Here is a 144,179-nt window from a genome sequence, read left to right on the forward strand (position 1 = left end):
TTTCAAGTTGGATTTAGAGAATTTCTGGGCAAGAATTTGCATATGTACTCCCCTGTTTCATTCAGTTCCAACAGCCTTGCAGAGAGAGCTCCCAAAGGCTTTCAAAGAGGAATGAGATCTTTACTGGGAGCTTCCAAACAAGTCTGTCTCCATCTTTCAATTTCTGGTTGTTGGTGTTTTTTTTTAATGCAGAACACCTCTATAAACTCCAGCGGGTGTAAACTCAGCCCAGCCTTTTAGAACTCGCCTTAAGATCCATTAGGGAAAGAAAATTCTCAAACAGCCCACATCTGGCATACTGAAGAAAGCAGAGTACAGAGGCACACTTCCAGAGATTTCAACATTTCTGCTTTCCTTCTGATACCCATGTAGCTGGCTGGCTGTGGCACACCTGTGTGTGTCCTTGCCCTGGAGCAATAACCGTCCTGAGGAGCTGCAAGGATGTATCTCTGCCAAGAGCCCGTTCAGACTTATCTGCAGAATGACTGAACAGAGCCTCTCAGACCTTGTGGCAGCAGAAAGCCCAGGTCTATGTGAAATCATGAGAGATCTATGTGAGCTAGAAGGCTATATGTAGACTGGAAGAGGAGATGGTTGTTATAAAATAGCAATCAAGGGGTTAACAGCACAGACCAGAAATGCTTTGGGATAATGCCATGTGCCAGACCTCCTCTCCTTCCTGTTCATTCAGCAGGAGTTGTCCTCCCTGCACACTATTGGGATGCAGCTGAAATAAAAATAGCCCATTCCCTGCAATTCTCTGGACCGGCTTCAGCTGGGCAGGATTTTTTGTGCAGGAAGGAGGATAGAGCAGGAAGGGAGGAGAAGGATTTATCTGAGAAATCCCTTTGGAAGTCTTGCCACCTCTGGCAAAAGCAGCTCAGCTGCCTGGGTATTGGCACTAACATCAGGGTGTCCCTGCTCACAGCCTGCACGCTCTGCCAGCCCCTGCAAGAGTCTCAATTTCTCTTGCTTCAACACCAGTCCCCAGTGGCACTCCAGAGCAGTGGGATGCTTTGTGTTAATCCTGTTTTCACTGGTGACAAAGAAATACCACCATTAGACATAAAACATTAATACTGTTCAAATCACAGAACACAGCGCAATAATGTTCTCTGGGATTTTTATCACGCTCAGCCATCTAAGAATCAGGAAATGAGACTACCACAGCTGTTCAGGGTTCCTCTGCATTTAGAGGCAGACACTTTCAAGGGGCAGCTGGTCCCATTTGTCCAAAACACACATTTTAGGGTGATTCTAACTTTTCACCAAGACTAAATTAATATGCTCCCCAGATACTGGCACTTCCCATCTGTAAGTCCCACCAGACTAAAAATAACTATTTGAGGCCTTCTTAAGAACTAGACAGATACGATTCATAAAGCTGTAGTCACAATAAAATGATGGTGCCAGCTCTTACTAAAAAAGGTGTATCTGAAAGGCCACAGAGCCTAAGTCCCACCAGAAGCTGGTGAGATCTGTTAGCAAGAGTTAGAGCTCTACGTTACTTTTGCAAATATTGCAGCAGTTGCAGGCTGATCCTGTAAATCTCTGTCCAGTCCTGATGCCTACGCTTCAGAGTACATTCCAGCAAAAGAGCTGCTTGTAACAAGAGATACTTGAGAAATCTCACTGATTAATGCAGCAAAAGCTTAAACAGTGATTTGGCCACAGCCTGTCAGTACCTACATTTGGGGGACATTTCATCAAACAAGTAAGACATGATGTTATTCGATGGGTGGAAGTTAAAACTGAATGGAATCATGCCTACATTAAGATGTGTATTTTTTAAAAGGAGCATGATTGGCCACTAAGGTGGTGACTGGTTCTCTGCCAGCAAAAGATTTTGATAAATAAGACTGATCTTTCCACAGACACACTGAAGCGCACCTGTTGGGTTGATACAGAAATTACTAAGTGAGTTTGACAGTCCCTGCTGTTCGGAGATGGTAGTAGTTAGCCACTTTTCTCCCCAGATGTACAGTAGTGTCTTTGCCTTTAAGGTTTTCTCCAGTTCTTTGCACATCTCAAAAGATGGAAAGAAAGAGAAAGGAACATTGGGGTGTATTATAGAGGTGATAGGTAACCAATGAGCAAGTAATTCTCAGATCTGTTTGCAGCAGAAGACAACAGGGTACTTGATGAAAACCACAACAAAGAGATGCTCTACACCTGTGTGATGGGACAATGACTATAAGAGGTAGATATTTGAAATCATTATGACACTGCAATATCTAGTTTTTTTCCTACTAGTAAAATCCGTAGTGAATAAAAGATCAGACCCTCAAAAAAAATCTTGGCTGGCATCTCAAGAGCTATGGCAGCCAGCAGTAGAACAGAAGCAAGAACCTCCTGAGGCTTTAGACTACAGAGGAGATACCAAAAATTGCTTTTCTGCACCAAAAGACACCAAAAATCATCTTTCTCTAACTCCCAGGTTTTCCTATCAGCAAAGGTATTGAAAACTATCCAGACTGTCCAAAAGAGGAGCGTGTCAAGTGCATCATTCCCACCATCATGTTTTGTACAGGAGTGGGGGTCCAGTGCTTCAGGCGGGAACAAGACCACACAAGGTCAGCAGCCAAATAGAAGACATTCCTGCTTCAATCCAGTAAAAGCACAGCTTGGTAAAGGCTCATCAGGCAACACACACCTATGTAGCTTAGAAAACCTGCAAATGGCAAATGAGGTTGCAGTCAAGGAAAACAGGTGGAAATTTATCAATGGGCTCTTTGAGTTGTTCTCAGAACTCCTTGATAAAGGCAGGGGCTTAGTTACAACGAGTCTGCTGGCAGAAACAGCACATTTTCCTCCATCCAAGCGATTGGATGATCAGACTCGTATGATTGCCTTTAGTGTACTGACTCACCAGAGGGCAGCAACTTTCCAGATGTGATGTCAGCCCATAAAAACGCGACGCGTCCCTCCTGCTCTCCCGGTCGGACCGTCCTTCTTCATACTGTACCCTGATGTCAGCAATCCCATTTCACATGCTTGGCTGGCAAACTAAACATCACAAGATTTTGGGATAATAGCAAGTCAGGTCAGGTATCTGATGCACGGTTAATCTGCAGTTCAATGTCTCAGTGTGTCAGTAGTATTAAAACAGTCTCACGCAATTAGTCTGCAACAAGTAATCGTCTAGGATGATCTGCTGCCTTATAGAAACAGAATTTTATGTCACTTTATGGCAGATCGAAAAGATTTTTTGAAGGAAACTTTACTTTAGTAGCTAGATATGCTGGCAGAAGAATCCCCCCCTCCGTTTTCTACTTTTAACTGCAGGATGGAGCAAATTACATTTATCCTCCATTAAGACAGGCAAAAACTGTCTTCCAGGAGTATTCCCTGGGAGGAAGCAAGCCTGACATCTGTGTATCTCTGGTGATAAGTGTCTCTGCATCTACCCTTCCTTATTAGCTCTACTCCCTTTCCTATGCCCTCATTTCCCATGCCAAAATCAGGATAGTATTTGCCTCCAGGTGGGGACATTAGGAGAGTTTCTGGGAGGCATTGTCCTACATGTGCTGAGAGCAACACAAAGCACAACAAGCAGGAAAACTTCATCGTAGCTGCATTTCTGTTCTTGCCACCTGGCTCCTGGGTGGCCTGGTGTAAAACCGATGCCTCAAAACCTCCAGCACAAACTTAATGGTGTCATTGATTACTAAACTGGAGATAGACTAACTGTGGAGACTGAAGGACTAAGTCCATTTCCATTTCAGCTGAATGAGAATGGTGCCACTGTTGACAGCAGGGCCTGCAGTTTGCCATCAGTGATGTGGAGAAAATGCCTTTAACATCCATCCTGAGGGCAGCCCGCTGAAGGAGCACCCAGGACGTATGTCCACTGAGCAGCCACCAAGATCCTGCATAAATACAAGATGCAGCTATGGCATAGTTAAAGAAACAAAAACAAAATCCACTGGGGGTTGTTTTAAATGCCTCCCTAGCTGCGTCTTAGTCCTCACCTGGGAAGGTGAGAGGAATTGGAACAGACATTATGGGAATGCGAAGTATTATCAAAAAATCCCTATCAAGAGACTATAAGAATTTGTCAAGTACCAAGGAAGCATGTCATACATGCGCAGGACTGCAGGCTGGAGCACAGTACTTTCATAGCAACATGTTCAAAGTATAAACCCCTTTGCACTTGAGACCAAACTTCTCAAAGATCCATAAGTGTTTGGTTTCATGTGGAAGCACTAACTCAGAACAGAAACTGTGATTTCTGAATAACAGAGGGCAGTTGCACCTTCCACCAGCAGATACCACTTAGAGATTAATTACTTGGAGCCTAAACATGTATTTTGGGTACTACTTGAACTGGAGCAGCAGTCCCAGATGAAATCACAAGTCTGTTATGTTAGTCACCACACACACACTGTCAAGAAAAGACAGGCCTGCCCTAAGTCATTCACTGTCTAAATAGACTGGAGGAAGGACAGGAAAAGAGCGACATGGAGAGGTGAAAAGGCTTAGCCAAGGTCCTTCTGCACCAGAGTGTGAGCAGGTCAGAACATCCCCCTGGTCCAGCTCTTCTCTCCACCGTCATTTCTGCAGTTGGTGCTCACCAGCTTTCCCCTCCCTGCAGGCTCAGCCTTCCGCGCTGTTGATAAAATTTCTGGAGCAACATGAGGGATGACGGTATGGAGTGAGAAACGCTGGTGGGGAATGGGTGCAGGTCCTCCAGCACGTCCAGGTCAACACAGCACACCAGAGGGAAACTAAATGAAATAGTTTCTCATGAAGGAAAAGAGCTTTCTAAGTGAAACAGTGGAGACAAGGGGGTGCTTGCCACTTACCCCCGTAGCGGTGGGATCACCCATGGCCAAGATGCCCACACCCCAGAGGGGTTGCACAGATGCCTTCCCCAGGGCTGTGCAGTCCTGCAGCCCACACAGGACCCCCTCCAGCTTTTAGCACATGGGCCTCAGCTAGAAAGAAGGGAAAAAACCAACAAAACAGGGCTGAAGTTACCTACATGGGGAAAACACTTTTTCCCCAGCATACCAATGGTTTTATGGCTACACTCAGGCAGAAAAGGTCTCCTCATCCATGACCCCCTTCCGTCTGGTTCACAGTTGGAAATTCAGCCTTCAAAAGCAAGGGCTAGGATCCTACTTTTCTTACAGAAGTACTGGTATCCAGAAAACCCTTCATGTGCCCTGTGCAGTTAATCAGGGCCAATATACGTTCTTCAGCTACTATCCCAAATTGCTTGGTTTTTTCCTCTTCAACTGAAATCTCATTTGGTTCAAGTCTTTCTACAATAACTTAATTATATTACTAAAATTATTTTCTCTGTCCCTGTTTTTCTAAGCTTGTGTACAAGCAATTTCTTTTAAAATATTGGGGGTGCGAGTTGTGGGTGTGGTAAATCAGGATAGCAGAGACTATTGCTTTGGATTTCTGAGATAAGCACACATCTAGCATGTATCAGTTTGCACAGAAACATGTTTTTTGCCTAAAGTGTTTTTTTTTTCCCCCAAGATCCTTGACAAGGAATTGATAATAATGTAGCCAAACAAACATTTAACCACTGTAAACTGTGGAGACTTTCTGACAGTTTTAACAAAGTTTGTCCTTCCAGCAGTCCCTGTCAAGCACTACATTATCACTCACCCTCAGGAAGGGTGGTACAGAAGACTCACAAAACTTAGATTTAACAAGAGCAAAGGGAAGCAGGCAGGAAGGAGTCATATAAATTATTCATATGAGCTGCAGCCCTGCAAATTAATTCTTAGTGCAGGAGAAAGACATTCTTGCACACTCTTGCAGAGCTTACAGCAATCAAAGGGCACCCTGCAGCATCAGAAGGGCCATAGCCAGAAAGAGGGATGAAGTAAAATGCAGAGCATGGGTGCAAAGAGCTGCTGGAAGCTGCTGCCACCCGTTTGTGGGGCAGTGCATTAGGTTCCCTAACTCATATTTTGGAAGAAGCTCCCTCTCCGTGGGTGAGGTAACAGTACTGCAGGTGTTCACCTTGGAGGGCATGCGATAGCCCCACTCCTGCACAGGCTCACGCCGTGGATGTGGGCATTGCTTTCTGCTGTGGCTGCTGGCTGACATCAGAGGAAGCCACTGCCTGCTGAACATGTCTAACCTTCCAAGAAATAGAAAGAGTTTTTAAAAACACACCCTCCCATAACCACAGTCTCTTCAATAGATATTAATAAAATTTAATCATTTTAAAAGAATAATTTTATCACTGATGACTAAAATTGAGCACTTGCAAACCTGCAGCTGTATTTTTGTTACCAGGCTTGAAAGTTCATTGCCTGGAGCCACCAGGAGTTCAGGCCTGGTGGTGTCCCCCAGGGTTTTCTACGAGACTGTCCTCCTTCTCCCAGGATGCCTCCAGGAGCCCACATCCTCGCTCATCCTCGCCATCCCACCACAGCAGCACTTCAACTGCTGTGAGCTGGGGACAGCTTGTGCTCCCCAGTGAGTCTGTCACGTCTTGCACACTCCCTGTCTCGGGCTAGTCACTGCTCCTTCTGCTTTTCAGTTTGCTGCAGTGTGAGGGATAAAGCATGTAAGCAGCCATGGAAGCCATCAAAGGAGACTTACTTTGACACCTTTTTGCTATCATTTGCATGGCAGCTCTTCATTACAGTTTGTACAGCATAGTCCTTTGCAGCTAGGCAAAAAAATCTATGCAACCATGTCATTACAAAAAAAAAAAAAAAACAACCAAAACTAAGCTTCAATGACCCTTTTTTTCAGAAGTTACACCCATTATGTAGGGTTAGGTTTCTATGCATAATACCAATTTCCAGATAATTGGTAGCTTCCTAAGGGAAAAATCATGATTTATATTATGCAGTATAAAAGTAGTTTTTTGGTAGTTTGGTAGTGAACAAAATATAGCTGCAAATGTTTACTTCTTAATAGATAAGCAAGAGTCTTGTGTCTTCCTGGAGCCTGACTGGAATTCAGATATTGTTTGACTTTTTCTCTCCCACAACACGCATTTGATCTTATAATACTTTCGAAACCTTGAGCAAATAGAATACTGCAAGTTAAACATTACATGACTCAAATGTACCCATTACCATGACTTCAAAACAACTGCTCAGAAGAACTTAGATCTGTAAGCAAATATTTTAATGAGGAATTAAGAGTAACCAGTATTTACCACAGCTCACTTTCCTAATAATTCACCTGCCAGCTCTGTGAAAATTTCTGAATATAACACCACTCCTAGCCATTCCTACAGCTTCTTTTTTGTTGGTGGGTGGTTGGTATTTTTCCCCATCGGAGAAGCCCAGAGCATTTGACATCTGTTCGCTATTTACCCAATGCAATGCACTTGGCAAGTCCAGCCAGTTCTGCTCATTTCACCACAAGAGTAAACCAAGGCATGGTGAGACAGAGCCTCACTGACAATGTTAATGGCTTACATGGCAATGTGACAATTTACACCAGGTAATGATATATCCAAGGATGTTAAATTGGTTGCCAAGGCTATGAAACAAGTAAGGGCAGAGCCAATAGCAGAGGGAGACATTGTAGTTTTGGTCACCTCTGCTTGACAGCACAGCACCTGCAGATTGGACCACTGGCAGCCCCTGAGAAAATCCTGTGGGAAAGGGGTTTGTTGTCAGGAGTCTCAAGAGCACGTTTTTTCCTTGTTTGAAAATTAAAAAAAGAACACACAAGTCAACATAAATACATGTATTTGAGACACATTTAATAAAAATAACTCAAAAAATCAAATACAAAAAGGCAATGTTTATTTTCAAAATTATAGTCACTCATCCCTTCTAAACTGAATTTCCTATGAGAAAATATAAAACAATGACATTTAAATGCAAAGGTTTCAGTTTAATTTTTCTTTATTTACTTCTCAGTGTAGATGCCTGCTTGCTGACCCCATCAAAAACAGTGCCAGAATTAGTAATTATCTTAGTGGAGTCAGGATTTCAACCCAAAGTAATATGTGAACTCCTGCAGGTAACAATTGAGGACAAGCAACCTGAAAATGGCACCTATGCTTGGTCTTATAGGTTGGGGAGGAAAGGCAGATACTTTCTTAAGCTGAACATAGCCTACAACGTGTCGGCTTTGATCTCTATAACTTTCTCAGTGTCACACTAAAGCAGTGCAATAAACATCCTTGTTTAAAGCAAAAAGTCTTGCATAAGGCAAAAGTTGGTTTAAGCATCCCTTTAGAAACAGTATTGATGATACAAATAGCCTGAAGTAATACCTACACTTTTCATTAAGAAGAATCTCTGGATTATTTTATTTCACACAGACTGATGTTACCATGTCTTCATTAACCTTCTGTGTTTGCAAGTACATTTTTCTACTTTAAATATTATTCTTCCTCTTTTGTTCTCCTCAGAGCTACATTTCAAGATGGTGTGACATTAGTTCTTCAGTGAGAAACCAGTTTCCTGACCCAAAATTATATTTTCCCTCCCATATCAAGTCCAGTGCAATTATATTTACTTCAGTAATTTTCTCAGAGCTTTAATAAGGCAAAGCAGCTTCATTTATTTAAAGCTTTTTGAGTGCTTGTTATTGATGTCTCTAAGTGCCAGAAGGAAAAGGAAGTGACAAATAGTAATTTTCAGGATTTCATTTTTTAATTACAAAATTCTACTCCAGACTAATAAGAACTGACAGAGTTCTACAAATAGACGTGTGTTAAGAGGACAGTATGTGTGCCCCCCTGAAAGCAATGGAAAGACGTTCTGATGTGCTTTAGTATCGCTGGCTCCAGAAATTATGGGGTTTAATTGCCTCTTGCTTGAGAAAACAGGTATTTTCAACAGTATTGATTCAGACAGAGCCCACAAGCTTTGAGACTATGTGGTCCACCAAAGCCATTAAAAGATCCTTTGTTTATTTTAACAAACAAAGCTCCACCCTGGTCTTGGAGCCAAAAGACAGTGGGTGTAAGTCAGTGCATTTGCTTTCCTTCTGAAAAGGAGACTTCTGAATAATGCAAATTTCACATTTATCCGAGACCCATACCACTTCTTCTGGTGCATTGAGACATAAATCATGTACTAGGTAAAACTGCAGAGCTTCATCATGTTTTGTTTTGCCCTCCTCTCATTTAAAGAATGCACAAAGAAAACCATGAAAAAGGTAAAGTTATTATAAAAAGCTTCGTTACCAGCACAGGCAGATTCTGTGGCTAATGAGATGACAGATACTTCCACTTCTTTGAATCCTTTCTTGAAAAGGTTTATCTGAAATGTAAACGGGTACAGGAAAGTTAACTGAATTCAACTCAGCAACCTGGACCAACATTACAACCCACAGTACAACAGCTATGACTTTATGGTTATTTATTTTTTAAAATTAAGAATTCCAGTACTGTTAGGGTAATTCTGTCCCCAGTGTTAACAGAACCTAATTTTTTTGCATATATCTAATCTTCTGCGTTTTACAGTCCCCTGCTTTGGGACACTCAGTGGCTATAGGGCTGTTCACTTCCCAAAGGTCTTTCACCTTTTTGGTATTAAAAAAGGATATCTGTAATGTTTGCACTCTAATGGTAACCAGACGTGGCAAGGATGAAAGTAGAGACTGAGTCCCACAAAGCAAACTTTAGCCCCAAAAGACTCCAGCTAAAGCTAGCTTTCTTCAGCTGTGTCTTTCCACCTGGATTTCTCCTTGCCTACACAAAGGTCTCCACAGCCACCAGCAATTCCATGCCATCTTTCACTGTTGCTATATGGTGTGTGTGGCCTCTTTCCCCAAATCACATGTTGGTGGGACTAGGGCAGCTGAAAGAAAGGGACCATCCAGACAAGCTGTTTCCTCCCCATATATGAAGGTCGCCGTTTGGGGGGCATGCACTTGAACAGCTGCATTGGGTTCTTTCTTGTAGGAGCACAACAGCATCTCAGATTTTGTTTTGCCCAGTGGTAGGCTCTGAAGTGATTTCCACCCACCTCTTTCAAGATACTGCAGTGGCAAAAATAAAACCCACTAAGCCTAGTTTTAGCCACAGCAATTACTTTGTGGTTACTGCCCAGGGCACAAGGAGAAGCCCACCACGGGTTCTGACGTAACAGCCCTGAGCTCAGGAGCCAGACACAAACTGTAGACCAAAATATTTCCTCATGAAATACAGAATTCCATGAAACTAATGTACTTTGTCAAAAATTCAGTGGTCACAGTATTTTGATGGAAAATCTATTCTAAAAAATTTTTAATGTTCAATCACTGTTTAAAGGTGGAATTTTTTTAATTAATCAAGTGGCTTGAGTTTCCATTTACGGAACTTTGAAACCAAAGCCTTCTGGTCTCTCTGGCCTTGAAAAATATTGCTGTTTTGATTTTCTGCCTTGTTTCTTTAACAAAGCACGAGAGCTGAAATGCAGCAGGGTGGAAGCTGTCTTCTCAAACACACTGTGGAGGGCTAGCCACAGGCCCACCAAACTCTCATCTAATAAACCGCACTCAACCCTTGTCACTGCAATGCAATAACAGCCTTGGATTTCTTTCAGATGACCCATCAGTTCCCTCTCTGCATGCCTTTGCTCCCCCCACTCGTTCTCCCAGCCCCAGAAAGTACCAGAAGCACCTCATACCCCTCACTTCCCTTCCCCTCCTTCTTTCCCAGGGGTGTTTTCTCAACTGCTTTCCATTCCTCAACATGCTTCGCTTTATTCCTCTGCAGAGGAGTAAAGAAGCCAAAAGAGAGCTTTTTAAAGAGTTTTGCTTCGTCAGAAGTCTTTTGAGTGTTCATTTGCACTCAAAATAAAACCAAAAGTCAGGGCCCCCGAGTACACTGCAGCAGTGCCTGTGTTTAGTTACTGCGCTTGTTGCAGCAAGTAAGTTACAAAATCTTGCAGCGGACATGGTGGCCCCAGATTATATCAATAAATTGGCAAAGTCTACTCTTGGCTGTTTGATACAAGATTCTATTAGAGGTCAGATGCAAATGATACACATATTACGTGTTGTACAGACATATATTTGTCCAGAGAAAACCCAGTCCACATCAGAATAAAAATCATGTCAGCAACACTGCCAGATTTGAAAAATATATTTTAGCCCCTTGCTCTCAACCATTACCCTTCAGGGCATTACAGAGTGTCCTGGAAAACAGCTAGCATTTTGCACTCCTCCTCTGCACAAAACAGCTGAAACTGTGTTTGTTTTTCTAAAAATGCCTAATAATTAAGAGCTTCCTTGCCAGGATTCAAGCCGAAGCCAAAAGCAGAGATGATATTAACATCCTGGAGAGTGGGAAGGAGAACTTTTGTGTGAAATAAATAAATAAATCCCCTATCAAAGGGAGAAAGTAGAGAAAGATGAAAAGTCAAAGCACTTAAAAATTAGTAAAGGACCTGAAACTTAAACATGAGGGAAGGGGTCATATTATATTGTCTCTTCATGGATATAACCTTGCTTCTAAGATCATCTTAAAGCAACTATTTTTTCTAGAAAAGGGGATGAGAACAAATTAAAATTCCACAATTCTTTTAGAAGTGCAGCCTTTTCTTTTATTAGTCTGGAGAGGAGGAGGCCCAGAGGGACCTTATTGCTCTCTAAAACTACCTGAAAGGGCTGTAGACAGGTGGGGGTCAGTCTTTTCTCCCAGATAAATAGCGACAGAAGAAGGGGAAACAGCCTCATGTTGTGCCAAGGGAGGTTTAGATTGGATATTAGGGAAAAAAAATTCACTGAAAGTGTGGTGAAGCATTGGAACAGGCTGCCCAGGGAGGTGGTGGAATCACCATCCCTGGAGGTGTTTTAAAAACATGTAGAAGCGGTGCTTAGGGATGTGGTTTAGTGATGGGCTTGGCAGTGCTGGGTTAACAGCTGGACTTGATGATCTTGAAGGTCTTTTCCAACCTAAATCATTCTATGACTCATAGTTCCCTGCTTTGACGCTGTTAAAGACACTCAGATTTCAGTGACATGACACCTTTTAGAAAGCTTAGAGCATCAGACTTCCAATTCAAAACCTTTTTCTTCAAATCACAGAACATTAGCTTTTTCACAGGACCACCAACTTAAAGCAAACATCCCATATCAAACTGAACAGATAGTTTCATGAAACCTCTCCATAAAAGCTGGCAAGACTATCTGTCATCTGGTAGTTGCAGTATCACTCTGAGACTCAGGGCATCTGGGTACCATTCCCAGCTGCGTCCCAGTACTTCTTTATGTATTTTAGACAAGTCATTTACCTCCATATGCCTCAGTGTTCCAAATGCAAAACATAGAAAAAATGGGCATTATGCTACTCCATGGTACTCACATTGTTTATACATGTACACATGGCCTTTGTTACTCCAGCCAGAAGCATTTTTTCCATATTTGCTTGCAAAAGCTGCTAAATTCACTGAAGTCTCCTTTAATTCTAAAGCTGGGTTTAGTATTGAACACACATCCTTCGATATTTAATTTTAATTAAATAAATTTAGGATGCAGTATACCTTGAGAACCACCAGCTCAATACAAATAATAATGAGAAGAAAGCACCTGTTCATCAGTAAAGAGCAACTCCTAGAAGCTTGGAATAGTTCATTTAATATAAAGAAATTTAGATCTCTCACCTTGCCTGGAATCCCAGGTCTCCCCTAGGCTCTTTGCAGTGGCCAGGGGAGCCTACACCTTTCAAAAAATTTGCATCAAAAAATCAAAAATTCTTCAAAGCCTGAAACCATTTTTTGCCTGGTATGACTCCTGAGACCAGTGTGTATGTATTTTTTTCACAATGTCCGCTTTATGAAAGGGTAAAATGAACCACAGAGGTTAAATGATTCACCTACAAAGTCTTTGGACACAATTAGAAACTCAATGATTTGCATTCCCAACCACTAGATCTAAGAAAAAAGACCAGTGCCCCATGCCAAGCAGAGCCAGGTATCAGACAAATCCATTTCAGAAGAAGGAAGCTCTCCAGCAAATGCAACACAAGTGCATTCCTTTTAACTGAAGAGGAAGCTCTGCCCTTAAGCCATACCCTTCCTGGCTCATAGAAACCTCTGCAAAAAGCAATTTTACACAGTTGAGTTTTAAGTCTCTTAAGCTAATGCTCTATTTTCCTTCTCATTCCTTGACATGATAGGTGCATCTCATAGCAAATCGGGAAAGACACTCTCACTGGTTACCAACTGGGAAAGAGCTGGGAGTTCTCACAATCCTGGATATGCCACATGCATCTACCTGTGGCCTCAGGCAGGCAAATGTCTTCCAGTGCTCCATGCTGCCAACTAGAAATAGTATCTGCAATCTCTGATTGCTTTGAGGCTCATCTCAGTCACTGAGCTCCATGTTTTGCATTTAAGATTGCAGGCACTTCACATAGTGCTGCTCTTACACCACAACATCAGAAAACAGCAGTGCAGACTTGCAGCCAAGCTTTCCATTTCAGACCTCCATCTTCCCAGTCTGGAGGAGCATTGCTAGTCTGTGAATATCCCATTCTATGATTATTTTGAAAACTATTTTGGTTCAGCTGGATCGTGCTTGAAGGTTTCCTAAGAAAACCAACCGCTTTTGCATATAAAACTTCTACTTCATGAGGCTCAGACCCCTTCTATTCCATTTCCTTTGTCTGTGTTCAGATTTGCTTCTAGTAAACAGTTTTGTTTTTCAGATTTAACCAGTACGAAGAATTTAAGTCAGCCAGATGGAAATACCTTCGCAAAATTACTGAGAAATGTCATGTAGTAATACTGTGAATGAGTTCCAGGAATTACTGAAAGTCACTTGCTATTTATTGCTTAGTAATACAGTGTTTGAGGTTTCCTGTCACTAGTTCAGTTGTGCCAAAGCTTAAAAAACTATAATATGGTTTCACATGCTGGCAAATGCCTTCTTCCACCAGATCACTTTACCAAAAGAAATGACCTGGTATTCAAGCATGCCTGACAAAGACGTGTGGACCTCTCTTTATTCATTTTGTGACCAAACTGCTTGCAAAAACTAACTGTGAGAGCAAAAGCAAAAAGGATAAGACAGAATAATTGAAGTGCAGCAGGCATCATTCTCCCATGATTTCAGACAAGTAATTCTGTCGCCCTTACCAAATAACTCAAGCACAGCATTTCGTGTTCATGTTAATTTGAAGCTGCTAGTCCACATTGGATAGGCAGCTTCTCACCACCACAAGGAGCAGGGCTACTCCACATACCCCTCTATTCCTGCAGCTGTCAGCTGAGAGACAGCCTGGCTGTCATGACTGCAGGGAACTGACTTCCTCAGCAGGAACACACAAACACTCCTGCTCCCAACAGAAGCATAGCAGAGCATCTCAAGACACCCTGCCTAGATGACTGAGGACCACAAACTCACATAGCCTGTCAGGGACCTTGGGAGGATCCCAGTCCAAACCCCTGCCCAGAGCAGGCTCAGCCATGGGGTCAGACCAGGTTGCTCAGGGCTTTTTATCCTGTTGGGGCTGGCAATACTCCAGGGATGGAGATAGCACAACCTCTCTGGGCTGTCTTCACTGGGAAAAGCCTCTCTTATCATCGGGCTGAGCATCTCCTACTTCAGTCTATGACCATTGCCTCTCACCCTTCTGCTGTTTGCTGCTCTGAGGAGCACCTCTCTCTTCTTAGTAACCTCCTCATAGATATCAGTGGGCAGGAGGGCACAGCAAGAACAGCACTGCTCCATGGTGCACACAAACAGGGTGCTCCCAGCACAGGCTGTACCCACAGTGGTGTCAGGTTGGTGACAACGACCAGTCCCATTTGCAGCCCCAAACAAGGTGAGGTAACAAGTCAGTCCTGGGGTCCACCAAGGGAGTCCAGCCACAAACAGTAGGAGACAGGGCTGGGTGCACTATGATGTAGCTCAGGCCAGAACGGTCTGATGGGCCATTGGGGTGGACTAGAGACCTCAAAGGTCCCTTGCAACCTCCACAATTCTGTTCTAGATCATTTCAGACCTCATGTTTGTGTTCTGGGAAAGCAGTACTGAAAAGTAAAGTTTTTGGCCCATATGCTGGATGATTGTAATCTGGTGGGCAGCAAATTAACTGCCAACACTGAATCCCGTTTCATAAGAGTAGATGCACAGTGAATGGAACCAAAGGAACAGACTGTCTTTAATTCCCTCATGAGGTTTCTGATGCAGTCTACTCACAGACCCGGATTCAGTGACACAGAATCTCTTGGGAGGTTCCTCAACCTCTTTCAGGAACAGCTTTCAGTATGTTCAATGTAAACAGGAAAATCATGGTTACCGGTATATACTGTGTCCATCTTTGCTTCTGTCTCCCTTGATAAGCCTCAGACTCACAAATTTTCCAAGCTTGGGAGAAGCAGTAATATTTACCAAAAGACAGTCTTGTCAAGGAAGTAAACACCATTGGTAACCTTATCCAGGAAACTGTCTGCAAAACCTCAGCCTAGTCAAAACAGAGAGATCAAGATGACTGCAAAGACCCAAGATAAAAAGCTTTTTTTTGAGAGCCAAAGCAGGTTGTACTGACCAGAAGGAGCAAACAGGGACAACCTTTACACGTGTTTATAGCAGAACAGTGATCAGAATATATATTGCTCTTGATCCTTTCTAACTGCCCTAAGGGGACACAGATTACACAGCCAAAGCCACCTCCCTGTTTCGTGTGCCATCATCATCACCAGTGAAAATGCAGGCTTGTTTGGTGACAGAAATAGCCGTATGTCTCAAGCCCAGACAGGCCTGGTACTTCTGGGAAACCACCTCTGCTAGTTTCTGCGTGTTTCCTCAGAGTTAGACCAGTTAGGTCATGTACTCTTCCTTGGACACTATCCAGATTCTAAGGGATTCGTCTTTCTGCCCCATAAAAAGTCATGTCTGTACACCAGCACAGCACTCTGATGTGGTTTTCCACCTATTTACATGAGTAATGTCAACAGTGGCATGAAGTGGTATGGCCACCAGCTCTAAGGCAGCACCCTACAGCCTTTCAAGGATGTGTTCCAGCTCAGGTCTGCCAGAAAGAAGTCAAACCCACCAGCACCCTTTCAACAAGGACAGAGAAAACAAGGTAACACAGTGAGAATTGTTGCAGAGGGGAGACTAGAAGCAGGGATACTCTAATTCTACTACTCTGGGGCAAAACTGTGTGGGGATTTCCAAAAAGGATAGCAGCCCAGAGCTCAGACAATTTGGCTTCTGAGGACAGGGGGTAAAGACAGCCTTTTATTTTACAACCCCAAGGAACAGACAGCAGGCAGGAGTTTTAGGGGCTTTGCTAAACTGGCAGAGATCTGGGGCTGACTGGCATGCTCACTTAAACAGAGCATATGATCATCAGAGAGAGCCACCTCCCTGCCCTCGCTGTCCATGCTCCCACCATGGTTCACAGCCTTTGTTTCTCATGTCCTCCCTTCCTACTCGTAACTCCCATCCTTCAGCCCAAAGTTACTCCAAATGATGTCTGTGATTATAAAGCTCCTCAAATGAGGAAGTACAAAGCCACATCTCCCCTCCTGCCTGGGAGATTGGGCACACATGACCCTTGTATTACAGATATGCCACCAGGACTGACAGTTTGACAAACGGCAAGTGGTTCAGGCGATAAGCAATGACATTTTTACAGTTGTCTGCCAAAAGCAGTGTGGGCACTGTACTCAGCGTCTTGAGCTTAGGGAAAGCATCTACATAAAGAACTTGCTGAGGAAGGAGTAATGGCACTGCAGATTTATCCCATGTTGGTGGTGTTATGTGAGGGGCACGGGTCAGAAAGGAATAGCTGAAGTGTGAAAGAAAACAGTCATCTGGTTGCTGTCTTTGCAGTGACTGGGCATAACTTCACTGACACCTGGATGAGTAAAATAGGCTGTTAATTTTCCAATTTAATATTTTAAAAAGCAAATCACTTCAAATCAATGCACCTCTGCAACTTCCTTTTACATGTTTTGTTGTGCAGGAAGAGGGGTGACAAACACATCTGCCAAGCAGTTTTAAGTATATAATTTAGCTGGCAGAAATGATAATTTTGCAAAGATCACTAGAAGCAATACATTATTCTTAAATCTTGGAAATGAAAGAAAAATGCAAACTGATCCAGTAACAGACATACCCAGGAAGCAAACAAATGAGAAATGTTTCATCTGTTGTTCTCACAGCATAAAGAAGACAAACTAAAAGACTAACCCACAGTGTATTCTCAGAGCAGCCCTCTCATCAGGCAACATAGGCAAACACTGAAAGTTTACAACATCTGTGAGTCCTTATTTCTGTTGTTACTAAGCTCTGCAACTTTAGTCAACTTATTTAGGGAAGCATGTTTTAGGGAGACCACTGAATTGGGAGTGCTTCTAATTTTGGAAGTATTGTTTTTAGCAGGTTCATGGTATTTCCTCCTTTATGATACTGTTTGTAAGCAAAGCTTTTGATTGCAATGTTTCCAAAACAAGGTGCAGAAATATCAGGTTATCTAAAATGAACCTTTAGATACACTTGTGAAGTAGGTTGTGTACTTAATATTCTGAAGACTCAGAAGTAGCATATGCACTAAGAGGGAGAAAGTTAACTCTTCTGTGGCAAGTACATTTTATCACAAGTATTTAGGAATATGTCAAGAATTCCCTCTCACAGTCATACGACAGCTATTGCTATGGCACTGGAGAAGGGAGGAAGTTTTATCTTTATACCCAAGCCATGCTACAGGAGGCATGCAAACTGTGGGGGTTTATACCAGAAAACCTACAGCTTAAATAAAAATGTTATCAATATTTATTATGAAAATGTTGATTTCACAGCAGCAATTAAGGGAGGACTACAGTAGCAACACCAACCAATGTTTTCCAGTTCTTCACCCTTTTCCTGGAGAAGCAGAAATATGACACAGTATCAGAAGCAGGTACATGTCCTGCATGAAACAGCCTCAAGATTGTCCACATCTTGAACAAAACAGATGTGGAGAATCTTGAGGAAAAAATGTTTACGTAAGACAAATACCTGACATCCTCCTGAGAGAGGGCTGCTTCAAGATTCAGTCAAAATCAGGTAAAGGAAGGAAAATAATTGAACTTTCTTTGAAAAAGAAAAAAAAAACACTTTCTTTGAAAGACTTTGAAAAGTCTTTCACACTTCTGGTGAGAATTTAGACAAAGGGGGAAGAGAGACAGAGCCAGCAAATACAACCTAACCCTGCTTCTTTGTCTAACTCCAGCACAAACCTGTGGCTGTGAACTCTGAATAGATGCACTCTTGCAGCTGGCTGGCACCTTCTAGGGTCTTCTATCTCACGAAGCTTCATCCTCCCCAGAGAGTTTCCTGGGGGTGCCTTGTCAGCTTGCTGTCTTCTGTAAATTGCCTGTCTGGCACCTGGCCCTGCAAAGCTTTGATCAGGGGTTTTAGGTGGCTCTGAGATCCAGTAATGACTGAGCACTACTCTAACAGTACTAGTCTAGCAATGACTGGTGATGACTAGGCTTTCTTCTGTGAAACAACTTTGACTTTTCTTTCATAAACACGGGAAGGTGAAGATTCCAGCAACAGCATGCCTGACTCAGTGGAGAAGATCTGAAATGGTGCAGCCTACCAGCCTCAGCTGCCCTTTCTGTGATGGGACCTCAAACTCACCAGAGCTTTGAGATGGACTTGCTGAGACCTTTTTCTTATAGTGAGCTCCCTAAAGAAATCCAGAAAGCTTTCAAACTCACAAAGCCAGTTTTATTTTAGAATTGAGAAAAGAAGAAATCTAAAACAGTGAGGTCAGCAGAAATGTAAAGATGTTTATAACTAATTCTTTCCTGCTACCAGTGTCCCTGTTTCCATGTCTAACTTCAGCCACCTCAGGGGCTACCCAGGCTCCCTTTTCCCTTAAGGGTTTCTCTGCCCGTCACCACAAGACCACATTTTTGGACTTGTTGGTTATATTCTGCTCTATACAGCACCCCTGCTGCAACGTCCCTACTTTTTCCTCTGACTCTAGACAGGTATCGGGGCATCTCTCAGCGTCTGGAACCATATCTCCTTGAGCACATTCAGATGCTTTTCAAGGAAGAGATACCTTTCCCTGCTTTCCAGAAGGATCCACCCAACACAGTTCTTATAAATGAGCTTAACATGGGAGCTGAAAACACAAAGGAATAGACACTGTTCACCAGCCCATCAGATTCACAACAGGAAACAATTAACAGAAATTTCCCCTACATCATTTTGAAAGCAAGTCTTTCAGTAATGGTGGGGTTTGCAATTCAAATATATTTTAATTTCAATGGTTGACCTGTTTATGTATTGGTTTCTTCAATTTTTGTATCAGTCTTGTATCAGTTTCTTATTTTTTTCAGGTGCAAATCTTACTCATTTTGACTCTGAGGCAAATTATGAACACATCAGCATGTCTGAAACCCGGAAATTAAGTTAGGTAACACTGCAAATAAAACCCTAAGAGAGGAAATAAATACCTCCTACCTTGAATACATGTCAAATGCAACTATTGTCACCATTTTGTCCCTTGAAATGTAAAGGAAAATTTTGTGTGTTTGGACCTATTCCTTTGTAATTTGTAGCACTGTTTCAAGTCCTGCACCTATTAATCCAATTCACTGCTTCATCAAATTTTTAAACAAGTGTAATTAAGGGAACCAGACATGAAACCCTAATTCATCTGAAGTTTATATGGTTAGGCCTCAATATGTGGCTCAACTTTTTTGGATCTCAGCTATACCTGCTAGACAACATGATTAAGGGTCATAGCACATGGTATGCTAATTATTTCAGATATGAAGGCAGGTGGGAGTGAAGCTGGGATACCGGGTAAGAAGGAGAAGGAGAAGTGCAATAGTGTAAAATTCTCTGGAGCTGCAAGTGGTGACAAGTATATCTATATGGCAGTAGAAAAGGAAAAGTGAGACTTGTTCTTCATCAATGATAGCTTTTGCTGAGATGTATTATGTTCCTGCACCTCTCCAGTAACACCACTTGAGAGGTACCCCTCTCCCTTCCCTTTGTGTTTGCTGCAGGACATGTGTGAAGCACTGACAACGGCCGTTCTAACTTTCCGGGTTTATCTGTTAATCAACACTGTGGCATGGCTCATCTGCACAACCTCTTCTTTGACAGGAGAAGAACAGAAGAAAACTCTCCCTGTGCTGAACGCCTGCACAACAAAAGCTTGCAATACCCAGACTTTTAAGTCCTTTCATAACTGTGGGTAGCAGGCTTTGGAAAATCTTTAAGAAAAAGGATTGAAAATACACTCCCTTAATCATGTGTTTGTCCTGATCATATCAGCGGAGCCAGTCGCTTTGAACTCCACTGGCTACAGGGAAAAAGCACTCGGCTCCACTTCTAAGAACCACAGACATGTTTCAGGACTTTCTCATGCTCTTTTTTACCAGACACACTGGTTTAGGAGACAAGAAGAAAAACTCTTTCTCCTTTTTCTCTTATTTAATGGCCCAAACAGAGAAGATCCTGCAAGTGATGTCCCTGGATTTTGGTCACCCCAATGCCTGAGGTGATGTTACAAAAGCACCTAAAATGTCCCACTCTGCATGCCACCTAAAATGTCCCACTGCCAGGCCACACTAGTATACTTAGGAGCACTGCAGCAAAACCACCCAGGTGCAGCTGCTGTCACAGGAAAGCCGTGAAAAAGAAAATTACACTATCCATCCCTGAGCACCCGTCAGGTATGAGCATCAGATCTCAGCAGGTGAGTTTGCCATAAATATCCCCAAATCTTCTGACAGAAACACCTGGAGTCCTGTAACCTAACAGACTATTTCATATTTTGTAGTAAGAATTTCATAAGAAATTGCAGGAAGAATGATGACCCAGCATGGTGACCCAGCTATGGTATGAAATAAGCCAGAGTACTAATAAATCAATGGAGTGCAGGAACCTGGTCAGAAACTCCCAATGTTTTGATTAGTTTTCCAGTGGTATTTGGAGACTTTCCAAGAGACCAGAAAACTAGGGAAGGCTGTGATGTCCTCCTGGCCAATGGAAAACTATAGAAAAAAAGTCTTGAGATAGGACTTCCTTTGTCTCTGACCAGAATCATGTCTTTCAGCACAGGGAGGGAGCAAAGACAGTTATAAATTCCCCGTTAATCCTTCCAACAACTCTGAAATGAGAACAAGCACATGCAACTAACAGAATTAATTCAAATTGAGCAATTTGTTCAACGCCACAGAACAGCCAAACTAGAACTCAACCCCATCGCTTAGTTATCCCTTTTGCCTTCTTACCTGACATGTACAGATAAAGTAATAGCTTTTATTCATTTCATAGCAACTGTTGATCACAATATTTCTCTTTCGTGAAGCAAATGAGCATGAGAGTATCTGCCTACAATATTACAACAGCAAAAACTGTTGCAAAATGAAACCCAGCCATCTACAGACTCTGCAATTTTTTCATGTATTAGCTGAAAGTCTTTAATTCTCTTTCAGTCCCTCTGTTTCTCCTGTACCAGAAACCTTTATTAACAGTTCTTGTAATTTTAAGCATCTATTCTTCAGAATTCCCACTAATCTTCATTTCAGGTTTAACTTTGTTGATTTTATGTTCCTTTCCATCGACCTAACATGCATTAAATTTTCTTTGTTGGAAGAAAATTATTTAGGCTGTAGGGTTATCTGAGAAGCTACTTCAACCCAAGCTACCCCATTCTGAGTCTTGTGCTGTTCATATTCCTCCTATCAGTGTCTCCTTGTTGTCAAAAGTCTCATTGATTCAACGAATCATATCCACAGCTCTTAGCACATAAAGATCCTTAAAACATGTAAATAATGCTACTCCCCTCTCCCAAATCAGAGCCAGCGTTAGAGGTGAAAGAGCTTGATGCATTTCAAGTCTCTCCCACTGAAGCCAGTCCACTTTGTGAAGACAGGGCAGGAGACTAAGCCCTGCCTCCTTTCCTGATGGTACCTTTTCTTTCAGTAGCAGAGGTGTTGGCACCACTGTCATTGAACTTAGGGGCTGAAACAGAGCAACTGGAGAGTATGCCCTTCCCCAGCGGTGGGAGTACTCATCTGGAAAATGAGACCCATGGTCAAACCCCTTGAAGAAAGGAGGGAGGGATTCAATTTCAGGTTAATGAACTCCGTGGAGCTGGTGGTCTCCAACTCCATCACATCATACAGCTGCTTTTCTGTGAAATTCCTACTTTGGTAACAGTGCTGTGATAATTCTTACTGCCTCTGAGTAGCACAGAAATGCCTAGCTTATTCCAGCAGGGATCAGGCATGGGTGACATTTTTGGCTCTCCAGTGTGTTTTAAGACATGGATTGTTCTGGTAATGTACCTAAAGAGCTTCAGAAACAAAAATTGTGCATCAAGGTCCTCAGATATCTCTTAGGCTAAACAATAACTAAGCAAGGCTTTCCAAAACATAAATTTGGCAGTTAAATAACCATGCCATCTTACTGTGGTCATTTCCAAATGACACCCAGCTGGTGGGAAACATACAAACAGGAACACAGTGGGCTGTGTCAAGACGACCTACATCTCCCTCCAGCATGTGTGTTACTGCTTAAGGAAGTCTGATAGCATTTCCAAATTTACAGAACTGTAGTTTTTACCAGGTTGCAGAAGACTAATGACTAGCCTGCAAGAGTTGGACTTCAGCCAGCAACTGGTGGACTTTGTTTCATAATTATCTAATTGCTATCTCCTTTTATGGCAAAATCAAGCAGAATGACCCACAAATAATGATGACCTAAGCCCCTACAATCTGTGTTGTGTTTGAAGATTTCTTCTTGTTTAATTCAAGCTGCCTTTTCAGACACGTTGAAATGTGCCAATGGCACTTTAAAAAAAACAAAATAAACACAGAAATAGAATTGTAGGCTCTGCAGCATCCTGAACTTTATGCAATAGCAGATGATTGACAAAATCTTTAGGTGGGATATAGAGGGCTGGATCCATAGCTAAAGCTGTTAGCTTAGGTCTGTGTTAGTTTCCACCACAGTTTACAGCAACTGAGGGTCTGTGCAGTATTCTGTGGTGACACAGCCACTTCTACTTTGTCCATGAGCACAGAACCGACACACTTTACTCACCACTGTAAGTAATTTTTTGTGGCATATAAATACACCAAAATGTATCATTCAGAACAAGATTGTCACAGTATTTACTCAGCTTTGATTGCAAGCAAGCCCAGCTGACAGAGACAAGAAGAGGTACTAATTCGTGTCTCTCTGATATGGGTACAGGAGACAGTAAGGGAGACAAAGCTGCAAAAAAAAAATACCACTTGTCTTCTCAGAGCAACCCAAAGGGAGAGGAAGGTGTTTCTGTCCCAAGTCACGCTGTCATCTGCCCACTGAGTGAAGCAGGTTCTAACAACCCTGACTGTGTTACTAGTGTATCTAAAATGAGTCAAAAAACATGGGGTTTAAGTTGGATTGTAAGATTTTCACAGCAGGTAGTAAAGTTATTTCTTTGGAGAGAAGAGCCAAAACTTGTTATTCCAGCCCATTTTCAGGGCTAATTGACTCTATAATCTGGTTTCTAGTTTTTGAAGTTCCTCTCCTTCCAGTTATACTACCAAATGTCCCACAAAATGAAACAGTAACAGCAAAAGGAAGAAAGATAAGAACTTACAAGGAGACACAGAAAACCACATAGTTTCAGAAAAAGACTATGTGAGAAGAAAGCTTTAAAAAAGGAAAAAAGCTTTAATACATTGCTCAGAGACATGTATTTTCAGTGAACTGATCGCTTTCAAAGCAATCATGCAACAAGCATCTTCTTTCTTGTTTGCCACTCACTGTGACAAATTTTACAGGTCTTTGTTTTGGGCTGTTTTATGGAGCATGAATGAGCAGAAGTGAGAAAAACTTCATGGTGGCAAATCAAGAACAAAATCTGTATTTTTGTGTGCAGGCTTCCAAAAGCAGCTGGTGAATTTGGATGCTCTTCTGAGTACTCACAGGGCCTGATTTTGAAGGAGCCCTAAGTGTGTACAAGTCACCAAAGAGTGAGGAAACACAGGATATGGCCATTGACAGAAAGAGAGAAGATGACACCCAGTGCTGCGTGATCACTTGGCAAAAAAGGAGCTGTTGAACCTAGAGGTGGAACCTGCTATGCAGTTCTGTGGTGTACAGTATCTGACCTCAACACCTTGCCCACTAAAGACATTTTGTATGAGAATATTAGCACATGTAGTGGTAGCTCCAGGCACTCAGAAAAAAATAATCAGATTCAGCTCTCCCATACCAAATCACATCACTGTTATTGCCCGAAATTAAAAAGGTGTTTGTTACGGATTCCAGCTCCCCTGCTGTCAAATCCTTTGCTCCTCCTGCATCTGAACCCCACCAAGGGCTAAATCCAAGAATGACTGCTGAATAAAGCCATTTTATGCACATACAATGAGGATTTTGTTCAAGCCATTTAAGACATATTTTATAATAAAACTTTTCATTATCAGAGGCATTTTAAAAATGTTTTGCCTTTAGTCACAGTTTACAGATTCACTGTGTACAGTATTAAGTTTGGTATTTGATGCACAATACATTTTTTTTGTTAAATGTTTAATCATTTTTAAACGACCCCATGTTGCTAGATAGGGCCAACCAGGGGCAAGTAAACATTTGTGTCCATAGCATATGTGTTCATATTTAATCTTATTTCGGTATGCAATAGGTTCTTTCTCAGAATAGAAGAAGTGACAGTATCTGTATGGGTACAAGTGCTTTACAACATTGGTTTCTTTACATTGTTTCCTTGTGAAGTTCTTTTTGAAAGATAGATCATTTTTTATTCTAAAGGGAAGCTGTGACATAACCTTGGAAACATTTTTCTTTAACACATACTCAACAAAAAAAAATGTACTTTTGAGATGGGCACAGACCTATAGCAATTATGGCACTGATCCTGCAAAAATTATTTCCTGCACAGTGTTTCATTTTTTAACAACCAAACAGTGTCCCACTCACCTTGCTGGCAGAAGCAAGACTGGCTTGCTGGAACCAACCATAGTGCAAGTAGAAACCATTTCTTCAGCTTCAAAACAAATGTAACGTCGCCTTTCCTTTCTGCTGAGCTTTGTCTCTCTTGTTACTGCAAATCACAATAAAAACTAACTCTGAACTCAGCTCGTAGTGAGCTCCTCCTCTAGGCTGCAAAATTCCATGACCATCCCAGGACTCTGCTTGGAACTAGTGAAATGAACGGACCAGTATTAAAACCGTCTCCTCTTCAGGCAGGTCTAGCATCAAAGGGACTCAATTGAAAACTCTGCCTGCCAATGCAAGACCTATAATGGGTTAGTAGAAGAACCACATTTCCCTGAGTGGGAAGACTTCTATATGCTAAAAGGATAAAGGAACTCCCTCCACACATCTCATTTTTCATATTAAACCTGACCCAGGTATGACTTCCTCAACAAAGGCATCTGACCCAAAGGTACTGAGAAGGAATACAAGGTTACAGCCACCTCCTCATCTCTTTATGACTCCTTTACTCATGACTTCACCCCTCATGCTCTAAGAAGTTAATTTATCCTCTATTCACTTTGAAGAAGTGAATTTATCACCTTGTCGTACTGGGGAGGCTGTGTTTTTCTTCTTCCCTGCAGCGGGAAGCTGAACATTACCTCTCATCTACACGCAAGAGGGTAATGAGTTTCATCACACCAGACAAAAAAAGAGACTGTGCTGCATACAGGGAGGTGACAGGGAGGCACCACTGCAGTGTGCACACACTCTCAGACTTGCTTTAGATGATTTTTAGCTGATGTGAGTACAGAAAATAACGGATTTGAAGCAGCATAACTCTGAGTACTTAGCAATTGAAAGCTGACTTCAAAATTGGACCAGGTAGCTCAAAGGTAGTGTCAGTATGTCCTTGCATTGCTCCTTGCTGCTGTGCAATGTCCCAGATACAGATCCTTTTACTGCTGCACAGGGTGGTACTGGTCAGCCACAGATCTGGCCAACCTCAATGGACAACAACCTCAATAAACAGTGCAGAGTAATAGAGGGGTGAGGCTGCCCATTCGTCTTCCACAGGTGAGGGAGCTTCATCATATTTACTCCAGTTAGGTGTACTATGGAGTAGGAGACAAGCCACAGGTTGTGACATGGGCTTGTGCAACTGTGTTTGCACCTTCCTCGGCTTCTGCCAGCGAGGAAGTGCCTACAGGGCAAAGTACTTCCCATTCGCTGTTTTCATTGGTTTGTAATTTGCAGTAAGCACTTGGAGATCCCATGATATCAAAGAGTTAATAGATGTCATAGAGTCTCCTTGTGAGGCCCTTGCGTGCAAGGTTGATGTCATCCAAAGAGGTCACTGAAAAAAAACAGGTCAGATATACTGTGACCCTGGTTAGTCTTCCCCTAATATTAGTCACTTATCAGAGAAGTCATGAAAGGTTTCAAAATGTGGACAGAGTGTACTGTTTATTAACTGTTATTCCAAAGTATTTTGTAAACAATGTGACAATGAGCTTTGGAGAAAATTTTTAGTTCTTTAAAGCCACCAAGTCACTATAGCTTCTGTTTAGAAATCTTCAAATGAGGCTTCAACACCTCTTAGTAAAACAAAATCAGGGGAAAGTTAGCTAATGTGACAAGCTGACCTTACATCAGTGTCTGTACATTTTGCAGCAGTAATCACAGGTTATTTCATTGTGCTTCAGCTTGTACGTGCCTCCAAGGAGCAAATGCTCTGTAGATCTCTAATTAACAAGACCTAGCTCCCTCTCTGCTCCTCAGCTTGAACCTATGGCCCAGGGATGGGACAGTTTCTTTTAACTAGGTCAGTTTGCTAAAACACATGATCTGAAACCAGGGAGCTGAACTTGTCGGGCAATGACTGCTGCACTGAAACCCTGCTTTGAGGTTCCAGAAGTGCTTGAAGAGTCATGCCTGCAAATAGTTGATGGTGTCCTACCCACAAGAAACTTTAGGCACATGACTCCGTGCAGAATCATCTCCTTGCCAGCGTGGGCCCTAATCGAGCAAGTATTTATGGCATAGGTTGTTCAGCCACACTTGAGGCTCTGTATTTATGCAAAATAGGGTTTAGTCATCCCTCAAAATCTCAGTAGGTGGAACTACAGTGAATGGAAAGGAAAGGATCCAAATCCAGGACACAGATTTTCTGCTACATTGCAAGATCTTGGGAAGAGGGAATGGAGATTCTGCCTCTTGCTCCCAAGCTGCTAACACTGTCACAAACAACCGTTACTTTGCTTCAGCAGGTGTCCCTGTGTTCCCAACTTCAGAAAGGAATAGGCACGGTAGAAATGAGCATTGCAAACAGCAATTTGAGAGAGCAAGTTAAATGAGCTTGCTGAAATTAGTCCTGTTCAGAGGTCAGTTCTTTGTAAGCAAGGTCCTGTTATGTAAGCCAGGATTTATGTAAGATGAGACCATCTGGACGCCTGTGATCCTGCTCCAGGAGTTGCTTTCTGTCTTAATAAAATAAGACATACGACAAAAAACTACATGAACAACATTCATCACAGCTGCTGCCTTCTCTTGGGAAGTGTTCTGCAAAGGACAGATGCTGCTGGAGGAGTAAAAGGCAACTACATTTGCCCCGTGAATGCCTTTAGTTTTACTGCCCTTTTTCTAGCATTTGCTTTTTTGTATTTGTAATTTCCATTCTTCAATTTTTGTTCTGTTTTCTCCTCTCTTGCATTATCTTACATTTCCTCTGCCTCACAGCAATCACTCTCATTTCCCTCGCCTCCTCCCTGTGTGGCCTCATCCTGAACGGGATATCTCCTGAACTTTCTGTCGGTTGATCTAAAGCTGGTACATGCCATAAACATCAGATAATGCAAGGTTCAAAAGACAAGGAGACACAAATTAGAACTGAGGGTTCTAGCAAGAGGGAAGGATGAGTTCTGTTTTTGCCAGGTCAGAGCTGTTTCTTTCTGCATCTGAGGAACTGGACAGCATTAACAAATGTCAGGGCTTGTAAAACACGCAAACAAAGGAATTATCTCTTTTACTGGAATAGAAGAGTACAGCGTCCTTAGCCTCTTTTCCAGGGATATGCAAAAGCTTTGCAAACACAGAGGCACAGGACGCCATTTACTGAGATTTCCAAAGGGAATGCAATCACCGCTGTGTGTTGGCGGGGGGGTTGTGCAGGTCCCCATAGGCACCAAACTTCAGGCCGACATTTCGGGTTTGCTCCACAGCCGCTGGCGGCGGCGGGCGCGCACCGCGGAGCGCAGCGCAGCGCAGCGCGTGTGGTCCTGTCCCCCCCAAAACCGCCCGCGCTTCCTCTAGGTGGCACACCTACCTCTCCTATAACTCACCCTGAGGCGGGCACCCTCCTCCGGCATTGCTTTTGGCAGCCTTCCTATGGGTTATTGCAATTAAAAAAATATATTAAAAAAAAAAAAAAAAAAAAAAATAGGCCCTCTGCCCGGGCAGAGAGTGGGGCTGCGGGCTCCGGGGGAGCGAGGCAGGACGGCAGGTGGGAGACGGAGCATGGCATTGTGTTTGCTGTCCCCGATAAAAGCAATGAGTGCAAAGGTCATCAAGCAGAATGCTCCTGAAAAAAATGCCGTTGTCTTTGAAACCTGTGGTAGCACATGGAAACTGCAGGAACTGTTAAATAAAGTCAGACTTACACTAAAAAAAAATTATATCTGGGTATAGCAACTGTGTGGAGAGTACAGAAAAGCCTAATTCTGCCCCAGAGCTGCCTGATATCTGCCACAGGCATGGAGATGTGTACCACCAGCCCCAAATGCAGGGGTCATGTCTGCTGGGGCTGCAGTGTGCCAAACACCTTTGTGTGCTGGCCCTGCCTGGCCTGTTTTTGCAGCCCGCGCTATCAGGGGTTACATCTGTCACAGGTATGACCTCCATCCATTTGCCACGCATATTGAAAGTTGTATCTGGTTGCTTGCAGGCATTAGCCAGAGATTAATGGCATGTTCACTTACCACACATCCCATTTCTCCACTGCTGTGAGCTGCTGTCTTGCTGCAATCTTGTCAATCACTTCCTCACTGTATCCTTACAGTGTTTGGAGGTCCTTTTCTTACTCCTGACACCTGAATACAAGCTGTTTAAAACTTTTTTTGGAGGGAAGGAAAAACAAATAAGCAAAGAACTGCATTTGTTGTTAAAGCCTTATTCATGCAGCTCTCACAGTAGTGGTGCTCTAATTAATAACATATAAACCTAGGATGGCCACAGGTCATGACCCAACTTGTGCCATATAGATATGAGCACAACCGGAAAATGCAAAAGGATAAAGTTTAAGATGATAAGGAGTAATTCTGCAAGTCTTCCAAGATTCTCCAGTTTCTAAGTGCTCATAACTAAGCAACCATTTTGATCTTTTAAATTTTGCTTTGGAAAAAGCACATAAAACTTCTCTAGTCAGAAGCTTTTCTCATTGAACTGAACAGACAAGTAAGCTACATCCAGTACATGTGCAGGAAAACACATGCTAATACACACCGTAAACACCTGAAAATGCCAGCGGTAACTTGCTCTCGGTAGGCCAGCACTGCACTGGCTGCAGCAGCTGGCACCCAGTTTCTGCCTCTCTGTTTGGTACAGTCACTGCTTTGGAGTCTAAGCAGGAGGGCTGCTGCAAATTTTATGAAAGAAGACATGACAAGCAGGCTTGGGCTGTGATATTAATGTTCTGCCTCTACAAAGGAGGCTGTGCTGCCAGCTACACAAACCCTGTCACTCCTCAGTGAGGAGTCAGACAGGGACCTGCACCTCACATAAAATTTTACTGTGGGAGTAACAGAAGAAGGGCTCCCGAGCTGTAAAATTTTAGACTTTAAAGGGGGCAGCCAGTGTGTCGGGTATGAGCAAGCAGATGTGCTGCATTAGTATGTTGAGGATCATTGCAAGATTGCACACAGTCTGGAAGCTGTATTGAACATAGCAGCAATCTGTCAAAAAAAGAAAGAAAATTAAAAGAGCAACTCGGCTTTCTTTCATTGTAAACAAAGACTTTTTTTTTTCTCCACTAGAAGCAAGTATTTCCAGTTGCATTCTGCTCCTAAATAAAACCTGGAGGTAAATACTTGCAGCTTTATAGAAGACTGCATGGTGGTTAGGAGTGTCTGAGACTATAGGAATGGTAACTAATGTGCATGTGTGCTATGACAGGTGGGCACAGTGCAATTCCAGAGGCAACAGAAAGCAAAACACCTGTGTTTCCTAGGCAATCATCTCCTTCGTGAATATGTAACTTGAAAATAAACACATGCCCGAATGTGCTTGATAGCAGCTATCATAGGCTGTCCCCCAAAAAAAGCAGAACAGGCATGTGATAACTCCTTTTAGTACACACGGCAGCTTACACTGCAACATCAGCAGGCACAGCGAAAGCAGCAGATTAGCTGTATACTTCCTCCATGCAAGGCAGATGCTTCTGCTGGCTACCCAGCCTCTGCAGGAAAGCAATGAGGGAATCAGAAGCTATCCCTGCCCCTGAAACAGGATGCCACTAACCGGTTGTTCAGCATCACAAATTGTCCTGAGCTGCTTTTGTTCATAGAAAAAAACATGCACGCTCATGTACAGCACCAAACCTATGCCTTTTCCCCACTTTAAGCACTCTGCGGCTTACTGCCAGCTGTTTTTGCTTTAGCACGATTAAGTTTACAAAAGGTAGCAGTGCTATAGAGCCATGACTGTATCTAGCCAAGCTAAATGGAAATACGAGGAGGTATATTGTAACACAGCAGCATGAGAGGTGACTGGTTTTCAGAGACTGCCTTTAGGTTGCAGTCAGTGAGGAGTCTGCTATCACCCCGCAGACAGCATCTCCAGAGACATCGCGCTTCGAGAAGACTACACGTGATGATAAAGAAAGATGACTCAAAGCACATTTCTAAACAATACTGTTTTGATAAGTAGTCTTATCAAAGCTTTTGTAGGAAACACTACAAGTATAAGAAGTTTAAAATGCAATGTGACACAAGCTTACCATACTTTAGTCCTAAAATAAAATAAAAATTAACAAATCTGCCAAAGTGAAGTTTTAATGACAGAAACATTAACAGCATATCCAGTCTAACAAGAAAAGGGTAAATTGCAGAGAGCAGACATCTCCCCACACTGAAACAGTTTCATTCTAAACCATACTATAACATGCTCTCTTTATTGCTTAAAATCACCTAAGCTATACATGCATTATAAAATGTCCTGTTCTGTTATTATTATACATTATTTGAATCACAAGAATGCCATCATTGCCAAATTATGAATTTGAGAATTTATTTGAAACTATGTATTTATTTATGAATTATGAAGTTATTTTAAAACATTTTGTGTCAAGGTACTCTGATTTTGCTGAGCTTGCCTTTAAATATTTGTTTACTGAAGCACAGTTATTGTTCCATCTATGTACATTCCACTGACCCTTTGATAAATTATGAGGCAAATCTCTTTCATTATTATATTTACAGAAAGCATCTGTGTTCTCATGCTAAAAATAAACCCACTGTATTTTAAATCCAAGGTCATGGGCTTTTAGAGACCAACAGACTATCAAAGCAGGCCTTTCCTGACCACATGGTGTCTTCTTGCTTATCCATAATTAAGACTAAGCTAAGAACAATAAAAGTGGGTTTATAACTGAATTTTGGATTTATAGAATCATGTATGGAAGATTTTGTCACTGAGGATTAAAATATTTCTACACATGTAACACCAGATTTGATTGCCTGAGGAGTCTCATTTTGCTGTGTGAGATGTAAATTTTCACAATTGGTTGCAACTACAGTCATGAAACAAGAATTCCCTGAAATTATTTAAACAGAAAAGAGTCTTACCAATAAAACAGGGCATTTAACTCTGTGCAAAATAGTAGAAAGGATATACTTCAGAAGGTAAGATCCAGAAACACCAGTAAACCCGAAGTGAAGCACAGAGAGAGACTAAACTATGTATTAGAAATGTAGGGAAGACTTAACAGTACGCAATTCAACCAGCATAAACATTTCAACAGTAAGTATGAACTCTACAAAGCACATGTTGTGTGGACAGATAAAGCACAAATAATATGTGCTCAACAAATCCTGAAGTTTATTTTACTTGTGTAAATACTTTGCAAGCAAGTGAACTGGACAAATTGTCTTAATTGAGAGGCTACTGTACATATAAACTGTAGGATAGTAAAGGAATCCAAACACCAAACACTATCCCCTCACCAGTCATACAGAAATACTTAATGCCGTCAATCAGATCTACTATGTTCCCCTTTCCAACAGTTTTGGCCTTGATTGAGGTTCACTCTCAAAACTCATCCTTCAGCCCTTCTCTCCACCTCTAGAGCTGCCTACTGTTAGTTTGGGCAGCATACCCTGCAGCTATAGTACACACTTCCCAACAAATTTACTAAGAAAGAAAGAGAAAAATAGCCTATATTCAAAAGTGGAACACAAGCTAGACAGAAACCAAAATTTAACTCTGTGCTTTTTTCTCTCCTGTACCATCCCCCCTGCAGCACAGAAGCTTATGCTTCTGCCTGCCTAGCAATGAGGTGTGACCAAAGCCTCAGTCGTCAGCTCTGTCTCTGTATTTCTGTCTTCTAGCCGTTGCAAAAGGGCTTTGGATGACAAATACCAAAAGACAAAGCAAGTGGTCAGATTCTTTTTGATGTTTAAAAGACATCAGGTAAAGTTGTTTGTACTTTCCAGTCTAAGTTACTTTCCAATGACTTTTCAGAGTGTACATCTCCGTTATTTTGGAAGGTTCTATGAAGCCTGGAGAATGGGGGAAATCACAACATCCCAAGAGGCAAGGAACTGAAAGTTCAACATTTGGAAAGAAGCTACCTAAGGAATTGAAAATATTACTCTAGTTTTCAGCTAAACACTTACTTGTAGCATTTAATGAATGCTCTGGAGAAAGAATGCTGTGGTTAGGGTCAAACAATTGCTTCACCATTCTGACGAATTTTCAAGTACTTCAGTGTGGCCAGTCTGGGGAGTGATATTATCCTGTTTCCTGCTTTTTCAATAGGCCCAGCTTCTGGTCTTATGTGACTATTGTGAAACACCAGCAGGACGTGTTGCCATTCAGCGAGACCTGGACAGGCCAGAGAGTTGGGCGCAGAGGAACCTCAGGAGATTCAGCAAAGGCAAGCGTAGGGTCCTGCACTTAGGAAGGAACAACCCGGTGCACCAGCAGAGGCTGGGGCTGACCTGCTGGAAGGCAGCTCTGCGGAGCAGGACCCGGGAGTGCAGGTGGACAGCGAGGTGCCCATGGGCCAGCAGTGTGCCCTGGTGGCCAAGGCCAGTGGGATCCCGGGGGCACTGGGAGGAGCATGGCCAGCAGGTGGAGGGAGGTGATCCTGCCCCTCTACCCTGCCCTGGTGAGGCCCCATCTGGAGTGCTGTGCCCAGTGCTGGGCTCCCCAGTTCAGGAGGGACAGGGAGCTACTGGAGTGGGTCCGGCGGAGGGGTACGAAGATGATGAGGGGACTGGAGCATCTGCCTTATGAGGACAGGCTGAGAGAGTTGGGCCCTTTTAGCCTGGAGAATAAAAATATAATACAAACCTCTTACAGGTGAGTGCCAAGAGGATGGGGCCAGGCTCTTTTCAGAGATGCCCAGTGACAGGACAAGGGGCAGTGGGCACAAACTGAAACCCAGGGAGTTCCATCTGAATATGAGGAAGAATTTACCTTGAGGGTGCCAGAGCACTGGAACAGGCTGCCCAGAGCAGTTGTACAGTCTCCTTCTCTGCAGAATCTGAAAACCCACCTGGACACAATCCTGTACAGCCTGCTCTAGGAGAACCTGCCTTAGCAGGGGGGTGGACTAGATGATCTCCAGAGGTCCTTTCCTGCCCCAACCTTTCTGTGATTCTGCAATTAGGTAAAAGAAAGATCTGAGCTTTTTGCAATGGGTTTGAAAATAGGACCTCAGGAATTTAGAGCTTTCTGTATGGTGACTCATGACTTGTGCTTTACAATAGCTGGACTAACAGTATACAGACTCCTCATTTCCTCAGTTGTCTGCCAGCCAGCTTGGGAAGAACAGGACTGGTATTCCTAATGACTAATTTTCAAGAAGATCTATGAACGAAAGTGGGCTAGAGGGAAAGAAAACTCCTAGTGCTTTTATTTTTCTTAAAACTTCATGGGCTTTATAAAAGCAAGACAAAACTAATCTAATCTAAATTCTTTGCAGATCAACTTTTAAAAAACGTCTTGACCCCCTCCTGTATTCCTTACTTAAAGGTAGGACAGACACAGACAGCTGCAAAGTGAAAAATTCTGAAACATTCACTAAACTCTCAGCTGGCAAAGCTCACTTCGCCATCAGCTAAGAGGCCTGAGTAAAAACTGAAGAACAAAGTAATTTGTCCTTGATGTCCATGGGCTTGGGTAAATCAAAGTTTCATATGCTAAGATTTCTGTATGCTGAAATAATGCACTAAATTGCACCACCTCTGCACCCCCAACCCCGTCTGGAATAATTTACATCCCTGAGAATATTAGTTGACTGCAACTAGGAAATCTTTCTTCTTTGTACCATGTGAAGATACAGAGAGAGAGATACAGCAGTCGATAAGGATAATTTACTACAAGATTAAATTGAACCTACAGACTACAAGATTAAATTGAACCTACAGATTCTCAGCATGTCTTTATATGCAGCTTAACTGTAGTAAGAAAGTCAGTAGCTTTTAGGAGCTAACTCAACCACCACACTCTTGATCAAAATGGAAAAAACTAGCACAATATGACTAATTCTCCAATTCAATCTGATAGATGCATTACAGCTTAAGGAGAGTGGTCATTAACAGTATAAATCTGCATACATACCCTCGAGGACTGGATTAAATGTTTAATTGGAGACCTGCTTATTGTCAATTTTATGTAGTTCAGTAACATATGTATAACATACGTAATTCAGTACATTATGTAATTCGTCACTGATTGTGGAAGATGCCTGACATCTGCCTGACATGTTAAGCATTGCTTAGCTCTCAGGCAGCATGTTACCTGACTTACCCCCTTCTTCAGACACACTGAAGATGACAGTTCTGGCAGAATCAGAAAGCCCATGAACAGGGTGCTTTTACCATTTGACTTTATACGTTGAAAATACGTCTCAGATTCACTAGCCTTTCTCCTGCTACCTCACAGGCCTAAGAACACAATCCTTATGTGTGTAATTAAGCCAAAGAGAGACTGATTTGCTCAGCACTGTACAGTTAAGTGATGGGGACATGAGAATTATTACTTAGGTTCCAAGCTGTTTCACTACACAGATGCCACAAAAGAAAGCTGGGGGCTGTGCTAAACTTTGTGAACTGGAGAATGTGTCCTGGATTCTGCATTCATGTCTTTATCTGTAGTCAGCTAAACCTTTGGATATGAAGACATCTAAAAAAAAAATGAATAAAAAATTTCAAAAATCAAACCCCTAGATCTAGATAACGCATTTTCTGGTGCTGTGGTTTATCCACATTTTCATAGTACAAACCACAGCACCAAACCATTGGGACATCTATGGAACAGGTAACTCATTCTGGTGGAACAAAACTAAATGCCAAGTAACAAAATCAGGGATAGACTACAGAGATGGTCCACTTACATCTGCTTGTGTTTTAGTAACTTACAGCTCTCTGACATAAGAAAGTAGATTATTTGTTTTCTAGTTGAAGTGTCTCCTCTACCACTGATTTCAGCTATGCAGGAGAATATTTTTTCAAAGATCACCAAGGGAGAAAATGGCATATGCAACACAGCAACCAAACATAGAAGCAAGTTTCAAGGTCTCTCTCACTGAATCCATAATGCTTACACTTTCAATAAGAGTAACAGTGCACATAGAGAGCTCATTGCAAACACAGCCAGGCAAACAGTCATAACGTTGCCAGAAGTGTGTCTATGTAGTGTTTTGTAGTGTTCATGTCCACATTGTTTGAAAGAATACGTAAAGAACAACTGCATAAAAAAAAGAAAATCCCCTTCCAAAATAGTGTCAATACCATCAAAAAGAGACAACTGAATTTGAGTTAGTGCTTGTACTTCCACTTGAAAGAAATCTAAAACAATCACGTTTTTCTGTTCTGATTTATTTGCATGTTTATTTTGATCTAGACAAGGAATATTAAGTCACCAGTGCTGTCTGCCTTCCTCCTTCCTGAAGGAAGAGACCCAGCACAGGGAAGAACAGAACCTCCTACTGTAAGAAATGTGTGTCAGCTGGAAGAAAATGTATCTGTGACAAACCTGCCAATAACCCTTTTTCCCTGTCCACTGATAGCTAGCTAACTTCTTGCCAGGCCAAGCAGAATAAATTGAGGACAAAACAGACTTTTCCATAAAGTCAGATTCTCCCCTGCTAAGGCTAAGTCTCTCTGATACAGGCAATTAGTATTTGACGGGAGCACCAAACGGTCACCTTTTACTTACAGGTAAGCAGATTGGCAGAGCTGGCATGTAACTGTGAGGTGCAGTCAGTAGGAGAACTGGCCTGTGAACAGCTGATGTTTTTGGGGGTTGGAAGCCCACTGCTTTTGCAGTCATGTTATCACCTAGCTTGAGGATTTTAAAGCCTTTCTGCCTATTTTGCTTATTAGTATGATTTTGTTTTGTTTTCAAAAACTTACCACTGTATCCCCAAATGTTCCTGTTATCCTGTGATACCTCATTCTTCTTGGCAGACATCCCTGGTGACTTCCTACAGGAGTCAATGATGTCTATTCTCCCTAGTGAAAGCAGTAACATAACTGATGGCAGGGATTTTTATTAACATCTGCACCTACTTTATCAGAGCATGATACATTAAGATTATTCTGCAGAAAGAATTTATTGACGGGTTTTTCAAAATCCAAAGCTCTTTAACCTGTACTAAATTTTTTGCTCTAATTGTAACACAATGTTCTGGAAGAAGCTCAGTTCCTGTGGAGTCAAGTCAGTGAAAACTAAGAAAATCTGCTGTGAGTAACATTTCCCTTTGTAGTAAGCTGCTTTTGAGTAATATCGAGCTGATTACACATTATGCGTACTAACAATTACCTTCCTGAATATCTCAACATTTCTCATTTTTCCTTTTGACTGTAGAATTATTGACTGTATTATTGCAGTGTCTGTAAGGTCTACCTGCTTGCCAAGTGATCCGTATTTATTTGGCATTTTGTCAATGTCTATATGAATATTTAATATGCCTGCAGCACACATTTGTAATACAGTTATGAAAGGTGTGATGCCTCCCTAAATGATTGTTTCAAGGTCATGATTGCACAATTCATCCCTTCGTGTAACAGCTTCTTTAAAGCTGCTATCAACTGGACAGTGAAGCTGTCGTTCAGTCAACAACTGCACATTCAGAGCACAAGGAAAACACTGTCTGAGATTCCAGCTCTGAAGCAAGCAGTTTTCAGCTGAAATACCTTATTTTCTCACATGGGTGGGTTTTCTGTTCTTGATCAGGAGAATAAGCATTTATAAATTTGCAAAGGTGGCCTTTTTGAGGGCAGTCTTCTTTTCCCTAATAGCACAGTCTGGGTTTTTCTGAACCACAGGAAAAATCAAGAAGGACTCCTTACTTTGTCCTTTATGTATGCTTGAGAGTGTTACTTACTGAGGTTTGTAAGAAATGCCAGCTACTTCTGAAAGCACTGTGGAGGAATGTCCTGCTTAAAACTTACACACAATGCCAGTAGACATGGCCTGTTTTTGTTTACCATACAGATATACCATTGGCATATCTATCAGAACCCGTTTTCTATCACTAGTGCATAGCTGTCCTGTAGCTACGAATTCCGATCAGTGTACTATTTCTACTGAACTGATTCTGAAGTATCGCTATTTACTCCAGCTGCTGTCAAAATTAGCTTGCTATCTTTTTGAGACTTAAGTATACTATTCACTACTTGGGTGTTTCAACTGTACAGTGGTCTGCATACCAGGGTATATAGATTTAACTCCTCCTCTGATTTGTTTTTTTCACTATAGAGGTCTGAAGATTCTTTATTTTCTCATTTTTATGGCACCCAGCGCTTGAATAGCAAACTCATTTATAAAGAAAGAGGAAAGAAAAATAAAAGCAAACAAACAGAAAAATGCAGAACACTGGGATATCACCAGACTGAGTACAAATGCTCAATTATTTACCCAGAAGCAACTGTTTATACCAAGAAGCTCTTTATCATGAGTGGAAATCCACTCATTTCTATATGTGGTCAGAAGGACCAGGGCAGTGACCGTCCCCCTGCACTGGGCACTGCTGAGGCCACCCCTCGAACCCTGTGTTCAGGTCTGGGCCCCTCTCTGCAAGGGGGACGTAGAGGGGCTGCAGCGTGTCCAGAGACGGGCAGCGGGGCTGGGGAAGGGGCTGGGGCACAGGTCTTGTGGGGAGCCGCTGAGGGGGCTGCGGGTGTTTAGTCTGGAGGCTCAGGGGGGACCTTGCTGCTCTCTACAGCTGCCTGACAGGAGGCTGTGGGCGGGTGGGGGTTGGTCTCTTCTCCCAAGTAACAAGTGACAGGACAAGAGGAAACGGCTGCAAGTTGCACCAGGGGAGGTTTAAATTGGAGATTAGGAAAACTTTCTTCACTGAAAGTGTGGTGAAGCACTGGAACAGGCTGCCCAGGGAGGTGGTGGAATCACCATCCCTGGAGGTATTTAAAAAACATGTAGAAGCGGTGCTTAGGGATGTGGTTTAGTGATGGGCTTGGCTGTGCTGGTTAACAGTTGGACCTGATGAACTCAAAGGGCCTTTCCAACCTAAATGATTTTGTGATTCTATGGTTCTACATCTGAGCATAGAAATAGTAGCCAATGTGAGTGACGAAGCAGAATTTGGCACTAGGCTGATTCAATTATAAGAACACACCAAGCCTGGCAAATAAACCCACAAACTTAACCTTTACATAGACAGTTTCCATGGCCCTGCCAGTTAGCATACTTCTGGTTACTGCTGGAACAAATTGCCTGCACCATTCCGTACTGAAAACAGAGAGCTTTCCTGGTAGTATAGCTGTGGCTTTCTAAAGTAGTAGGCCAAGGAAGTAATTTCATGGTTTTGGTTACATGTACTTACTGTTTCAGGTAAAGATGCATGTAAACAAGTGGGCACCATGATTGGCAAAGGATTGAAAAGCCGCATATAAGAATATGGAGCAGAATTGTGATTGCAAACTTCCTGAGAGATTGAGCTTAGCGATCCCATGTGTCTGACAAAGGTCACATCCATGTGCTAAGGCGAGGAAACAGGTCACTTTTGTGACACTCCATAGTGAAAGCAGCAAGGGCACTTGTAAACCTCAAGAACCAACACTGTGAAATATACCTGAATGAAAAAGTAAAGACCTCTTACTTCTTCGGGGTCTTCGCACAGCACCACGTGCAGTAAGACCCAAGAAGCCTTTAACCCCCTCCGGGTCGCAAGCGCTGCGTTTATTGGTATTTACAGTGAGGTTCGCAAAGCGACCTCGGGGAGGAAGAGGCCGGCCGCCCTGCGGGGCACGCCAGCAGTGCGGTGGCTCGGCGGGTTCAGCAAGGGGTGCGCTCGCCGCCAGCTCCGGAACCCTCTGCCCCGCAGCACCGGGTGACACCAGCTGGCCGGTGGTCAGCGCGGCGGCGGCGGCCCGGCCCGGCCCGGCGGGCGGCTCGGGGCGGGGCGGCCCGGCCCGGGGGGAGCTGTCCGTGGTGCTGCCACCGCCCCGCGCCCCCCCGCCCCGCCGCCCCACCCCGCGGTACCCCGCCTCCACCCGCCGCTCGCCCCCGGGGCTTGGTCCCCGCCGGGCGGCGGGCGCGGGGCCGCGCCAGCGCCTGGCCCTGGCGAAGGAGAGCTTGCCCGTCCCTTGTGGCCTTTGTCTGGAGGAAGGGTTCGAAGTGCCGGCCTGATGCCTTTTTTTTTTTTTTTTATTAAACCAACAAAAACAAAGAATAATAATAACAAAAAAACCCAACAACCAGGCGGTTCAGCCGGACACTGGAGACCTCCAAGTGGTGCGTCGCATCTCCGTGCAGGCTCTCTGCGCTGCTGCGCCCACTGCTACGCAGCGTCTGCACCGACTAGAAAAGCTGGGAAGAGCTCGCAGTTCCCCCAGCAGAAGGGGGGAGCAGCGCGGCCATCGCCGCCTCCCGCTCCCCGGGTACCGGTGGGTGTCCGGAGAGCGGGTAAGGCAGCGTCAGGTCGAGCGCTCCCGCTGTGACGGGAGCGGGGCCCCGCTTACACCAGGCCCGCGGTCCCGGGGGCGCGGCTCCCCTTAATTCCCGCTTTCCTTAAATACAGCCCTTTTGCCGCTTTTGCGCCTTCCCTTCCCCCGGCCTCACCTCCCCTCGGGGCGGTCAGGCACAGATTAACACGATGAGGCCCTTGAGAGAGCCGGGGGGAGGACAAAATAGTGGAGAGACCGGCCCACCGCCCCCCCGCCCGCCCCCCGAGAGCCCGGCTCTTCCGCCCCTCAGAGGGCAGCGCGGCGCGACCCGCCCCGTCGGGGTAAGGCCGGGGGCCGCCCGCGGCCGCTGCGCTCCGCCGCGGCGCCGGTGAGTGACAGCGGCGCGCGGGCGGGGCGGGGCTGGCGGGGCCGGTCCGGGGCGGTCCGGGGCGGAGCAGCACCATCCGCGCGGTGAAAACAAGCGACGGCGCCGCGTCCCTGCAGGTGGCGGCGGACCCGGCGGCGGCCCCGCGCAGGGAGCCCGCGTCGCACCGCCCGCGTCGCCCCACCCGCGTCGCCGAGGGCTGCCGGGCGCACGGAGCGGCGGAGTCGGGCACTCCCATGGGCAGGGCGCCCTCCGCGGGCGGGATCTCGGCCAGAGCCGTGTAGCGCGGGGCGGCCGGGCGGCGGGTGCTGCAGCGCTCCGCGGACACCGGCCGCCGGCGGGTGCGAGGCCGGGGCGGGCTGAAACATGGCGCAGCGAAAGGGCCGCACGGAGGCGGACGAGCTGGCCAACGCCGCCGCCCGCGGCGACCTGCAGCGCCTGAAGGAGCTGCTGGACGGCGCGGCGAACCCCAACGCCGTCAACTCCTACGGCCGGACGGCCATCCAGGTAGGGAGGCTGGGGAGGGGGGCGGTGCGGGGACGGCGGCAGCGGGCCCTTCGTGCCCGAGGAGCGGCGGCGGCAGCCCCGAGGCAGCCTCCTGGGGCCGGCCGCCCCCCGACGGCTGCGCTCGGCTGCTGTCGAAGCGGCACAGCGCCGCGGCTCCTCTCGCTTTTCTCGAAAGGCGAAAGTCTGTGACGGCCGCAACAGAGGTTTTAGTCTTAACAACCCTTAACTTTATCTTAACCAACTGAGATTGGATGACTCAAAACCGAGAACTTTAATGCTCATCTCGCAATAAACGTGCAATAAAGAGTAACGAGGCACCTTTTCTGAAAGAATTACTCTTTCGTCATACCTCATCTTCTGCTTTATACGTCTGTTAGCGATTTTGCTCTCCCATGGAGAAAAAGCATATTCACTGACTCTCACGATACATTGTGATCGCTGACCCTTAAGGCCAGAAGCATCTGGTCGCGATAGCCTTGCCCAGGAGACCCTGCAGGTAAGTAGCTAGGAGTCCATCTGGGAGGGCTCAGTCTGCCCACGTTTCACAGTTGCATGAACGCCTGGATAGATGCCGTGCCCGGAGAAGCAGTAGATACACACTTATAAAGCTAAATTAATTTCTGAGATAGCTCTAGCCAGCTTCTTGAGTTTTCAAAATAAAATGAAACGGGAATAACCCGAGAAGCTATGTTTGGGGTTTAGGGCCGGTGTTCGCGAAACTCTCCTACAAAATGACGGTGCAGCATTTCACTCGAAACACGTATCTGATGCCGACCTCCGACATGTTTTTTTCTGCACCTTTACGCAGCAGGGATTTAGCCCGGGCGCTGTAGCACTGCCGGGTGCGCTGGGAGCAACGGAGCTTCGGGGTACGGGGACCCCGAGAAGAGGGGGCTCCCGGGCGTTTTAGTGCAGCGCTGGGCAGGGACGTAGAGGCTGAAGGTGCGTTTCGAGTCCCTCCGGAGGGCGAGGGAAGCGCGGACGTCCCGTTGCGGGGCGGGAGCGTTCCTTACACACGCTTTTCGCCTTTCTAAGGACCTTCTTGGAAAAGCGTCCCGGGTGAGAGAGCGGCGCGGCGGCAGCCCCCGGGAGCTGCTCCACCGGCACGGTTACGCGGCGGCCGTTGCAAAGCGGGTCGGGACTTGCTCGAGCGGTTCCTGCGGGGGTGCGCCCGAAGAAGGGCGAGCCCCTTCCCCCGGCCCCTCTGCCCCGCGCCTGCTGCCGGTTCCTGTCGCGGAGCGGGCCCCCGGTGCGGGCCCGCACGCCCCGGCCCCGACGGGGCTCCAGCGGCGCTCTGTCCCACTTGCCCCGCTGTGTCCCGCGGCGCGGAGGAGGAGGGATTCCTCCGGTGCGCGGCGTTCCTGCGAGGTCCGTGCTCTCCGCAGCTCGCGGCGCCTCCAGAGCCGATCTCTAGGCCTCGCCTGCGGATTTTCCGTTCCTTTCCGTAGCGATCCCCATACCTGCGGGGCTGAACAAGACAGCCCGAGCGGGGCGGGCGGGCGCTAACGCTGTGTCTCCCCGCAGGTGATGATGCTGGGCAGCCCGCGGGTGGCCGAGCTGCTGCTGCAGCGCGGAGCCGACCCCAACCGCCCCGACCCGAGCACCGGCTGCTTCCCGGTGCACGACGCGGCCAGCGCCGGCTTCCTGGAGACGCTGGAGGCACTGCACCGCGCCGGGGCGCGGCTCGACCTGCCCGACGGCTTCGGCCGCCTCCCGCTCGACGTGGCGGCGGGGGGCCCGCACGGACCGGTGGGCCGCTACCTGCGACACCCGCCGCCCCTCGTCTAGCCTCCTCCCGTAATTTATTGCCCGCGCCCACCTCGGGAGACAGGAAGTAGAACAGCACTCACGGGCTTCTAAAATCCGCGGGTGGCGTTTCGCTGCTCGGATGCACGAAGGACCAGCGCGATATGTATCGGTTTGCACGCTATAGTTAGCACGTGCCTGCATGTTTTCCTGCGCTTGACACCCTCCACGCCCCGCTTTTTGACATGGTAGTCCAAACACTGTGAAGAGAAATGAATATGAAGGAAAGCCCCTGCACAGAGACGGCACAATAAACCTTTCGTGTTTTGACAGGACCGCATCTGCGCTGTCTCTTTACCCTCCTCCCCGGGGCTCCCCACTCGCGCTTCCCAGCCGTCCGTCTGCAGGGGGCGAGAGAGGCTCCGGGCTCTCCCGGGCCCGAGCCGACCGCTCCCGGTTGGTTTCAGCCTCAAGCTGCGTCGGACTCAAGGGGCGCTGAAGCCAACCTCTGCCTCTCCCTTGCAAAACCGGCCGGGACAGCGGGGAGTTGAGCCTTCCCGGGCGCGATTGCGGCTTTGGCACATACCTGCTTAAAACCGCGTAAGATGCTGTGCATGTCTCTGCATGGGCCCGTGGCGCATCCATGGCTCTTCTCACGAAGGTCGTAAACATGGGACATAGAAGGAGAAAATAAAGAGCGATTGGCGTCTCCGCAAGCCCAATACCGCCCTCGCTTGAAGTAATAAGTGTTTTACCAACTTGCAGGTGACCTCCTCCGAGTTGCTGTGAATTTAACAGTATTTTGAAGAAACCGTGACGGTTGCACAATGAAGGCGGTGTGGAACTGAAAATTTAAAATCGTATATCCGAGCTCGGTCCCAGGGTTTCCTAAGCTGCTCGAAGGTGGTGTTTGGTGAAGAAAAAAACGAGCCGTTGTAACAGCGAGCGAGTGGTTGTAACGGCTGTGCTGCTGAAGGAGGAAGGGGGGCGGGGAACAGATCAATTATGTGGGGCTGCCTGCCCCACACCCACCCCCGGACCCCACGCGGGTCCGTGCTCACACGTCCTGCGTGACAAGGACACAGAAGGGGAAGCAAGGTGGGACAGCGGGAGAGCTCTGGGCTCGTTCCCCAGCACAAATCCCGAGCACTTTGGAGGCTATCTGTGGAGAATTGAAGGGGAAAAAAAGATTTCTCTTCGGTTTGCGTTCCTACCGAGTGTCCAAACCCTAGATATTTCATATATAAACATTAAAAATAATATATGTACTCTTATATAACGTATTAGAATATGCTATTTATTACATAATTTCACATAATGCATGCTTTAAAATTACTTTGTATACGTTGGTACACTATAGATATAGAGTTATACCATTTAAGTGTGTAATACATCTATGTAATACCTATATAAAAATATACATAAATATGAGTATATATTTAAAACCCGTTGTGGTTATATATCAAGCATATGTATTTGATTATTAATTATTTTAATCTGTAATATGGTTGTGCTTAATTATAACTACTATTTATGCATATAAACTCTGTGCAAAAATTCACATTATGTTCGTGCTTGTTTATTATAAACCCGCCTAGAATATGTATTTTATACCTATCTTTTTATAGAAAATATATAACATTACAATAATGCGATGATAACACCTTATGAAAATGTACTATATTCTCTCTTAGTACATGGCATAGCCGCAGGCAAGCCAAGGACAACACTGGGGATGCAGCAGTCAAGTGCCTGCATGCTGTGCCTGAGGGAGCTGAGATGGAACTGAAATGAGACTGAACTGAGGGAACTGAGATGGAACTGAAATCGTGCAAGGCTAGAGCTTGGCAAGGCAAGGCTGCAGAAAAGTAAGGGTCTAATAAACTGTTCTTCTTCCAATATCAGTTAGACCAGTATTCCTCTTTTGAAAGGTCGTTTTCCTCAAGAGTCAAAATTGATTTAAAATTTTAAATATTCACATTATAGTTTATGAAACAACAACGATAATTATTATTATTATTATAAAAATAACTAATATAATAATAATAATAGTAATAATGATGATGATAATAATAATAATAATAATGCATAAATTTGACTGGGAAATAACGTACTTCCCTAGACTGACTGCACTAAACGAGCAGAATATGCCTTCAAAATGCAGCAGGGCTAAATGCCTAATTGCTATAAATCTGCCTCATGCTGCAGTTCTGGAGCCCCTTGCCCGTGCCAGGCCCACAGTGGGGGCTACTCACCTCGTGGGAGGATGGGGGTCCCCGATGTAATCCTGCTCGGCCATGGGAGCTTCCACAGGCACCTTTTCTTCTGGCAGCAGCGTCGGCTCCAGGGCTTGGATTTCTCCCTGAAAACCAGCATAGTAATTGTTAACAACAAACAGCAGCAATATGCATGTCGGGAAAGCCCTAAAAGCATTATGTTTAACGTGGCGGTTAACTGGCACTTTTTATTTCTAATACCTCAGTTGTGCTTGAGTGTATCTGAGCGACAGACAGACAGACAGACAGACACACCCCTCTGCAGCAGGGTTTGTGCCCTGTGCACGATGAGATGCTCCCCGGGCCCGGCTCGGCCATGCATTCAGCGTTGGCGGGTATTTGGTTTCTATTGCCAAAACTGTCAATTCATCCTCCCACCACCGCACCTGCATCATGCAGCCAGGCAGGCGTTCATTATTTCTCTCAATTTTGCCTTGCCTGTTGTCGAGAAGTAGCCACGGGAGGGGGGGGTGGGAACCAAAAAAAAAAAAAGAAAAAAAAAGCAAGGATCTCGAAGAGCTGCTTTCATTTCTAAATGGCTGTTTTCACTCACACATTTCCCAGGCTTGAAATCGGACTCGGTCCAAGAGAAACCATTTCAGGCTCTTCTTTATTAGCATTGTTGTTAGGGTTACTCCCTGCACAGGCATGAGAAGGAAACTTGTATTGACATCGGTGTTATTACTGTTTGTCCAGCCGAGAGTAGGAGGTGTTTGTTATGGGGGGAGTGTTGCACACGCATATATCCACCAGCCCTCCCAGGGACGCCGCGATGCCTCCCTCCCTCCCGGAGTCTTCCCTGCCGGCTCCCTGCAGTCCCTGCGCACCCCGAGCTCCGCGCCGAGCCACGTCCAGCCGTGCCGAGCCATGCCGGACCCCACCGCACCCCAGGAGGACGAAGAGGCACCCGCAGGACCGGCACCTTCCCTGCCCGTCACCCCTCACCGTGCCTCGCACGGAGGTACGCCGCACCCGGGACTGGGGGTGAGCAGGCAGAGGGGCTCCCGGGGAGGAGGGGCGGGGACGGGGCGGGTAGCGGATCCCCCTCAACCCCGCCGCCCAGAGGTCCTCTGCCGGGCGGCAGGCCTCGCTCAGCACCGGCCGTCGAGGGGCTCAGCACCCTTCGGCGGTCCCCACGGCAGCGGACCGGGAGGGGAACGCCGGCAGGTTGATCGGGGCTTCTGAGCGCTCCTCTGCTGTTTACCGTTCCCGCCCCCCTCCCCCCGCCACCGCCCAAAATCTCACCCTTCAAACCGAAAACAAAAGGATCCGTCACCGCGGAGCACGGCCAGGGAGAGGGTCGGGGGAAAGGAAATAGTTAATTACCCGTTTCGGTTACCGGCGGGGGGAGACGAGATCCGCTTTTTTTTTTTTTTTTTTTTTCTCGCTCCGCTACGCAACGGCCCCGCGTCGCGTTCAAATGACCATGTGACAAGGAAATAGCTGCTCGCCCGGGCCAATACTGGCCTGCACTTTTAAAGCGGCAGGGATCCGCTAGCCGCCCCCCGGTGCACCTACACGGCCCCCGGGGGGACGGGCGGGGGGTCGCGATGCGTCGGGCCACCTCAGCCCCCGCCCCACCGAGGGGCTCCCGAAGGGAGTGGGGTCCAAACCCAAACAACCAACAAGAGAAAAACCCCAACATAACACACTTTCTGCAAACGGAGCGGGAGGCCGTGTGTTTGGAGGGGACAGACGGGACGGGACGGGGGGGGCGGGGAGGGGGGAAGGAGGAGGGCAAGGACATGTCGTCAAGGCTTTATTTGAAAGCAGGGGAGCGCCCTGCGATTGGCCGTCCTCCACGCCCGTTTGGTGGTGGTGCTCCCCGGGGAGAGTCAGTGGGAGGGGAGAGGAGCCGGCAGCCTCCCCCGTCCCCATCCCCCGCTGCCGGTCCTCCTTCGCCTGCTTTCAAGGCGGGAACCATCATCATGGGAGGCGTTTAAGGGGGGGCGGGGGGGGGGGGAAGGGAGGTAAAGCGAAATGGGGAGTCGAAATTAGTCAAACGGAAAAGAAAGAAAAAAAAAAAAAAGAAGAAAAAAAAATCCTCTCCAATGAATGGAGGGTGAGAGGGCCGATTCACCGGTGGGGCCCCGGCGGGGAGGTATTTCTTGTGCGACAGGCCGGGGGCTCCCCCGCACCCATGACCCCCCGGATAAGGTGCACTGTCCGCTTTCGGCGCGCCCGCAGCCTGCGCCGGGCCCGGGCCCTGGGATGGCGCATCCTCCGCGGTGTCGTCGGGGCGCTGGGGCGGCGCTGGCCGCCGCGCCTCGCTCTGCTACTGGTCCTGCGGAGGAGGCGCCGCGGGAGCCCCCGGCCCAGGTAGGGGCCCCGGGTAGCGGGGCTGCTTGGGGAGGAGGCGGCGGGGGGGCTGTCGCTGTCGTCGCGGGGGCCCGACGGTGCGGTGGGAACGGGAGGCGGTAGCGGCCGCCCCCGGGCGAACGGGGTGCCCGCTCCCCACGGCAGCCCGGCCCCGGTCGCGCAACACCACGGAGCCCCCGCCGCGCCACATGCTCATATTGCATCGGGAACACGTGAGGGTTGCACAGGCGTGGGGGTTATTATTTTTTAGTCTTTTTTTTTTTTTTTCTCTTTTTTTTTTGTTGTTGTTGGTAAGCGCTGTAGAAAACGACCTGTTCTTGAAAAGTTACTGTAACTTATTTCTGCCTTTTTCTTTGTCCCCCTTGAGAAGTTTTTCTTTTCGTTTTTCCTATGGCTAACTTAGAAAAAACAAACCCACCACCCCTTACCAACATTTGCAGATGGTTTTCTGCAAGAGAGAACTTGCTCTGAAGAGAGAAAATGGCCACTGTTTCCCGAGCCTGTATTACTTTCCATTGCTGTAAATGACGGTGAAATACAGTGGCCTGCTTTGCCTTCCTTGCTGCTATACAAATATGTGCAATAAGGGTCAGAGCGGCCGAGCAGCGTCAGAAAGAGTAATTAAAACACACACGTATATAAAGGGCATTGAGACACCCAAGGTGTTTTTAGAGACTTTTTCCTGATTTCAGACTGCAAAACCGGATTGTTGTGAATCTGCACACCACAACTTAGGCCTCGATCATTACACAAAATTAGACACATTATGAAAAATAAAGTGAATATTAATTTTGGTGAGTGTTTGAGGATTGTTCTGCAAAATCCTTGTAGGAGGTCAGTAGAGGAGTCCACAACCTTCTCTAATCCAGAGCACAGACTGGAGAATAGCAGGGGCAGAAGGACAGTAGAAATATTTGCCTTAGAAAATATCTACAAAAATAGCGATTATATGTTATATAAATATATATGTGTGTGTGTATATATATATAGATATTAAAAAAAAAAAAACAACAACCCAACAATTAAACCCTTCAAGCTATAGGACTCGAATTGTGGAGATAAAGCAGTTCACAGTTTGCCTGCTCCAGTCCCTGGTTAGATCCTTTTAGCACTTTTTGAACATCAGGTGTAGGGAGATATACATACACACTCTGTGTGTGTGTGTGTATATATATATATATATATATATATAAAAAGTCAGAAACAACATCTAGTTTTCCTTGTTACTTTCAAATCCTTCCTTTCTTGCATTTTTAGTAGGCCTAATTTCTTCATCTTACACTAAATGGGGGGGAAAAAGAAACTATAAACTCTGGTTGACCTGAAATGCACAAATCTGGATTATAAAACATTAAACATAGATATGAAGGTGTCAGTTATCTCGATTTAAAATTTGCTGCAGCAAGGACAAAATCTTCTTATGCATCAGGCAGTGTGGCAACTTTTTTTTCCTTCTATTTCCACACTTGCTGTAAATACTGCTGCTCCCCTGTGCCCTGAACTTTTCACTGGGGAGACTGAGTTCTTGAAAAGTGCCAGTTAGGTCTAAAATAGTGACTGAAATGTGCTGAAAAGCTGATTCTGAAGAGGCTGGGGAGGGGTAAAAGAAGTGTGTGTTTAATCTAAAAAAACCGTGCTCCTTCCATAGTAGGATGTAACAATATTACAGTCACAAAAGTAATGCATAAATATTTTGGCATCTCAGAGACAGAGAACCCCAAACCCACAGTATTTCAGGACACAGTCTGCCGGAAGAGGAGGGGGGCTTCATATTTGGATGAGGTGGAAATCTATTTCAGGGGAAAAAAAAAGAAGTTTGAAAATAAAGGGAAAACAGCTGCTTTTTAAATTTCTTTTTTCCTTGCCCTTATTTGTTACTTAGAGAGATGGGTCCTATTCTCAAGCTTTGTTCAAAATTAAATTACTTAAATAGGTGGATGGAACAAAGAAAATTTTAATACTCCTCGAGCAGTCTTAGAGAGAGAGAGAGAGTGTCTTTCATTAAAACAGTGTCCACGAAGCTGCTTCTGAACCTCCGGGGACTGACACTCAAAACCTGGCTGATAGAAGCAATTCTACATCGCATTGGCCATACCGTGACCTTTTTCTCTTGCAACATCTAAACCTTTTTATTTCTTAGACGTATGGGAGAGATTTTATTTGTTTTGCCTTGTGTGTGTGTTTATTTGTCATTTGTCTTTGCTTTGCTATTTGTTTTTTAAGGAAGGGAATATTTTGCCTGATGAATGCTTAATTTTTGTACTGTTAGGTGATTACCCAGAGCCATTACATCGTTTTACTTTCCAATGGCTTCATAGCACAAAATGGAAAACTGAAGTAATATGCGTCTAAAATTTCCTGGAGGGTTTCTACAAAAATTGTAAAAATATCTAGAAATATTTTCACAGCTATGTAGGGCAGCATATTGCATTCAGAAATGTGCTTTGTGCAAATTTACATCACACAACTTGAAAAACAGAAACCAAAGTATTTAATTTTTAGTATTGCAGATTTTTGGGTCGTTGTGGGGTTTCTGTTTGTTTGTTGGGGTGTAGTGTTTTTTGGCCATTTTTATGTTCAAAAGAAACCTCTATGGCACAACTTCTAAAGGTCTAAAATTAAAGTGCTAGATTTTCCTGCTCTTACCCAATATGTGTGATAACGATAATTATCTTTGCAAATACAGTGACATTTTAAGCTGAAGAGTAGAAGCATCCTCTTCAACGATTTCTATTCATCATTTTTGCTTCAGTTGTGGCATAACTCCGAACAACTGTTTCCCCCCCCCCCCCCCCACAATTGTAAATCAGGTTACTTTCATGCAGCCTCTCCATTGCGTCTTCCACTCCTGCCCCTCCTGTGTTTTGGGGGGCTTTAGTTTTTTTTTTTTTTGCTTATTTACAAACAAGGACATCCCAGTATTATGTTCTCTATAGTTTGCCTCTTTGTAGTATTTAATTAACCCCTAAACTTATTACTGAAATACCTGCTAGATGATAAAATAACTCACATAAATGTTTTGAAAACACTTTAAGTTTAATGTTTACAAATTTTTTTCTTCGAAAGGGTAGCACGTGCTAAGCCTTAAACAGGGCATAAGATGGCTGCTTTTGGTAACTGAAAATTACCTTTTCTGTCCTGTATGCTATTATCAAAACATCTTCAAAACAATTTGCAGCGTTGCTGTACTGTAATATTAAAATGGATGTTTTCAGTGTCAAAACCCTGTATTGTTGAACAGTGACTTTAAAAAATACTAGAAGCAGAAATGTAGAATCGGAAGACTGCTTGATGTGGACAGTCTTCTCCATTCCCCCCCCCCCCCCCCCCCCCCCCCCCCCCATATCTTTGCAGTAAGGTTTGTTGGAGAGGGAAGATGGTTTCTCCTCCCTTCCCCCAAGATGCAAGTCCAATACAAGGGGTCGTTTTCAAAACGCATTAGCACAGGTTTGGCTGTTATTTCCCTGACTTCAGAAATGAGTGTGTGATATTATGTTTTGATGAATTTGAGGTCGTTTGTTGGTACCAAAATTGTGCAAAATAGGATGTGCATTTGTGAGGGTAAAATTCATATGGCTTCAATAATGTAACTTAAAATTGTGTCTTTTTAATGGTTCAGTGGCTTGACAAGTAATTTGGAGGACCAGTAATCATTAGCACAGGACCATATTTGTTGTTTTACACCATGGTGCTATTTTGTGGCTTTTAATAGATTTTAGCAGGAATGGAGATACAGACAGGCCCTCTGACTCCTCTAGTAACATCTTAATTTACAAATATGTTGACATGTGAGTGTATAATATTTTTTTATACATATATAAAAGTTACTTATACAAAAAGACATGTATGCATATATTTATATACACACATATGTGAGATGCATAAAATCCACTATCGTTACTATTTCACTGAAAGCAAGATTAGCCAGAGATAATATGCAACCCTGCCGCGCCTCACTAGTGATCTGCAATTTTAGGACACCTGACACACGTAATCCCAGGGAGGTTTTCTCCTTGGATCTATCCCTACATGGCTATCACTAATGGCAGAGAGGGCATGAAGGACTGCAGGGCACTTTACCTGTTGGGTGGGAGATCCTTTCCTTTTAATTCCCTCGCTTTATGGACTTTTAAAAAATCCACTTTTAAATTTTGGTTGTTGATTTTTAAAAAAATATTAATTTTATTTTTAATAGCCCTCCAGCCCTGGGGTCCACTCTGCACCATGCACTGCAGCAAAACCAGGGTGCGTGGGAGCCCGCTGCACGTCCCTGCCGAGCAGGTGCCTTACCGCGCCCAAGCCCGCTTCAAATACCGCACCCTGCCCTTGCAAAGCAGAAACTTGGCGGGGGAGGCTCAAAAAGCCCCCATATGAGGAATTTTCAGTGATTTTCTGTCTTATCTACGCAAGGATAAATTTGTGTTTAATTTCTCCGTGTCCAAGGATGCCTCTGCCTTTCCGCCGTCCGTACCTGTAGACATAAAATCGCCGGTTTCGCCCTTCAGGGCATTTGCCCTCTCAAGAGCCTACGCGGGGCTTTGCGTGTGCTCGAGTGGCTCAGGGGAGGATAACGTCGAAGGGAACAAAGGTGCATCTGCACGGCAGATACTGCTTCTGTGGCAATCGCACCGGTTTGCTGTAATTAAAAATAGGAGATTAGGCAACTGACGGGGTAGGGGGTGGGGGGCGCATCAGGACACACACACACACAGCCTAAAAAAGTCCTTAAACTGTTTTGCTATATTTGCTCACTTCATCCGACCTCGGCGGTGGCTCTGAAACGCCCCGCTCTCCGCATCGCCCTGTGGGAGCGCAGGAGCCTTTAACCCCCCCTCCTTCGTCTCGCCCCTTGCCGAGGTCTTCCCGTACCTTCGAGGTGGCGGACTAAAACCTTTAAGCCGCGGGTCGCGGGTGCTGCGGCAGCTCCGCAGGCGCTGGGGCCGATTCCCCGCTCCCCTCGACGGGGGGGGGGTGGCTGGGGGACAGGGTGAGTATCACAGGCGTCGCCGGGGCCCGCCGCGGGGAGCAGCTTTGTCCAGGAGGGATGAGTGGGAGTGCGGGAAGCAAGAGGAGGAGTCAGGTGCGTTGTTTTTGGGATCCTTCACAGAGATAAGAGTGGGCTCTGCCCAGCCTCTGGCTGCCGGGCTGGAGCCGTACCTTGTCCCGGCTGGGTCTCGTCGCGGCCGTCTTGCCCGCGACAGGCTCCCGCAGGGCCGGGCGAAGCGGTCCCCGCGGCCGGCTGCCATGCGGTGGATCGCAGACTTCCTGCGGGCACGGCGCTCTTCCTCATCCGGGCCGCCTGCTCCCGGCCGGCGGCGGGACGGGGGAACGGACCCCAGCCCCACCGCTCGGAGGAGCTCGGGGTAGGGCAAGGAGACCCTCCGGAGGGACAAGCCAAATCCATTCCTCTCACAAGAGTCCCTCCCTGCCCCGGGAAGGCTCTGGTGTGCCGTCCCCCGCCGCACGCCCCATGCAAAATAACGGCGGGGCGCGTCCCACCTGCCCGGGCCGGGGCAGCTGTGGCCAGCCCCGGGGAAGCGGTTTGCCGGCTGGGCTGCGCCCCCCCTCCCCGTCCTTCGCACCCCGCACCGATGTGGGGAGGGGCTGGGAGCGCACGCCGCAGCCCCCGTCCCCCTTCCTCCTCCCGTACCAACGGCGCCCCCGGGGGGTGGCAGCCCCCGCGGGAGCTCTCGGGGCGGTGTGAGGCCGCGCTGCCCCGCGGGGTGCCGAGCTACCAGCTTGGCTGTCAGCACCCCGCGATCCTACTCCACCCCACCCCTCCCCGCCAACTCCGTGCCCCCCAGGGAGGGAGCGCGGGTTTTCCCCGCAGCCGCCAGGACCACGGCCCCCTCCTCTCGTGGAGCCGGGGCGGGGGGATGCTGCAGTGCCCTGCCCCGCCGGGCGGCGAGCAGCGAGGGTACGCAGGGCCGGGCCGGGGGACGGTCTGCCTCGGGGGGGGAGGCGCGGGGGCCGGCCTCTGTCGTCGGGGAGGAGCAGCTGCCGAGCCGCGGCGGTCGAGGTCCTGGCCGGGGGAGACGGAAAGGCAGGGGGCGACCCTGTGTCGGGGCGATGGAGGCGTCCCCCCGGGGCGGCCGCTGTGCTGGCGACCGGCTGTGCAGCGCTGCTGCCCGCGGGGACCGCGAGGAGGTGCGGAAGCTCCTGGACGCGGGCGCGGATCCCAACGGGACCAACTCCTTTGGGAGGACCTCGCTCCAGGTACGGAGCAGCGGGGTTGGGGGGGGGGGTTATGGGGCAGGGGGGAGGGGGTGTGTGGAGTGTGACGGCTTGGGGGGAGCTGTCCTTTGCCACGCTGGCGGGGGAGAAGGGAGGGATTTCGGGTTTTGAATTGATTTTTATTGTTATTATCGGAACCGAGCTCCAGCCGCAGCTGCCTGAATGCAGGAGGGTATTTTCTGAACCCCCGATCTCCTGCAAACACTAAGATAGGGTTGGGAGGGGGGGGGTGGGGGGGTTGGGGGGGGGTGGGGGGGTGCACCGGTGTCAGCAAACGAATTATGCGAAAGGGTACTCAAAAGGAGAAGTAGGACTGCAAAATCCTCTTCCAGATGGGTTCAGGGAGTTGATTGCGCTTCGATCGACTTTTCTTGTTTGTTTGCTTGCTTTAAATATAGCCTTAATGGGTCTTTCCCCCAAGGAAATAGAAACGGGGTCCCTTACTACTATATTCGTGTGAAAGAATAGCACAGAAGACGGTGTAGAAATTGTCACTGAGCAAAAACTGTAACTTGAAACTAGGTATATATTAGTAGTTGTCACTGTTATGAGTGGTATTTTTAATATTAATTATTCATCAATAGTGGTTGTATTCATTGATAGTATTACAAGTACAGTGTGCAGTGGAGTTGTTTTGAGACATTTTGAGAGCTAGAAGTGTGTTATATTAATTGGCATACTTAAGCTGGAAGAGTTAGGTTCGCATCGAACGATTAATGTACTGTGATTTAAACTGGAGCTGTGCATTTCATGAAAAGGGTTTTCTCGAGCTTCCATTTGAATGTAATGATTCACCAGCTGAACAGCCATTTTGGCACTTGCACTTTATATAGAAAAGGAATTATTTTTCTGAAGTAAGTTACTGAGAAAGGCACTGAGAAAATTATTCGTTTTATTTCTGTCGCAGGTTCAAATTCCAGATGAAAAGGCTCTCCAAATTGTAGTAAATTTTCTCTTTCCACCCCTTACTTCTGGCTGAGACTAAGTTCTGTTTCCTTTACCAACACTTTGCAAAATGGCTGCCACTCTGACATGCGGACTTGCTTTATCTTTCTGAAAGACTTAACCTCTACAGGAATTGATAAATTATGAAGTTTATAAACATTTTCACACTTCTATTATAAATAAAACCAAATATTTGTAGTCCATAAACAGATTCTCTCGAGAAAGAAAATAATGAGAAAACAAGTTTTCTCAAGGCATTTTCTACAGTCTTAAGGCTCAATTCATGGAGGTTAAAATTCCACTGAAAATAACCAGGAGAACGGGGAAAGTAAAAACCCAACCGTCAGTTTCTTCTATTTGCTTGCGTGTTGCTTTTACTTGTCGTGCATAAGTACACCTTGGCAGAAGTTCCTGCTTTTGTTTCAGCTGCGGAGTGGCAGGGAAGTTTTGTGTATTACCCATGGGCGCTCAACAGCTTTCCTTGCTCCTGTGAGAAGAAGCACAAGTTTAGCCAGAGCTGAGAGAGAGCAAAACGGTTCGATCCAGAACTCAAGAGCAGGGAAATCCTCACCTGGCACCGAAAAGAGCCACTGCCAGGGCTGTTACACCTGGCCGTCCGGCCCCGCCGTGCTTCCTGCGCTGCTGCTGCGATGTTCATTGAAAAATCATAGCGTGTCCGCTCCTCAGCGCTGTTACGGAACGCGTAGTGCGTGTACATACAGTGTGTATACACCCCCACCCACTCTCTTTATAGTATAACAAATGATACATATAAATGGCGTATATATCTGTCGTGTATGTATGTGTGTACACACAACACAAGTACCATACATACCATGTTATATATAAATGGTGTAAAATGTGGAACTGAACATACACGTATGTAGTACTTATTCTGGAAATCACAGCCATCTTAGCTAATATCTTAATTTATCATAGAATCATAGACTATCTCACGTTGGAAGGGACCCATACAGGATCACCGAGTACAGCCGTGTGCCCGTATGCAGGTTACAGCTGCAAACAGCTGACGTGGGAAAACTATGCCCCAAAGACACCCCGGCCGGCAGCCTCCCAGCCGCCAGCCGCCGCCGCCCCGCAGCTCTCCGCAGCCGCCGCGCTAACGCTGTGTCTCCCCGCAGGTGATGATGCTGGGCAGCCCGCGGGTGGCCGAGCTGCTGCTGCAGCGCGGAGCCGACCCCAACCGCCCCGACCCGAGCACCGGCTGCTTCCCGGTGCACGACGCGGCCAGCGCCGGCTTCCTGGAGACGCTGGAGGCACTGCACCGCGCCGGGGCGCGGCTCGACCTGCCCGACGGCTTCGGCCGCCTCCCGCTCGACGTGGCGGCGGGGGGCCCGCACGGACCGGTGGGCCGCTACCTGCGACACCCCGCCGCCCCTCCACGCTGCCGCACCGGGAGACGGGCCGGCCGCGGAGGGGGCTGTGCACTGGCACGCCCGCGGCGGTCGCCCCTGCTGGCCGCCGTCGCCGCCACGCCGCGCCGCCCCTCCTGAAGCCCCGGTGGCAGCCGCCCCCCGCCAAGACCTCCTCCCCCCGTGCCGTGCGCGCATCTCCGAGGAAGGTACCGGGCAGGTCCTCCCCGCCGTCGAGGCACCCAGCGAGCGCTGACGGCTGACGATGCTCCAGGCAGCCCAGCTGCTGGGGAGGGTCTGCCTCTGCCCCTCTGCCCCAGAGCTTCTCCCTCACCCCCGGGGCACTCCGTGTCCTGCTTCTGCCAGGCTATGCATGCTGATGAAATCTTTAAGGAAAAGCGGAAGGGACCAAAAGAGGGCCGCAGGGAGACCTCCTGGTTCTCCCCTCCGCAGGTTCACCGGCGGGCAGGGAACAAGCGGCAAACTGCTCTCCGGTGCCCCGCGGGGCAATGGGGGGAAGGGAATTTCGTCGTTTCTTCTCTCCATTGTTAATTTGATGCGGTTTAGAGAAGTGAGAACGCTTTGCATTTTCGTGATACCTTTAGATTCCTTTATATAGCTCTTCAAAATAGTGAACACCTTAGCCAACCCGTTTACAAAATCAATTAATCTTCAAATCCGCCCCTTCACCATCCCGCTCGACTCAGAGAGTCTTAAAATATTTAACACTGTTCGAGATTATAGTTTGGGAACAGCTATACGTATTATGTATAGATGTATTCATTCATGAAAGTTATCCATGTGAGAAACCAATTGGTGATCCTTTAGTTACCGCGCAGATTTAACATTTGGACATATCTTGTTGATTCAGAAGATCTGGGCAATGAGCTCGGTATTTTTAAGACGGCTTTCCTTGTCTCCAAACCAGATAATCACAGAGCTTGGATCTGGATTTCTTCACCGGCATTGGCTCTGTTTTTCCCACGCGATTTCCATGGTCTACCCAATGTTGGTACCACTTACGTGTGATTAAATACCTGTTATTATTCAACAGCAAAATAGGAAAGAGGTTGGCTTAAAAAAAAATAATCCTTGTGTTCAACTATTAAATGCCCTGTACGCAGCAATACTCGGTGTTGGCCGGTGCTATTCATTTCGACTTTGTCTATCGCTTACATCTTTTGTGTCTGTGCATAAATACACATTTATACATACACACACTAAGTGTGTACACAATAAGTACACATACACACAACACGTTCGCGCAGGTCGAATGCACAGGGCTTATACGCAGGTGTGTGTTATTTACGAACATACACACTCGAGTTAAAAGCACCCATGGAACACGCTAATTTCCTTATTTAAAAGAACGCTTACAGAGCAATAGGAAATGCACTTGCTAACTTCGTGTGGCTCTACGATCTCTTTAAAAGCAGGTTTTTTCTTTTCCTGCTAAAAAACCAAAGGCAATTATACGCTGTAGAGGCATCGCGGCGCATGCTGTGCCTGGAGGTTATCCCTTGCCAATTCCCGCAGGTAGGATGGCGGTTTGGTTGCCCGTGACTAGGAGCCTGCACTGTGCTCGCCGGCACGGGGCCAGAAGTGCTCCCATGCACCGTCATTTCGCCTCCAGCTTACCGAGGAACGGCTTTCTGCCGCTCATTTCTTTAAAATAGAAGGGCGGGGGTGGTAAGGAAAAAAGTCACCCTTCTCTCACCAAAAAAAAAACCAACCCAAACCAACCAACGAAAAAAAAGTGACTTCCTAGATCTTTGGGGACCAAATCGATGACAAGCCCAGCCCGGAGGGCGGGCCGGCAGGAGAGGGATCAGCAAATCGGTCTGGGTCGGGGGCAGGGTAGGGTGGGAAGAAGGTGGGGGTTTTTTTCTCTCCCGTCCCCGCGGCTTGCGTGCAGGAGGGAACTCAGCTGAGCCTTGCGATGCTTGGGGCGGAGGGCAGGTGGCGGTCCTAGCGGCCGGCGGACCCCGGCCGGAGCGGCGGGGCGCAGAGCATCCCTGCATCTTCTGGGCTCCCCGCGACGCCCCAGCCCCCGCTGCCCGCCGCCCTGCCCGCCGGCTGTCCGCCGAAGGCTCCCCCTTCCCTGCGGGAAGGAGGGCCGGAGCCCCGGGAAGTCCGTTCGGAAACATGGCAGGTGGAGCTGCGTTCACGCCAGGGTGCCTACGAGCTTTCCACGCAGCCTCTCCCCACCCGGGAAAGCCGTGCGGAAAGAGCCTGACCTTCCTAGGGCTTTGGCCTCGGAGGTGCCGTAGCCCCAGGTTTCCTGGGGATGTCGTCTGACGAGGATGAAGAGTTTTTGGGACAGAGATACACGCAGTGATTTCGGCGGTGGTGTGAGTCTGGTAAGTGCCTGAACGGACAAGGCGTTCACCAGCCTGCACAACTTTCAGCACTGGCACCATGAACAGGGAGGAAAGGAAGAGTTTGCACTGCTTAGCAAAGTATAGAAAAAGGTTTTCCTCCCTTTGTCCAGCCCAACCTCTGTGAAAAAATATTCACAGCTTTTTTTGTCTCTCTAAAAAGTCTTAAAAAAGATAGGTTCACCACACGGAGGTAGCAGCTTTATGCTGCTTTCCCTTCTTTCATAAATGTTCACTCTTAGACAAGGAGCCAGCAGCCCTATGTGTTAGAAAGCATTCTTCAATTGCATGTGAACGCCAGATCTAAATAATTTGACTAAGGTATTTTCTGTTGTGGTCTCCTCTCTCAGGCTTTTTATATTTAATAAAAATACCTTCATGGTAATGGCACTTAGAAAAACAAATTTTTTTCTATTACACATTCTGGAAATTTACTCTTTGAGGACAGGACTTCCAAGCTTTACAAGAGCCGTAACCCCCTTCAAATTCACCTGAGTTTATTGTGTCTGTCAGTTCATAGGCTTTACATATCTCGTTCACAGCTTTTGAAACCTTCACAGAAGTGCAAAACAAAAGGCATTTCAGGAAAGAAAGTGATCACCTGACCTTGCCTGGGCCAAAGGTGTGGCAATACATTAACCTCTCTGCCTACTTACATGGAAAATAAGCCTCAAATACTGTGAGTCTCAGGAGGAAAGTGGAAGTGCTCAGAGCCTTCGCAGGAGAAACTGAGGAATTTGATGGTGGGACAGGTAAGCCACAGAACCAGGTGCTGGGGAGAGGACCTCTGAAGACATGCATATTTTACAAGAGCTCTGGTGGGGCAACCACTCCCAGCAGTAGAGATGAGGGACGATATACCTAGTGGTTCTAGATACTTATTTTTAATCAGGTCTCACTCAGTCCTAGTCTGACACTCATTGAAGTAATTAACCATTTTTACTTCTTTTGTTCTCCTCCACCCCCCACCCCCTCCCCAACTTACAGGAAAAAGAGGTAGGAATACTTTAAGATGCTATATGAGCAAAAGTTAAGACAGAACACTCTTTATCTCTGTGGAACAAAGAGCAGAGAACAAATTCTTCCACATTTCTCTCTCTTTGTTACCATGTACTCATAAGTACCTGCACTCTTTTCATAGAAACACTTGCTAAGAAAGTGTTTCTGTGCTGGAGAAAGCCTAGGAAGAGGAAGTGAAATGTGAGGTGGTCCTTACAAGCTGAAAACCAAGAATCTTGTAACTAGAGGCTTCAGGCTGCCTCACAGAAATATACACAGCTGTTTGCTGCTAGACCCAGCATTGTCCTTGGTAAGTGAATGTAAGCTCAGGACTGAGGGTGGGCTGTGAGAAGCCCTGTTTGTATGTACTGCTTTATCCAGGGGCTGTGCAACCAGGGAAAGAGTTCCCACAAAGGACCACAGGGGCAAGACGTTCAGAGTTCAGCTCACACCATCAGTAGAGGTTATGATATTGGAAAGATCCTACTTTCTAACACTAAACTAGGTAGCTCATGCTGCCATTGCTGTAGTCACTCTTTTCAGGACACAGCATCCTACACGTGATTTCTGCACAGAGACATTGCTCCTTGGGAAGGGGAGGGAACATATGAATTTGATCTCCCAGGTGGGGAAAGTCCCAGGACAAGCACTTTTTTCTCTACGTGGCTTTGGTGGTTGACAGCATGGACTGAGTAAAAAGGTCAGAAACAGGCATGTTGAGAGTAGGAAGAATGGGGCAGAGGCACAGAGTGGCCAGAACATGGGGAAAAGAGGCAGGTCCAGCTCAGGGAAGAGGTGCCAGGAAAAAGATCAGACAAATATGGCAGAGTTTGCCTAAGCCTGAAAGGATGCACAATGGACATTTACCTCTACCCCACTGCATGCCAACATGGATCAACGGTTTTGTTGGGCTTCTAAAACAAAGCTCATCCCTGCAGACATCCAGTGCACATGGCTGATGAGCAATGGCACTTACAGTCATACAGTGGGCCTTGTTTGGTGGAAATCATGGGAGGGCATTCCTTGCTTCCAGAGATCAAGCATTTAAACACTGCTAGCTTTATGTGGTTTTTTACATCTGTTTTCACCTTAGGCTCTGAGCAGCCTAAGGACCAGAGAAGGAACTAAGAGTCAAGCCAAGGTATTAATAACACCATGAAGTGGAGAATTTGTCTCGACTATAGATCAGGTCCAAGGACAGAGCTGCTTCCACTGTCCTTCTCACATGCACTTTAAGAGGAAAGCCACTCCTACCGTTGCTTTCCTCTTACTGGCTTATCTTGCTCGTTTATCTTCAGGCAGATGCAAAAGAATGATTATCAATGTTGGACCATACTATGAAAACAAATAAAATGTATTTCAGAACCTTTTTACACAGTGGATAAAAACCCATACAAAAGTTGCTTCCTATAAAGGGCTAATTAATAAACCACTGATTCTAAGGTCAAATTAGAAGATTTCCATGAGATCAAATGTCTTCCTCCTTGAGTTAGAGGAACCATACTGTAGGAAACCAAACAAGGAAACTAATCAAAAGACTTCACGTGTTCTGCAAGATACTTTTCACTTACTACAGGCATTAATTATTCTTGGTTCCATATGTTGCTAAATCTGGGGATCGAACACTGTGCCCAAACTTTGGGGTTTTTTTTTTTGTTTTTTGTTTCCTCTTTTCAAGATGTACATAGAAACCACTGCTTTTTAAAAATCATGTTGTTTCCTTAAGCAATGCTATTCAACACTGTGGACATCACAGTGTTCTACAGATTTGCATTATCCATTGCTTTTCTACAGCTGTATAGGAGCACACAAGTTACAATATATGACTGTACTTCATTTACATTCAGTCTCCTTCTCCAGTTTTCAGTAAATGTTCATGCAGTTCTGTTCACTGGTAGCAAGACAAACTATTTTACTGCATGTCAAGCTAAATAATTTTATGCTAAATAATATGTAGGAGAAACCTGATTCCATGAGGAGAGCCTGCCATAAGGCAGGAGACATTTGAAAATACTGAGAGGTGCATGCATCCAAAAAGAACATACTGCAAACAGACTAGTCCAGCAAGCTAGTTCACAAAAATTGCATGCAGAAGTTACTCTTGTGTTTCATGTCAGTCAATTACAATTTCTAGAAAATCCTGGTCTAGCTAGCCATGGAAAAAAAAGACGATGGTAATTAAAAAAAATGGAGAAACTTCTGGCTTCTACTCAGATTTATTCCACATAAATTTCAAACATTCTGTTTTCTGGTGTTGCTACTGAGATCCTAGGCATTTACCTGGCTCTGCCCTGAATAGAAGACTGAGTCAGAAGAGTCATAGTGTCATTCATGCCTGCCTAAAGTTTCTGGAAGCAGGTTGTGTATTCGGTGGTAATCACAAGAGCAATGTTATTCCTTATTGCTTGGTTTCATGAGAATAAAATTGAAAATCAATAGAAAATACAGATACAGAGTCAAGTGTGGGCTTTCTTACCTACATAGAATCTTTTTTCTCTCTTTCAGTAAAAACACCAAACTAGTGTTATTTTCTCCCATTCAATTTAACAAAGAGCAAGAGGTCCAGATGGCCACTTGTATGCTAGGAATCAGTCAAGTGAACAATGACTTTATTGTTCATTTACAAGAATTAGCAGAAAACAGACAAACCAAAGTCTGATTTTTTTCACCCTAAAGGTTTTCACATAGAAACAGGATCAGTTCAAGACTGTTAAGTCAGTTCAAGACTGCTGGAAATGAAATTGCTTTTCCTTTGGAGTGCAGTTCCAGGGCAGCTAGCAGACCTCATATTTCACAGATGCTGTAAGGAAAAGCCCTTTTCTTTCACCACTTGGCCATGCAGCTCCATTGTGCTGATGCACACATTGCATACTTTCATGACCTGCTTTAACTTGCTAATAGGGTGGAGGCTATTCCATTTTTGGGAAAGGACTACATTTTTTGGTAGTTTGTTCTGTGAACTGATGAAACCTAAAAAGGAGTTTGATGTGCATTGGAGCGAGAACAAAAATAAGCATCAGGGAGGGAAAGGAGAGGTGGGGGACAGCAGCCCCATCAGTACGCAAGATGCACTGTAGGGAGCTGAAAAGTCCCACCAATACCTGTGAACAATTCTACATGGGAATATTTGTGATCTCCTGAATTCATGCAGCAGGGCCTCCTCTATGACACCTTGACAGAAAACAGGAATTTATGACAGAAAACGTATTTCCAGTTATGCCTAGTCATGCATGGTCTTGCATTGCAAATTGCCTGAGCCAATTCATAGCAAGGGTGGTGGAGAACTTGACAATTACCTACATTGCAGACTTTGGCAAAAGAGTGATGGATTAAGTGTTAATTTCAATTCTCTTGCACTGTCCTGCTTCAGTCAGTATTGCAATGATAGTGGGGAGAGGAGGAAGTCATTAAAACAGTTAAGCCAGAATTTATGTCTTAGAGGGTTGATCCCACCCAGTGCTGATGACCTCCTGAATTAATTTCCCCCCTTACTGATAATCATCTGGTTTTGATAAAGAAAACACTCTCACACTGGGTACAGTTCTGGGAACCCCAACCGCTCTTGGGTCTGTTTTGAATACTAGTTTGAAAGCTAAACTCTGATGTCACATGCCACCTGTGCTGATGCTGAGCGATGCTTTGGTGTTGTTAATGTGAAACAGCAGGAAGTGTTATCTAAGTGAAAATAACATATGAGTGGGCAATCTCACAGTAGCGAAACAGATCAATGTTAGGCTGTGCAGAATGATTTAGAGGAAATAGAAAAGGGAAGAAAAGGGTAAACCAAATGGCCTGCCTCATGGTCTAGTTTGTGCCATATTCGAACCCACAATATTGCATTGGTATCAGTAAATTATACTGTTAACACACACACTGGAGGATGCTCCAAGCAAAATAAATGGAGATCTCCTCCAAGAAAAAAGGACTTTAAAAGCCATGGATAGCCAGGGTAAACAAAATACAACATCCAAACAATCAGTGAGAAGCAAAGTAGGACACAATAACAACTTCACAGTCACAGACAGCAAACACCTGTAACAGAAGTAAGTGTGGGGTGCTGGCTTGGCATATAGACAAGGGCTGTCTGGGTCGGATTGCTACCACATCCATATCCAGAAGTCTCTTCACTCAAAGGAAATCTGTTGCCTGTGACACATGCACCAAGATGAAGCAGAACTTCTAATGAATGCCACTGGTGGTACAGTCGGACAAAAGATCCTGCAAGTGGGCGTATGTCTTCCTCTTGCATTTGTTATTTGCATGTTGAGCTTACTCTGCAGTGACACTTCTGCTTGTGGTCTGTGTGGGTCTGGACATTTCATGTAGTTCCAAGCTCTAGCATTTCCTTTGGAATCCAGTGGAAAATTCTACAAGGAATCAGCTGGCTACTGATTCTGTATTTCCCAGTTCTTGGCTAATACCAGTATGCTCCTGTGTTGTGCACCTGTGCTAATTACAATCACTTACTTCCATTCAGTCTCCCTTTTGTATATGTGGGGAAGAAAACTATGCTTTCAGCATTTATTTCTAACATACCCACTGTTTCCCAGCCACATTTTTCTATTCCCCCATGGCAAATCCTGCCATGAAGTGGAGCATGAAAGACTGACGTGTTCTTCTGCAGCTCCTGCTAGCTCTAGGGGTGATATATTTCCCCCAGAAGCCTTGAAAGCATTCAGGCCATACAAATCAATGAGTTAGTTTAGGACAATGCCACTGAGGAATGACAACTAGGCTTGAAAAATGTAAAGTTAAATTTCATTAGCTACTACTTTGCTAGGCTTTCCATGGTTCTAATCCATCTTACATGAGGCACATAATTTACTCACAAAGAAACTGCTTCATTTGCTTCAGTTCAGAAAACATACACATAGCAAACAGTCAGGTCCTGGAAGGTCCTTTTGAAAGCTTTCTTAATTTTTGTAAGAGGCAATATTTGGTATAAGAGATGTCAAATGTAAAACTGTAGCAGGAACGGTGTAACAGGTTACGTTTAACATACAGAAGACAAAGTCTCTGTAAGAGGAGCAATGATGTCAGTCAACCTTGAGAGGCATTCATTTTGGAGCCTGAGATGTTTGAAAACTATGCATCAACAATTTAGCATCCTATATCCTGTAATCCAGGCCAAGATGGTAAACCAGGAACCCCAAGCTAGTATTTGTTAACACTGATTCTGATGTTACAGTATAGGAGCGGTGTCAATGTTGTGCACCACAAGAAGGCACTTCAAATCCATCACAACAAACGGACTGAATGAGGGCTGTATAAAACCAAAATTGTCATGGAGAGACGGTCAAACAGAAGAGAGGTAATTTATATCAGTGAAGTCATGTAATTGTCTCATTCTTGTCAAATCAAAGACATTTTAAGGATGACCAGTGTTCTCTGCTAGAATGTGTACTTGGTTTTGGTAATGCAGTACATGAAACGTGTATCTTCTTGTTCTCTATCATACTTGCAGTACCTCCTACAATAAATTCAATAAATTTCTTAGGACTGTTTAGGACAATTAGAACCATTTTTTTAACCTCTCTTTATATAATGAAACATTACCTATGCCTTTCTTGTCAGTTACCATCTTAGTTGTGTAGTCTGCTAGATAAATATTTCCTAATACATTTCAAAGAGTATAAAATGCATGCTAAAGTTTGCAAAACCACACTACACACTACCACCATGTTACTGACTTTATACTAATTCTGCACGAAACACCTTCAAATACCAAGCCTATGCTGACAGAGCAAACAGGTATCATAGCATCATAGAATGGTTTGGGTTAGAAGTGACCTTGAAAGGTCATCTGGCCAACCCCCCTGCCATGGGCAGGGACACCTTCCACTAGACCAGGCTTCACTAGACCAGGCTTCTCAAAGCCCCATCCAACCTGGCTTTGAACACTTCCAGGGATGGGGCATCCACAGCTTCTCTGGGCAACCTGTTCCAGTGTCTCACCAGCCTCATTATAAAAAACTTCTTATGTCCATCCTAAACCTACTGTCTTTCAGTTTAAAATCATTGCCCCTTGTCCTATCACAACAGGCCCTACTAAAAAAGTCTGTCCTCGTCTTTCTTATGAGCCCCTTTAAGAACTGGAAAGTCACAACAATGTCTCCCCGGAGCCTTCTCTTCTCTGGGCTGAACAACCATAACTCTCTCAGCCTTTCCTCACAGGAGAGGTGTTGCATCCCTCTGATAATTTTTGTGGCCCTCCTCTGACCTGTTCCAAGAGGTCTGTGTCCTTCCCGTGCTGAGGACTCCAGAGCTGGATGCTGTCTGTGCTCCAGGTGGGGTGTCACCAGAGTGGAGCAGAGGGGCAGTATCACCTCCCTCGACCTGCTGGCCACGCTTCTTTTTATACAGGCCAGGATACCACCCGCTCTCTGTGCTGCAAGCACACATTGCTGGCTCATGTCCAGTTTTTCATCCACCAGCACCCCCAAGTCCTTCTTGATGGGGCTGCCCTCAAGCACTTCATCCCCCAGCCTGTATTGGTACAGGGGGTTGCTCTGACCTAGGTGTGTGGGACCTTGTGCTGTTGAACTTCACGAGGTTTGCATGGGCCCACTCCTCAAGCCTGTCAAAGTCCCTCTGGGTGGCATCCCTTCCCCCTAGTGGATCAACCACATCACTCAGCCTGGTGTCATTCACAAACTCAATCCCACTATTTTATGCAGTTGATGAAGATATTACACAGTACTGGTCCAGTACAGAGCCTTGATGGACAACACTTGTTACTGGTTTCCGCTTGGACATTGAACTATTGACTGTAATTCTCTGGATGCAGCCATCCAGCCAACTCCTTGTCCTTACCGAGTGTTATCACCCAGCCTTGCATGTGAAGTGAATAATTTATAACAGAAATGTATAATAAAATTCCACTACCTATGGACCTGCTCTATGACTATCCTGTGTCACTGTAAGTACTTAGTACATAAACCAAGAAAATTAACACAACAATTATCTTTATATGGCACTATGGAATGTAAAAAAAACCCAAGAGGGACTGAAAATGGAAACCAAGAAACAACTTTCTCTTAGAACATCCAAATTTGAACTTTATGGCTCCAATCCATTTAACAAAACTGTCTTGGGGGCAAAGATAACAACAGTGAAAACCATTTTTAAGGCTAGCCATCTGATTTGGCTAGGTATGAAGTGTAGTATATGTTAGGTCTGTAGCCTTCCTCCTGTCAATCTTAAAGCTCTGGCTCCTGCAATCTTAAGTTCTTTAAAAAAACACTAGGAAATATGGGAAGTTGGTTAAGCTATTTTCCGCAGTGCCTGAAAACCACCTGCACTGGTTTTGTTAGGGAGAATATCATAGAATCATACATTCATTTAGGTTGGAAAAGACCTGTAAGTTCATCATGTCCAGCCATTAACCCAGCACTGCCAAGTCCATCACTAAACCACATCCCTAAGCATCCCATTTATGCATTTTTTTAAACACCCCCAGGGATGGTGATTCCACGACCTCCCTGGGCAGCCTGTTCCAATGCTTCACCACACTTTCAGTGAAGAAAGTTTTCCTAATCTCCAATCTAAACCTCCCCTGGCGCAACTTGCAGCCGTTTCCTCTTGTCCTATCGCTTCTTACTTGGGAGAAGAGACCAACCCCCACCTGCCCACAGCCTCCTGTCAGGCAGCTGTAGAGAGCAGCAAGGTCCCCCCTGAGCCTCCAGACTGAACACCCGCAGCCCCCTCAGCGGCTCCCCACAAGCCCTGTGCCCCAGCCCCTTCCCCAGCCCCGCTGCCCGTCTCTGGACACGCTGCAGCCCCTCTACATCCCTCTTGCAGAGAGGGGCCCAGACCTGAACACAGGGTTCGAGGGGCGGCCTCAGCAGTGCCCAGTGCAGGGGGACGGTCACTGCCCTGGTCCTGCTGGCCACACTGCTGGGGACACCAGCCAGGGTGCTGCTGGCCGCCTGGGCCCCCTGGGCACACTGCTGGCTCCTGCCCAGCCGGCCGTCACCCAGCACCCCCAGGCCCTTTCCCACCAGGCCCTTTCCAGCCGCTCTGCCCCAGCCTGTAGCGCTGCGTGGGGCTGGTGTGACCCAAGGGCAGGACCCGGCACTGAGCCCTGCTGAACCTCACACGACTGGCCTGGGCCCATCGCTCCAGCCTGACCAGGTCCCTCTGCAGAGCCTCCTGCCCTCAGGCGGGTCAACACCCCTGTCCAACTTGGTGCCATTTGCAAACTGACTGAAGGGGGCACTTGATCCCCTCATCCAGATCGTGGATAAAGATGTTAAAAGAGGTCTGGCCCCAGCACTGAGCCCTGGAGAACACCACTTGTGACCAGCCACCAGCTGGATGTAACTCCATTCACCACCACTCTCTGGATTTGACCATCCAGCCAGCTTTTAACAGCATAGAGTACACCCATCCAAGTCCTGAACAGTCAGTTTTTCCAGGAGAATGCTGTGGGAGATGGTGTGAAAGGCTTTAATAAGGTCCAGTTAGAAAACATCCATAGCCTTTCCCTCATCCATTAGGAGAGTCATCTTCTGGCAGAAGGAGATCAGGTTCGTCAAGCAGGACCTGCCTTTCATAACCCCATGCTGGCTGGGCCCAATCCCCCAATTGTCCTGCACATGCCACATGATGGCACTCAGGATGATCTGCTCCATAACCTTCCCCAGCACTGAGGTCAGGCTGACAGGCCTGTAGTTACCCAGATCCTCCTTCCTGCCCTTCTTGTAGGTGGGCATCATGCTGGCTAACCTTCAGCCTTCTGGGACCTCCCTGGTAGCCAGGGCTACTGATAAATGATGGCGAGTGGCCTGGCGAGCTCCCCCACCAGCTCCCTCAGTACCCTCAGGTGGATCTCACACGGCCACATAGACTTGTGTGTGAGTGGAGCAGCAGGTTTCCTCCTGGGCTGTGAGGAATTTATCCTGCTCCTCCTCATCTCTGTCCTCCAGCTCAGGGGGCTGAGACCCAGAGGGAAGCTGAGCATTAAGTACCTCAGCCTTCTCCTCACTCTTTTAGCAATGTTCCCCCCCTGTATCCAATAAAGGATGAAGATTGTCCTTGGTTCTCCTTGTGTTTCTAACATATTCATAAAAAGATTTTTTGTTACCTTTTACGGCAGTGGCCAGCCTGAGCTCTAGCTGGGCTTACACCTCTCTGATCTTTGCCCTGCATAATCTCACAACATCCTTGTGGTCCTCCAGAGTTGCCTGCCCCTTCTTCCAAAGGTGCTAAACTCTACTTTTCCCCCACTGCTCAAGTCCCAGCCAAAGCTCTCTGTTCAGCCAGGCCGGCCTTCTCCCCCACCGGCTCATCTGTCAGCACATGGATGGCCTGATCCTGCTCCTTTAAGACTTCTGTCTTGAAGAATGCCCAGCCTTCCTGGACCTCTTGGCCCTTTGGGACTGTCTCCCAAGGGCCTCTGTCAATCAGGCTCCTAAACAGTTCAAAGCTGGCCCTCCAGAAGTCCAAGGCAGTGGTCCTGCTGACCCCCTCCTTATTTCTCAAAGAACTGAAAACAAACATCTCATGATCGCTATGCCCAAGATGTCCTCTGACCACCACATTGCCCACCAGTCCTTCCCTGTTCACAAACAGCAGGTCCAGCGGGGCATCTCCCTGGCTGGCTCCCTGCCCAGCTGTGCCAGTAAATTGTCTTCCACACACCCCAGGAACCCCGCAGACTGTTTCCTCTCTGCTCTGTTGTTTCTAGCAGACACCTGGTAGGTTGAAGTCCCCCACAAGAACAAGGGCTAGTGGTCATGAGACTTCTCCCAGCTGCTTGTAGAATGTTTTGTCTGCCTCTTCATGCTGGTTGGGTGGTCTATAACAGACTCCCACCAGGGTATCCACCTTGTTGGCCCCTTCCCCTGATCCTTACCCATAACCACTCAACCCTACTGTCACCATCATTCAGCTCTAGGCAGTCGAAACTTTCCCTGACACACAGAGCTACCCCACCGCCTCTCCTCCCTTGCCTGGCCCTTCTGAAGAGTTTGCAGCCGCCCACTGCAGCACTCCAGTCATGCAGGTTATCCCACCGTGTTTCTGTGATGGTTAACGTTCAAATTGAAAGACTTTCACAGCAGGAGACTGGGCATCTAACAGTACAAGACCAGCAAGCTCAAAAGATTATATGCTTGCTTTTTTTAAAAAATTATTTTCCTTTACTTGCCTTTTTAAAAAAATTATTTTCCTTTGTATTAATTTCTTTTTTTTTTATGTATTACTGTGAGAATCTGTACCCTTCATGTTTCTGATCTTCCCATGCTAGGCTTGGATTACATTCTGATCCATTTCTGTCTCAGCAATCCCTGTTGTTTCACGGACTTTGAACCTGAAGTTCTAAGCAGCACAGTATTTTCTAAAAATGGTCTTTCTAAAAGCGGTGTTTACAAGGTATCACCACCAACAGCCTGTTCCATGAATGGCAAAGTCAGTCAGACAACCAAAATTCACTCACTAATAACTAGAAGTAAATAACACCCCCAACTTCCACACGGTTTGGAGAAGCATAGCTTTCATTTGTTTTATTTACTAGACAGATTCTTTTATTGATGTCAAATTGTATTAAAAAACAAAATGCATACATTCAAAGCACTCGAGCACATTCATCACTTAAAACAAAAACTAGACCAGAGTCAGGTAAACGAAGAGCAAAGGGCCAGCACAGTGTTCAGGACACTGGCAGCAACACACTTTTCTGTACTACTTGTGAGTCACGTAAGTACATCTTCAGGCACAAATTTGGCTTAGGCATTACATACATTTTTTTAATGAGAACATTCATTTATTCAGCATTAACTGTTGCTGTGAAAGAGCTGACACAATTATTAAACCGTGTCTTCTAGTCTTATAGCACATAAACAAAACCCACTGCTTTTTAGAAAAATCACTGAAATAAAAAATATGGATAATGTATAAAAATAGTCTAATATTGTAACCATTTGCACTGTTGAAGGAAAAGATGAGAGCCAGAAATAGCAAAGCAAATAGCTCATCTATGAATCTGCTTTCTTAGATCTTATTTTATGAAACCGCAACAGAGTATTACCTAGCCTTTCCTTTCTTCCATGAACTAAAATTTATCAGTGAATAGAGGATGATAACTCGCTACTGACTTTCTTCTTCAGCTGCTGTCTGATCCAGCTTGACAGTAAAGGTATTCCTAGTTCAAAACATACTCAAAATCTAACTAGCCACCTTATACATTATCAAGCATGATAAAGATTATAACAGCTCTCTTACACATCATCATCGGTCAACATGTACTCCATTCTTATGCTTGTAACAATTTTTGAAGATATTAAAAGCTCTGGAAGTTTGGAAGTGATCCACTCTTCCTTGTGAACACCCAAACTTCAAGGTCCATCCAGGTTGTTACTGCTTTGGCAGGATGACCGAACACTGCACTGTCGTCTGAAATACAAAGTCAAAGTAGATGAATGCTTCCTCTGCCAATGCAGAGCAGAACTACTTTTCAGTATAAAGGCATACAGACTTCAGTTTGGATTACAAATAGATATAACTCCTTCCATGTGTGCCTCCAACATCCCCCCGCACCACAAGAGTTGAAAGAATTACAGGGAGGGCATACTACCCTACAACAGTTCCAAGGACTTGTCATTACAACCTTTTTAAACCTATGTAACAGGCTTATTGGTACTGTGAACAACGATCACATTGCAGAAACACTAAAGGAAGGACTTCAGGCTCACAAGCTGCAAATGAAAAATTGTGCAACTTGCTTTTTGTTTTTAAGGCTAGCCTACTGGCTTACCTGCATCACATTCATAGAAAGCTTTTTACAAATACAGTAAGAATGCTCTGAAAATTGAAGTTCCTTTAAAAAAAGTTATTTCTATATGTTTCTTCTTCAGTTTTGAAGTACAGCTATGAAGAACAGAAACCTCTCTCTAAGGGTGAACTGACTGCGCATTAATAAAATACTTGAGTTATACAGGGACAGGCAACTTTGACATGAGCCACATTCAAGGGTACGACCTGAGAAACACTTCAATCTCAGCTTTCTTGAGAGATCCTTAGCCTGCAAGGACCACAGTATATAGACCAATCTAATTACAGTTTAAGTCTTGATGAATTTTCCCTCTCCCCCTCCACTTAATCCATTTCAGTCAACGGACTCTGGTCACATAACTATGTTCACTGATTTCACTGAGATATTTTTAAGGAAGAAAACTATGCAAGAATATTTAGAAGATCAGAGCTCCACATACATAACTTACAAACGACAGTTTCAGTTTGTGATAGACTACAAAAATGACTGAAAAATGTTAACCTCTATGCCCTTTAAATTGTTAGCTACCAAACATACTAAAGTATGTCAGTGATGAAGTGTGCTGAAACACCTTCACAGATACCTTACCCAATCTAAACTATCCTACAGTATTCACTTGCCACAGCTCTCTTATCAAAGTACAACACTGTTCTGACAAATACCAGTTGACCTGGGCTAGTACAGAAGTTCAAAAAAGGCAGGTAGTACCAGCAGGTGTCTTCACAGAGTCAAGCAGCTTACCTGAGGAGTATTCACAGAAGCTCTGACACCTTACCACAAGCTGATTTTCTTACAATCACACTGTAAAGAAAAATCTGTTCTAACCTGATACTCTTTTTACCATCCCAGTACAGATTTTCTCCCTATCCTCATGGGTTTGAACCTTACTGGAGTAAAGGCACAGAGTTCAGTTCCCGGTTGTTATGAGGTAAAATTCTCTTCAACAAGACAGTTTCTCCTCTCTCACCAATACTCTGCCTACCAACGAAAGAATCTACTATATTGGTTCCCTTCTGAAATTCTCTGCTGTCACTAATTCATATACTTCATTCAACAACGATGCCATAATTACTTGTCAGCTTTTCATATCAATGCAGTGGTTGTTGCCTTTGATGTCCCTTCCAAATGTCAACTATAGGCAAGCCTTGATTCCCCTGAAACCATCCCTACGTGTCTGCTCTTGCTTCTCGATTCCTTCTTTGTAGCTTGTCCCTGCTTCCAACCCTTGAATGCTGCATTTTCACACTAGAGCCCTGTTTCCTGTTCAGCCAAGTGAACCTCCTGATCAGTCTTTCTGTGCACCACTCCTGTGCTTGGCCAGTGCTGCACTTAAAAGAGCTGCCAGCTTTCTGGAGGTCCTTGCCCCTTCAGAGCTGCCTCCCATGAGATGACACCTACGAGTTCACTGGTTAAACCCAAGTATGCTCACCTCAGTTCCAGCATCCATACTCTGCTAACTGCCTTCCTTGCTCCCCGAAGGATGCTGAACACCACTGTTTCATGAGCATTACAGCAACAACTGCCAGTGGTTACTGCCTCACTAAACTCTTCTCAGTGAACAGCAGATCCAGCTGTACATCATCCATGGCTGACCCACCCTATCCAGAAATTTCCATGACACCAGCTAGAAATCACTTGGACCACTGTAATCAATAGCACCATCTGTGTTTCCTGATCCATGTCATAAATACAATCTGGTCATAGCCTGTTCTGAAAGAGTAAGGGCTTTGTACCCTGGCCACATCTCAGAATGACAGGTTGTAGGAAGATGCTGTGCCTGCAGAGAAGTTTACTCCAAAATTTTTTTCAAGCTTATGTAATCTGAGCCTAGAGAATGGTATCTTTTTACAGCGACAGAGCCAGGAAATACTGGCCTGAAGACATCTTAGAAAGTTAAAAAATGGTAACTTTCAAACTACAGTTAAACTCACTGGCGAATCACAGATGGAAAGACACATGAAAATGAATGGATGGCAGGCCCTGGAGATTTTTGCTTCAACACTCCACTGTTTCCTAAAGACTACTGTGAGATTCACAGGTGACACTGCTGCCTGTGTGTGGGTGGGTGGGATGCACACCTCCATGGCAGGAAACAGATAAATGCAGCTGGACAAAGAGAATGGCAGCATATTTTCTCCTGCCTTGTAAAGTTCCTTCAGTTACAGCAGCCAGATTACAAAGCTCAGAAAGGAAAAGCTGCGTCCATGTAGAGCTTCATGGTTTCACACACTTCCCTGAACACTAGAAACAGACACTGGCAAATGCCCATTTAAGAGGCCCAGCTGTGGCCTGGATAAAGGCTGGCGTGGCTTTACATTGTCACTGATAGCAGAGTACCAGCTGCAGTCTTGCTCCTTGACTGTGCTCCTTACCATGTTACCACAGGGCACGCAAGAGGCACTGCTTTCAAGCTCAAAGAAAAGGTGCCTCCAAAAGAGATCAGTTAAAAAAAAAACATTCAGTTTTCATCTGACCTTCAAAAATCCTGGAGTAAAATACACAGAACACTTCACATCTACAAAGGGAATAGTTTTAAAAAACTCTTTATGGTTCAACTACACACTCATACAGAGGCACATCTCCTCGCTGTACTGCAAAAGCACCTCTCTCCTTATTCATTAACACAGAAGCCTAGGACCAATCCTTCACCTGCTTTACTACCATTTCATGCCACAAAACAGATTTTTAGCCTTTCCTGCCCTTCCTAAGTAAAATCAGAGAAAGCCTCCAAAGTATCAGACTTTTCAGTCACTTTTCCGGAGTACTTGATTGCATTGAATCAGAAACAACTGTGAGTCCTACTCTCCTGACACAAAATCCCAGTCCCCACTACCAATGCCTAGTTCCTATTTCCAGTTCTAATACCTTCAGATCAACTCCCTTTCTCAGTATATCATCACTCAGATCAAGTGACTATCATCAAAGAGGACAGATGTAAGAATTGCCAAGGCTGAGTGAAACTATCTTAATATTCATCACTGATAACAGGCAATAGCAGATGCTTAAGAGAAAGAGTTTAAGAAGCTACATTAAAATGGACTTTCTTTTTTCTGCTTTCGGCAAACAGTACTTCAGGGACTGAGCTGGAGGAAGCACTTGAATCGGTGTTTTAAACAGCTGACAAAGAACTGAAAGAAGGGTTAGCACTCATTAAGGGGGAAACTTACAAACTCAGTGCCAGCTCTTTCCATCCACTGGCTATTTCACTCCCAATGAAGAATCAAGACAATCATGCAAAGGAAAGCAACAGGACACTGCTTACTGAAGTACACCTGGCAGAACTGCAGGCAGATCCCTCAGTACTTAAGCATACTTGGGAAATTTCCTTGCCTACCAGCACGTTCAAGGTAGCTGAGGAATATCTAGCACATTTTGTTCATACTCTGACCGTTTTTTTGTATAGCTAGTCATCTGTATTAAACAAAAAGTGTGGTCCAGTCCTCTGAAAATATTTTCTGTGTATTACATGGGAGAAGGAATACTCATTCTGTTGTCTCCCTTATTCATGAATGACTCAACTGCCTAAAGACTGCAAAGGGGCAAGGGAAAAGTCAGTTACCTCTCACAAATATATAGAGGGATAGAGGGGACATTATAATAGCTGTTTCAGATAATCAGCTAAGGAATAGTCATAAACACAATCCAAGGCCTCCTAATAAAAAGTAGGTTTTCTAGTGAAGAATCAGCAAAAGACTCATTCCAGGGAGAACCTCCACAAACCTGACCTGGTGAAGTATGCTTGCAAGTATCTAGGGTAAATTTTCCTTAAAATGTCTTTCCTTTAGGAACCTGACTAGAGGTGGCAAGAGAACCAGACTGGAAACAAACCTGAGAATTTGATCCCAGTCAGAAGACATGGAAGATTTTTACAGTATGTACAGTTCTGCTGATAGCTGAATTTCAGGGACACATTTTCAGGTATATGAAGACCTGACATGTTTGTGTTCATCTTTCTTAGCCATTCCAATTTCAGTCAACACAGTGATTTTCAGAAAAGAGAACGAAAGAACCTAAGAGAGGAGAGCGTTACCAGAGATTGCTGATAATTGTCTTCAACAAGCTTCCTCCTTTTCAGACTGCTGCTGCTTCCACTGAGATCCTTGTGGTCCACCTGTGTCTGCCCTCTGTCTTTCACATTCCAATTCTCTTTTCCTGTCTCCCATGCTGCCTCAATGTAATCCTCAGTTGCTCTTGTGCTTCACACTCTTGTACTCTTGGAAGCAGCTATTTGTCATTAAAAGCTCGTCAAGAAGTTGGACATCCAAACTGTTTTATCATTGTTCTACGCTACAGCCACAGATTAATCTCAAGCATGTTTGTGAAACAGAGGTGATGCAAAACATGGAAGTAAACTCTCGTCTAAGAAATGTTCTGCCTAAAAATTCTCTCACCAATACATTTTGAAATGTTTTTCTCTTCCATCTTTTTAATTCATGCATTGTGGATCTGAAACTTGTGGGAGAACACAGTTCTAGTGATTTCAAACTGGATGTTACTCACATCTTGTAACAGACTGCCCTCCTCCTACATATTAAAGAGAGCACAACAGTTTTGGTTTGGTCCAGTCTTCTCTGCTTGGCTCTCCATTTTTCTAAGATCTAAGTTAAAGCTGAGTAGAGGTACAGTTATTTATTTTGTATACTTACATAGATTGCTATCTTATCTCTGCTATGAAAGATAACACTTCATCAACCATATATAGATGTCCTTTTTTTTTTTTTTTTACACTTCTGTAACACTTCTTGTAAAACTGAAGCTAGATATTTGCAATAAAGCTTGTGAGAGTCTTAATGAATTTGTTTGTCCATCTTGAGTAGATTTGGTTTGTTGAAGCATCTACTCTAATGTACTGGGGTTTTATGGCAGGGGTTTGGTAGTGGGGGAGGGCTACAGGAGCAACTTCTGTGAGAAGCTGCTACAAGCTTCCACCACGTCTGATGGAGCCAATGCCAGTCGTCTCCAAGATGGACCCACCAGCGGCCAAGGCCCAGCCCATCAGCGACGGTGGTAGCACCTCTGGAATAACGTATTTAAGAAGGGGAAAAACCCCTGCAGAACACACTGCAGCAGAACAGAGATGGAGACTGTGTGAGAAACAAGTCTGCAGACACCATGGTCAGTGGAGAAGGGGGAGGAGGTGTACACCCTGCAGCCCATGGAGGTTACCAGTGGAGCAGATATCCACCTGCAGCCTGTGTAACACCCCACGCCAGAGCAGGGGGATGCCCGAAGGAGGCTGTGACTCTATGAGAAGCCCACACTGAAGCATGTTTGGTGAGCCCATGGGGGACTCACACTGGAGCAGTCTGTTCCTGAAGAACTGCACTCTGTGGAAACTACCCTCGCTGGAGCAGTTCAGGCAGAACTGTAGCCTGTGGGAAGGAACTCACACTGGAGAAGTTTGTGGGGAGCTGCCTTCCCTGGGAGGGACCCCATGCTGAAGCAAGGGAAGAATGTGAGGAGTCCTCCCTCTGCGGAGGAAGGAGCAGCAGAGACAACACGTGATGAACTGACCGCAGCCCCCATTCCCCATCCTCCTGCACTGCTGTGGGGGAGGAGGTAGAGAGAATCGGGTTTGAAGTTAAGCCCGGGAAGAAGGGAGGGGTGGGGGGAAGGTGTTTTTAAGTTTTGGTTTTATTTCTCTTTATCCTACTCTAATTTGAATGGCAATAAATTAAAAAAAATTCCCCAAGTCAAGTCTGTTTTGCTCATTACAGTAATTGCCGAGTGATCTCTCCCTGTCCTTATCTTGGCCTACAAGCTTTTTAGTATATTTTCTCTCTCCTGTCCAGTTGAGGAGGGGAGCGATAGTACGGTGCTTTGGTGGGCACCCAGCATCCAGCCAAGATCAAACCACCACATCTAAGTTGTTATGACTTAAACAGAAATATCTTGGAACATATACCTGCATTATGTGTATATATGCATACATTATGCCCAGTACTCATCAGCCTCACGTGTGTACTTACTTTCAGGGTGTGCAGGGTGTCAGTCCATTCCATGGAACCTATCTGAGGTATAGCAGTAAGGAGTATACTAGTAGCCTTATTTGCATTCCCTTTCAGCGTCTTTAAAACTTTATCCACTGAAACCTAGAAACAGAGTAAAACTGAGTGGTGTCTCTCAATTTTGATGGCACACATTTTAAATACCCAAATAAATTCATCTAACTTAGACATCTCTAAGTGAAAAGGTGAAGCCTTAAAATGCCACTATCTGTTTAGCCAGTAAAAACTTCCTCTGTGGGCATATGTCTGATTTTATGTTACACAAATAAGAGAACTAAAGCAGATACATTGTTTTGTACAGAGCTGCAAAATTAAAAACACCAGCTCAATTACAGGAAGACAAGCTCATACACAGAGTTCATGAGCTTTATACACACAGACCCCCTGATTCAGACAAGAGGTGACAAAGTTTGCTAGTAGTGAGGCAAGTTTATGAGAATGAATGAAGTAGCAACAATTGATTCTGTTCTTAGTTTCACAATCATTCTTCCAGAATTACTCAGTGATACTGATGTAAGTACGAACTGATTTAGTTCAGTATGTGATGTCTTATCAAAATTACAGGTTCTCATCCAGATCAAGACAAGACCCAGAGGAAAAAAACTTCACTCACTGCTTCTTCATGTTCCTTCCAGCAGTCGTAATCTGTTGCCATGGCAATACTAGCATAACTCATTCCAGCTTCTTTCGCAAGAATCACTTCAGGCACTGTGGTCATGTTGATAACATCAGCTCCCCAGCTGCGAAACATCAAGCTTTCTGCTCGAGAACTGAAACGTGGGCCTTCGATTGTGATCATTGTCCCCTTGGAATGACACTGGAGCCCCAGCTTCTTGGCAGTCTCAATAAGAACCTGCAAAACATGAAAACATCAGGAAAGGGAAATAATTCTCCTGGTGGACTACTTTTGCATCCCATCAAAAAACTTACATACAAAAGAAATTAGCTTTATATATGGCTTTATATGGCTGCAGCTGTCCAAAACCAAGGATCATTTTCAGTTTTCTCATCCAGCAAAATAAATTAACAGTTCTGCTAACAGAAATTGTCTTGAACTCATCTGATTTTGCTAATATCAGTTGGATTACTGTTTTCAATGCAGACCAAGAAGACCAGAAAACAGGATTTTTGCATAATATTTAGGCTATGCTTGCACTGAAAACATAACAGTGAAAATGCTCCACGGAGCACTAATTTACCACATGGTGGAGTTGTGCTGGTGAGAACAGTAACAGGGTATTTACTCTTTGAAAGTAAAACTTTATGAGCACATACTTCAAAGACTACTCCAGGAAAGTGTAGATAAATTATCATCACATTTTCCCATGCTGGTGACTGAGCCGTATACCTCACATTTAACACATACTTCACATTAATTTTTACAGTTCCAACTAGGACCTTGTATATGGCAGAATCATCATGACTTTCTTGGTAAATGGCCTTGGTAACACCAGCTGATACAGTAGGAATAAGTGGATACCAGCATGTGTAAGTGGGACTAGGACACCTGTAACTATCCTGAGTAGGAAGGAGAAAGTAACTGTGATGACATCTGTTTAAAATGACCTTCAACAGAAAAGAAAACCTTGTAAAGAAGTATAAAAGCAGCATGAAAAATTGTGACAGGACAGGAGAGAGCTTTTACAATACAGCAGCAGTGAAAACCTACTCTGACGCCACTAGAAGCTGACTTGTCAGCACCATGACCTTCACACAGGCTGGGTGGAGCAGCCTCTGTGCAAAACGCTGTGAGAAGCCTGCACTCAACATACACAGGTGCAATAAAATGCAATACCTTGAGTATGCTGCATGACCTGTGGGATGCCTCCTCACTGGCCTGTGGATCAGTGAATGTGTGGAGCAGCACAAGTACAGATAAAGCTGGAGTACCCGCACCTCCCACTGCAGGTGCTTGTAAACAGGTAAACCTGAGCTCCCAGAAGAGGGTGGATGTGCATGTAAGCCAGGTGCACTGGTGAAGGGTATCTGTGCATGCAACTGTGCAAATGTGTGTGGAGGTATAGTAGAGCTTCTGGAGATTAGCCACAAGAGGACACTTAAAAACTTGTAGGTGTTTATTAACACGCTGTAAGTTAATCTAAGATTAATCACACTTAATATTGCAGTATATTACTGATATTCATTCTGAACACATGATTCACTGATTGCCAGTTAATTACACATTGTTAATAAATCAATAGACAACTTAAATTGTCATTTGACTTAAAGCACAGTTGAGCAGTGCTTCCCTGAAACTCTTTACAAAGTTCTGACTTTACTCCAAGATGTTGCAGTTTCTGAAAGCAGTAATAATGAAGACACCCCATGTTATTAAAAAATTTGCAGCCAGAGAAAAGATAAACTCCTTTCAGATTCTCATTTAATTTACAGTGCATAAATCAAATAAAACAAAGTATTTTCATGTATTTGCACAAATGTAATTGAATATAAAGTTTTGAGATGTTTTGATGCAAAATTCCTTAAATAGTCTATTACATCAACAATTTTGGCATTATTATTATTACTGCATTTATCTAAGAAATTTCCCTGATTTAGATAAACTGGGCTGAAATGATCCCAACAGTTTTTAGGGATCATTCCAGGAAAAAAGTTTAAGTCACTTTTATCTGGTATTTTGAAATGAAGCGAAAGTATCCCTTTTCAGCCTTACTAAGAGCTCAAAACCACATGTTCTTCAAAACATCTGTTAGGCTTACTACAATGCATAGGCTAATGAGATAATGATCACATGTGAGACTGGGAAGTACCTAAATGTTTTTTCTCTGTTTGAAAAGGCACATTTCTCTGCTGGCTTTTCAAAAAACATAATACCAAAGCTCTAGCTACTTAATAACTGAATGAAAAGTAGCCTTGGTGTATATTTCCTGCAACCTTGGGAAATGGCTTATGTGTAGGTACTTATCGTTTTAAAAAATGAGAAAGCGGCACAGTGTGAAGTACTGCAAATCACTTCAGTAATCACACTATTTTTAATCCAATTCAGAAAGTGTACAGTTAGGTCTCAATGAACTCCTTGTACCCGTCATGCTCAAAGTCAGCAAGACACTATATGCCAACTAATCTTTGGTAAGAGCATTGTGGCTAGGCTCTTGTCGCATGAAAAATGAAGTATTTTGCATAATCTGCTGCTCAATGGAAGAAGGGCAAAAGCCTGCACATGTGTAACATGCAGTGGTTTGTTTCCTCATGCGATTTAAAATGTCTTTTACTTCATTGCAAAACACCTTGATTCTCAGTGCACTGAAGCATTGTTCTACTAGCAATGCTGTGGATGTGCTGGTGGATATTAACAACAAAAACATTAATGACACTGAAGTGAATTGGTGACAAAGGCAAAAGAGCTCAGTAGTACAAATATTTGTACATGCTCTGGGTACAGACTGGGCCACTTGCTTCACAATTCAGCTTTGTCCTGCTCGCTGTAATAACTGATTGCACAGACAGCAGGTCTCTTAGACGGGTGTGACCGATTCTCTAAGAATTCCTGTGCCCCTGGAGAATGTACCTCCTTGCAGCTTGTGATCACAGCATTATACAACAGCACAAAATACACAGTTCAATCTTCATCTTCCCTTTTCCTCAACTCTAAGAATATGTTAAGGCGGTATATTTAACCACAGATACACTCCTCCCAGCAGCTTATGCAGGTGTAGAAAACACAGCAGTTTTACACTGCTTAGTCTAACTGTTTTTGAAACGATAAAACTAAGAGTTTTTTAACTTTTAAATAACAGTTTAAGAATAGAAAGCTACTGTAATTTGGCTTGCTTCTATGTTTAACATTCTTTAAACTAAACCTCAACTCTCCACCACCACCCACTGCTACAATGCACAAAAGCACAAATACAATATTGTAATGTCTGTGAATGTTAAAGCACTATTTATTTCATTTTCTCTATTAATTATGTAAAGTGCCTCTACCATAGGTACACTTTTATTCAGACCAAAACAGAACTAATTCCTAATTCCACCTTCCACCTTTGTCCACTTTGCTGCTTTCTTGGCGTGTTACCTAATAAATAAAGATCTTTTGTCCTGTTGTTAAGACCCCAGGGAAATCTAGGTTGCAACTGACATCTTCTGCATACCTTCCTTAGGAAGACAGCTCCTATAAACAGAAGATTTTTACTTCCCATGCTTTCCAAATGTTATATTTTTCCTTAATAGCATCTCATATCTGAGAAACAGGAATCAAGAGGTGCAGATTGCCTCTGTGTTCTAACAATGCATAGCCTACTATATCACAAAAAAGCACCATAAAAATAACATTTCTAAATACTATTACAAAATTCACTAACCTCTCTGGTTTTGGTGCAGAACGGCTCTGCCATTGGAATATGACATACTCCTGAAAGAGTGGAATGCTGCCCATCGTATAAAGTACAGTGTCTTTTAGTTGTCCTAGAAAAACAGAAAACATGCTCAGAGAAAAGAATGGGAGAAAACAGAAGAGAAAGCAAGAAATTTACAAAAATCCCAAACCACAGCATTCCTGGGAGGGAACAAAAGTTATCAGTATGATAATAATGACTTATTTGTAATCTTGTTTTACCTCTACAAATCTTTCAGAACCGAGCTCAAGAGCATAAATCTGTTACTTCCGCAGTGCATTATCAATTAATTAGAGAAAATCTATTGTTAACAAGTTGCTGAAATACTGATTTGCTCCTAAATGACACAAATAGCCACATTATGCTGCAATTCTACCGAAGAGAAATTGGCCAAGTCAGACAAGTAATCTCTGGAAAAAAGAATACAGTGAGCTTTCAGGAAGGGAAAGAATCAAGGCTGAATTACCACAAAGCTAGTCAAAATAGAGCTTGTTCATAGCACTGCATTCCCACATTGAAAGGATAGGAATTTATAGGAACAGCTTCCTGAACAAAAGAGGTGTGAATTCAACCAGAAAACCTCTGGAACAGGATGTCTTCATATTCTCAGAAAGATCACACACATGCATTGGCAGCTTGCAAGTTGAAGAATCCTTTTTCTCCCTTCTTTCAATTGAGAAGCTGTTGCCTTGCACAAAATGGTCAAACACGCAGCAGAAATTACCATCCAGCATGTCATTTTGACAACTACTGGAACTGCTACTCATATCCCATTACTTTCAAATGCACTGCCTCATGATAATTCAGCCAACTGGATGGCAAAACCCCTCTGGAACAAAATTCTTTGAGACATTCCATTCTTCCCACAATGTGTCACATATCGCACTTTATAAGGAGAAAAAGTAAGGCAAGAGCCAAACTCAATTCACAGTTAAAATAAAAAATTTCTGCTGGTAATACTGCTCACAACAGGTCCCTACCCAAGTCACCAGCAAATATTTAAAAGAAGGTTTTAAATACATGTTAGATTTGGGGGCGGGCAGAAAGATCCAGTAGGAAAGGTTTAAGGATGAGATTATAAAATAGGGAAAGAGATCAGCAAATTAAAAACACATGCAAAATGAGATACAGCTGTTAAAAATTAGTTGAAACGCTAATATTACTTTATGGGATATTGAAGAGCCACAAATAGAATGTATCTGATTTCACACGTTATTTTTTTTCAGTGTCTGCTAATGAATTACTTAGAATTGGAGGAAATGGGAAAAGTCATAAACCATTTCCTACATTATAGGATTTCAGATGTTGTTAGTCAGACTCTTTCACTCAGAAAAGCCCCAAGGAAAGATCACATATGTACAAATACTACTCTCCGACTTTCAGATACCCTGTGTTTGGAGAGAATGGCCACATCACTAGGTGGTCTAATAAAGAAATGCTACTATGTTTAGCACCATACATATAAACTACATGGGAACAAGTGACAACTGCTCTGAGCATTGTGACTCTCAGAGTGCAACAGTTTCTCATCTGCATGGAAGGCTGCAATCCTGCAAAGGCCACAGCTACTTGTTATGGGGCCAGCTGGTGTGTCCATAAACTGCTAGGCTTAGGGTGAGAATAAAGTCAGATTTGAACCATCCTCTGATTCTTGCTACCTTTGAAGTAATGGCTGGTGCAGAAAAATGCCTTTTGGCCTCTCCTCCTGCTACTCCAGACCCAAACTGGCTATCCTGATCTGTCCCACTCACCTGTCTGCAAGGCACAGGGCAGCAGCACGTGATTTTCACTGCTGCAATACCATTCCTCTGTATCCTTTGCAGAGAGAACAAAGGCTACTGAACCACAGATACTTTCCTTGCCTTACTCTCCCAGAGACCCAGAGCCAGAGAGCAAATGACAGTATCTGCCTAAAGTTCCTCTCTTTGTAGGAGTTTCAAGACCTCCCCCACATACCATTATGGAGCCAGCAGGAGACAAGAAATAAGGAACTCAACAGGGACTCTTCAAAGACAATCTGCTCGTTAGATCTCACAGTTACAAATGTGGAGGCCTGCATGCCATCAGGAGAGCCTGCTTAACAACACCGCACAACTGAACACTATACAACTGCTTGATTATTTATATTAAAACAGGAAGAAGTCACCACACGCTTGCCTAGAAACCAGCCACACTACTCAATAGTAGAAGTGCACAGTTCAGAAGGATCAAGCATGGTGTAAAGGGCAAGTACAGAGATGCTACCCGTGATGAAGTTCAGAAGCAGCGCCTGAAAGCACTGGACTGATAACTTACCAAGAAGCAGGTAAAAGCCGGGGCTCCACAGCTACTGCTGGCCATCTGACCTTTGCAGGGCTCTTCGGAGAACCCCCACCAGAACACGCTGCCTCTGTGCCAAACAGCAGATGGCAGAACAGGAAAAGACAGAATTCTTTCCCTGGGAAAGGGGCGAGTATGTTCTTAAGCATAACCACTTGTCTATCAGCTCAAGGGGACAGTGGTACTCACCGCACAAGCAAATCCTTGCACTGTTGCATAGTCCTGCCATGCCTGCCTTGCCCTTACTGCTTTTTCAAATTCAAAGCTGCACATACTGCAGCTCTGAAGGTGTCCCCAGTTTGTATTCTCCACCCTGCAAGCAACAGCTACACTTTTAATCAGACAGTAAGGTGGCTTTTGCTCCTTCATTTTGATTTTATCATAGTAACACAAGATTTTCTGGCAGTGCTGTTTATGACTGATGCTAAGTAGCAAAATACAACTCATGTAAGTGAACAAACCAATAATTTCCCCTTGTGACAAACAGTCCTCTACCACTTGCATCATCATCTTCACCCTTCTTCTAGTAGTGCTGGATTATCAACAAGCTATTAGTAATTAAAGAACAAAATGAAAATTCACACTGGCATCTGAGGTAAAAAAAACAGTCTCAGCATGCTCTGCCTCTTCAGGGACACTGAAAGAAAATTATCCCACAAAAATTAGAGTGTAACAATACTGCAATAAATTGTAGTGGTGTATGTGACACAGATTATTCAAACAATATGGTTCGCAGCTGTTCCGGTATTTCTTTTATGAAGTGATTTTCTGCATTTGCCAAATGAGCTGAATCATCCAAGTAAGTACTTACCTTCTTACTCTTCCTAGAAAACATCAGCAGCAAACATAAAGTATTACAATGCCCCTTATCAGCCTGATCTAGCCAGTTGACTAATGGCACTGCAATAAACTAACAGGAGCCAAAGGCATAAAAATCTTCCAGATTTTTTTTAAGGCACTTGTTTCAAAGAAGAGAACAATTGTAGCCCATAATAGCACCTGTGGCTACTTTTGGATTTGGAAGTAGGGAGAACACCTTGTATACATTTTGGTACTTATTTAACAGAATGTATCTTTTATTGTTTAAATACACACCCCAACAGATAAGCATAAAGCAAGCAGAGACTCCATATTCAAAATCAAACACTTACTAGGAGTGCTAATGATCTGCAGAATTAAGCTCTCAAAAGTCTGGAAATACTATACAGTTCTAATTACACCTATTCACTGTTCCCTACTGTAAGTCAAACCTATGCCCTAAACTAGGCAGAAGTCCCACAGAACTCCATATATTGAGATCCTGTCATTAACGCCACAGTGTGCATGGCCAAAGGGAGCAAATTTACATTTGCTGCCTACATCTTTCTGCTCAATTCTAGAGTTCCCCCATTCCCTTTCACTATTCCTTCTTGCTTTATACCTGAAAGGACAATCATGACGTGCTCCCTACTGAGAACCAGAGCCCAGATAACAAAAGGTACCTGGACACCCAGAAGGCACTGATTTTAATGTAAATCCTTCCCACCTGGACCCAGCCCTCTTTCCTGTCTAGTCCCTGACATGGGTTAATCACTATACAGAAGCCAGGATAACTTTAAAAAAAAATAATTGACTGTTTTTGCAGCTTTAACCAGTACCTTTTTTCCAAGACTTTGACACAGTTTTTTCTACAGGACCCCGATCTTCCAGTAGAAGGTATGTCAGAAAAACTGCATCTTTTCAAATGCTGGTAGACAATTAATCTATTTTGTCCCATGAAAATATTTCCCTGTCAGAAGCACTGTTTTCTTAATGATTTATGATATGTAATGCAATCACTTTTACAGATGATGCATTTACCCATGATAGGCAAAAATGCAGACCCTACCTCCAAAGAACCAGCAGTCTAACACCCACTGGCAAGTACATCAGGGAAAAAGACTTAACACAGAAATCAAATTGTGAAATTAAACAGACCATTATGACTTGTCAGTTTTCTGAATTAGAGGGCAAGCTAGAAATGATTTTAAAATTCCTATTACACATTGTTTTCCACACCGAAAAATTCTCATGTGCTATTCAATTTCGGACTCTTCTACATTGAAATGAAAACTTGCTTGACCAAATGAAACACCGCTCATATACGGGCTATGCCATTGCTTCTGGTGACCATCTGAATAAACTCTAAATGAAGACACAGGTCACAGAACAGTTGAGGTTAGAAGGGACCTCTGGAGGTCATCTGGTCCAATCTCCTGCTCAACCCCCTGTTCCATCTAGAATTGGTTGTCCAGGACCATGTCCAGGTGGCTTTTGAGTACCTCCAAGGGTGGAGACTCCACCACCTCTCTGAGTGACCTGTGCCGGTGCTCAGTCACTCTCACAATGAAAAACTGTTTCCTGATGTTCAGAGGGAACCTCCTGTGTTTCAGTGTGTGCCCACTGCCTCTGGTCCCGTCACTGGGCACCACTGGAAAGAGCCTGGCTCCATCTTCTCTACAGGTACCCTTTAGGTATTTATGTACATTGATAAGATCCCCCTGAACCTGCTCTTCTCCAGGAAAGAACAGTCCCTGTTCTTTCAGCCTTTTCTCACAGGAGAGATGCTCTATTCCCTCCAGCATCTTTGTGGTTCTTTGCTGAACTCTCTCCAGTACATCCATGTCCCTCTTGCACTAGGAAGCCCAGCCCTGGACACAGTGTTCTAGGTGTGGCCTCACCAGTGCTGAACAGAGGTGAAGAAGGATCACCTCCCTTAACCTGCTGGCAACACCCCTACTAATGCAGCCCAAGATACTAATTGCCTTCTTTGCTGCAATGTAAAGGATGGCTGTATTTTCACTCATATTCACATCAGAGAAATATGCTGATTTGTTCTATAACCTTTTTTTTTCTTTTATTGAAAGGGGCATGTTCTTAAAACCCAGACTTAACCAAGCTTACTTCCTTTCCAGGTCAGAAATTATAATACAGAATGGCAAGTGCTGGGAAATTTAAAGCTGTGTGAGGAGATTAGGTAGCTTAAAAATGAATTATTGATTTTGATAATGACATTTTGGATGAAGGATCTTCTGATATTTCTTACCTGGTTATATCTCCTGGCTGTTTATGTCTTTCTGCCTTACCTCTGCAAGCGTTAGTTTCTCAATACTTCCACACCTCCTCCATAGCAGGTAATAATTCTGCAATCATTGCAACTGTTTCTTGTTTAAAACTGCAGGCTCTCTGGGCCAGAGGGTACTTCTTCCCATGCATGCAATTCATAGCTTAGCATAGTTAGGCTCCCCTCACCTACCTAGGAGTCTGCCAGATGATAATGCTGCCAAAATATCTTTTTGGGTTTTTTTTTGTTTTACTTGTGTTTTACTTGTGATAATCTAAGCCATGTACTCAAGTTATGTTTAATATCTTTCCTACAGAAATCAATATAGAAACTAAAATTACTCATTTCCAAGTACTACTGGCAGAATAAGGATTATGATTTAATCTGTATAAACAAAGTGATCAGCTTAAATACTTTTAGACTTGGGAGGAAAAAAAAAGACGACTGTCAGCAATACAGCAGCTCTCCACTGATAAATCAGCTCCAGTATAACAGGAAGCAGTTTATATAGGGCTTGCTCCTGCAGGCTACTTAGTCATTTCGATACATTGTACTTAAAACATAATCTCTTAAAAGAAAAAGCATTTCAGTTACACACCTCGCAAACAAGTGGTCAGTTAACTCAAATCTTGAATAGCACTGCAGAGAACAAACCTAGGGTATACATGTTCAGTTGGCAATGAAATACTGCCAGCAGCCTCACATAAGACTTCTAGATACAGTACACCTGTAAGTACGAGAATAGATTTACCTCTTAAAATGTGTGACTATGTTTTTGAAATATTTGGTGTAGTCACTCATTTTTAAATTAAGCTCTTCCCCCCGTACCCCCCCTCCCCCTGCCCGGCCCCCCCCGGCCCCTCCCCCCCATCTGCTTGAATTTTTCTAAACATCAGATAATCAAGGAGGGGAGGACTGACTGGAGTACAAAGACACTGGAAAAAATTTACTTCCTTATGATTCTTAACGAATAAAGGATGTTAGCATCTATCCTTGTTTTAAAACAACCTCCTCTCTTATCCCTCTCTGTTGCATTTGATCTCTCTTCCGTAGAGCCTCATTATTACTGCACATATTTTCCTACCTGTCTCCTCCTATGCTTCTTGCACCATCTCATTTCAGATTCTTCTTAGAACAGTCTGTGCTCTTCTCCATGTTCCTCCCTCATATTTGATAATAGGAGATCTCTTCAGAAGACTTCTCCCAAGGAGCTATGCTTCAGTTCATTTGAGGCCATTCTTCAAAACCTGATATTTCTTCTGTGTCTGTTAGAGCTAAACTTGTAATCTCATTCCTGTTTCCTATCACATTTTGTATGAATCTCACTTTCTGCCATAAGAACTGAGGCTATCATCTCATTCCACCAAAACTTAATGTAACATTAACATGTTACTATATCATTTAACCCCACTTGTCCCCTTTTTTCTCCCATAATTAAGAACACAATTAAACACAAACGTTACTCACTTGTCAATGAACTGGTCAATTATAACAAGATCACCAGGTTGTATTTCCTCTCGTAATGAACCACAGGCAGTAGTCACCAATACATGTGAACAATTTTCTTCTTTTAATGCCCATATATTGGCACGGTAATTGATGTTCGATGGCATAATTGTATGATGCCTTCCATGTCTGCAAAGATGCATGTTGCAAGAGAGTAAAATAAACCAGACTGAAACTGCCTTCCTTCTTCCAGACAGAGAATGCCAGAAAATGTTATTTCCCTTACAACATTGGAAGTGGAACAGATCATTTCAACTACTTCCAGTTTAGCTCATTTTCCTAACTGTATTAAAGTTCTCAGAGTATTTGGTTTCAGAAGTAGTGTAATTTTCTTTTTAGATGCAAAAATTTTAAGTTCAAGACTGTAATGAAAACAATCTTGAAAATACAATCTAAATACACTTCAGCAGCTTCAAGAGTACAAAAAGCAGTTTTCTTCAGTTTTAAGTCAGTTCCATAGATTCTGAAAACCCAAATGTAGAAAATTAAATCTTCCACACACTACAATAAATCTGTAAGATTTACATATACCTCTACAGATTTTTCTGCTCAGAAGTGTTGTTTGTATTCTCCCACCCAGAAAAGAGCAGCACATCACAGAAAATTAAAACCAGAAAGAACACACAGTTTTAATCTGTCACCTTCCCAAATAAAACAGTAGAAACACATTTTTCTCTTTGCTCTTCAAATGATCTGACAGCTTACATAAATTAGAAGAATCACTTCACACTGTTGCAGTATATTTTTTCACCATGACAGGACTTAAGTCTTACAAGCACATGCTTTTGTGTTATCTTTGTCATCACTACAGTGGTATATCACTCACATAATGATTAAATACATTTGAAAATTTCAACTATGTAAAATGAAAGGAGGAACTGAATTGCCCAACTGAGTCTTTCAAAGAGACCAAAAGATCTTAAGAACTTGGTCAACTGGGAACTGGGAGCTGCACACATGACCAAGCACTGTCAGGCAGGTTTCCCATGCTGATATTAGCATTTCTAGTAAGTTAATAGACTTGTAGATTATTGTTTAATATTACAGTTGTTTTCATAATCCTCTTCTAGAATATATGTGTTTGGGTTTTTTTTTAATCATTTATGAGCAACTCTCTTATTGTTCCCAAAACACAAAGTGAAGATGCAGATGCCTTCGCCCCAAAAGTAAACCCATGACAGTTGTATATGAATGGTCATAAATCCCAGACAGGATGTAAACCACAGCCCAGTTGTTCAGCTGTCTGTAGCCCAAGGCCTACTTCGATACAGCACAGATATGAGCTCTTGGCTTAGCATTTCATTTGAGCAAATGAGAAAAATGTTGTCCAGGTGTAATAAAATATATGAGAAAAGTCCATGCAAAGTAAGAAAAGTAAAACCATAGACAGAAGTGTAGCTGCAGAGAAGGATAACAATTAGCACCTTAATGGAAAAAATACTGGCATGGAAAGAATTGGGCCCTGAGTGCACCACTGGGTTGCAACTGCCCTGGCCAGCCTCACCCTTGGCCTCGACGCAAACACCTGGTGCTTCTGAACCTAGGTGCTCCCACCTCCAGTCTTCTCTCCTGGCCTGAGCTATGTCACAGGTGTGCCTGTCCCCAGCCCTGTCTCCTGGATGGCCTTCAGACCTATGCTGTAGTTTGTCTCCAGACCAGTTTTCTGGATGGACTTTTGACAATGCTGCAGCCTTGACTACAACTCTGTCTTTTGCCCCATCTCTTACAGCTCCTGCTTGGACTCCCTGGATGGATACTGGAGTTGATTCATCACCTTGACTTGTCTGGGACTGCTGATGGACTCTGTTATCAGCACCTGGCTCTGCCCATGCTGTCCAATGCTGAGAACTGTGTTAGTATTCTTATGTTTAATCTAGTAGCACATTGGTCCTAGATATCCATGGTTACATTAGCGTGAAATCTCTATGCACTCATTCTGCAGATCCTGCTTGCAGATTCTCTTCTGAGTATGGTAAGAGATGCCTGAATAAAAATGACACAGGGCGAGAGAACTACAGGGGATGCAGCCTCCTAAGCAATAATGGTAACAGCCAGAGTCCTCAATAATCAAAGGGTATTATTTGGAAGAGTGGTAGCAGAGATACAGTTCCCCTGGAAACAGGCAATTTCCCAGTTTCTGAAAGGAAATCTGCAGAGGGAGCAGATGGATTACTGAGGTTATCAGGCACAACCTACATACTACCAGAGCAGGCAGCATTGCAGACTGCTGTTCTTACTAGGGCAGCACCTAGTAAGACCTATGTAACCACCCTAGATTTCTCTTTCCTAACCTTTATTTGTAATACTCTCAGTTCCTGCAGCACCAAATTTGTTCAGGAAAAAAGACTTCTGCTGGACTTTGCTAGCAACCACAGAGCAAGATGAAGTCTGATTAAAATTCATTTCACCTAATGTAAAAAGAAAAAAACATCTGAGAAAACTTTAAGACATAGTATAAAACCCCTTAAAATGCTCACTTACCTTGCCAATAGCACACAGTCCACATTTTTTATCTTTCCCAATATCAAAGCATCCGATGGCTGCAAATAAACAAGCAAATAAGAATGAGTAACAGCCTGACAATCACATTAGAAACCTTAACTGCTGCTCAAAAATAAGAAGGATAGTTATGGAAGCAAATACTGGTTACCACTGTAGTCTCACATTTCCTTCAGTTCAGCTCTGTGACAGGGCAGATTAGTAAAACAGTCTGGAACAGAAAAATCAAACTTGACACCAGGTTTATCACAGTTTTTCTGTGTTCATACTAACATTTATATTGCAACTCCCTACTTTAGGATTTGAAATAGTAATACTTTCAAATACTTTGAAACAGCATTTCAAACAGTGCTACACAAATGTGAAAAAAGCAGCATGTACACGTTGCCCTTACGTTGGTTAGCATGTCTCACTCTCTCCTGCAAACTTTGATTGCTTTTTGCTAAAAAGGTGCTATTCCCTTCTAGAAGACCCCTCCCAAAATCTGTCCCTTTCTGTAACACTCCCCATTCTGTTCTGTCCTCTTTCTACCATGGCCCCCTAACTCAGACTAGGGGTGTGAGGAGGAGTTCTAGACCCTTCCAACCCACCCTTCATTCTCCCCTAGCTTCCTGATAAACTCCCTCTTCCCTTCTGCTAGGAGTCCTGCTTTTGGGAACAGAACTGCGAGATGACAGAGAACTTCTGGTACACTAGTGGCAGAAGCAATGTTGTATTTGGTCAGCCCAGGGACGAGGAGAGAGCATGTGCTCTCCTCTCACAGCTGCACAATGAGAACGTGCATTCCTCCTGATGACCAGCCAGCCAGGAAGCTAGAGCATTTTGTTTGTAGCTGCCCAGTTGAGACATGTGCCCTGCCTTGGAGATGGTCATATTGACCACGCATGTCAGACCCCAAGTCGTCAACCACTACTACAACAAATTAACTGCCCTGTGGGCTGCGTTCTGCTCCTGGGCTATATGCATCAGGGATCTGAAATACACAATGCTTCTAGCCTCCCTTTTTGTTAAAAAAATTAAGGCCACTGTTTAATTAGATGCTACATTGCATTTGTGCTGAACAGCAGTGCAGCTGGGTATGCTGCTTCTCCTGCCCAGTTGAGGTCTGGATGCATTCCACTCTTACTGCTGCGTAGAAGAAACTGTAGAGTAAGCTGGAAGCCACTCTGTGCCAATCTCTCCTTCCACGCCCTGGGATTTAAAGCTGAAATAGCTATTAACAAAATTATTATTTATTTACTGATCACAAGTTTGCAAGTATCTGGAAGGACTCCCATACTTGCATTTAGAAATGTTCTGTTGTCTACTGCTTAATATAATTTTATTTGTATTTTAATGCTAGCTGCAAGATTACAGCATTTAGTTTTACAGCTGTTAATTCTATCACTCTTGAAAGTTTGCAGAGATCTAGAACGAAGTAATATGTGAGCCCTCCCAGCTGCATTTTAGGGATATTAATTTCTAATAAAACCAGCACTTTCTGCTCCCTATTGCACAGCTCTTTTTTTTGCCATTTTTAATGTGAATTCTCTTCTCTGCTGGTTTTTGCTGGGTTAGAATTAATTTTCTTCACAGTAGCTAGTATGGGGCTATGTTTTAGATTTGTGCTGGTAACTGTTGATAACACAGGCATGTTTTCACTATTGCTGAGCAGCACTTACACAGAGTCAAGGCCTTCTCTGCTTCTCACACAACCCCACAAGAAGTCAGGAGGAAACACAGCCAGGACAGCTGACTCCGACTGATCAAACTGATGTTCCAGACCTTATGACCAAAAAGAAGGAAGGGGAGCAATGTTTGGGGTTATGGCATTAGCCCTGCTTTCCTGGAGATGGCTGAAGACCTGCCTGCCCATGGGAAGCTGCAAATTAATTCCTTGTTTCACTTTGCTTGTGTGTGCAGCTTTTGCTTTACCTATTAAACTGTCTTCATCTCACAACCTGCAAGTTTTCTCACTTTTACCCTTCTGATTCTCCACCTCATCCCATCAGGAGGAAGTGAGTGAGGAGTTGTGTGGGGCTTGGCTGCCAGCTAGGGTTAAACCATGACATCATCATAGCACCGTAAGTTACTCAGTCACCTAGGTTTAAATTCTGTCAGACACAGATTTACCACTGTTAAAAGTCTCCATTTAATTTTAACCTACTGACATAAAAACATTTAATCTATTTAGCTTAATTCACATGTATTCTCCTGAACCAGATATAGCTTTGAAAGCAAAATTTCACACAGGGCGAAAGCCTTCCTGTCTAGCTGCCAAGGCATTTTGATGTTGCAACATTCCATAACAATGAAGGTTCACAATAATTAGCATTTGCAGTTTTGCTTTTTTGAGGTTTGGTTTGGTTTGTTTAGATGGCACACATTTGCTGTGTGAAGTAGTAAGCACGCAAATTAGCTCACAGCAGGATACAAAAATAGTCTTAAAAACTAAAGAGGACTTCAGACAAAATTCCTTGTCTCCTATCAAAATTAAAAGATTATTAAGTTGAAAATTGGATCCTTCACTTGGCAAGTGACAGATGCAAGTTTATTGCAAGTGATAGATTCAAGTTTATATCAATTTCCAAAAGATTTGGTGTAGAAAGGTGCAATTTAACTGCTATTTGATATTTGTCCCCACCACAGAACTCCACTGAATTCTGGTGTATGTTGCTGACACTGCAAGAACGCAGCAGTTTTGAAAGCCAACAGGCTTCAAAATCCAGTTGCAGCAGCCAGGGTTTCCTTTCCTACCTGCTGCCCCTCTATAGTCACTTCAAAAAGCTTCAGGGTGGCCATGTAACAAGACCAGTTGTCATCTTTACACAGATTTCCACAGAATGTATTCAAGGCATCTTACAACTGCCTGAATACCTTTCTCGCAAATGATTGCTAAAATCATGGCAGAGGAAAAAAAAAAGGTTTGGAATGAAGAATGCTATGCTAAATGACAAACTGTTTAAGAAAAGAATTTGCAAATACTGCATCATAGGTCATTAAAAGAGAGGAAATAAAGATAAATCAGTGTGTGTAAAGTTACAAGGAAGTGAAAGACACAGAAAATTCAGACTGTGTTAACCATCTAATACAGCTAGCGTGTACTTCCCTTCCATGCTCCTTCTCCCACAAGTCCTTTCCAGTGCTGTACCTCTCTACTATTATCTCAGCATTTTATCAGCTTTGAAACGCTGATAAAATAATAAAAAATTCCAATGGAACAATCCCAGTTTAAAGCTCTAATACAGTATTTTTAAAGCAGGATTCAAAAAAAGGCCCAATAAAAAGTTCTTGAACATTAATAATTCATACACATATTTAACTACTTCCCCCTTCCACCAAATCCAAAGATATTTATTACTCAGTATTGCAAAACAGAAAAGGAAGCAAAGAATCCTGGGCAGTTAACCATAAATTATGAAAGTAACAATTGAAATAAATCTCTTTTGTCTGCAACATAAATATGCAGAAAGTATTGTTCATGTGGTGCTTACAAAATTCATTTTTTCCTTGGTCTCACTTCAGAAGCAAGCTGGAACAGAAAACAGAATGAACAAGCAAACTAAAAATCTACAGAAATCTTGAGATGGAACAGCATCTCACAAGTTCCCCAAAACTTCATTTAACCTATGATTTAGTTTAAGAACCAAATGACATACATCGCTTTGGGGAGGCAGAAGAGGAGCTTAAATGTTATGTCACATGGTCTGATTTTCCTGATGCAAGCATACAAAGCTCATTTGCAAGGTGGGCAACCCTTGCTCCGCCCTGCTTCGTTTGCCCAATATATCTGTGACCAACAAGGGGGGCGGGGGGGCAGCTAAAATAATTTCCTAGAACAGGAAGATATTTTGCTGATTTGAGGAAAGGTGATTCAGAACCAAGTTCTGTCATCCAGGAAGTAAAACAATCTAACTGAAAGCACATTCTGACCAAAGTTTTACCAGTAGCTTCAAAATTCAGTGCTGAAGATAAATGTTGTTGCAACCTATTTTTTATCCTATAAGAGAACAATATTTTCCATATCTGGAAATGGAATGCCATAAGGATTTACGGTATCTTCCATAGAACACCAAATCTTTGATGCAATCAAAATGGTGGAAGCTGACACAGGAGAAACAGCAGAACAAAGATAGTAGCTGAGTTACTTCCTAAATGAAAATTAAAACCCCTTCCATACTGACCAAAGGTGCAGAACTGAAGAAACTTCTTTCACTCCCTTGAGCAGGAGCCATCCTACAGGTACTTCTACTCTTCTGAGTAATACTAAACCCTGCTGTAGACCAGCTACTGCACTACAGAACTTAGGCCACCCAAATCCTATTGTATCTCAGCACTGCGACAGAACAGCCCTCTAAATGCTGTGCTGCCACTGAGCCCTTAACTCCAGTCTGAACAGAACTGTGTTTCATCCTTCCTGGATACGAAGGCTTCAGTTAATACTGGCTACAACCACGCTATTTTTGGTTTGTGAGCCATCTGCAGATACAGCCGTGCTGATACCACCCATGATTCTCAAAAACCGGCATGCAATGGCAACTGGTTTGCTTTAGCCAGTGGACTGTATTTCAGTCCAACACTGGCTACCATTTGGAAAACAGGGTACAAAAAATAGAGGAGGCAAGTTCCTTTCATTCTCTTCCAGTTTATTAAAAAATTTTGAAGGATGGTAGGAAAGTCAAGTGTGTTTTTCTGATTATGACTTCTCCTCCCTTAATCTTTATCTCCTTCCCCTTCTTGAATGGTGTGTACACAAACTCTGCTTACTGTTTACACTCTTACTTCTCCCTTAAACCATTTTGAATGGAGGCACGGATTCAGATTTTAAATCGCACACCACAGCACTGAGTTTCTGACAAGCTTCTACCCATGAAAGGGCACTTGCTGCCACAGGCCAGATGTTTTAATGTATGTATACTAGCTTAAAATGGTAGATTTAATAAGATACAATTTTGATGGCAATTATAAAGCACCCTGACCTCCCTGGTCCTACGACATTACAGATATCTGAGATCCAGTTCTTCTATGAACTTCCTGTGTCAACTAGAACCTCTCTCCTCCTTGATTTCCTGCCTATAAAACTCTCTCTCATCCTTTGTCTTACCTGTTTCTACTTCTAAAAGTGCTTTGGAGTGGGAATTGTCCTTCACAACACACTTAGCACTGTGTATACAGCAACACCTATAGCCTCCACTCCCTTCTGCTGAAGAAAAGGGCTGAAACAATGTGGAGTTAGGTCAAGAATACCTGTACTACAGCAACAGTTTCAGAGCTTCATTTTCGAATCAGTTTCAGATTATGTGGTTAGAAGCATGACTGTAAGGAGAGCATTGGTATGTAAAGCATAATTCAGTGGTTACAGGAAAAATGGTGGCACATATAGCTCAAAGGACATTTTTCTGCAATTCAGGAAGGTCCCTGGAGCAATCTGGCATATACTACAGGTCAGAAGCAGCACAAATTTGAAAGAGGGGGTTTATCTCTCGACTGCAAATTCAGGACTCAGTTTGTAAATGCATCCAGTCGACAGATGAGAAGGGGTAAAGTCTCCTTTGCACATCATCTTTTTAACACCTTGTTTCTACAAACTAAGCAGCACACAATACACAGCAAGTAAAACGAAGTAAGTCTTGTGCTAGTACCTCTTTTAGGCATTCATTTAACAGTCTGAAAATTAAAAGCATACAAACATCTTTAAAAACAAGTCTCAGTAGTAAAAAAAGAGAAAGGTTATACAGACCTTGCCATAAGGAGTATCAACATATTTTTCTGTTCTTCCTTCTAAGATATCCGGATCATCCAGCCCGGTTCCACCAATAATTCCGATCTTACACAGAAAAGTACTTTATTAGTCTTCTTGAGATTATACTCCATTTAACAGCATGTGGGAAAAACAAACTAGGCAACTACAAAATGTATTTTCTGCTTGAGATGGGGTTAGACTACAGATAAACAAAACATAATATGCACAACACATTTCCCAGAAAAGAAATTTCACAGAATCCTAGAATGGTCAAGGTTGGAAGCAACTTCTGGAGATCATCTAGTCCAACTCCCTGCTAAAGCAGGTTCACCTAGAGCAGGTTGTACAGCGTCCAGGTGGGTTTTCAGATTCTCCAGAGAAGGAGACTGTACAACCTCTCTGAGCAGCCTGTTACAGTACTCTGTCACCCTCAAAGTAAAGAAATTCTTCCTCATATTCAGATGGAACTCCCTGGGTTTCAGTTTGTATTCATTGCCCCTTGTCCTGTTACTGGTCATCACTGAAAAGAGCCTGGCCCTGTCTGCTGGATACGCACCCTTAAGATATTTGCCGTCATTGATAAGATCCCCTCTCAGCCTTCTCTTCTCCAGGCTAAACAGGCCCAGCTCTCTCAGCCTGTCCTCATAAGGGAGCGATAAACCTGTCCCCTCATCATGTTCGCAGCCCTTCACTGGACCCTCTCCAGTAGCTCCCTGTCCCTCCTGAACTGGGGAGCCCAGCACTGGGCACAGCACTCCAGATGGGGCCTCACCAGGGCAGGGTAGAGGGGCAGGATCACCTCCCTCCACCTGCTGGCCATGCTCCTCCCAATGCCCCCCGGGATCCCACTGGCCTCCATGGACACACAGGCACACTGCTGGCCCATGGGCACCTCACTGTCACCAGGACTCCCAGGTCCTGCTCTGCAGAGCTATCTTAATTTCAAATGACTGATTTTAAACAACTGTAAGCTGCCAATTTCTTGCACTATGATTCTCCTCTTTAGAGATACCAAATTAAAAAAAAGCTATGGAAAATACACAAAGATGTACCAATTCATCATTTATTTCCAATACAAAACTGAAGGGTTTTATTTGGGAATGCCTGTAATGAAGTATCTGCATAACATATATTAAAACAAAGGCTTCCTGTTTACATGGGGAAAGTCCTACACATAACTGCTATACGGAATACCAGGCATATAGTATCATACATTCAAAATAATGAAAAGCTAACCTTCTCCCAAAACATTAGAAGTTTTTTTTGTTGACTTGCCAAAATCTAAGAACTTCCCTGTTTCTGTAATAGTCTCTGTACAGCTTCTGAAAAGCTCAACAACATCTTCACAAGTGAAATAAAAAGAATTTACTGACAATTTCACCTGCTGTAAGCACTGCTGGGTTTCTTCAGGCATTTAAAATTAGGTCACCTGGTACGTAAGAAAGTGTAAGCGACTATTCAAACTTTGCAGCTGGGTCACTAATTGTCTCCTGTGTAGATGCACTGGTGTCAGGTTTTATTCAACTTACAACCTTTCCCTAAGTAGAAACTTAAGAGACTCTCATTCCTCCTACTTTTTTGATGAAGTCTTTTCAAGTATTTTTCCAATATTTTTATGAAATTGACTAACAGTTTCAAAGCATATTGGAAAGAGAAAAAAAGCGGGCAAAGCTAAGGGCCACTTAAATAGAATATATTTTATATCCTTAGAAAATCAGAATAAAAGTCTTGTGTTTTGACACAACTTGTAGTGTAGTTACTTGATGTGACTTAAAAATACCACATGTCATGCCCTAGTAATCACAGATTTCTTGTTCTGGCTCATAGCTCATCTGTTCCTGTTCTTTTGCAAAAAAGGGAAAAGAAAAAAAGGTAATTTGAAACATATATTGTCACTAAGACTAAGCTCACCTGTGGTTTCATACTTGAGCTAAAGAAAAATGCATCTGAATTTTCTTGTTTCTAGTTCATCATTGGAAAGTATCTTGGTTTTGTCTTTGCAGGGATTATTCTGTTTTCAACAAGTCAAGTTTTCTCTTGAGTTCAGAACATTTCTACCTCTTTGGACAGAGTGGTTGATGTCAGGTCCTTCACAACCTAAAGCTTAGTAATGAGAGAAAATGCTCCTTTTTTTCTTTTTTTTTCTTTTTTTTTGCCTCCAACGTAGTTTGTCTCAGTTTTTAAGTTGAAGAATTCTTATCATGGCTAAAAAAATTGGAACTATTCTGGCATGACTTACTACTGCATGGTTCCACCACTATTATTATTTTTATAGAAAATAACTCAATGTGAATTTCAATGTAAAACACCCCCTTTCCACAACACACACCCAACTGTCTCTTAGTCTTTTTTCTTAACTTTCACATTCATAGACACCTCATTTGTTTAACCACTATATTAGTTGGCTCATCAAGCATTTAGTTTTAACAAGCTGAGGCTCTGTGGCCTTCATTACACACCAAATACTTGTATGAGAAAGCTTTCCACAGCAGATGGTGTAAACGCAAATACCCTAGAAGTAGTTTTATCGGATCTTCTGTTTCCTTTTGCTACCCCCCTGTGGAGCACGAGTAGTAGTGCAAAGCAAAATACCAGTAGAAATCCACGAACTCCAACCCTAACTAGAACTTAAGCATTTGGGAAGACCTAGATCATTGTCTGCAGTAGTACTGATCGGTCTGTTCCCATGTTATTCATGTTGCTTATTTATCACAAACGTTCAGATTGTTAGATCGCTCATATAAAACCTGAAAACTATACGTTTTAGGATGAGTAATTTTCTGCCTTAAGAACTACCTAAGAGGTGTGCAACGCAAGCAATCATAAAATTCAAAATCAGCAAGACCACCCTTAACATTGCTCATGTGTGCATTCACTAAACACAGAAGACCACTACATTAACAAAAGCCAAGATCAAAATGGTGCCTTTTTTTTTTTATCCAAGAAAAAAATTGTTACTTAAGTAACTGAACTAGTTTTAGTTTGATACAATGCTTGTTTTATTAGTGCCCTATAATTTAAGATTGAGAATATTCAAAACCAGAATGCTTATGTGCCTGAACTTTAACTCTGGCAAAATGAAATTTCTTGGGACTGAAGAAAACAGTGCAGTGCTGGAGATACCAGCTACACCTACATGACATAAATGTTATTTTGGAACTGCTTTAAGGTCCTTATGAACACACAAGATCCAGCATTTCCTGCACCAGGAAGCAGCACACCTGATGTGTGGCAGCACAGAGCTCGGTCTGTTCACAGCAGCATAGGCCCGGTGAGGTGGCTTCCCCATGTGCTCTTGGGCTCCCTACTCCTGCTGCAGCAGTGGCATCAATACTTAATTGTGCTGCACGGTTCAGCTCCACAGCAGCCTTTTACACCACCAGCCATGCTGTCAGAAATGGCAGCAGTGCAACAAGCTGGCAAAATAGTCACTGCTCCCAGGTGGAGAGCCCACAGCACGGAAGAAGAGCTAGACTACCCTGAATTTGCTTATGCCTTCTCCCTCCTTGCAAAAGACCTCAGGAGCAGTTTGTCACCCTTCAAGCCACCCCAGGCAACAGTAGCCAGAGAAACACTGGGCTCACTATAATTCACAGGAGAGCTACTACGGTGGAACGAACGTTAGGCCAGCAGATTTGTTGAAGCAGTGCTTCTCCAACCATGTAATGCTAGCTTGGAGCTAGCAGCTCCAACCGTAAAATGAATGTTAGCTCTTGGCAAGAAAATAGTTTTTCCTCTAACAAACATAATCTCCAGGAATATCAGCTGTGTCTGGGGCTGGAGACCCCAAAATCTGATTCTATATTAAATTCTGCTTTACGGACCCCCTAGGATTATCAAATTGATCAACTACCAGAAGGAATGCAGCTGTCCTAGGCTCCTCGAGGAGATACCCTGCCAAAGGATCTGAGGTCTGTTTCCACGTAGCAGTCCAGGCACTGAAAGCCAGTAATAGCAGACTGGAGCTGACTCGGAGATAAAAAGTCCCACCTGACCTCAAAGGCAGAGACAGTCACATCTAGGAGTGACCTCAAGAATGGAAAGGTGCAATACTGTATGCTCCATTCCAGACTTTTCATCCTACAAAGGGATGTGATGGACATAACCTGTGAAAATTAACAGAGGCTGTACCTAAGGTTATCTGGAATTAAATCTAAAGTAAAATGGCATTGCACTGGGAATGAAACATGAAATATTTCACTATGGTACAGTCAAACACTGGGATGAAGAGCAACAAAAGTAAAACCTAAGAAATAGTATCACATCAGTAACTAAAAAATCAAAAGCATTTCTCTGTGGGAGCCCAAGTAATGCTCACACTTAAGCGTACACCTTTCTTAAACGGCTGGTTGGTGAAATTCTGCAAATAGGTTCCAGCAGAAGACACAGAAGTGTCAGTGCAGTAACAGTATACACTTGCCCATCTGATGGTCTTACACACTGGTACACGTTCATTGGTGTCACCACCAGCCATGAGTCTTTGTGACAACCACCTCTGAATACCTCCATATTCCTCTCTTCTGTTTTGGGGATAATGAGAAGAGGAAGAGGATGGCATTAAAAAGACTTTTCACTTACACAGAGGTAACAGCAACCTGCACACAATTTACAGTGCAAAGAATAAACCTGCTGTCTCTGTGAAATCAAGGCCGCTTATAGCCAATTCCTGCACACCAAGACGACCGGGAAAGTTACTTTACCTCAGAAAACTAATTCGTATGTTGGTCGAAACACAATTCCTGCGTTTCACCGCAACTGGCCCGCCCACCCCTGACGCGGGCAGTCACCCTCCGGTCCCACTGCTGACGCACCGGGGACGGGCCGGTCCCAGGCCAGACCCGTGTGCTGGCGCGGCGGTACAGGCGCCCTGCGACGGTGACAAACGTGCCTCACTCCCTCTCACGGACAAGCCCGACCGGCCGCAGCCGGCTCTGACACTCCGAGAAGTGGAGACCCCCGACTCCCATGAAGGAAAAAAAAAAAAACCAAAAAAAACACCTGCGGCAGCGCCGTGGCGCTGAGGGCGGGGAGCGGCGTGCGGAGGCTGCGCGGCCCGCAGCCGAGGGGCCTGGAGGCGGCGAGGCGGAGTTGCCGGGGGCGGGGGGGGGTGTCACTTGGCCCGGCGCCGTGCGCCCGGGGCCCGCTCCTGGCGGGCGGGGCGGGAGGGAGGCGGGCAGGGAGCGGAGCGCGGCGGAGGACGCGGCGGCCGAGAAGCGGCGCCTCAGCCCACGCGCTCGGAAGCCCCCGGAGGGCAGCGACGTGGCCCCGCTCCCTCCCGCTCCGCAGGCCCGCGGCCGCCCCGGCAGGGGGCAGGCGGGGAGGGGTTGAGGGCGGCGGTGGGTGCCGCCTCTTTCCCAACCCACGGCGACGCTGCCCCTCGCTTACCTTCACGGCCGCGGCGGCGGCGGCCATGTTGGCGGCAAGGGCGGGGGGGTGGCCGCCGGGGCCGCGCGCCGCGTGTGGCCCGGCCCGGCCCCGCCCCGCCCCGCGCGGGCCGGCCCCTCCCCCCGGCGCTGCAGGGCCGCGGGCCGGCGGGGGCGCCGGGGCCTCGCTAGGGGGCGGGGCCGCCCGCGCTGAGGGGAAGCGGCGCCCGGGCCCGCGCCCGCGCCGCCGGGGCCGTGACCCCGGAGCCCTCGGGCCGAAGGGAGCCCGCGGGGGGCCGGCCGGTCTGTCCCCGCGGCGCGGGTGGGAGAGGGCGCCCCCGGGCTCCGCACCCCGCGGCTGGGGACGAGTCTTCCGGGTGTGGGCCCGACGCTGGCGGTGTCGCCTGACGCTAGTCGCACAGCCGGAGTTCTTCGCGAAGCGGTTAGGAGCATGCGGTGCAGAACGGTTCCTTGGGGTAAAATCTGGATTTTGTGTCACAGCATAGGACATAACTGCTCCTTCCACCCCGCCACCTCCCCCGCTTACACCCCCCACCCCCCACCCCCCACCCCCCCAGGATACATCCTCTCCAGAAGCAGATACTGCTATCCCATTATTTCTGGGTATTTCGATTGATATGCTGTTCCTACACTTCACCAACAGCCCCATCAGAACATCTCCAGTGTGCTTTTGAAACGTCACTACCGACTGGTCCATAAGCCCTGAAGTGTTATTACATCCTTGAAATGTATCCTCAGTGAAGGTTTTAATACTTTTTTAAAAGCTTTCTTCTTGGAAATGCTTTTATTAAGTCAATGAGTGCTGCTGTGTTTAAGTACCTTTTGAAGTCACAGCCAAGGTAACCCATCCTGCTTTCTTTTTAGTTTTTCTGATCTAGATGCAACTCTCAGGAGTATTCACTAGCTGCATGTAAAGAAAGCAACACTGCAGCTGTTGATACCTAAATACTCTTGTAAATTATGCTGCAGTTCCAGAAAACAGTATTCCACAAATCTCGTGGTATAATAGAAATAATTTGTCTACTTCAGTGTGTAAGCATGTGTGAAAAATGCTAAACATTGGCTTAGTCTTTCTGAAAACTAACTTTCGGATGGTCCATATTTTGGCTGGACCACCAACCATACTGCTGGACACACCATGGTTTATTTGACTTCCTCCTCAAATTCTGAATTTGTCAACAGAGGGTAGAACTGAACAGCACTACAAAGTCCCAGATGCACCCTGTAAAACAGTGGCATGATGCAAAAAGTGCTGATTAGTCCTGGATTAACAGAAATGGCAAAATGAAACCAAAATTCAGCTCTAACCGGAATATAAAATCCTATCTATTTCTATAAATAAAATTCCTAATTTTATAGTATTTGTGGAAGAGGTTTGTTTTCTATTAAAAACCGGATTAATTTATAGGTTTAATGTGGTTTAAATTAAGGGTAGTCTTTTTAATATCCAAAAATTATTCTGAGAATGAACTGGAGCATGTTTTGGGGGAAAAAAAAATGGGGAGTTTTATTTTCTTTCTGAAGTACGCCTATATAGAAAGTACATATATTTAGCTATCCAAGCTAAATATTGCTTCAAGTGATATGAAAAGGTAAACACTGTATCATTACATATGACTAATTACAAGTTTCCTCTTTGTGGTGTTTTTCTTGTTGCCACAAGTCCATACACTTAAGCAGGACATTGGTCTTACCATAACATGATCTTACATTTTGGAAACATTAATAGTTTTGATATATTTATATGTTCTATTACCATAGATAGATACAAATATAAAATGTAGATCTTTCAAAAATAACCAGTAACTTGCTAGTTGGAAGTACTTCTTTTTAGAAGTATTTGTTGTAGATTTCCTTTAAAACAACTTTATCTATCAGAGAGACCTCAGCCATCCAGACGTGTCATTCTCATGTGCCACTCCGTGCTACCTGTCTATTAAAAAATGTCACATATCCGATAGTAAATGCAGACTCAGATTCATCACTGAACATACGTCCTGTATTTTATCACAGCTGAGAAATCTGCTGAAATTGGCAAGGTGAATTGCCTCATTTGTATACCAGAAAAGGGATATTCCTGATAACTTAAGGCAGTAGCAGCTAGTGCTGAATGTCTTTCAGCTGGAATTGCTCTCTGTGCAGCTTTAAACATTTTATCCTCTTGTCTTCAGTGCATGTTGGAGATCTTCATACACAGCTGGGATGTTTGTCATAGAGGCTGAAGGCTTCTTGCTGCAGTTTAAAATGTGAGACTATACTGATGAGAGATAGACTTCAGAAAATCATAGATTAATAAAGGGAGAAAAAGCTGAAGTTACATGTTAACTTCTTCAGTGGGGTGCAGTATAACCATAGTACCTTATTAACACTTCACTTGTGCTTTCACTGCACAGAATCTTTTAGTGAACAATTTTTGGTAATTCCTTCTGTTTAATTTCTACTACAATTTTTCTCCACTAAACCGCTTAAAAAAGCTGTGTCAGTTGTGTTGCAGTATTCATCTTTTACCACAACTATGTGCAATCCATTTACTTTTCTGGTTCTGTTTTTTTGCTTGGTTTTGAATATGAGAGCTCACATTGTTTACATAGTGTGAAAATATTAGCTATTTGAGTTCTCAGGGGTCATAAGTTAAGAGTCTGTTCTTACTCCCATTTAAAACTTGTCCTAGCTGGTCCTGCTCAGGCTGTTCCCATGAGAATCTGATACTGTAGCTGTCCAGAGAGGTACCAGCTTTCCAACGTCATGCTTATGGGCTCTCTGTGTACGTATTTTGAGGGAGTATTAACTCTGTATAAAGCTCTCTGTATATCCAGGGTAAATCTACACACAGAACAAGCAGAAAAGCCTGGTCATGGTGAATTGTTAATGATCTAGACACTTCGAGACATTGAGCTGGAAGCTCAGAAGTTTCATCAGATAGGGTTTCCAAAGATGTTGAGTCTGAGACACTGTTTTGGCACAGGGGGTGAACAGCTTATACTCAGAATCAGAAAAAGAAGGTGAAAAACTGTATTCTTGCAAACAAACTAAGTTCCTTTGCAAATTTAATACCATGCTAATTTCAATTTAGCAGTTAACTAGTATGGAAAACCTGTATCAATATGAAATTTTGCACTTCTTCAAGTGAGCTCACTGTTTATCAACAGCTAGTTAATTCCCATTACTTAACAGCAGCTTATAACCTAGATTGACCTATACATGCATTTAAGCCTTCAAAAGCATTTCACTGTTCAATAGCAGGTAAGAAATAATACTTTGTGAAATAGACTTTTAAAAATGTAGATAATATGCTTTTGGTAACTCAGTTTTGAATAGCTTAAAATCAAAATCCTCTTATAGGACTGAGAGACAGGATCCAGTTCAGTGACTGTTCATCAGTAAAACATGATCTGGAAATCTTTAATACAGCATTTATCATTGTAAGTAGTCAGCTTTCTACAGCAGCCATTTGAAATTTAAAGCAAGTAATCAAACACCACCAGAGCAAAACCACCACCATAATACTCAGGAAAACATCATGAACATGGATGTTCAGGATGAACATACGCTATTAAAAAGACATGGTTACTGGATTACTAGAGAGACTGCAATTTCAGTTCACAATTTCATTTATGACATTACAGAAAACCTTGAAATAACTTTCTGTTTTCCTTGTGTTATCTTTGTACTTGTATATTCTAAATGCTGAAATGTAAGTACATTTATCTCAATAAAAATGAGTCATTTAGTGGAGTTTCATTTCACTTTTTCAAAAATAAAATAAATGCACAATGATTTGGAGTCTCTCTGCTTTGATTTCTCACTATTTTGGGTGTCTGTGTCTCATGGGCAGTGTGTCCTTGCCTTAAGTTAGAATAATGTGTAAGAACTAAGTCTTATTTACACCTTACATCATTCAAAAAATACAAAAGAACTTTTAGATGAAAATAAGTAATTTATATACCAGACTAACACCCTTCAAACTTAAATGTAAAGTGTCATTTTTTATGCCTTGAGAGAATCTTGGTGAAAGTCCACATGTAGCCAATGCCTGAAAACCCTGTCCTTCTTAGAAGTACTGATGGGAAAGTCTGACAATTTAAGGTCTCTGCAACTATCTTAACAGTTTTGGCCTACGCCTGAAATCTTGGCTAAATGAACTGAAATGTTCTTGTTTGTGTAAGAAGCACTTTAATTATACAAATAGTATATTTTTAGTTAAATATAGAAAACAGACTATGTATAAGAAGATAATTCTTCACAGTGCAAACTGAGTTTGGGAGAAGAGGGTCTAATGTGGGCAGATAATTAGGACATAGTGGCCCTTGAGTTTTAATCCCTCTTCTGACACGAAATACTTCTGTGCATTTAAGTAATTTAAACTCTGTCCCTCCTGTGAAGTCATAATCATAATGATAATCAACCTTAACTATGTTAAAGGGGTGTTCAAATTAGCTAGAGTGTATTTGTGAAAATGCTTTGAAGATGAAAAGCACTGTATCAAGGTAAAAGGTGTTAATTTTTTGTATTGCAACAAAAGTTGCCGTACAGAAATAACAGTACTGTGTACACATAGCTGAATTGCTTTTGCTAATGTTACTTCAGAGAAACAACATTGGCATTGAAGAGGGGAAAATAAAGGCTCAGTCAAGTTTACCTTCTGCATTCATTCATGCAGATCTCAGTGTTGAGTTCCCATTATGCTGTACTACTTGTAGACTTTATTGTTTCTGTCCTACAAATCCACAAAATTTATTTCAATAGTGATGGAATATTGCACATGTTAAAAGAAGAGCATCTGTGTCCTTTATCGGCCAACACTTGATCCAAAGCGGAAGCCCATTTTTACTGTGTGTGCTTACTATGAAATTAGCTTTCTTTTGTACATTCCATGTAATTTTCATGTTTTCTCCTGTATACTGGAAAAAAAATTGTTGAATTCTGTTCCCAAAGTAATAATTTAAGATTTCAACTTACTGAAAATAAAAATTAATGTCTGTGTTTGTGTTAGGACAAATTATTTTTAGCATAAATAAACTTCAAGGCTACTGTATGGAAGCATTTAATTGTCACATTCAGGAATATTTGAAAACCTAGATTTCGAGCTGTTCATGACAATCCTCTACCTAGAGTTTATTGTTTCTACAGCTCTCTTGTGGAGCAGAAAGTCCTGTGAACTCTCAAAAGCATGCCAGCAAAAGGCTAACTGGGGAAGTTCAAGCAACTTCTACCAATAGCTGAAGTGAAGATGGCTGTCTTTGCATTGACCCTGCTATGGGACACATTGGTCCATCCATATGCAAAATGAACAGTTGGCTTTTCTCTAATTTGCAACAAGTGAAAGTATCTTCAAGGGACCATTTTAGCAACACAGACATACCAGAAAACCCCTTCCCCAGCATGATTTTTTCTCAGGGAGAAGCCATCAACAAGCTGACCTCATCGGACTTGGCAGTGCTACATTAACAGCTCGACTCCATGATTTTAAAGGTCTTTTCCAACTTAAAGAATTCTATGATTCTATCAGCTTAGATGGTTTGATGCGCTCCTTGAGCACTGAATAACCTTAATGAGGTGAAGATTGCACAGTCCTCAGACTGCAACTCTGCTAATTGCAGGTGGAAGGAGAATTTTTCAGATTACAGGTAATTTATCGATGGTGTATTTTGGAAAGCTTCCATGCAATGAAACACACACTGTGAGATCAGGTGAGATCAGGTATCTACTACAAGATAAGATAGGCAGGACCAGGACCTTGACATTTGACTTTCCTCACACAAGTTACTTCAGAAAATAAAATCCATACAATTCATGCAATTAAGCACTCAAATTTTTATTCTTGATTGTAGTGTCCTGCCTCAAAGCCCCCATTCTCTTCAGTGATGCCACAGGGAAAAAGGAGCTCCAAATCATGTAGGAAATTATTCCAGAAGATGGTCTTTATTTCGATTAATAGCTGCACTGGTCTGTTAGAATTAGAGGTGTGTCCTTCTCATTCATACTGCCCCCATTCCAGTTAATTATTTTTTGTGCGTGAACTACATGAGTGCGTCCACATCACCTGTGCATAGAAGTGCTCAAAAAATTAATCTAGGTAGCTATTGTATGAGCTGCCTTCCCTGGTGGCTCTGCTGGAACTTGCTTAACTACCACATGCTTCTACTTCCAGTATTTTTTTAACATGCATATCAGCTTAGCTTTACATCCATGATGAAAATATTAAAAGAGGAAGTATGAAAAAGACTGGTATAAATTTTCCACTGGTTTATGCTGAGATGTCATTATCTGAACCCCAGCTGGATTCTGTTTATCGATAACTCCACTTTGACTGTGTCTTGACTTCAGGTGCCTTCCTTGGCTCTGCTCAGGCGTTACTTCTGTATGACTTTGATGATTAAATGTTAGGTCCTGATGATTGTAAACTGCACCCCAGGGGACTGGCCAGGGAGCATGGTGACTCAGAGGCGTTTGACGCAGACTGCCTCCCCACTTCCTCCTGGCCGCGGGCGTGCAGGTACTCACTGGTGGCCTAAATCATCCTTCAGTTATTACATGCCCATCCCATACAGCCTGCTGTGGATGGTCAGTAGTAGAAGTGGGGCTGGATCATCACCTCATTCATGCCTCTACCTGTTCCCTTTAACTGGCCTCACAGTACTGTTTCTCTGTGGTTATACCCCTGGTCTGGCAGGTCCTCTGTGTTGGTGAACAGGTACATGGGCACTTTGCACTTTGTTCTGAGGTTTGCTGATGCTTCTAGCCCACAGCTGGCTATGCTGTGCCAAATAAAACCCACATCACTCTTTCATGTGAGTTCATTGCAGGTAGAGCTTATGTCCTTCAGCAAAATGATTTAGCTCTAGCAGCAGAATAGGTCCTTTTCCTTGTGTGAGCAGCTTCTTTGCTAATGTAGCCTGTCTGGCAACACTGGTTAAGCCTTGATGTAGATGTCATCTTCTACCTCATCATCCAGATTTCAATAGCAATTAAAAATTAGGTGCATCCATGTTACCTGAAAAAGAGGAGTTTTATATGCCACCTTTTTATTGCCATCTTCCAAAATAATGAAAGAGGTTTGAGATAAGAAGGTGACAACTGAAAAAAACGTTTAATTCAGTAGACTATTTGAAGTTAAAGAGGTATTTAAAAACTTATACCTGATATTTTAGTTGATCACATTATAGGATGACTAACATAATGTAGTAAGAGGAGTAAAATAAAACCCTTAAATCAAAGGACATACCACTTTCCAACTTAGTAAAGGAACAATGCTTTGAACAGAGTTCATGTCTGCTAGTATCCATTATGTGTATGGTATTCATCTTACTGTAGCTGAGAAACTTGCAATATTTTAAGTGTATTTCTCCTAACAATACCCAAATGAAATGGGAAAACTACTTACAGATGATATGCTAAAGGCTTGATAAAGAAAGAGGTCAGGGTGTTGAACTACTGGAGACCTCAGCTGATGCTCAGGTCTCTGTGTAGGTGATCAGTTAATGGAGAGACCTCATAATGAGATCAAAGATCCCAAATGCCAAGAGATACATGACCCAGAGCTTGTGGAGTAACTCCTGTGTTGTCCCTGCTACAGGCTGAGTCTTTTGGCAAACCCGAGCACAAGGGCAGTGCAATCACAGCGACTAGTTCTGCCATGGTAGTGTCTACAAAAAGAAGGGAAAGAATTTCCCAAAAAGCCTTTTCCAGGAGAATTTTCTGGGTCTCAAGTGAACACAAAGGTGTGTTCTGAGACATCGCTTCCCCAGCATCTGAGTCTCACCCAGATTCAGGCACAAGGAAAACAGCTCCTTGATTGTGACAGGTAATTTGCGTCAGATGCTCATACGGCAGAAGGAGTTTTCAGAAGCTGAGATTTTGCCTATGAAGAGAAGACTAATTTCTACTATTTGCCTTTGAGAAAGTTTTAAGAGATAGCTATAAAGTAAAAATCAGAGTTCTTGGAATCAACACCCTTTGCTGCTGTTTTTTAGCTGCTGTAGTAAGTAGAACATGAATTGTGCAGGGTGTGTCTTCTGAAACTATGGTTTGCTGTAGCCACCGGCATACCTTTGCAAGGAAAAATCTTTAGTGCAGACAAGCAAAAGTGCTATTAATTATGATTTGCAACTGCAAATCATAATTAATATGCAAATGAAAATCAAAAGTTGCTTTGCAACTGCACAGTGTGTATTGAGATGGTCTGTGCTTCAAATAACTTACATTTATAGATATCCAAACTGGCAGAGAAGACATAAGACAGAAAAAGAAGCAGCTGAAGCTACTTGAACAATGAAAATACAGAAACAAAATTCAGGTGTCCTAGTGCCAATCCCATACTTCTTCCACTGAGCTAGACTAAGTTATAGCCACCAAAGTTCTTCAAGCAATGACAAGTTGTAGTAGTGCAAATCCTAGTTTTGAGTTCACTTACATGAAGAATTCATCCTGATGCTGCTGTGCACTCATTGTCCTTCCACCCTTCTAACAGCTCAGCCATCAGCACCCCTCCCAGCTTAAGAAAAGGACTTTGTCAAAGCTTCCCCAAGAACAGATTTAAATTATAATGACTTCAGAGCATTCTCAGACAACTGTGGAAAGCAGAAGGAAAGCAGCAGAAGACTATGACTGTCTCTAGAGTTAATGGGCCTGAATTAAATTAAGTAGGAATAGTTCCAGGAGCCTAAAATACCACATGGATAGAATGAACTGTTTAACAAGTTTGTGAGCCCTGTGGTTTAGAAGCACCACTGTGTACCACTGAGTAGATTTGTTTAACAAGATCATCTTCTTTTTCTAAGCAATTAATATAAATCTTTGGATGATTTATATTAATGAAGGGGGAAGGGTTGTACTGGGTTAACTGACTTGTCTTGTTACTATAATGCATTATCAAAATCATTTGAGTTTAGCAGGCTTTAGCAAACTGTCAAAAGCTGTTACCAGTGTAAAACCTTGCAGCCATAAAGAGGCTTCATCTGTTGATAGTCCTGCCATGAAGAAAAAGCAGAGGGCTAGAGGAAACAATGCACTGCACAGCATGCTGTAGGGATGCTCACAGTGTGCCTGTGATAAGGATTTGTGCAAAATTAAGAGTTTGTGGTGGGTTGACCATGGCTGGATGCCAGATACCCACCAAGCTGCTCTATGACTCCCCTCTTCAGCAGGACAGGGTGGAGAAATTCAGATGAAAAAACCCTCATGCATCAAGATAAAGACAGTTTAATAAAGCAAAAGCAAAGGCCATGTGCAGAAGCAGCAGAAAACAAAAGATCTACTGCCTACTTCCCATCAGCAGGCAATGTCCAGCCACTTCCTGAGAAACAGTTTCAGTATACATAGCAGTTGCTCCAGAAGACAAATCTTGTAATAACTAATGTCCCCACCCTGCTTATTTCTCTTATCTTTTATTGCAGAACAGATGTCCTATGGTATGGAATATCCCTTTGGTCATATTTGGTCGGCTGTCCCGGCTATGTCTCCTCCCAAGATCTTGCCCACCCGCAGCCTGCTGATGATAGGGGCAACGTTGGAGAGACAGCCTTAAAGCTATGCAAGGCTGCTCAGCCAAAACATCAGTGTGTTATCAACACCTTCCTAGCTACCAATACACAGCACAGCACTATGAGGGCTGCTATAGGGAAAATTAACTCCATCTCAGCCAGACCCAATACAGAGCCATACAGTCTGAGAGACCACATGGCTGAAAAGCATTTCTTGGCAGCCCTGAAACAGGGTATACTGCATTTTATGGTTTTAGGTAGGAGCTAAAAGACAAAAATATTGCTGGAGGACACATTATGGAGCTTGGGTACTTCAGCTGCTAAGTGAAGAAGTAATTCTCAGTGCCCTGTTCAGAAAGTACTTAAAGTCACTGCCTTTGGTGGGGCTCTAAGGAAATAATTATCAACAAGTATGTAGGAAAACTGCTTTCACTACAACAGAGTGTGTGATCCCATGACTCATTTGAATTGTGGAAAGGAAGATTAACTGAGAGAATAAAGAAAGGTTGGCAGAATAACAGAATGCACTGCTTACTATTGTGAAAAAGGTGCTAGTTTAAAAAAGACGGCAGGACAGAAGTGGGGGATTTCAAAAGCCCTTGGCAAAGATCTACTGACTTAGTAGGAACAGAATTACTTCAAACCCACCTGAAAGCCAGCAGTATGTGCTCCTTTATCTTTGGTATTATTAACAGATGTGTCATCCAGACTTTTGAGTGAAGTTAGCCTCATGATAATAGCTTTTTTATATAAGACACAGAAAATAATGGCTAAGGAAGGAAAAAAACCAAGCAACAAACTAGAATACACAGCTAATGTGTCTAGCTGCTTTGCCTGATAATCTACGTTTTAGCTGATACACTTGTTAGGAGAAATTTCTATTCAGTTATCTCTCTATGTCAGTAAAGGAACAGAAAAGAAGTAAACAAAGTATTCTTGCCATGAATTGATGCTCTGCGCTGTTTGTGCTCTGATGTCCTGGACCACAATAGAAGATGACAAGGCCAATGGAAAGAGACTGCATGCTGGTTCCTTGTGAAAGGATCTTTGCACCATGCACAGAGGGAGAAAAGAAAGAAGCTTGTGATCCTTGCAGACACATATAGCCATTTAATAGCTCTTGGCCTTTATATTCCTCTACAAAGAAAAGCAGAGGGAGGTGAGGACAGAAAAATTTTAAGTAGTGCTTCACATAGTCATTTTAGAGGACCTTCCTAGGGAGAATCGGACATTTTCAACCATTCTGTCTCTGTGTGTATCTGCACCCTCTTTTCTTACCCCCTCGCATTAACTTTTGACATTACTGTCCAATGATAATTCAATCTAAGAGAGAAAGAAGTCTCAAAGAGGGAGACTCAGTTAATAATCCCCCCTTTCCCACCTCTTCTTCCAAAGAAAAAGACTAAAAACCTGTCCTTTTATTGTTAAACAGAAAATATTTCTGAAAGGTACTGGAAACCAGCCTTCAGTGTTTCTGCTACTCAGGTGGCTACTTTTATTTTTTAGTTACATTCCAAGCAAAGAAACAACTGGGTACCAAGACATATTTTTAAAATTCACATGTAAGTGTGCAACTGAGTTAAAACATACTACACTGAAGTCAACAGCAGTACACGCATGCTCATTGTTAAAAAGAGGGGTAACTGCTTTGAGAGGGTGGACCTGTTGGGTCAGGTTCAGTTTTAGAGGGATGCTTCCAGTCTGAACTCTCTTTACCCTTTCTCAACATTGGTAATTTTTTTCATGTCTGCAGGATGTAATGATGGAACAACATAAAAGGAAATGGAAAGTCTTGGAAAGTCTGGAAATCTCATTTCTTATTGATTTAAACCACAAGTTAAGAGGCACTTGGAGAAAAAGGTGTATCCTTGGGCACAAGGTAGGTATCAAATATGCAGCTAGTCTCCTAGAAATTGTATTTAGCTTCACACAGGGATTGTTACTAACTACAACTTGGAAAGATATTAATTTCTGGAGCCTGGGAAGAACAAGAAAAATAATATGGGAAAGCTGGAAGATTGTGTACCAGAAACTAGTTGCTCAAGTTGCTTCCAAGTAACACCACCTGGGAGGCATTTTCCATTCAGATGAGGGTTTCTTTGCTGTTGTTAGATAATATCGATGTGCCTACAAAACACAACTTAAAGGTAGGTGAAATCAAGCTTGAAGTCCTATGGGCCTTGCTGAGTTTAGGTAAAGTGAGGGGGAAGATAAACACCAGTGAATTCAATCAGCTGTGTCCTGAGGGGGTGATGGGAATGGGGGTCCTGCACCCTGAGCTGTCCTTCCCTCAGCCTTCAATAATAACCATCTCTTGTCATAACAAAACCAAGCTGATAAGTCATAACTGTTGTAGACATTTTGCCCTGCTTAGCCACAACTCAGCAAATCCCAGATGATGGCAATTTATAGCAAATACAGTTAGCCTGCCTAAGAACAACAGGAACAAATAAGCAGCTTGGACATGTGCCCAATTCTGTATAGTGCATACATCAGGGCAGAGGTAACCTACTCTAGTAATTTCTTCATGCTTCCAACCTTGGCTGGTGAATTTGCACAGGCAGATATTATGGATGATTTGAAAACCTCCCGAAGTTTTGTTTTGAGTGTTTTATAAATAAGACCACTGGGATAACACTGTAAAAAAATTAATTCATAGTATATTTTTCCTGAAAGTCACAAGACAAGACCTTTTCCTTCACACATCAAAAATAATTCTCAACATTTGATGGGAGGAGTAATGGCACTGTGATGAAGAAACTAATATGAACTACAAAATTCTGCTGCTACCTGTCAGGGAGAATCAGATATGTCTGATTCATTATCCACACTTACCCAGGAAAGAAGAAGCTCAGCCCGCTTCAAAGTTTCCTTGCTGTGTCACACAGCACATAAGGCAATGCATACCTTGTAAATTGCAAACGATACAGACAAAGAACTAAAGCAAAGGTACAATCCTTGTATAAATTTGCAAGAGGAAACCCAATGGCTATAGGGGGTCTCAGTCCAAAGCAGGGGAGAGGGAACCACTGATCCATGATAAGACCTTAAAGTAACTTCACTTATATTACATAACAAACATAACAAATAGGTTTAGCATTGTTTGTGGTGAAAGTCTAGCATAGTAATGTAAATTGGCCCAGCCTAACTTTAAAGCCTTAATGTATTTACAACACCACAATGAAGTTGCTGACATGCTCATTGTCATGAAAAGGTCCAGCTCTTTTCACATAATTTGCAGAATGTAGGACAAGTACAATAATGGCATGGTTAGGATGCCCAGGGCAATGATGAAAGCAGTGGTCACCTGTGAACCTGTTTCAGGAAACACATTGCCCTGGGGGCGAGCTGCAGGATGAAGGCACAGTAATAGGAGGATGCTGCGACTGGTCACTTTTTGATTGGCTCAGCCAGTGACTCAGTAATGCTTAATTTGTCCAGAAAATGGAGGAAATGAAGGCCAGAGGGACATGGTGTCTTAAGAAGCTAAATGGACAAACTGAGGATGACAAGGGTGGGGTTGACAGAATAAAGCTGGCATGGTGACATCGGGTCATAAGCATCAGCTGTTATGGTGGCTGTCCTTTTTTCCAGATCACCCTGACCACATGTGACACCCTGAGGCCCCATGCTATAGATGTGGATGCTCATGGACAAAAGCAGACCTTGTAGGGCCTGGATGTTATTAAATATCATTATATAGTCCTGACATAGTCACAGTCACTTCTTTTGCTGCTCTTTTCAGTGTGCTCAAGCCTCCCTGCTACCAGAGCTCCTTTTGCTGCCTTTACAACATAGTTGATTTCCAGGACAAGCTGTGTAAAAATTTCTGCCTGTGCCTCCTCCACCCACACCTAGAGGCGTCTGTAAATTTTATCCCCTATACTGTGTCAGCATGTGCAGTGACATTTCAACATGCAAGAGTGGGCAGACAGTTTGTGAAAAAGGTCTGCCTTTCCAAAATCCCCCAGGTGGTCTAAAAAGGAAGATATAAGCCCATCAAAGTAAAATAAATAAATAAATTTATGAAGTGAAAAGACTAATAGAAGAAGATATGCTGTGAGAACTTGGGATGCACCTACTATTTTGTTTCATGGTATATTAAACTTACAAATTAATTCTAAATAACTAGTGAAAGTTGTTTTGATGGAGGAGTTGCAAATACTGACATGAGTGCAACTCTCAAATGCTTCTTCTCTGGACAACTGCGTTATTTGCTCTAATCTATGAAGACAGACTCTTGATGCATAAAGATAACTTAAAAATTTGCAATAATATGGAAAATTTTCTCTGTACCAGGTAGAAATTTTAACAGTTCTGGTGGCTTGACTAAATCATTCTTAACCCAACTATTTTCTGGGGCAGCTATTTGGGGGCTAATACATTGGCTTTGTAGCACAGCTCACTGAGTAGCAAACAGACATTTTTACACTGATGTATCGTTCTGAGTCCAGCAACAAAATTGTCTGTACAGAGTTTTGTGCTTGCCTGAGAGATATTAAAATCCAAGGACATCTGGATGAAACCATTCCCATTCCAGCACTGATACAGATCAGAAGGGAAGGGATAAGTAAAGCTAACCACAGACTGTTTCCTAGAGTAATGCCAACATTCAAATTGTTCCACAACTGAGAAATCTCTGACACTTGGCATGAAATTTTGGCTTTATCTTCAACATGATAATGGAGTACTGAGGTGCTGAAGATATGAGAAACCCCTCATTCCCTGCCTTCATAGAGACAATTTGACATTTGGGATGTTCTCATCTCCTCTTAAATGGTAAAAGAAGGGAGAAAAATTTCCTGACAGTTTTGAGTGCTTGAGAAAAATCTATCTGATGAGAAACATGGAAACCCCTTGTTTTAGCAAGTGTTCCCTTGCACTTCTTCTGGATACATAAGGTGTCTTATTAACAGTTGGATAATCTCTCCAGTTCCTCAGAGGACACTGAAGGACTCAGCTCTTTAGGATTCCCTGCATGGTTATGGCTTTTGGGGTTTTTTGTAAACAATATAAAAATTTAGACAAAAATAATCATGCACAGATGCAATTGTAGAAATTCCTGCCAGAAGAATTCTCACCCAGAGATAAAGGAAGCCAAAAAAGAATACAAAGGAATCTAAAAAACACAAAACAGAACTCTGCTTACAGAAGAAAAAGGCGGGGGTGGAAGAGAGATGAAGATTCTGAGCCATCTGGAGCTGGATATTACATTTATTCCTGCCAGACAGATTAAAAAAGTAAATCAAACCACAAACATTTTAAGTATAATTACTGTTTCATTTTGCAAATATGTTTGCATGCACAGAACTCATTTATCATGAACACAGGACCCTTAAGAAAAGGCCCAGCTTCTCACCCATATACAGGCTGTGTCTGCTACAGTGAGGGAAGGGAGGCTTGGCATCATGATCAGCAGCTGCAAAACAGAGGGTGGCTTCACCTCTCTGTGTCCGTCTTTCCAAGGGACATTCCAGTAGTCCAGTGAAGCACTACCAGGGCACAGCAATAGCAATACCATTGCCATATCCACTTCCTCTCAGCAAACCACCAACTTCAGGGGAGCTTGGCAATGCCAGAGTAACAAAAATGGCTAGGGCATAGTGTAAAGAGAAGCTAGGCCAAAGTATTTAACAGCAGCAGTAAGGACCTTTTGATCTGTAAAAAAGTTATTTTCAGACTGAAATGGCTGAGGGTCTATGAATTGGTGATACAGAGTTTCTCTCTTGAATACTGAAAATATTAGTGTCCTCTTACTTTACAAAACATGTTATATAAAACCCAATACATGTCTGCATATTCACCACGTGTCTGGCTCCATGTGTCTAACTTTCTGTGATTTTTATTTGTGCATCAGTTCACCACTGTTGTATATCATAAATAAAAATCATCAGTAATTGTATTTATCAGCTGGATTAAATTTAGTAACTGTAATCAACTTAAATTCTATACCCTGCTTATCCTGGAGATGTATTTCCAGTTCAGAGGAAGTGTTAGGGCTACTTTGGAGTGAATGATAATGACAGCATGATGACTACAGATAAGTAGAAAGGGTGACAGGAGCAGAGCCCAGAATACATACCTTCACTCATTTAGGAAGTTTGCTCTGTAGACCTCCTAACACTGCCTGATGGCCAAGTGTACACACATCAGCATATATGTGTATCTGTGTCAATGCATATGGACCAAACGATCATCTCTAGGTGGGGAGTTATCTTGGTATGCATGGGTTCAAAACTCATATTGTGATCAGCTGGCCTGTAGTATCATGCGTGGCACACCCACAGCTATTTTCTTCCTCTAAACCACCCATTTTCCCCAGTAACCATGTCTCTCAGCCACTGGCATACCCTAGGGTATAAGCCAAGAACTGAAGTGTATTTCTTTTCTTTTCTTGTCCTCCAGACTGGACCTTTTTGACATTACCTTAACAGAGAGAAGGGGCAAGAAATGCTTCTGGGTTTCTACACACTAAAGGGGTATAGCTTGTACTGTGGTCTGCTGCCTACTGAAAGCTCCACAGCCACCAGTGTCCTCTGGTTTCTTCATCCCATAACATATTCCTTCCCCACCTCGCTGCCTGCCAGTATTTACTGGCTCTCTTGGGAGAAAGTCCTCCAGGGAGAAGCAAGATGAGTATTAAATTTTCTGTTCTGAAGAACGATTACAGCCACCTCCACAACAAGTTCATGCACGTGCTCAGGTTGCTCCTGTTCACTTACCTGGCTCTCCCATCACCAGCTGTATATCCATAGTATATAAAGCTCCTGTGTGTCTGCTGGAAAACAGGTACAAAGTGCAGTTCGGTGAGTACACAAAGTGGTGTGGCTTTGAGGAGGGACACTGGAGGTAGTCCTGATGTCTCAAATCTGTGTGAATGTGATCCATAACGATGTTTGAAATAAAAAAAATGGTATTTGTTTTTCCATGGCTCTATGTCTGGGGAAGGGTGCTGAATTTTCCAAATAGGTGGAGGGAGAGCAGCAGCCAGAAGTGAACACCACCTCCTGAACCAGGTGAGTGGCTGGCAGCATCCAGCCTGGCTCAGCCCTCTGAGACAGTCACTCCTGTGTTTCTGATATCAATAATCTAGCTATGTCAGATCTTCCAAAGCCACAAGTGCCTGTGATGTCAGCACAGCTGCTGTGCACAGCAAAAATGTCAGACACTAATGGGCTGAAAAATTCCTCTTTTCAAGCCTTCTTGTTTATAAGCCATCTGGGTGAGTGTCTGGCTGTAAAACTTATTTTGACCAGAACTTTGTACATTTTACTAGATTCTTCTGAGAGTGTGGGTTTGATAGCATGATGACTGCAGATAAGTGAAGCTCATGACAGGAATTAAGTCTGGGACATAGATATGGATCTGTTTAAAGAGGGAATACTTGGCAGTACAGGAAGAGGCAGAGAAGGAGAAGGCAAAAGATGGGAAGACTTATGACTGTAAGAAAACTGTTCCCCTTCTTCTGGAAGCCTTTGGACACTATTCTGTATGGACTATTTATTTCTCCTGATGGCTAACTGAAGATCCCACACATGGCCACTGCACCGTTCTCATCAGCCATGAAGCAGAGCCCAAGCTCCCTGGGGATCCTCACCCTTGCTGTAAAACTACTGCTTTGGAGTAGTTGCCCTGTGAGCAGCACAGCTAATCAAGGCCAGTTTTGCATGGTGTGGGGTGCTACGTTCTCTTTTCCCCCTCTCCTCGCACCCCATCCTCTCCCAGGAGGGGAGCCCCCCAGTTCTGATGGAAGCCTCGCTCCGTCCCTGGGCAGAAGACAGTGTTTGGCCAGGAGGCCCCTGGTGCATCACTGGCACAACCGCAAGTAATGGCTGGTGTCTGCAGCCCCCTCTGCGGCATCACCATCAGCCTCCTCCCACTGCCTATGTCAAACACATCTATGAACCCTGCTGTATCATCTCAGATTTGGTCAACAAGTTATTAAGGAACAGGCGAAGAGAGGAATTAATACAGTTATTATTAAGCAGTGTGGCTTCGGCTCTGTTCCCTGAAGGAAACCCAGCTGTACATACAGAAGCCGTGCCTGCATTGCCAGAACAAATGAGGCTGAGGAGGGAAAGAGGTTAGAGGCCTGCAGTGTCCCTGCAGACCGCTCCAGCTCTGTGTATGCATGGCCTCCTGTGAACAAGGACAGGGTGGAATTCTCTGTCCCTGCTACTGCTTTGGCCACATCTTGCGTTAAAGCGTTTTGCTTCCAGTAGCATTCAGGTTAATCTTTCCCTGGTTAAAACATCACTGAGCACCTTCCACTTGTCATCACTGGGTTCCTGTATTGGGTTACTTCACACATATGTCCTCAAATGAGTAAAAAGATGCTATGTCTGATTAGGAACACTTGAGCTGATAGTCACCTGTATAAATTTTGCTGTTGTTGTTGTTAATGTTACAAGAGAGATTCCTATTTAACCCTCAAGGTTTTACAAAGACGAGGTTACCTGAAAGACACAAGGCAACCACAGACTACACCAGGCCAGTTTCATTCTCAAAAATGAAGTCTTCTTGTGTCTCTCTCACATTTCTTTCTGTATGACTGGCTGCTGACTCAAGTTCAACAAGGTTTTGAGCCATCCCTCTGTCTTGGCAGTCTTTCCCTACCTTCCTTTTTCTTTATGCTTACCTGCCACTGTAATATTAAATTGACAGTCTCAGTGTTTGCTCTTATACATCTTGGGCACTTGTGATGTGCATAATTTTTTCTTTCTCAAGGATACAGCCATTTCAAATAACACATTTATTTTCTTCCACTCTCTAAATCCCATGTCTTCATCATCCATGACTTTGGCAAACAGGGGCTTAGATTAACCATTCCTTTTTGCTGCTGCAAAAGATCACTTTCTTAGATAGCAGCTTAAACAACCTCACTTTTTGTACCACAACACTGCTTCCCTCTTCTTCCTTCTCACCAGATACAGGTGACGACTTCTCAATGTTAAGATTTATCATGTTCCAGTCTCTACCTTTCTCTCTTTTTTTTTGTATCATTAAGGCAATTGATACTGCAGAGTAATTCACAGTGCCAGACTTTGCTCCATTTAATTTTCAGGTCAACATTTTTAGACTTTCTCTCTCATTGCCAGCTGAGATTGGCAAACCACATCAATGAGATGTACTGTCACCTGTCTCACACTAGTAGTATGATAGCTGCTTCTGTGTAATTGCCTTTCTGTGCTTTATTAGCTCTTAAAAAGGCTTTGTTACATGTTTGCACAGACTACAGCACATCTAAGCTCTCTTACGCTCCCCAGCAATGCAAATACAACTCAGAACAGAAGGAACTCATATCTCCTAAAGTTTTCACCATTGGTGCTCACAACCACTGGTGCTACCATGTTTACTGTGGAAAGAACAAAAATGAGTATTTTCACTTCTGGGTATGAATTACTACCTTACAAATTCAGATCTGCACCAAGGTGACACATTACTCACATAATTAACCTTTAAGTCCTAAGGCACTTTTCACAAGCTTAAAGTTGCAGGTGTTTTTAAAAGGTTTCGGGAATGTGCCTGTAATCTTTAAAATTGCCACTGTACTTTAGTTTTCATGGAAGTTGTTCGCGTAGAACAAATTCACATTTTCTAGACTTAATTCCAATGATAGATGATTTCTTTTAAAACATCACTACGAAGGTCTTATTTAAAGGGGACTTTAGAACCAGTGCAAATTGACCCAAAGGAATATGTAAAAAGTAAGCAAGTTACTTTTGCCGACAAGAGAAAAAAAAGCACTTTTTTTCTTCTGGCTGGGTTTTTACATAGATTTGTTTTAATAAAAGCCTTTATGTGCAAGTCGTCTCTTCATTCTGAAAAAAAGGCATGGGGGCTCTGTGTGATATAAGACAGGAGGGAACTATGAGTAAAAAGTCTGGATCTGTCCTATATGAATTTGGGCAAGTCATTTTACTTCTATAGGTCTCTCCCACCAGAAAATGTCAGCTCTTGCAAGGCACTGTGATCTAGAGAGGATGAACTGCTGCAGGAGCACCAGTTAGTATTACCATTAGCAAGTTTATGACAAATCAGAACCTCTAAGAAGGCAGAGAAAAATGGTGAACGTACCATTACATCCATAACAAGGCTATGACTTAACTGCACAGTCATGTGGGAAGAAAGACAGTCTATCAGATAACTGGTAAAGGGGTAAAGAAAATAAGTAAAAACAAGGCATGTGAACTTTTCCACATGTTGTTCTTGAAACACTCAGGAACAAACTTCACCAACCTTTGCTGATGTTTCAAAAACATCATGTTAGCCTTTCCATCTCCCACCACGCAATGCCTTGTGCTCCTATGTGGTCTCTGTCCTCCTCCATAATGCATTAGAAATATCTAATCACCATTGTTATCTTTTGTCAACTATGACATTATATCAGTTCAATCAGATGCAGACAGTGAGGTCAGCATAAGGCATTCAAATGATGACAGAAGCAGTTTGCTATGCATAAAGGAGTTGGTTATTATATCACATGTTTAAATTTATAGGTTTGGTTCATCTTTAGCTAAGTATCTAATTATTTAACAGCTGTTATGAGTCAGCCAGAGAGAGGATTAGTTAGAAAGATGTGGTGGTAAGAAATGCTTTAATCTTGAGCTACAATAGAAGAGCAAGTCTGGTCAGGTCATGTCTAATAAAGGTGGTTCTCCAGTAGTACTTAAGAGTTTATCACTGTTCATACAAAACAGGAGATGGTTTGATAGAGTTAATCCTGCCATCTTCATATTAACCCTAGCAATTTCAGAGGTAGTTGGGAGAGATTTTTTTTCAGGGCATGGTACCATGCTTAAACATTTTCAAGTAGGATAACTTCGCAAATGGGTACTAAAGTGGTTGTCTTATGCAGAGCTGTGTATACTCATTCTGTCATGACTCAAGATTCTTGGGATTTTCCATGATGGCAGTATCTTAATGACTCCTTGCTAGCATGTCTTCACATCACCTCTCTTGTAAGGGTAATGGAGGAACTGATATAAGAAGTTAATGTTCCTGGTTTTGTCCATATCCTTTAGCTAAGAAGCATAAAGAAAAATGCAAAACTGTAAAGCTGTCAGAATGGCTATTGGAAGATATCCTAGTTTTGTGGGTTTCCAGTTTAATATCTCCACACCATGCTGATGCTGGCTTAGCAACCACAGGTTTAGATTGCCAAGAGAACAGGCATGGAGGAGAGCATATCCAGGCACTGCTGACCCATTGCTCCTGAGCTTCAGGTGCTCACCAAAGCCACCAAAACACATTAAAGCAGCCAGAAAGAGCAGCCCCAATACAACACAGAAACACAGGTATGAAAATGATGACTTTAGCTTCTGTCCAGACTAAAGAAATAGTAGTAATCCTGGCCTAATAGCTGTGATGGGTAGGTGCTAAATGTCTCTGAGTCGTGGGCACGCAGGGTGTGAAATCAACACAGCACCCAAACAGCTGCAAGGCTGAGGATCAGTCAGTCTTGAACCCCTGCAGCCCATAGCAGTATCGCCTCTGAAAAACTTTTCTGAAAACTGGAAAATCTGCAGAAACCCCCTCACACAGAACCGAAATCCCACTGCTGGGAAAAGGCTAACTCACTGAAGTTCCCATGGAAAAGGTTGGCTCTTAAGCATTTCACACACTTACTCTAGACCCTGTTTGAGTTCCTCTAATGAAAATAATACCAGAAACCTGCAAAAATTTGCAACAGTCAAACAGAAAAGAAGTGAATTAAATCTAAGAAACTTGCACTATTTAAGCAAGAAATCAATCTGTGTTCTTAAGAAAACTAGAAAGCCTAAGGGAAATCCCTTAAAAACTGTTCTAAAAATAGAATTGTGATTCCTACAAGAATGTATGTTTCCAGTTTATAATTTTCCTTATTATTAATAACTAGGTGCTGCACTCAAGCCCAGTTGGCAGCCTTGAATACTTCAGAAGGAATTTTGGTATTAGTTCTTATCATGTGGTCATCACCCACATGGAAATCAGTATACTACCTGGAAATTCAGAACACTGCTGGACATTTTCCAAAGACAAATACTTTATTTGTAACTGAAAAGATGTTTAATATATTCAGCATTTTTTAACCTATCAAGTTATCATCTAACCTTTTGATGATGTAGCTTCTGAAAGATAGACAGGAGCCACATTCACACTGCATCCAATATGAAATAATTTTTCATTCTTGACATGGTTGCAAAAATTATCTACATCAGGAGTGAACAAGGAAAAAGTCTATGCTGAGTTTTCACTGATTTTTAAGGCATTAATTTTGCACCTAGAAACAAGGAAGGAAAGAGAGTAAAACAAAGAAGAAATTAGTTATGCAAAATTACAGAAATACATCCTTCAGGTAGATGTATTTGATGAAAAAATTTTGTCCTTTGATGAAAAAGGACAAAAATAAATGTTCACTTAAGTGCTTTGCCATACTTTACCTAAAGACCAGCTTGCTCCTGAGACATGCTTGCAAATGCACAACTTCAAGCACACTCAACTTCAATATATTCTGAATTCAAAGCCTCTCCTGGCTTTAGTCCATTTCTTTTTAAGACTGTAAAGAAAAAGATGGTTATCAGCATCTCAACTGAAAAAATAGTTTTAAAAAGTAATAAAAAAAAGGTACATCCTCAATTCTCATGGAAATTTCCATGATTTCTTAGAGAAGAGCACAACACTGAGCAATTAAGTGCCTGAAACATTGATTTGGATCTCATGATTTAATTAGCAAATTACACCTTTGTAGAACTTTTCACAGAATCATAGAGGAAAAGAAAGTAGGCCTTTAATTAGTCATTCTAAATTATCTCCCTATCAGAATTGTTATTTAATGAACACCTCTGATTCAGTTTGTTTCATTAAATTATGAGATCTGAATCATGCTATGAGACCTGTATAGACTTATGAATTTTAAGGAGGAAGGAAGTTAGTTCAATATGTGTCATCTTGATGTCTAATTTATTTATCTTTTTGCTAATGTGCTTATGAGTTGTTAATTTTTTATTTTAATGATAACCATACCATTGTATGGCTGCACTCCTGTTGTCTTAATCTTTAGCCTGGCTTTACAAATAACAGTTAGTACATAGGACTGTAATTTGTAATCCCTTAGATGAACTAATAATCCTTAAAACCAAGTGATTTTCACAAAAAAGGATTTGAAGTACTTACTTTGTTTTGGGCCATGTGGTATTTTATTTCTGATTGTGTCTGTTTTGATACAAGCTGCAAGTTATAGAAAACCAGAAAAACACATTAAAATAGTTACACAGTAAGAACTTTTACTATGGTGACAATCATAATGAGATCAAAATGGGTTTTGCCTTTCGGTAGCAGAGTAGTTGCGGCAATCTAGGAACCTTTATCTCAGTGGAATTCTGATCACAGTCATACTGCTTTATCTTTTCCAGTAAGTGTTTAGACACCTTAGAAGTTCTTTAAAGATCAACATTAGGCAGTTCATGTCCCAGGAATTAGATGAGAAATGTTGTCACACAAAATTTAGGATCTATTGCATAGCACTGAAAAGCTAAAGGTTAGAGTTGTAAAGCTGTAGCATTCACATTAAATACAAGTCTTGAAAAGCATAAAAAAGGCCCTTGATTCATTATTATCCTGACAATTTTTCCTTTATTCATCCTGAGTAATAGTTTATCAAACTGCTTTCAGTTCAGGTACTCCCATAGCAGTGCAACACACAAAATAAGTAAGCGTAAAGGAAGGAGTTCTTACTGATGAAGTTATGTAGAGAAATAAATAGGTTTTGCTTTTTCTTGCTTGGGAAGGTTTAAAATTTATCTTCCATATTGTTCTCTTACTGCAATAGAATTACTAGCATTTACACCACTGTGTCACTAGCATTACTACAGTAACTAGGATTTACTAGAATTCCTAGAATTTACAGCATTATCACTAGGATATGCTCCAATGAGAGGACAAGGAATCTCTTAATTTACAAAATTAAATACCTGCAGTATTCCAAGTTTGTTTCAAGAAGTGCAAGCTTGGAAAACCCCAAAAACATTAGAAAAAACTTCCTGAATCTCACTTCTTTAATTAAAAAATAATTTGCCTACCCAAATAAAAATACAGTCTTAAACACAAGCAAATCAGATGATCCTCCATTCGTAATAACATACTGAATGCATTTGTTCATAAGGTGAGTTTACTGTTCAGTGTCGTCACTGTCAGCTACTGCCAAAACGATATCCCAAATTTTCTGTCAAGTTTGGTCCTGTATGGGCAATTAAAGTGTTCTTCTAAATGCCTTTGAATCACTCTCATGCAACATTTAATAGGGCCAGCTTTAAGGGCAGACAAAGAAGTTACAGTGACAAAGAAGCAATTTCTTAAACCCAGGTTACCAGAGAAAACTGGTTCCTGTTGAAATTATTAGCTTATTTCATCTAGTATTTTATAAAGAAATTTTAATGGGCAGAAAGGTGAAGTGTCTGTCTCCTATCCCCCCTTGAAAATAGGCTGGTTCTACACCAAATTATGTTCACAAAAGGTTTTCTGAGATTGTATACTATATAACACATTTGGATTTTCTATTCACCATTCACAATGGTTGCATGTTTTTGCCTCTTCCTGAATGTTTTGGCTTAAAAGAAAAAGAGAGGAGTTTATCTTCAGTTCTAGACAGAATTAATAATAACATCAATAGGAAATAGTTCAAGTTCAATATCTATTCTATTAAAGATTAACCCATAAGAAGATTACAATTCCGTAACACAAAAATTGAAACTAAAAATTTCTTCAGCATTGTATCACTCCATGCAAGTTCACTGTATCCCCTGCTACACAACCTCAGTAGTTTGGAGCAGCAACCTGCTATACCAAACACTCAGCACTGGTTTTATGCCTCGATTAAGCTGCAATGTAAAAGGAATTAGCTGCAGTGCTGCAGCACCTCAACACCTCATTAGCAATCAAACTCTCCACTGGCAGGCACAGCCCCAGCACACCAGCCTCTGCAGATCAAGCTACACAACTCGCTGCAAGCCAAAGCAGCAAAAAAGCAGTTTCATTATCCTAGTTTACGTTTAAGACACCGAAGATCCAGGAAAATAAGGAAGGTTATATGAGGAGTCTTTGGCAGAGAGAGGATCTGAACTGGGATCACTCAAATTTGGCTAGCATTGGGATACGACTGTCCACACCTCCCTTTTTTCCATGAACAAAAGCAACTACCTTTTCATGACAGTGAACAACTGTAATCTGTACTAGACTGTAGGGCAGCCCAAGGTCCAAACACGAGCTGCCACAATCCTGCATACAGTTTTCCTTCTGTTAATTGGAAATTTAAAACTTTTGGGTAACGCCTCTCAGACTACTCAGCACATGGTTATAATGGAAATTTCCCACAGTTTTCACTATGGTGTTAGTATTGTAGCTTCACAACGTGGAGCTAAATGACCCAAAAGCATGTTAATGCTGCCGTAGGACACATTAAAGTCATACAACAGCAGTTTCCCTGAGTTGGTGTATTCAGCTAATTTAATAAAGATTGTGAATGACTGCACCCCTTTTTTGGCTACAACACAACTCAAAGATAGAGCAGTTTAATAGCTCATTAGTCATCTGCCCAGAGGTGAAGTATTTCATAAGGAACTGAAAAGCCAGAAAATTGTGTGTATGTGTGTTTTAATATTACTCTGTTCCTACTAATGAAATTTATGCAAAACACCACAAAACCTGATGAGTATACATCCATAATGTGACTGAAAAATTTCGCGTTAGGGTGAGGTGTTTAATTATTTATTACATGTCAAATTTGGGTTTTTTTCTTTTTTCTTTTAATTGCTTTCCTGGTATTTTTGAAATTATTCCTGCTAAGTTAGTATGAAGGTCTTAGCATGAAGGTCAAGAAAAGTGTCACACGTTTTCGTTTCTGCTGTACTGTATGCCTTGCCCAATGAAGGCAAAGGCAGGGTTATACAAGGAATATCCCAAAACATCTGTAGGCAGCAAACTTTGATTTATTTTCTTCATTTAAAAAATATCATGCAAGCTAAGTGTGCATACAAGTGAGGGGGAAGCAGGGAAGGACATGGTGATTCAGAGGACTGGCAGTAGAATAAAGAATATGTGGAAAATGAGTTTTGCTTGCAGGCATAAGGATGAGTGATGACATGGCTGAACTGCTTGCTCACCTTTTGAGCCCTGCCTGATACACCCGCAGCTCTGTGTTTGCCCCAGGTACCTCTCAGGTGTTGGGCTTGACTGTGGGTGATGCGGGGACACCATGACCACTGCTGACTCCCCCTTTGGTCATCCACCTTGCCCATGGACCACTGAGGTGGCACTGCTGGTGAGCACCGGAAAGCTGGTTTTCCCACTCTCTGGGAATTAGCATAGCTGTCTACACTTCTGTGCTGTTGACCTGATGCTGAGGAGAAATGGGAATATGCCTTTTGCATCCTGCTGGGACTTGAAATCAGCTCAGGGTCCAGCAAGCCAAGAGGGGACAGCAGATCCACAGTCCTGGTTCCTCCACCCAAGAGGAATACCTCCTATCTTTACCTAAGCATATGGGGTACCACTGCTCCACAAAAACCTCCTAGTCTCCAGGTCCCCATGTGCCTGGGGAGACCCTACTTCTTCCCGTGGAAACAGTTGCTCATTTTGGGTATTTCTGGCAGCCTGAGGGACGACAGATGGCTTCCTTCAGCTGGAACATGGTTCCCACTGGAGGATTACTCACAACACCCGGGTGCTAGCCAGGAGCTGGATGGCAGGGTGCTGCCTCGCAGATCTAGCGCTCCTCCTGCAAGTACGGATCTGTGAAAGCTGGCATGTTCCCTGCTGCTGCAAACAGCAGTCCCCAAGGTGGGTTGCCAAGCTTGCTGGAGACCAAAAATGTCCACTGTTCACTTGGCCTTCAGGTGAAGGCACCTACCTGATGCACAGCCAGGGACGGGCTCAAAGGATGTCTCTTGTGACTGTCAGTTCCGTGTGACCCAGGGAGAGAGAAAAGGGGGAAAAAGAAAAAAGTCTCCAATTTTTGACTAGAAGCTTTTTTAAAGTTGTTGTGAGCACCTCGGGCACTAAACACTAAATTGACATCTTTACATTTAATTTGTCTGGATTTCTATTGAATAGCTTTTAATAGCATTTTTACCAGTAGGTGTATTGCTGCCTGAGAACCTAGTGACTACTGAGCATTTTAAAACCTATAGTGATTATCAAGATTTCCTTCAACCATCTTCATGGTAAACTTTGTTCTTGTTGGCAGTGTCAAATAAGAAGGTAAGACTTAGTCTGGAATAGACTCTTATCTGTATCAGCTGCACAATGCTTTGTAATAAGTAGCTGCAAATTGTTCTAAAGTAAGAACAGCAAAAAGCTACAGAGCCAAACGAATGTGCAAGTATGTACTGCATGCAGCTCTGCACATGCTAAGAGCAAGGAACTGCTTGAAGGCATTACTGGACTGAGATACGATGGTACAAATTGTCTCCCTACCACTAAATCTGAGATTCTTAAACAAGCTCAAGTCATATATTTGATGTCTGAAGCACAACACTATTGTAACTTATTAAAATGGATCATAAACAAAGAAAAAATACCCTTGATCTCAATCACCTCCAGAGTATACCTACCTATTTTTTAATTGTCCAGAATGCACATATTGGCAGAACCAGGCTTGGTAAGTGCAGAAAACATTTTTTTAGTTGATTCTGAAATTTTACAAAACCAGCTTTCCCCATCTTTGTATGCTTTTGAGTGATGTTTAACAGTAATGATCATGTAAGGTTGAATGAGAACTTTTTGCTTTTTTCAGGTTTTGAGGTTTACATAAAGCCTCTTTGCAAAGATGATAGTCTTGGTCCTGAAAATGTCTCATCCGTGAAATTTCAGAGTACTTGAATTTTTACTGTCCCTAGTGAGGGCAAAGCAAATTCACTCATGAAGGAGAAGAAAGAATTCTTTGGCTTGTTGAAAATTACCTTTCTGAATGCATGCCTGGGCAGAGGCACGCTGCAAATTGCTCTTTCCAGACACCAGTGGAAAAATCTGTAACAGTATAAGAAGAATTATTTCCTTTTCATGTTAGTGTATTTATGGAATTCTAACCCACCTGTTATACAGTATATACAGTACATTTTACCTAACTAGAGGGAAGTTTGCTATTATGATTTTTAATTATTGTTATTTAGAAACAGTCTCAAAGACAAATATGTGCAGCATCAAAGCACTGTGGCACAAAGGGCCTGATTCTGTTATGTGTTGACTAACATCAGAGATCAATCTTGCTGACTTCAAGCAGGATTGATATTAAACTGTATTTCTATTAGCATGTTATGGATTCTTTTGCAAATCTCTCAGCCAAGAGGGACGTTTGCTGGCAAGATACTAGTAGGAAGCTCAGAGATGGAGTAAAGCCACTAAATGTTTTCCTCCAGAAATTAAAGAGTTATTTTCCTTACATGCCCTAAAATAAAAGTGTGGTTCCTGGGGCTTACACTTTGCATGTCAAAACTCAGCTTTCTGCAATATTCTTACTGATTTATGGTTTTAGGGCTGATTCAAATACACCCTATTTTCTTTCCAAGCAGATGTACAAGTATGTGTTTCACATTTTTTTCAATCCTGTATTTTTTAACTTGTATCATGTTGTTTTCATTCTGTCCCAAAATAAGTCACAATCACAGGGCAGTCAAAATGCCTTCTTTTTTAAAAAAAATTATTTCGATGCTTAAGAAAAAATGTAATCATTGTGAAAAAGAATTAATCCATTGGCACAGAAGTCTTCAAAAGCCACATGACATAACCATCATATGTGATAAAAATAATTTATTAAAGAGACCATATCTCAATTTCAAGCTTCCTTAGAATTTCAGTGAAAAATGAAATAAGGTGGTGATGTCATAGTGGGCTATGTAAACAACATTATGTGTACAGGTCACGTTACATTCACACACACAGAGTAACGAGAAAGTATGAACAAGCTCCCCAAGAAAGGCCAAAAAAAAAGAGACTTGTTAGTTGTGTAACCCAGATCTAAGACAGTCCCAGGCATTGCATATCATGGCTCCTTTTATATCAGACCCCATAGCTACTTAATTTATTGCTGAAATTTCTCTTAATATTGCTCAAAATTTAGGTTAAAATTAATGTCAGGTTTTTTAAGCATTAGTAAGCTTTCATGAGTCATTCTTACTCATCCAAGCAACCTGTTTTCAGTGTAAAGGGGTGGTAGACTCATGCACTGCAATTGTACCTCTTCGGATTTTTATTTTTTTTAATAAAATTACTATCTTGCTTACCATGTACCTACTTGTTGGGTGAGAGGGAATATGCCTTAAGATATAAATTAGAGCAGGAATATGAAGTTCAATCACAGTATTGCATAGTCTTATGGACAATTATGGGAGATCTGTCAAACCAAACAATCTCCATTGATTGCTCAGCGGATCACCTTTACTCCAACGCAGGAACACCCTCATTACAACAAAGGCTGTAAAATAATAAATGCTGTACTTCCTATGACAGCAGAAAACAGTGAAATAAGGGAGACCTAGTGTACAAATGAAAAAATTTCCTAAATATGTCAGGAAAGAAGAGGTTACAATTATTTTTGCAAAGCCTTTGACCTCCCGTGTAAGTGCATTCACACGTCTGCATTGCTGTCTTTGAATCTGAATAATCTATGTGGACAAAGCAAGCAACAAATAGATAATTTTAAAAAAAAAACCCAACAAAAATACCATCTAAAACAAAGTTCTTCCAGGATCCAGTGTCCTGAATTCGAGACAAGAAGGGGCAAGAACAGAATCATCTGCTTCAAGTAGATCAGATTTATAAGGACACTGGTATACATGGAAAAAGCAAAAGACCATCAGCTGTGGCACACAGCCAACAAATTCACAAGACTATATCTGACCAGCTCACAAATATGTGGTTAATAGAAGACCAGTCTGTTATTAACTTGAAATTTAGACAAAACATGTAAATATCTCTAATGACAAACAAGAAAGAATTTGAAAAACAGAGGATGTTACAAACAGTTAACAAAACATGGCCTTAAGAGAAGGAACAAGACACAATAAATCTATCAGGCTGGGTCATAACAAGATTTATCTCAAGGATAACCAAATGGCTTATGTGACCAAACAGAAAATTACTGGAACTATGTATGAACTATTCTAATTAGCACACCAAAAGATCCACCCTGGAGCAAAGGAAGCCCCCTACTAACAAAGGCCCCTCCCCACAGAACATGCTAGTGAAAAGGAAGAGCGCTGTACCTTTAAAGGGAGCTGAGGCTTGTAAGAACCAATGGGAATTGTGTGACTAAGCGTAAATGTAAGCAGCTGGTCAAAGTGTGTAAAGTGTTTTGCCATGCATTAAGAGATGTGCTGGCTTTGTGGATGTACCACCCAGGGCCCATCTCTGCGCAGACATGCAACAAGTGAGCATCTCCGCTCTGTGTGTGGACCAGCTCTTGCACTGTTTTTTACGTATAATTTATACGTATATATAACTACATATGCATGCATGCATGCACATGCTTATATAAAGAAGAGGGAACATTCTTATCCTCGTGATTCCCTGCTCAAGAGGAAATTTGACCTCGGAGCAATGGTCAGCACACCTGATCTACTTATTTCCAAAACACTAATATCTATTTTGATGGCTTACGTGAGTCTCAGGTGATCACATATTTTTACTGCACTTCTGTCCACCATAACCAGCAAGCAAAGAGAAAATCCTGTGAATTATTGTGACACTACACATGTGCAAGACCTTGTTTTTAGCACTGGGTACCTCAGCTTACATGCTCCCGATTTCATTCTCAATGTAGACAGGATGTGCAATGATCCTGGTTTCAAAATGAGCTTTTCAGATAAATGTTCGTTCTTTTAAAACATGCTTCAAATTTATCTCTGATATTAAAAAGAAAAGGAAAAGTGCAGCTATTTTCCCACCACATTGAGCAATTAATATAATCAGATAGTCTGTTTCAAGTCATACCAAAAAAGTTATGATTCTGTTCCTCTTCAACTGATTTCTTGCCTGCCAGTATTTAGGGCAAAGGTTTAATTTTCTACAACACAGCTCATAAAAAAAATGAATAAACATTCTGTTATAATTCCAAAATTAAGCCATGAATAGAACAACTGTGCACCTTTTGTCTACTCTGGCAAATTTTGTAAGCACTGTAAATGCAAATATTGCAGCTGTCTACGACATTTGCACATGTTAATATTTACAGTTTGAATTTGTCATGTTTATCTTATTATAGTTTCTCTGAATTATGAGTACAGCATCAGATTGATAAGAGTGAATGAGGAAGAGTACAGGCAAGAAGCAGCAGTTAATTTAAATAAATCCTGAAAAACTAAACTGTTATATTAGTTGACTTTAGTCTTCTTCATAGTTTTTGGTGTTAACACTTGAATTATCCCTACTTTTTTGAAGTATGAAGTTCTGCAGGCTGAAATTCTTTATCCAAACAACATGCCCTCCCAGGCAACAGAATATAACTCTTTTCACCAGCATGCCAAGTGCATGGGTAACCTTGGAGTTAAAGGGGATCATTGTAACAGTAGTGAGAATATTGTTGGTCTCTCTCCCTGCTCAGTTTGTTCCACTTCTCAAGGCAACAGGAATCTCAGCAGACTGACCTAATCTATTCATATTACAGAAGAGTTGTAATACAGTAAACGTAGCTTTTGGGGTGAATAAGAAATGGTTTTGTATGTTATTTTGGTACAATACTTTGCAAAAGCACAGTCAAAGTAAATCCAGCCCGCTGAAAGGATGTCCAAATGTCCTCCAGGAACAAGTGAAGTGAGGGTGTAGGAAGACAATTTTTTGCAACATTTTTATTTTCTGTCCATAATGTACAGTAAGTAACACTTCCCAGCAAGTGCATCCAAATGCTGCATTTCAGTAACTCATGTAATGCCTGCAAACTTTTTTTTTTTGAGAGTATATTCTTTGAAGTGCAAATTGCACTTAGGAAGAGGACTTAAAACACCAGGCAGTCCGGTAGTATAATTGAAGGAAATCAAATAGGGATTACAGTGGATGACAGTCTCAAAATTAGCCAGCAGGTCAAAGCTTTTGACAGCAAACAAACAAATGCACAGGCAAAACAAACAAAAATCCCCTCCAAATTGCTGTCAATGGCGGAACTAATGAAATGTGAAATTGCATTTATTCTCTTTCAAACCAACAGCTGCAGCTACTTCCTCCCAAGTTTCATCTTCTCCCAAAACTACTTGCAGTACACTCACACATTTTTCAAATCCCCCTCTTTGTGCTCCCTTTTCTGCCTTGCATGCCTGGGCAAGAGCAAGCCATATGTGAATTTTAATGACAGAGTGGACAGGACATACAGCCAATCCTCCAACCAGTCAGGTATCTCTAGGAGGGTAGCTGAGCTCTCTGTTACCTGCCCAGCCATTGGTTTGCACAAAACTCATGACAACTATGGTTGCTCATGCATTCTTCTGTCAAATTTGGTTGAAATAGACCACTATATAAAACATTGGTTCAGGAAAACTGGCAGATACAGAATGAGATAGGGTGCAACATAAGCTCCTCAGAAAGAATCAGGAATAAAAACTTATCCCAGGATTTTATTCAGAGGCATGGTATATAGTAGACTTGGGAGCTAATTATTCTAACATTCTTACAGTTTAAGTGCTGTATTCTTTCTTGGGTCTGACTTTTTAAGACAGATAAATTACGAAGCACTGAGAAAAAAAGGATAATAACAGACTGGGGAAACATGATCTATAGAGTAAAAAGTAAGACCAGTGAATACGTTTAACTTGGATATAAAAAGACAGAGATGGGAGGTTATGTAAAAAAGATTTTAATGATATGATCAATTACTCTTCATGTACAGGAAAGAAGAGATTCACTTTAGCAACATAAAAATTTGGATGAAATATTAGAAAAAAAGAAGTGCTAGTGGAGACAGTCAAACAGGCTTTCTAAGGCGGTGTGCAATCACCCATCATAGAGGCTTTCAACAGCAATATAAACAAGCATGGTTTCTTATAGGGACTTTCAGGTTTACATTTCTGTCACTGCATCTTAAATCTTTTTCTTTGGGGAGATTCTGAGGATGCACTGGGGACCAGTACAGTTACAGCAGCACAACTTAGGCTACACATAATTTGCAAGATTTCTAAAATTAAATCTGTGTTGCAGTGATAAATCTGAGAAAAATCCAGTCAAGAAAATGTGAACCTTGCCTTAGGCTTCAGTTAATTTAGGCTCACGATCTGAATGCAAGAAGACAGGGTATGTGTGGTTTTAAGCACCTAGCAGGGAGAAATACTTTTTGTTCATGCTGTTTGTTTTACCAAATCAGTGAAACAGAATCAATTCAGAGTAAAAAGGAAGTATTTCTAAAGCTTTCCCTTCTGAGGATTTCAGTCTAAGGATTAAAGCAATGAAAATTAAGCTGCGGGTCCAAAGCCATGTAGTCATTGCCCAATAAAGATTAAAAATGAGCTTTGTTTTGTGGCATTTTCCCTCTTCACCCTCTCTCAAAACACTTTTTTTTTAAAACCCGGTTAATGACTGTAAAGACATCTCTTCATTTATGGAGAAGTTATTTTAGTCAGCCCTCCCATATGGGGAAAATTGGTCTCAAACAGTTTTGGTTTGCTTTTCAACTGAGGCACAGTAAAGCTTAAGTCCTACAAATCTGTACTTCTGTGGATAATCCTCAGTCCCCTAAGGTCTTACTAATTTCAAGTGGTACTTCTGTATGAGTGAAAACCCACAAGCAAACATTTTCAAAGATCAGGATCTAGGACTACATTCTGAATAAAAGAACTGAAAGGCACCTTCTTTCGTGCTTGTTATAACACAAAGGGGATTTTACTACAAAGTACTCTATAAAATTTTAAAAATGCAGAAGCTGGAATACAGCTGACAATTTAAAAAAATTGGATTGCAATAAAAGTCATGTATAATTAGTTTATAAATACTGTATTTCATTCATGCTAATTTATCAATTCAATTTTAATATATAAACATGTACGAAATTTGGGGGGGGTTAGGTTTTGGAAAAAAAAAAACCCAAACCAGAATTATGCCTCCACTTAGATATACACCTCAATCTAAATGACATGTCATTTTCTTGTCCTTAATATATTAAGTCAGACAATAAGTAATTTATGACTAGAGTCTGGCAAACCAACCTACTAAATGAGCAATCATTCCAGACTTTGATACAGGAGGAACCGAAATTGCTGAATATATGGGAGAAAGACATGCCCTTCCTGAAACAACAAAGAAATAGATAGCAGATCTCACATCTTTGTATTCAGCATAAATGTATTTAACATGGCAATTGAAAGGTGGATCAAAGGATCAGCCAGAATGTGTAATATCCCAACTGTCTAATGGAGTTTGCCCACATTGTTCTGTCAATGGTCTGTTTCATTTTCAGGGAAGAAAGCTCCCTAAACTCAGTGCTTTGAAAATCACGACTAGCGGTACATCAGTCACATCGCTTGGCAGCTTTCAAGTTCTTCTGATTCATAATGTAATGTACCTATCTTATGAGGATTTCAGTCTTGGGGGCTCAAAGCCTCCACCATTTCTCTAAGCATGTGAGTAGTCCAGTGGGAGCAAATTCAATACTGCAAAATATGTAGCTGGATCTGAGGCCAAGAATTACATGTATAAGAGAGGAAAGAGAGGAAATTCCACAATAATGACTGGAGCACAGTCAGAAGGGTAGAGCTGCCAAAGCAGCAGCCGCTTTCTGAACCACAGCCCTGAGCTGCACCATTTAAACTTATTGTTTGGTCCCAAGTCCATTTCACATAGGATTAAGGGCTGAAGAAAAACACCTCCAAGAAGACAGTGCCAAATTTGCACCACCACAGGAAGCCAAGGCTATGTTTGCATGCCCAAAAATTAGTCCAATGCTTGCATGTTCAAAAGATTTCAAAATCAGCAAATGTTTCTCTTTGCTAAAAATTCCCGTGCCAGAAGCCATTTGATTGACTCAAAGCAAAAAGCATTTCAAGTGAATCATACATCCAGGCAAGTCCAGACAGAACACCGCTAAGTATCAATTGGGCATCATAATGGTTATCTCTCTTCAGGAACTTCAGTGTCAACAAAACCCCTGGCAAACACAGACCAATCTCACATGCCTGGCCCAGACCTGTACTCTTTCCTGTGGTAAAACTCCCACAGCTAGCTGTGGAAATTTTACCTTAAGCTCTGCACAGCTCTGCCATTCACATGAGGTCAGAGCTGAGTCTTCTAAGAGAATGAATACAAGCATCTTCATACTGCTCTGCATTGTGTCCTAGATAGAGAGCCCCCAGTGGAGTATTTGGGGAACTGGGGACAAAGCAAAAAGAAAAATGTGGTCTCCCTCCCTTGACACAGTTTATGTAGTAGCTTACCGACCCTCCTTCCTAACCATGCCTCTACACTCATAGCCAAGTCACTGAACAGAAGCTTTGTCCAATGCTTGACATTTGTTTTTTGCCATTCTTAAATGCCGAGTGGGTAATTTACAAATATGCGGCAGGAAAAATGCACTGCTAAGCAGTTGAAGGTGACAGTTCTGTGGCCAACATGGTGGGGATGAGCTTTCTGATCTATGGTAAGCCAAAAATGACAGACAACTTGGGTCAGTGCTCCTATAGTTAAGCATCAGCAACTCAGGCTTATGGGAGTATATCAGATGCTGCCCCTCTCCAGTCATTAGATAAAACTCTATCCAATTCTCCAGTGAGTCAGGTTCTCCCACTAAATTCAGCCATAGGCTCCCTTACAATGCAAGTCAGCTGATGATGAGGTGGTTTCCAGAGCACTAGTAGAAAAACTGAACTGATAACCGTAGTGTGGAAAACATCTAAAGTTAGCTGAAGCTGAGGAGGAAGACTTTTTATCTATTTGCATGGGTTTTTGTAGTTTCCACCCTGGATCTCTAATATCATGTTAATTCCAGAAAGCTAGGTAGTCTACACCTGCAGGAATGTCATAGTACTTCAACCAGAACTGAGATATTTATCTTCTAGTTCTGTTGAACTGCCCACTTGAAGGCAGTTGTCCTCACTGAAGGCAGGTGTATTGGTAGGACAATGCTTTGCACTTTTGCTATTAACTGTGTAGCATGGGTTATAAGACTTACCCAGGGATCATCAGGTGGCATATAAAAACAAAATCTTGTTTACAAGTAATTATTGAAAGCCTTGCAATTTTCTTCTAAAGAGGAGGTGTCTCTCTGTTATTTCACTAGGCCAACTACCTTGTGTATTATCAACTGAAAACATTGTTTTCTACTCCTCCTAAAAATTACCACACAATTGTTTTGGTGCCAGACCCCTCCCATTTTGTACCCCACAGACAGTTACAGCAGATAGATGTAGCAATGGCAAAATGCTCCTTGCTTTATTGAAGTTAAGTGGATAATGAGATTGTTTTCCATGAAGCTCTTTGGGACATTCATTGCAGAACCTGCTGTCCGAAATCAACAGAAGGAAATCAGACTGTTAATGAAAGTAGTCCAGTGTAATCAGTGCATAACCTCTATTTTAATATTTACTAGCATTTAAATTCAATCATAAAATAAAAATTAAAAGTGTGGTAGCATTTAAAATTGATAAATAACCAATAACTAAAATAAAAGACATTCCATGGTGTGATTGTAGACCTTTAGGATGAAATAGCCATTGCACCACAAGAGTGAACAAAGCCAAGCCCCGTCACAATAGGCCATCATACTATCAGAAGAACTCTCTTTCTGTGATTAAGTAATGATGATGTTTCATCCTGGGCTTCAGTAACTGGCCAATATACTGGCTTTTGTAGACTTACTTCAATTAGAATCAAGGAATCATAGAATCATTTAGGTTGAAAAAGACCTTTAAGGTCATTGGGTCCAAATGTTAACCCAGGACTGCCAAGTACATCACTAGACCATGTCTCTAAATGTAACAGCTACACCTCTTTTAAATACCTCCAGAGATGGTGGCTCAACCACCTCCCTGGGCAGCCTGTTCAAACATTTGACAACCTTTCCAGTGAAGACATTTTTCCTAATATCCAATCTAAAGCTCCCCTGGTGCAATTTGAAGCCATTTCTTCTTGTCCTATCACCTCTTACTTGGGAGAAGAGACCAACCCCACCTGCCTACAGCCTCCTGTCAGGCAGCTGTAGAGAGCAACAAGGTCCCACTGAGTGTCCTCCAGACTAAACACCCCCAGTTCCCTCAGCTGCTCCTCATAAGACTTGTGCTCCAGACCCTGCCCCATGCTGGCTGGGCCTGATCCCCCAGCTGTTGTTCTGCACATGCCACATGATGGCACTCAGGATGATCTGCTCCATAACCTTCCCCAGCACTGAGGTCAGGCTGACAGGCCTGTAGTTACCCAGATCCTCCTTCCTGCCCTTCTTGTAGGTGGGCATCATGCTGGCTAACCTTCAGCCTTCTGGGACCTCCCTGGTAGCCAGGGCTACTGATAAATGATGGCGAGTGGCCTGGCGAGTTCCCCCACCAGCTCCTTCAGTACCCTCAGGTGGATCTCACACGGCCACATAGACTTGTGTGTGAGTGGAGCAGCAGGTTTCCTCCTGGGCTGTGAGGAATTTATCCTGCTCCTCCTCATCTCTGTCCTCCAGCTCAGGGGGCTGAGACCCAGAGGGAAGCTGAGCATTAAGTACCTCAGCCTTCTCCTCACTCTTTTAGCAATGTTCCCCCCCCGTATCCAATAAAGGATGAAGATTGTCCTTGATTCTAACATATTTGTAAAAACATTTTTTGTTATCTTTTATGGCAGTGGCCAGCCTGAGCTCTAGCTGGGCTTTCACCTCTCTGATCTTTGCCCTGCATAATCTCACAACATCCTTGTGGTCCTCCAGAGTTGCCTGCCCCTTCTTCCAAAGGTGCTAAACTCTACTTTCCCCCCTCCAAGTCCCAGCCAAAGCTCTCTGTTCAGCCAGGCCGGCTTTCTCCCCCACCGGCTCATCTGTCAGCACATGGATGGCCTGATCCTGCTCCTTTAAGACTTCTGTCTTGAAGAAGAATGTCCAACCTTCCTGGACCTCTTGGCCCTTTGGGACTGTCTCCCAAGGGCCTCTGTCAATCAGGCTCCTAAACAGTTCAAAGCTGGCCCTCCAGAAGTCCAAGGCAGTGGTCCTGCTGACCCCCTCCTTATTTCTCAAAGAACTGAAAACAAACATCTCATGATCGCTATGCCCAAGATGTCCTCTGACCACCACATTGCCCACCAGTCCTTCCCTGTTCACAAACAGCAGGTCCAGCGGGGCATCTCCCTGGCTGGCTCCCTGCCCAGCTATGCCAGTAAATTGTCTTCCACACACTCCAGGAACCCCCCAGACTGTTTCCTTTCTGCTGTTGTGTTGCCAGTGGATACCTGGTAGGTTGAAGTCCCCCACAAGAACAAGGATTAGCAGTCGTAAGACTTCTCCCAGCTGCTTGTAGAGTGTTTCATCTGCCTCTTCATCCTGGTTGGGTGGTCTATAACAGACTCCCACCAGGGTATCCACCTTGTTGGCCCTTCCCTTGATCCTTACCCATAACCACTCAACCCTTTCATCCCGTCATTCAGCTCTAGACAGTCAAAACACTTCCTAACATACGGGGCTTCATACATCAAACCACCCCAAATTCTGGCCATGATACCAGGCTTGGAGCCAGGTATTGATCTGCTGACTCCTCCTGTTTCTTCCCTGATCACTCCCTGCAACTGGAAGGATAGAGGAGAACACCACTTGTGCTCCTGATCCCTTAAACAGATGTCCCAAGGCCCTAAAGTCTCTCTTGATTTCCCTTGGACTTCTTCTTGTAACTTCATCGCTGCCTACATGAAAAATCAAATAATGCACAATAATCTGAGGGCCATACCAGGGCAGGTTCTCTTCGCATCTTCAACTCGGGCCCCAGGGAGGCAGCAGACTTCCCTAAGAAGTGGGGCTGGTCTGCACAGTGGGCTTTCTGTTCCCCTCAGGAGAGTCTCCTATGACAATGACCTGTCTTTTTTTCTCTATGGAAGATGAGCAGATAATATAAATAATTTTCATTTTTCTGGGTATTTATTTAATAAAAACTTACATACATAAAACTGTTTTTCCTGGAATCTAAAAAAAATGAACAACAGCAGAAAATTTCAGCCAACAGTGTGCTCAGGGAGGACCATACTCACAACTGCTTCCTTTGGTGGCTTAGTTGACAAACAATTCCCTCCTCTCTGTGTTTTCACAACTAGTGCCCTTTAAATCCCTGAAACTACACAACTTAGCCCTGCTGTAACTTTACCACACCGCAACTCAGGGCTACATTTAGTTGCCTCTTCCACGCAGCTTGGCAGGAAGGATGTGAGAGAGCTATTTGCCCAAATCAAGTCTCCAGCTGTGTCTAGTTCACCTTCTGATGGCTGGCAGGCAGTGAGACTCTAGAGAAACAGTTCCATCCCTACCACGGCCTTTTCTTCCACTGAACCAGGCAAAACTTCACTAGGTGTAACACTAGAAGTGTAGGCATTCAAAACAGGTTCAGGCAGCTACATTTTATAGACTGGGATGAAAAGAAAAACAATCAGGAGGTATGATATAATTACAGGGTAATAAAACTATAAACATTGTTAATACATTAATTTAATATTTGGCTTTCTCATCTGGGTGTAGAAATCCACAGATGTCCAATTATTTCCATTTTAGGTTGGAAAAAAGTAATTTTTTTTACTGATGCCCATCAGTAGATACATAAATTTTTCATCAGTGACACAGAATAAAAAGTATCAGAAATATTACCAAGGGAACCTCATCTCCCCATGGAGTAAACAAAAAGTACAAGACATAAACTCCCATTTTACTATAAAGATTTAATTTGTCTGGGTGTGAAAAAACCTCTACGGGAGAAAGAATGTTTTTATAAAAGTAGGGAGGGCAAAGTGTTACAGCTACCATAAAAAATGTCCCCAATATCCAACTTTCTGATTCCTTTCTGAACATTCATGCTGAAATTCAAAAACCCTCAGAAAACACATTGTTTTGGACGAGGCCCACAAATGCACGATTGTCCTAATTGTCCTGGCTAAAACCTTCTCAAGTGGAAAGCAAAGTCTCCATAGACAACAGAGGGAAGATCATTCTAGCCTTAATTTCTAGAGGGGCAAGAAAGTTGGTTAATGACAGTGTGATTAGTAAGCAGGTATTTTTTTTCGTCCCTCCTGAAGAGATAATGCTTGCATGAAGGGACAGCGTGACACAGAAGTAACTCATGGCAGGAAGGGTTGGATGGGAGGGGACAGAATTGAAGAGAGAGGAATGGGTGGTATGCAGGGTTTGTTCCAGGGAAGGACTGAAGATGAGGACAGGAGGGAGACTGCAGGAAGCAAGACTGGTTGCACAATGTGGAGAAGCATCAGATGATCATTCACCAAATTCAGAGCTGCACCAAGCCTCACTGCTAACAGAAAACTTGCAGAGCTTTGCCAGTTGCCAGTTTGCATGAACTGAGCAAACGTAATCCTCTGAGCACACCAGCCATTTGTATATCCAGAATGAGCCTATGAAATTTATTTTGATTTGCTTAATTTAAAAGATCTCTTCAAAGAAGCTTTGAGGCTCCTTGGGAACTGGACACACTACTGTTCTTCACTTACTTTTTTTTGTACTTGGAAAAGTACAAGAAAAAATTGCTTTGGATGAAGAAAGAAATACCAATAACATTTAAACCACCAGCCCTGGGTGTCAAAGAGAGAGGTTATGTCTCTTTTTCTTGCTACAACAAATGCAAAGCTGCCACAAAGCACTCCACCCCTTATTTAATGTGAGAGTTTCTGAATATGAAAATCACCAGGCCAAAAGCTGTTTATGCCACCTACAGAAGGCTGAGGTGTTCCAAGTGTGCTCCATATCACTTATCAACAATAATATGCCTGCAATTAACTCACAGTTCTGCTGAAGTCTGAAAAGTCTGCTGCAGTTTTCCAAAAAAAATGCCAAAGGACAAACCTCCTGCAAAGTGATATTAAAACAATTGGATACACACACAGCACTGCAGGGGATTCTGCATATGCCTATTATGAACAATTTTGAATCACTGGTAGGTGGGGCAGAAACTTTTGAATGATGGCAAGTAAGATGAAAACAAGTAAGATAAAAAAAGTTAGCCATTACAGCAACGATGTATAGAGATTACCCTGTGAGGTTTAGGGAGGTAGTCCCATTTTGTCCATGTGGAATGGGGTGAATGTGCCTAGCTGTAGATCTCCCTGTGTCCTCCAGACTCTTCATGTTATGTCCTACATATGTTCCCTGCATAATTGCTGGGGTTGTACAAATTGAGAACAAAGCACTATATTTTTCAAATTATCAAATACCCTTTTGCAGATTATCACTTTGAAAACTCATTATTTAAGAATAGATCTGATCAGAGGACACATCCTAAATCCCTTCAATGCAGGCAGCGATCCTCTCACAAGCCATTTTAATCCAGACTTCCTTTGAAGAAGATGCAGTGCTTGCTTACTCTTCTAGCAACAAGTATCATGTCAGCTTTGGTCAATATTTGAAAATAATATGAAAAGCAGAAAAAAATGAAACAGTTGGAAAATTGCAGTTTTTTAGTTAATAGCTATAAAATTCTATCTTGTCAGCTATGCACTCCTGAGTGTTACTATGAAAAGGAGCACAGTGCCTTTTGCTAAAATGAATTCTCTGAAAAAATACCGTCACAATTATAAGGATCATGACAGCTTTGTACCATCCTACCTTAAAAGGAAAAGTAAACTGATTTTTAAAAATTCTACAGAGAGCACAAGTCAGTAACATATTTTAATAGAAGTTTATCTCTCTCTCTACAGATATATATAAAGTATATACACACATATATATAAATTTATATATAAAAAAATAAACCCCAGCCTTACCTATGATGAAAATCTTGCAGTCATACAAGAATGAAGATGAAGCCCTTACAGTGAGAATCAGATCACAAGAGGGAAGACGTTGAAATCTGGAAGCTAGTTCCTACTCGAAAAACCACAACCGTGAGGAAGGCTGTAAGTTTCTCTATGAATCAGCCAAACATCTGATCTCTGGCGATAATTAACTGCCTGAAAATAAATGCATCTGGAACCTTTTTGTGGATAGGAGTTCACAAAAAAATAGGAGCAACACAAATAACACAGCTCAGGATCTTTTAGTAGGTAACTGCTGTAAATGATTCCAAAATTCCTTGGTAAAAATCAGTGACTATTGAACACGAAGCAAAGAAAGTAAAAATGTTAGCAGCAGACTTTACTTTCTGATCTACACAAGTAAAGGAAAAAGAAATTGGAGAATGACTGAAATAGTAGTATCACATTTTTTAAAACAAACGTGCTGCAAATTAGAATGTTTATATGCTTTTTTAGCACAGGCATAATGACCAGCTGGAGTGCAGGCTTCCTGCAATACACAAGTAACAGGATGTTTCTTCACAAACTTATAACAGGAAATACAAATCAAAGCCTAGATACCATGTCTGCCTTATACAAATGTAGCAAAAACATAAACCTGGTCACATTCACCTAGGCAAATTTGGTGGTCTTGCTCTCCATGTGCTCTATAAATATAGTCTGAGCAATGATGACTATGACACTTATAGGTAAAAGCAACATGAAATACGGTCTGAATTAGATGTTTACTTGCCCCACTATGCATACTGTAATATTTATGTATTATGGCTTTATCTTCTACAAAGTGTTTTAAATTGCTTTGATTAACCCAGAATATAAGAAATACTTAGAGATGTTTAGATATTTTAACATCTTTCTGATACATATTGCAGGCAGAGGTTAAAAATACTCATAAAAGGAAATAGCCCTTTTATTGCAAGTAATTGAATTACTTCAAACTAAATGTAAGGTCCAAAGCCGCTGTGTCCCAATGCTGCACTTTCCTCTAAAACCAAAAGCCTGTGGAACTGGGGTGTTTTA

General features: G+C 43.2%; 3 protein-coding genes and 1 long non-coding RNA gene across 12 annotated transcripts; 2 read left to right on the forward strand and 2 right to left on the reverse strand.

Annotated features, from left to right (window-relative positions):
- The first annotated feature begins 40,449 nt into the window (after positions 1–40,449).
- LOC130142353 (cyclin-dependent kinase 4 inhibitor B-like) lies at positions 40,450–42,932 on the forward strand. Its single transcript, XM_056324108.1, has 2 exons — positions 40,450–40,851; positions 42,376–42,932. The coding sequence occupies exons 1-2, from the start codon at positions 40,711–40,713 to the stop codon at positions 42,637–42,639; spliced, it is 405 nt and encodes a 134-aa protein (XP_056180083.1). The 5' UTR covers positions 40,450–40,710; the 3' UTR covers positions 42,640–42,932.
- LOC130142354 (uncharacterized) lies at positions 41,104–46,534 on the reverse strand. Of its 2 annotated transcripts, none has more exons than XR_008819364.1 (6): positions 46,200–46,534; positions 45,427–45,511; positions 44,853–44,959; positions 43,184–43,759; positions 42,702–42,857; positions 41,104–42,319 (listed from the first exon to the last, which is right to left on the reverse strand). It is a non-coding gene; the product is annotated as an uncharacterized LOC130142354 (long non-coding RNA). The 2 variants fall into 2 exon arrangements; XR_008819365.1 differs by having other exon boundaries at positions 46,119–46,206.
- On the forward strand, positions 45,564–56,873 carry LOC130142351 (cyclin-dependent kinase 4 inhibitor B-like). Of its 3 annotated transcripts, none has more exons than XM_056324106.1 (2): positions 45,564–45,834; positions 55,514–56,873. In XM_056324106.1, exons 1-2 carry the CDS (start codon positions 45,592–45,594, stop codon positions 55,883–55,885), a joined length of 615 nt encoding a protein of 204 aa, XP_056180081.1. In that variant the 5' UTR covers positions 45,564–45,591; the 3' UTR covers positions 55,886–56,873. The 3 variants fall into 3 exon arrangements, with proteins under 3 accessions (XP_056180081.1, XP_056180080.1, XP_056180082.1); XM_056324105.1 differs by lacking the exon at positions 45,564–45,834 and adding an exon at positions 46,849–47,192; XM_056324107.1 differs by lacking the exon at positions 45,564–45,834 and adding an exon at positions 53,172–53,408.
- Positions 56,749–101,926, reverse strand: MTAP (methylthioadenosine phosphorylase). 6 transcript variants are annotated; one of them, XM_056324102.1, is made up of 9 exons: positions 101,768–101,837; positions 98,294–98,485; positions 96,380–96,466; positions 90,643–90,701; positions 88,123–88,290; positions 81,222–81,324; positions 77,516–77,755; positions 76,864–76,986; positions 70,522–75,118 (listed from the first exon to the last, which is right to left on the reverse strand). In XM_056324102.1, exons 2-9 carry the CDS (start codon positions 98,303–98,305, stop codon positions 75,026–75,028), a joined length of 885 nt encoding a protein of 294 aa, XP_056180077.1. In that variant the 5' UTR covers positions 98,306–98,485; positions 101,768–101,837; the 3' UTR covers positions 70,522–75,025. The 6 variants fall into 6 exon arrangements, with proteins under 6 accessions (XP_056180076.1, XP_056180075.1, XP_056180077.1 ...); XM_056324101.1 differs by lacking the exons at positions 70,522–75,118; positions 98,294–98,485 and adding an exon at positions 56,749–56,781 and having other exon boundaries at positions 101,768–101,925; XM_056324100.1 differs by lacking the exons at positions 70,522–75,118; positions 98,294–98,485 and adding an exon at positions 69,600–70,515 and having other exon boundaries at positions 101,768–101,925.
- Positions 101,927–144,179: the final 42,253 nt, after the last annotated feature.

This window comes from Falco biarmicus, chromosome Z, assembly GCF_023638135.1.
Source record: "Falco biarmicus isolate bFalBia1 chromosome Z, bFalBia1.pri, whole genome shotgun sequence".
NCBI classification, from domain to species: Eukaryota; Metazoa; Chordata; class Aves; order Falconiformes; family Falconidae; genus Falco; species Falco biarmicus.

What these genes read in the sequence shown, in the direction of transcription:
- MTAP (XM_056324099.1), bottom strand. Translation starts at nt 101,794, where the DNA reads ATGGCCGCCGCCGCCGCGGCCGTGAAG. An exon ending in CCGCCGCCGCGGCCGTGAAG is followed by an intron (nt 96,467 to 101,767) that starts GTAAGCGAGGGG and finishes TTTCTGTGTAAG; the next exon opens with ATCGGAATTATTGGTGGAAC. An exon ending in TCTGCACCAAAACCAGAGAG is followed by an intron (nt 77,756 to 81,221) that starts GTTAGTGAATTT and finishes CATGTTTTGCAG; the next exon opens with GTTCTTATTGAGACTGCCAA.
- LOC130142353 (XM_056324108.1), top strand. Translation starts at nt 40,711, where the DNA reads ATGGCGCAGCGAAAGGGCCGCACGGAGGCGGACGAGCTGGCCAACGCC. An exon ending in ACGGCCGGACGGCCATCCAG is followed by an intron (nt 40,852 to 42,375) that starts GTAGGGAGGCTG and finishes GTCTCCCCGCAG; the next exon opens with GTGATGATGCTGGGCAGCCC.
- LOC130142351 (XM_056324105.1), top strand. Translation starts at nt 46,929, where the DNA reads ATGGAGGGTGAGAGGGCCGATTCACCGGTGGGGCCCCGGCGGGGAGGT. An exon ending in CGCGGGAGCCCCCGGCCCAG is followed by an intron (nt 47,193 to 55,513) that starts GTAGGGGCCCCG and finishes GTCTCCCCGCAG; the next exon opens with GTGATGATGCTGGGCAGCCC.